This window comes from Pelodiscus sinensis, chromosome 6 (genome assembly GCF_052426305.1).
Source record: "Pelodiscus sinensis isolate ZL-2025 chromosome 6, ASM5242630v1, whole genome shotgun sequence".
Lineage (NCBI taxonomy): Eukaryota > Metazoa > Chordata > Testudines > Trionychidae > Pelodiscus > Pelodiscus sinensis.
Genome location: NC_143057.1, coordinates 38,281,648 through 38,397,645, shown reverse-complemented (window position 1 = coordinate 38,397,645; position 115,998 = coordinate 38,281,648). Strand labels below are relative to the sequence as shown.

Sequence of the window (115,998 nt, the reverse complement as noted above, 5' to 3'; positions counted from 1 at the left end):
GCTTTCTATGGTAAGGTGGAGAGAAAGTGTCCAAACGCAGGGCTACAGGAGAGATCCGAGGTGAGACTCAGCATCATGCCCTGCAATTTCACAATCATCCTCTCTGTCCCCTAGGCTGAACTTCCCCCATGCGTCCAATTACCAACTATTCACAAAACAAGGCATTTTTTAACAACCGTTTGTTAAAAGGCCCTCTTTTTATTAAAGATTCATTTGAACAATGGTGACCAATTGGATTTATTAGTAAGTCCCAAAATGGAACTAAATAACCAAGGACCTGATGATAGGAATTGACATACTAAATCAGGGCTGTGGTCCATATAATCCAGCTGCCAGTCTCCAAGGCTATGTCTACACTGGCGCGATCTTGTGCCAGAAGTATGCAAATGAGGCGAAGCGCGGGAAAACCCTCTTGCGCAATGCCGTTATGCTGATTATTTTCAGGAATAACGGCATTGCACAAGAGGGTTTTTCTTGCGCAAGAAGGGGCAGTGTAGACAGCTCCTTCTGGCGCAAGAGCCTCTTCCACAAAATGGCAGCTCATTCGATATGCAAATGAGGCTCAGCACTATTCCACACTTAGCCTCATTTGTATACTTCTGGCTCAAGATCACGACATTCACCCAAGAGTTCTGAAAGAACTCAAATGTGAAATTGCGGAACTAACAAATGTAGTTTGTAAGGGTACATCTAAACTACATCCCTTTTTCGATAAGGGGATGTAAATTAGACATATCAAAATTGTAAATGAAGCTGGGATTTGAATTTCCCATGCTTCATTAACATAATGGCAGCTGTGGTTTTTTTTCCAAAAGCCGCTTTTCGGAAAAAACCCGCAGTCAAAACGGGGATCGTTCTACAGAAATGCCCCATTTCAAAAGATCCTGTAAACCTCATTTTTTGAGGGTACCAGTAGCACAATTCCTATAAGGTAGCAGCTTTCTACATTACACAAGCACTGTCGGGCCACATGTTCCCTGTGCAATCAAGCCTCTGAGGCAGGGCCAAGCGGCAGGAGCAGCCACTTTACAGATAGGCTTACCCTGCCTGGCTCTGCGGAAGGGGGAGAGGAATTGGGCTAGGGCAGGGAAGCTGGGGGTACCTGGTTCTGAGGGATGGGCATCGGATTAGAGCAGGGAGGGTGTTCTGGGGCAAAAGGAGCATTAGGTTGGAGCAGTGGGGCTGGGGATGCCTGGATCTGGGGGAGGGGTGGGTGCATTGGGATTACTTATAATTTTTTGAATGGGGTACTTTATAAAAAAAAGTTGAAAAACACTTCTCTAAACCAGTGTTTCCCAACCAGTAGTATGAATACCCTCAGGGTTACTTGAGAGAAGTCTGGAGGGTACATCAACACAACTGAAATTTGGAGAAAACTGAATTTTTGGTTTAATTATTCAGTGTTTTATTATTTTTATACTTTTTACACCCAGAACTTTCATCACCCATCCAGCTATGATTAAGTTGTTTAAACAAATGTGTTGCAATGGTAGAAATTTTGTGTGTGTGTCTGAAAATTGTGCTGGGGGTACTGATAATTTTTTTAAAAAGGGGGTACTTTATAAGAAAAGGTTGAGAAACACTGCTCCAAACCATTCCTTTTGGCCTCTCTGTTTCCTTTCTCCTTTGGCAAGTTGGGCAGGTAGCAGTTTTGGTAAAAATGTATCAGATGTACACACAGTGCCCTCTCTACCTCAACTTGTCCTGGATAATCCAGGCCTCAGTTCTAAAGGAGTTGGCATTACTGAGATGATCGATTTCCTCCATATGTTGTTGTGGATAGTGCATGTGGGGCCTGACCCAAACTGGAGGGGGTGAGGGAAGATGCAGTATAAGCTCCCCGCTCCTCTCAGGGTCCGGCTCAGCCATGTGCCAGGGTCAGGGCCCTGCCCCATGGCAGGGAAAGGGGGGGCACAAATTTTGCTTTTGCATAACACCCTTGCTGCTCCTCTGATGCTAGGGGGGTGCCGGGCTGGGCTGCAGGCGGTGGGGGGGGAGGAGGTGCAGGGCACTGGGCTCACCTGGGCTGCAGGAGGAGGGAGGTGCCGGGAACCTGGGAACCCGGGGCTAGACTCAAGGGGGAGGGAGGGGCAGGAAATCAGAGCTGGGCTCAGCAGTTTTGCGGGGTTTGGGGGGAGGTGCAGGGAACTGGGGCTCATCTGTGCTGTGGGGGAGGTCTGCAGGGAACCAGTGCAGGGCTCAACTGGGCTGAGGTGGATGGTGGAAGGCATAGGGAACAGAAGGGCAGCTCAGCTGGGCTGTGAGGGGTTGCAGGGAACTGGTGCTGCACTCCCTTGGATTGTGGGGGATGGTTTTGGGGGAGGTCCAGGGAACCAGTGGGGGTGGGCAGCTCAGTTGGGTTGCAGGGGAGGGAGGTACAAAGAAGCCTAGTGGGGAGGGAGGGAACCAGGAGCCCTGAAATGACCTCCCCTGGTCCAAAAAAATCCCTCATCTGGGACCAGTCAGATTTGGGAAACCCTGGTCTAGCCAGTTTTGTATCCATCTTACAGTCCATTTATCCAATCCATATTCCCTTAACTTGCTGGCAAGAATATTGTGGGTGACCATATCAAAAGCTTTTCTAAAGCTGGCACTGGGAGGACTAGAAACAACGTAATTGCATATTCATCATTTGCTTAATGAATATGCAAATGAATGTTACCAGTCTTCCAAAAGCTCGTGAATGGATTTACTGGTCCCTGTGTCAAAAAGTTTGGGAACTGGTCTAGCATCTTTATTGTCTAACCTATCCTTTAAATCAGCCTCTGTTCTTGATGACTGGAAGATAGCTAATGTGACACCAATATTTTTAAAAAAGGCTATAGGGGTGATCCTGGCAATTACAGACCAGCAAGTCTAATGTCAAATTAGTTGAAACTATAGTAAAGAATAAAATTGTCAGATACATAGATTAACATAATCTGTTGGGGAAAGGTCAACATGGTGTCTGTAAAGGAAAATCATGCCTTACTAATCTACTAGAGTTCTTTGAAGGGGGATGTACTTGATGTAGTATACTTAGATTTCCAAAATCCTTTGACAAGGTCCCTCTGCAAAGGCTCTTAAGTAAAGTAAGTTGTCATGGGATAAAAGGGAAGGTCCTCTCATGGACTGATAACTGCTTAAAAGATAGGAAACAAAGCACAGGAATAAATGGTAAGTTTTCAGAATGGAGAGAGGTAACTAGTAGTGTCCCTAAAGGGTCTGTACTGGGACCAATTCTATTCAACTTATTTATAAATGATCTGGAGAAAGGGATAGACAGTGAAGTGGCAAAATTTGCAGATACTAAACTGTTCAAAATAGTTAAGACCACAGCAGACTGGAAAGAGCTTCAAAAAGATCTCACCAAACTAAGCGATTGGGCAACAAAATGGCAAATGAAATTGGTAAATGTAAAGTAATGCACATTGGAAAAAATAATCCCAACTATATATACACAATATGATGGGGACTAATTTAGCTATAACTGCTCAAGAGAGAGATCTTGGAGTCACTGTGGATAGTTCTCTGAAAACATCCACTCAATGTACAGTGGCAGTCAAAAAAACAAACAGATTGTTAGAAATCATTTAGAAAGGCATAGAGAATATCTTATTGCCTCTACATAAAAGTATGGTATGCCCACATCTTGAATACTGCATACATATGTAGTCGCCTCATCTTTAAAAAGATATATTGGCCTTGGAAAAGGTTCAGAGAAAGGCAACAAAAATGATTAAGGCTTTGGAATGAAGAAATATTAAAAAAAATATTGAAAAGATTTAAACTTTTCAACTTAGAAAAGAGGAGACTAAGGGGGGGATATGATAGAGGTCTATAAAATCATGACTGGTGTGGAAAAAGTTAATAAAGGTATTTACTTATTCCCATAATATTAAAACTAGGGGTCACCAAATGAAATGGATAGGTAGCAGGTTAAATACAAACAAAAGGAATTTTTTCATCACACAGTGCACAGTCAACCTGTGAAACTCCTTGCCAGAGGATGTTGAGAAGACCAGGACTTTAACAGGGTTCCAAAAAGAGCTAGATAGATTTCTTGAGGTTATATTGCTACAAAATAAACTGTGTGCAGAGTATTTGGCTGATCATGATAATGGGCAAATTAATGTGTCTCATATATTATAAAGAAATTCCTGTGGGATAACAGAGTGATGTCATCAAATCCTTCTGCATCTCACCTCTCCTCGCCCCCCCCCCCTTCTAGCTTGAGCATGACCTCGCTGTTCCCCTTGCCACTTGGAATTGCTGTTTTAAACCAAGACGCTACTCCCCTTCCTCCATCCCCGCCTCACAGGGCTTTAAACACCAGGGCTACGTCTAGACTGGCATGATTTTCCGCAAATGCTTTTAACGGAAAAGTTTTTCCGTTAAAAGCATTTGCAGAAAAGAGCGTCTAGATTGGCACAGATGCTTTTCTGCAAAAGCACTTTTTGCGGAAAAGCGTCCGTGCCAATCTAGATGCAATTTTGCGCAAGAAAGCCCCGATCGCCATTTTCGCCATCAGGGCTTTTTTGCGCAAAACAGTTTTTAGCTGTCTACACTGGCCCTCTTGTGCAAAAACATTTCCGGAAAAGGGCTTTTGCCCGAACGGGAACGTCAAAGCATTTGCGCAAGAAGCACTGATTTCAGACGATAGAACGTCAGTGCTTTTGCGCAAAATCAAGCGGCCAGTGTAGACAGCTGGCAAGTTTTTGCGCAAAAGCAGTTGCTTTTGCGGAAAAACTTGCCAGTCTAGCTAGTCGCAGCGCAAGAAACGTGGCACAGTAACTGGCAGACCCCACATTGCAGCCATGACAGGCTACGGGTGGGGGAGAATGGTATGGTGCTTTCGACAGCAGGCCAGAGACAGGCGCTAGGAGCAGGAATCCCAGCTGAGCTTATGTTCCAACAGAGGGCTCTTGAGGAGCCAGAGCATGGTGCCCGACCACCTGGAGTCTGGCTACCCCTAAAGAGACTCAGCCGGTGGGGGAGGAGGACAGAGAAGGGGCTCACAGGGCTGGGGGAGGAGGAAGAAGGGTGGACCTGGGCTAAGACATCGGGGGACGGGGAAGGGAGAAAGGGCTCAGGCTGGCACAGCAGAGGGAGGGAGAAAGGGGGCCTTGGCAGTTATGACAGGGGAGGAAAAGGGGCCCACGCTGACGGGGTTGAGGTTGCCTACCCCCCACAAGAGGGGGGATTTGAAATAGTATTCAGATAATTCATCCAAAGAACTTTCCTGATCAGATAATCGGTTGTTGTTTCCAGTATTATATATTACAGTTGTGAAATGTGGCCAAAGTCCATTATTGATTTCAGGCTTTTGCCATATCAAACATGGAAACTACAAATATGTGAAACATTAACAGCCAGCAAGAGTTTGAAATAAACAGTCTTTACCCAAATTCAAAATGCATAATGAATTTATACACACAGTCATTATATATATAGGTCTATAGACTGTCCCCCATAGGGGAAAAAAACCCTTTGTTAAGCTAAAGTTAAGGTTTCTAAATTGCATTTCTTAAACATTCTATCAAAATATAGGAAATCTCCAGTTTCCTTAATACCCAGCATGACAGATACAACAATCTCCTGCAATGTCTTTTAGAGACTTCGTTGAATTAAGTTTCAATAGCCTTGCAGTCCATTGAACTAAAAATGCAAAGTTTATGAATTATTGTAACCCCGAGAAGTGTTACAAGTTTCAAAGGACTATTTGAAAATAATGTATCATACAAGAAGGAACTCACAAAGGTCAATGGTTTTCCTCCCAAATGGGGGAAGGGAATGCAGATTCCCACAGCTGGATCCATTCTTTTGAAACTATGCCCCCAAAAGAGTATAGTCTGTTCTGTGGTCTCTGAAGAGCCAAGTGCCTATCTATATAAAACAAAGGCTAATCTATTATATGGGGTTTGTTCTGAACAAAACAGTGGTTATGTGCGTGTAAACACAGGGAAAAAAAACCCCTTTGTGGGAATTGAAGTACTATTTACTAGATCCCTTGCTAGAATTTGGGGTGGTCTCTGGTAAGCTTATTAGCTTGCATTATTATTTTTAATAGATTTTCTTTATAAGGCTCTGTAAGCCCCCATGGGCAAGGGGCTTCTCCAGCCCCATAGGGCCCACCAGAGGATAGGGGCTTTCCAGCCCAGGCACACCATAGTCAGAGGCACTCCAGCCCAGCCAAAGCAGCCCCACCTGCGTTAAACTTAAGGCTTAACTGGTTAATTAAATGGGATTTTACATCCCTAGTAAGGGACAGGGGAGTAGGTAGCCCATTCACAGCTGGGCCAGTGTCACTAAGTCACAAAGGGTTATAAGACAGTAATCCGCGCATATGATCAAAACTATGATCAATAAGCAAAAACTAGGGTTAGAGTCAGGCCAGGGTCAGAGACCAGACGTTATCAGCAGGCTGAAATCAGGAGGCAACAGTCAGGGTCAGACTATTGTCAGAGATTGGAGATGAGCAAACAAGATGAGGTCAGAAGTCTGTATAATTACCCACACTATAGCCAGGAACATCCTCTAAAGTTAAATCATGAGCATGGGCAAATTAGGAGGCCACAGGGAGCTGTCATTCTGGATCTTTTGGCTGGTACTTTTTCCAGTACCTAAACTTCAAAATGGTCATTGGTTGTGTCTCTTATGACCTCCTACTGCTGATGTAGGAACATCGGCTGTTCCTGGTTTTGCAGATACAGGTGTGATGAGTTTCTCTCCGTGGCACCGCATGGAACTGGAGTACCATTGAGCCCTCTGACCTACCAGTCTGGGCTCTCTTGCACACTGTGCTGTTATGAAAAGTGCAGGTGTAATCCTCCTGGTCTTATGCTTCCTCCAGCATACACAGAGGTAAGGACATGACCATCTGCAGTTACATGCAAGCTCTTTGACCACCTACTACATGGGAACCCACAATAGAGAAGCTACAGCCAAAATACTCCCCCCCCCCCCTTCCCAGCTTTCCAGCACAGGACCCTATAGTGGTACCATCCTACCCTACTCCAATAGTAAGAATTTACTATTCAGTTTGTCTCCCTCTCACTGTGAACAGAAATATGCATCAACATTGCTAAGATTCCTACATACTTCACTCTAAACTCATTGGCTTAGAATAGATTAAAACATAAATTTATTAATTACAGAAGATAGATATTGATAGGGAATCTGCTTTAATCTCTTTAACAAACAAACAAAAACACAACAAACTAAATACTAAATAATTGGATATGAATAGCAGATTCTGACCCTCACTGGTTGTATGAGCAAACTTGGAGATTCTTAAGGCACAAGCTACTGCTTTGCAGCTTAGAATCCCCAGGTCTTTCAAACAAAGGCTAGAAATCCCTTTTAGTCTGGGTCCAGCGCTTCCTCCAGTTCAGTCTTTTTTACTCAAGTATTTCCAGGAGTCTTCTTGTGTGAGGAGTGGAGAACCACAAATGAGATCACTCCCTTCCTTACACGGCTTCAGCATAAGGTAAGAACTCTTTGTTTCAAAACTTGTTTCCCAGACCAATTTGTGGAAAAATACTGACATCCCAAGATGGAGTCTAGAACCATGTAGCCTGATCACATGTTCTTGTAGAGTCCTGGTAGCCATTACTTACAAGCTGGCCAACATTCCCACCATTTCACTGCATCACCATTGTCTTTGCTGATGGGCTTTCAGCCCCATTTGGCTTCTTCACTGTTGTACCTGAAAGGCTGGCTATAGGTGTTTTCCATAGTAAGCCCATTTGAAGTACAGATCCCCAGTCAATTTTCACAGTTTCAAATACAACTCTGATACATGCACATAAATTGGATAATCATATTCAGCAAATATTAACTTTTCCAATGACATCTCACAACTTATGTTGTACAAAATTAATCATAATTATGCCATAATCATATCATAATAATGTGATTAATATGGGGTACAGTGTCACACTAGGTTCTGATCCTGGAGATCTTTATACCCACACCTGGAATCTCTCCTGTGGCAGAAATATTCTGAGGTGCCAGATGGAGCTGAGCACTGCTCTGATTAACTTTGTCCTCTGCATTGTATCTAATATTGACTTTTTGTCATTTACCAAGAGGTCCAGGGATTGGTGTAGCCTGCAGCAGCACTGCAACATCGCTCTGAACTGGGGATCTGGAGCAGCTTTTATGGAGCCAGGCATCAAGGTACTAGTAACTCTGGATATCCTGATGTGCAAGGTAAGTGGCTACAACAAACATACACTTGGTAAATGCCCTTTGTGCTGTTGCTAGACTGAATGGGAGGACTGCAAACTGCCCGTTTTGTGCAAAAAATATGCCACACCTCATTTGCATAATTAACAAGGTTGTTTTTGCACAAGAGGCTTTTGCGCAAAAAACCCCTCTTGCGCAAGAGCCAATCTGCCTGAAAAAAATACAGAACAGCTCTTGCGCAAAAGGCTCTTGAGCAAAAACAGAGCCTCAATTATGCAAATGAGGCACCGCTCTATTCCACGCTTTGCCTCATTTGCATATTTTTTGCACAAAACGGGGACAGTGTTGACATAGCCTGATAGTGGTTGGATCCCACTATAAATCTTAGGAAGTATCTGTGACTTTGAAAGAGCACTATGAGGAAATACGCATCCTTCAAGTTGAGGGCAGCATACCCCTCCTGGATCCAGGGAAAGGATGATCAAAGGCCAGGGAAACGATACAGAACTTCAATTTCTTTAGATATTTGTGGAGGTCTTGTAGATCTAGGATGGGCTATAGACTGCTCTTGGCCTTGGATTAAATATATATATATATATATATATATGGAATTGAATTTCAGGGCAGCAATGAAGTAATTCAGGATTCACCAGTGTTGTGTCCTGATAGATCTCCTGCTCTGTTTGTGAGGATAAATGTTCTGCTGTGTGAGTTTTTGTATGCAATTGTGTGGATTTAATTTTGTCCCCTAGGCTGGCCAAAGAGTTAAGTCCAGGTACCCCGACATTTATAGACTGAGAAACTTTCTATGATACGCACCTTATGTATCATCTTAGGCATTAATGATGCTTTAGTTACCTCCCTTTGTACTTTCCTCCTGACACTTCAGACAAACATTCCTATTCACCACCTTTTGTTGTGCTTTCACTCCTGATGTTTCAGACAAAATATTCGCTACTTTTGTCAAACTATTTTATCGCGTGCTGAGTTAGCGTGTCCTTGTACTGTTCTGGTGGAATGTATTTACATGCTCCATGTATTTTAGCAGTGCTAGCAGTACCAGTGCTGGGTTTGTATCCTAGACACTGACTTACAGTGAAACACCTACTTTTGACAAGGCCTACCTGTTACTTATAGTACTGTAAAACCTGTGCTATCCAACACTTAACTAGCTGGAAAACTTTAGAAATTTATGCGTGAGAGCATAGCACTCCCGGATGCAGGATGATATCCACCCCGACAGCCGTTGGGCTGAAACTGGCATCCCTTTCATCCGATCCGCATAAGCAATAAACAACTGAGAAGTCTTGCGAAACGGTTCCTGGTGGGATCTAGCGTCCATAGCTGGGGCCAGATCAGCCAGGGTCTTGTCCGGGGACGATGAAGCAGTCGACTCACGACTCAGAAGTGGCTGCTCCACCGCCTCCTGAACGGGGGCTAGTTGCAGCGGTCCTCTGGACTGCTGCTGCTGCTGGGTCCCTGTTGCCCAGTCCCCCAGATTCGGGTGGCACTTGGGGCTAGCCCCTTTAGGTGAAGGACGAGCTCTGGACAAGGAGGCCGAGGGTGTGGACCTCCGCCGCGAGCCACTAACAGACCTGGCAGGCGGGAGTGACCCCTGCCACTGGTGATAGGCTCAGGGTGTCCAAAAAGGCCAGGACTGCTGGACCTGAGGTGGCCACGTTTGTTCAAAACCTAACGGTGTCGCCTGGTGCTGGGAACGGGATCGACTCTGCCTCCGACTCTGAGGACAGTTCTGACGCCGACTACGGAGGTGCCGATGAGGGCTGATCCTGCATTGCCCCAGGGCGGAATCGCGCCATCAACTCTGGCATCCTTGTGTGGGGGCGGGGCTGCAGGGATGGAGGCTGCGGCACCGGGCCATGCAGTGCCAGCAAGGCTGGTGCCTGTGGTGCCGAAAGAACCATTATCTGAGGTGCCGGCAAGTACGGTACCGGCAGTGCGTGCGTCGGCGGGAGGGCTTGCAGCGCCGTCATGGACGACTCCTGCTGAGCCAACAAGGCCGGTGCCTGTGGCAACGACCACAGCACCGGAGCCCCGACAGTCAAGTCTTGGAGCCAGCACTACCACCTGCACCAGTACTGGCACAGTCTGGCCTCGTACCACCGCGGCCAGCAGCGATGGACAGTCCTTCGACTCTACCAGTGCCAGCTGGGGCTCTGGGAGGGGGAGAGCCAGCAGGGTACTTATGCTCTGCTATAGCGGCGCCACTCCAGGGGGCGACCTGCCAGCCCAACGGGTACCGCTGGGGAAAAAATGCTCTGGAAACCATGCACGCAGTGAGCATGCACCTAGTTTGAATGGACATGAGCAATCACTCGAAGAAGAATTATAATTAAATCAAGTCTTCCTGACTAGTGATTTAAATACATTTGATTTAAATCAAATCCAACCTGACTGGAAGCATTCTTCTGGATTCATCTCCCATACATCTATAAAGGATATTAGGGAGAATGATTCAAGAGGAGAGTCTAGACCAGTGGTTACCAATCTGTAGATTGGGATCTACCAGGAGATGTTGGAGCCTCTGACAGGTGATGCTGACTGGTTTGGCCAGGAAGCTATCAAGCACTGGCGCTTCAGTTGCCCCTCCACCCATTGTTGTGCTGCTCCTGCCCTCCGCTTTTGAGCTGCCTCCTTGTGAGAACTTCTGCTTGCTGTGCAGGGTATGGGAGGGAGGGAGAAGTGGGGAATGCTGATGTCAGGGTGTCCCACCTCTCCCGTACCCCATCTCCACACAGAAAGAAGTGGATGGAGGGAGTTTGGCAATGCAAATCTGTCACTGCTTGCAAAGTGGGTTATTTTTGGTTTTTGTCTGATTTGTGCATTTCTTAGTTTTCATTTCTCTTATGCTTAAATGTAATTCTTTGAGCAGTGAGTTCTAAAATGCCTAACCTGTCATGGCTGGAGAAATTATACCGATGGTAACTGCTGCTCCTGGAAGTGGCTGGCATGTTCCTGCAGCCCCTAAGAAAGGCAGAGCAGTTGGTCTCCACATGCTGTCCTTGCCTACAGACATCACCCCTGCTGCTTCCATTGATAAATAACGGGGAACCATGCCCAGTAAAAGCTGTGGGCTCAGTACCTGAGATGAAGGGCAACACATGGTGCTATGAAGCCATTGCTGTACATGACAGCTGCTTTTAGGAATGGTGCCAGAGTAGGAGTAAGGCTGCTTTAACTCCACTGCTCCAGTACAGGAAGCAGTCTCATTTAAAGGGTGTCCAGCCAAAGTCTGCTTCCTGAACCTGTCCTAGCCCTGAACCTTCTCCTACACCCAGCCTCCTGCCCCAGACATGAGTCCCCCTGCACCCAAACTCCTTCCCCAAAGCTTGCACCCTGAAACCCTTCCTGGACCCCAATCCCCCACACCCTGGACTAAGCCCGGAGCCCCTCCAAATCCCTTGACCCAGACCAGAGTCCGCACCACAACCCCCTACCCCAGCCTGATAAAAGTGAATGAGGATGGGGGAGGAAAGATGGAGTGAGCAGGGTGAGGCCTCAGAGAAAGGGTGGAGCAGGGGCAGGGCCTCAAAGAAGAGATGGGAAGGAAGTGGGGCAAAGGTATTTGGGTTTGAGGTAAATCTTACATCGTACTTAAACTGAACAAGTGATCTTATGGAGACCACTGGTTTAGAGAAAGATCAGATAGTGAATGGACTGAAAAGAGTCTATCTGCAAAAATTTATTTAAAATGTAAATAAATAAAACTTTAAGTGTTCATTTCAATATTACAGTCAATTTAAGAATAGAACAAAATCTTGAATAAGTAATTTTGTTTTGTGATTCATATTTAACATATTTAACATGGGTACAGAGAAGTAAGAGGTTAAATTAAAACCGCAACAATTTGAAATTAAACTTTGTACAAAATCATTGCTTCAACAACATACTAGAAGTTTATCACTAACTAGAAAGTTAGATACCACTACAAGATATCTAATGGGCTTTTTTTTTTTATACTGACTGAAAATAAAAAATTTTCCTGACTTACAGAAAAGTTATTTCTAGCCATTAGTTGTACCAGCTAATGATTTCTGATGCAAAAGGAAACAATTTCTTCCAGACTTCCATTTTCTTTCAATATTTTTTCCATTTGTGTGGGACAATATTTTCCACTAAGCAGTTCCCCATGTGATAAGGTTAAACAATTTTGCTGGAAAACATGTTCAATTTTGTTGTCCTTTTAAAATCATGAAACTTCATTCTCTGGGACAGCCACTATGTAATAATCACTGAAATTCCATGTTTCTTCATTAAATGAGCCCAAAAGAATCACCGCACTGCCCAAACCAGAATACTTCAAATCAGTGTTCCCTCTAAGCTGGGCAACAGCACAGCTTCACAGGTGATTAATCATCCCCACCCAGTCAGGCAGCTCCTTGCAAGGAGCCCTGAGCCTCTGACTAGGCAGGACTGATTAGTCACCTGTGAAGCTGTGCTGCCATTCAATTTAGAGGGAACACTGCTTCAAATGCTGTTCTGGATAGTCCTTTATATGGTAGTTCTATCTTCCTAGATATTTTTGTTATTCTCAGCATCCTCGATCTGATTTAAAGGCTCCATTTTCTTCTGTCATTGATATCGCTGCTAAGAAGAGCAAAATTAAATAGAATATGAATTTTCGTGATAAGGACACTTGTCCTCTAGGAATTGGACCAACACAATTAATTAATTTAAAAGACCTTTTAATAGCCATTTGATCGTAATAATTTCACTTGCTAGTCTTGAATCAGCAAGCTGGAAATGAACCCAATACTCACCCTCTCAGTCGTCTATAAGAATCCAAGTTAAATTGATTTTACTGTTTCAGAATAACCATCACTATTTCAGAAACTGAAACTTCAAGTGGGACATGTTAGTGATTGAATTCAATCAATACCTGTCTTAAAACAAAAACAGAGTCACCACACCTAATATAGGCTGATTAAGTAGAGATAAATTCCATTACAGGCAGTCCCCGGGTTACGTACAAGATAGGGATTGTAGGTTTGTTCTTAAGTTGAATCTGTATGTAAGTCGGAACTGGCATCCAGATTCAGCCGCTGCTGAAACTGACCGCCAGTTCTGACTTACATACAGAATCAACTTAAGAACCCCAAGCGTCCCCAAGTCAGCTGCTGCTGAAACTGATCAGCAGCTGATTCCAGGAAGCCCGGGGCAGAGCAACTCTGCCTCGGGCTTCCTGTAGTCAGCGCTGGTCAGTTTCAGCAGCAGCTGACTTGGGGACGCCTGGGGCAGAGCAGCTGGGGTGCTGCTGGGTTGCTCCAGTAGCGCCGCTCCTTGGCGCTACTGGACCAACCCAGCAGCACCCCAGCTGCTCTGCCCCAGGCGTCCTGATTCAGCCGCTGCTGAAACTGACCAGCAGCGGCTGAATCAGGACGCCTGGGGCAGAGCAGCTGGGGTGCTGCCGGGTTGGTCCAGTAGCGCCCAGAGCGGCGCTGCGGGACTAACCGGCAGCGCCCCAGCTGCTCTGCCACAGGCGTCTGGAGAAAAGCCTAGTTTGCTGGGGGGGGGGGGGCGTACTAGCTGTGCCCCCCCCACTCCAGCAGACCAGGAAGATGCGGGCAGCGGACCGAGACGCACCGCGGTCCCGCCGCCTGGGTCCTCCGCGGCTTTGCTCCCAGTTTCCCTGGTCTGCTGGAGACCAGCAGACCAGGGAGACGGGGAGCAAACCCTCTGAGGACGCCAGCAGCGGGACAGCCGCGGGGCGTCTGGGCAGTCCCGCTGCCGGCTTCCCCCGAGGCTTTGCAAAGCCTCTCCGCGGCTTTGCAAAGCCTCGGGGAAGCCGGCAGCAGAGCAGCCCAGGTGCGCCTGGGCTGCCTCGCTGCCCGAGCCCCTCCACGGCTTTGCTCCGCGTCTTCCTGGTCTGCAGACCAGGGAGACGCGGAGAAAGCCCCGGAGTACACGGGCGGCAGGACCGCGAGGTCCCGCAGTCCGTGTCCTCCGGGGCGAGCCCCGTTCCTAACTGCGGATCCGACATAAGTCGGATCTGCGTAAGTCGGGGACTGCCTGTATATGAAAACAATAAAAATGCTTGACATATGCAAGTGAGTCAGTAAGTTATTACTTATATTCTCTAGAACAGTAGTTCCCAGCCTGTGGTCTGTATGGGGTCCATGAGGAGCCTCTCACAGTCAAGCACATCTTTCAACCTGTGTTGCTTCCTGCAGCTCAGGAAGCTGCATGAGCTGAGGGACTTGCTGGCCGCTGGCACAGAGCCTCTCAGCTCAGGCTCTGTGCCAGCAGCCAGCATGTCCTTCAGCCCACACTGCTTCCCCAGTGGGCTGAGGGATGTGGAAGCTACAAATCCAGCTATATTGTTTTTGGGGGAGAGGGGTCCATAAAATGTTAATAGATTGAAAAGGGGTCCATATCCTTGAAAAGGTTGGAAGCCACTGCTCTATAATAATAAGATGAAAACAAATTATTGAAATAAAAAGACTGTAATTTCAATTGACGTCAAAGACAAGATATACAAAACCATTATTGCATGTGTAACAATAAAACAAGACCATATTCTAATACACAATATTGACCAGCAAGGATTTAGACTCACCCTGGTTCTCTCAGTAACAATGGAAGCTACGCATAAACAATGAAGTAAGGACATATTCACTGGTGCCTAAGACAATGTGGCATGTACTTACAACTAAATTAGGATTTAAAATATGGTCAACTGAAAGGAAAATAAAAGTCATAATCAGTGTTCCCTCTAAGCTGCAGGGTAGCACAGTTTCACAGATGATTAATCAGTCCTGCCCTGTCAGGAGGCTCAGGGCTCTATACACAGAGCTGATTGACTGGGCAGGGCTGGTTAATCACCTGTGAAGCTGTGCTGCCATGCAGTTTAGACAGAACACAGGTCATAATTAGTACTCTCATTAATTTTATTTGCTCAAAACTTTATTATTTAATAAATCTATATTCATTTTACTGCACAGCAAATTAAACATGCATACCCACACACACACACCATATGAGAGTCTTTCTAAACTCAGAACAGTAAAGGGTACTAGTCTGATGACGTATCATTTGGTTTTGCTAGAAATCATGTAATGAGAAAAGACTGTTTACATGAAATAGAAACAGTAAAGAGTGTGGAAAGTTTTACAAAGTTTTGAAACCATACATTTCTCTATACACGCGGAAAAACAATCTGAATTTTCTTTCTATATTCATTTCAAATGCTATTCATGGTATGGATACTTTCTTGTATATCAGAATCAAATCCCTCTGCATCATTTCCAGATGGGTCTGCTGGCTGATTTTCTTGGGCTGTAACATTTGCAATTCCAGTTTCATTTGTTCTGTAGATGTGTTTTTTTGAGGAATGGTTTTGGCTTTCTTCACTAGAAGTGGCACTGATTTTTCTGCTACCCCTACTTTTCAGAATGACATTGGAATCAGAGAATAAATGCTGACTACTAGTAGCTGATTGCTTCAAGGAATGCCCTTTTGTCTGTTCACTTAATGTGACACACTTCTCAGAGGATGATGGCTTGCTATTTTTGGATGTTTCCTCTTTCTTTCTTTGATTATCTATTTGAGCTTCAGTTTCTTCCCATAAGCCTTGCTGCTGTTGAACAATGACCTTAAATTCTTGTATTTCTCTGGGAACAGCACAGGTATTATTCGTAAGAACCTGAAAACAGAAGATACCAGGAAGAGAAACTGATGTCTCCACCAACATTCTGAAGCAAAAGATTCAAATTAAAATCAAATTTCTTAATGAAGCCAGAAAACCTCTAACTCAATTTACTGGATTATTGCACAGTCATCTTTGTAAAATACATACATAATGAAATTGGATGGGGAAGAGGGCTCTTTCAGAACATCCTTTTTCCCAGAAAGTTCAGCTTATGAAGGAGGATCATCAGAGTGACTGGGAAAAACCAATGAAGAGGAAAAAGGCACACTGCAACAATTTCACTTGTTTCATTTATTTTGGGCATTGTCTACTTCTCAAAATTGAATCCATTGCACGGAACAAATTATAGCACAAACGTGTTAAATCAGCATGGCTGTTGTGACTTTAAGAACCATTACAGACTTGCCTTGTGCCCACACTAATGTTGTCCAAAATGACTTGAATTGCAATGTCCTCTTAGTACCTATCCCATAACCTGTTCTGTGCTTGTATAGCCCCCAGGGAAATCATGTCCTGGTTCATGAATGGGGCTCCTGATTTCCACGGTAATACAAGTAGTAATCTCCAGCACCCAGTAGCAGTGTATGGTGGGAGATTTTCCAAAGCCACTGGTGTACCATGGACAGTAGTGGGAAGATTAGATAAACCCTTCAGTTAATCTGCATACACTTCATAGACATTAATACTCTCCCAAGTGAAAAAGTGCAGATAAAAACAAAACATTTAACCTTTGGAAAATACTACTACTAACAAAAATAATAAAAAAAAGGTCTTCCTATACTGGGTTAAGTATCCAAAAAAATTCCAACCAACTTTAAAAAAAAACAGTTGGAGAGTAGGCTACAGAGGCCAAAGTTAAAATCAGTCACAAAAATAGTTCTAGCAATAAAATCCTCATCTACAGTAACACTTTAACCAGTTTTAAACCTCACTCAGCTTAATGAATATTAAAACTGATTTATTCAGAGTGTCAATATTAGTGTCAAAACTAGTCTCAAAATTCCACAATGCTCTGCAGTTGGTAGCATGCTTGTAAACTAGGGCTGTTAAAATGTGTTTGCGTAAACATGTAACTGCTCAATTTTTCAGCATTTACATGTGTACAGGCAGGGAGTGGGGAAGGGAGGCAGGAGCCATTTCCCCCCTTCTTTGGGTGCTGCCTCTATCACTTCAAGCACCAGCTCCCGCCTGCCCCTTTCCCCCACGCTGCTGCCTCTGTATCCAGCTCCTCATGCACTCTGGCTACCACCTCCCACGCTGCTTCCTCTGATACAGAGGCAGCAGCACTGTGTCGGGGGGGGAAGGGGGCGGCACACTGAGTGCAGCCATGAGGGTTAACCAATGAGCCTGGGCTCGGGTAAACATTCGCATCCTCATTGTAAACTATTTAGAGTACATTTAGCATGGATGTGAAGTGTGTTCCAAGTTCATCAGAAGGTTACAATAATATTGTAGCAAAGAATAATTTTTCTGGTATAGAAAAGCATTTAGATACCCACTCATTTTTAATCTAGCAGTTAAGATCTCTGAAAAGTTCCAACTGTTAGACCCCACATATCTGCACATCTTTAGAATGGGTGTTCTTACTGAAGGGCTCTTAATTTTTGAATTAATTTCCCTTTAGTTTAATAGATTCAAAGTTCACTAACTTGCAGAACATGCTTCAAAGCCTTATTGTGTTGGTATTACAAATTTATACTCACTTGATGCCTAGGAGTGGCAAAATTCTGTCCAGGACTAATGGCATGTTAAATATATTCCCCAAAAAATCATGGCTAGACATGATGCTTTATATCATTGGGAAATGGAAGCTCCCAACTGTTCCAGGGACACACCCAGCACTTGTTTCGAACATCAGATTTTAAAGTTATAACAGCTATAAGTGAAACTATTTTTGGTAATTTGTAGATATTTCTAAATTATATTCATAGTAATTCTCTTCTTTCTAAATCTTCCAAAATAGGATTCATGCTCACTAAGGAAACGTAGCTTTAAGTATGGGAAATACAATAAATACACCATTTTAAAATGTCTGTATGCAACATATCCAGAATGGTGTGATGCAATTTATCCAAAACCAGTAAAAGTATTACTAATGAGTGACTGACACTTCAGTACAGGTTGGAAGTGTTTGGCACCCTCGGGACCTAATTGGTCCCGGATGAGAGATTTTTCCCTACCAGGGGAGGTCATTTCAGGCCCACTGCTGCTGGCTCCCCACTACTTGTTCACCCCCCCCCCCGCCATGGGCTTCCTGCCCCACCCCCAGCCCAACTAAGCTGCACGCTAGCTCCCTGCCCCGTCCCAGCCCAGCTAAGCCACACACTGGCTCCCTATCCCCACTCCAGCTCAGAATAGCCGTGCACCTAGCCCCCCCACTTGCACTCCAACTGAGCCGTGCGCCGGCTCCCAGGCCCCCACCCTCCTGCAGTGCTGGGACTCTCTGATCCAGGAACATCTGTGGTCATGCCAGACTATGGATGTTGCTGGATCACAGAATCCCAGATTTTAGAGGTGCAACCTGTAATATGTTATATTTGTATTCATACATTTATTTTATACAAACATACACACACTTCTACATATGCCCCTTCTGCACAAGGATATAAGAGATTCTGAAGCTCTAAGAAATGTTCATTGGTCCTTCACCAATGTATAAATTTCACCTACAGTGGGGCAATAACCAGGAAATAAAGTAAATTGCCACATTATTCTTCAGATTTTTCCCACACTTACTTTGTTACTCTGTGTGTGTTCTTGTCTTTCTTCTTCAAATGATTTCTCTCTCTGTATAATAGCAGGTTTATTGACCGTAGAATTCATTTGGGGATGGCCCAACAAACCAAAATCAGATTGGTCTATCCCAGCTATCGTAGCAAGTTGCCCAAGTCTATTTAAAAAAAAAAAAAAGTGAAATGTGATCTTTCCGGAATGGGTAGTAGTTATCTGTACTAGACAAAAGAGGAGAACTGTTGCAAAATAAATATTTGTTTGAAATTTTCTTTTTGGGGTGCAAGGATACCCCAAATTATAAATTATAGTTACTATAATACCTCCTGCTTTTGCACTACCAAAAATATATGATTTCAACTAGGAAACTAAGAGGCACTGGTGATGGAAGGGATGCTGGTAAAGGGAGGGAAATGTTTTGTTATGAGTTATTTTTCCTACCCATAACAGGAGACAAACGGTGATACAGGTTGAACCTCTCTAGTCCGACACTCTCAGGACTGAGCCAGTGCCAAACCAGAGAATTTGCCAAACTACAGGAAGTCAATATTGTCTAGCAGCATTACCAAACTTTCCACTGCATAAAGGGCTCTTAAAAGACATTGCGGGATAAATGAGAGCTAAATAACAGCACAGAACACTGAGAACCAGGATTGGTGGCTGAAAACAAACTTTATGGTACCATTGGAAAATCGGCCACACCTATGATAAGTGGACATCTCACTAACTAGAATCATGCAGGACCACGGATGTTGCTGAACCAGAGAGTGTGCTGGACTAAAGTGGTTCAATCTGTATTTTTATTAACATAGAATATCTTTCCCCATTAATCTCAGTGATGCCAATGGGGCTATATATGCAGTCAATGTGAATAAGAAAAAAAAAAAGATTGTCCTAAATAGAAAGAAACGCTACAGTTTTTGCTAAGCAAATCAATTCATAGGGTTAAAATACATTTTTTGTGGTTATGGATACATACTAGTGGCCATAGAGGAAAATATGCAAATGACCAACAAAAATCCCTTTTAACATTGACTAAGAACACAAAGACGACAGGATAAAAATTAATTTAAAAACATAAAAGTACCTTTTTTAAGGAAAAATTGTGATTTCAAAGATCCTTCTGACTCAAGCAGTCTCGTCCTCAAATAACTCTCATTACTATTTCACTTGCCTCAGATGAATTCTACTCTTAATGTCAGGAACAACATATACATCAAAAGGAACATGCAATACCAGCGCGCGTGCGCGCACACACACACACACACACACACACACACACACTAACTAAACAACAGTGGGGAAAAATACAACTGATTTAACTTACAAAAGTATATACCTGCTAATCCACCACTCCAGGAATGATGGGAAGTAGCAAGTAGTAGGAAATTTCCCTCATTGATGGGGAGAACAAACATTTCCAACTCAGACTGATCCCATGAAGTATCAGAAATATTTTTAAAATACCACCATGTTTACCAAAAGAGACCAAAATGAAGAGTGCCCTTTGTCTAAAATAGGGATGTTAGATATTATGTGATCGAATAGTCCTATAACCGCATGAAATTGTAGGGGTCCCACAAATATTCGATAGTCCCCGGGAACAGGGCTGGCAGTCAGTGCACTTCTAGCCTCACCCCCAGGGAGCCCCCTGTCACCATGTCAGAACCCAGTGGGGCTCTTGTACATTTCAAAGGCTGAGGCGCAGCTGGGAGCGTGGGGCTAGCGGAGGAGTCCCCTGCCTGCTGGCCCCGCACTCCATGCAGGGCTTCTCCTTTTGAGCCCACTGGGGCTTTTGAACATTTCAAAGGCTGAAAATCTAGAGAAGCGGTGTCTAGGGTCTATGAACAGTTCCTTTGTAACTGTAGAGTCTCTGTATAGAAGTGATATCTGTACAGGAGGAAAAAAGTTATTCACATTTTCTCCAAGTTTGTGTAACTAACCATTTAACCGCTGAAAATTTTGGCGGTTATATGGTTATATGCAGGGCCACAGTCAGCCCCCAGGAGCTGGTACGTGCTAGGAGCCACCCCGCACTTCTGCCTCCGTATTTTAAGTCAGCTCCCCGTGCACACTGGCTCCCTCTTGCCACTCCACACTGCTGCTTCTGATATAGAGACAGCAGCACAGGGCAACAGACAGCTACCTGACAGCTGTGTACAGCTGCGTAGGTAACCAATAAACTCAGGCTTATGGGTTACCCATTTAAACTGCTACATTCTGACATCCCTAGTTCATAAGGAAATCAGACATTTTCTGGAATAGAAGCTGCTTGAAAAGCCACCTCTCTCTCTGCTGAATCAGGGATTGGGTGATGGAAAGACCTGTGCAAGTAGAACATACAAAAACCATATTTGCTCATAAGACAGAGAAGAATGATCAGAAGCCACTCAGTCAACTTTCAAACATCTGGCCTAGAAAATTTCGACCGATGACGGAGGGGAGGTCGTAAGACTGATTAGGTCCTGCGCCGCTTCAAAGGTGTCCGGCGTAGACGGACGATGAGAGGGCAGGCGACCAGGACTCACCAGGCCCCCTCGGTGCCGACGATGCACCGGAGGGGAAACATGCACCGGTGAACTGCCGCTGCGGTGTCCAGCCGACATTGGCTTTTTAGACGGAGACCTACCCTGGGACTTCTTCACCCTCTTAGATGGCGGAGAGTGAGACCGGTGCCAGGATCTCTACGTCGATGCCCGGTGCCGGTGTGCGGCCTCACGCGTGGAGGCCAGTGCGCTGTGCACCACCGGCTGGTCCGGCGGTACCGGTTGAAGCGCCATCTCCATAAGGAGAAGCTTCAAGCGGGAAACTCTTTCTTTCCTCGTATGGGGCTTGAAAGACTTGCAGATTTTGCAGGCAATTGCCAGATGAGCCTCACCCAGACACTTAAGGCAGCTGTCGTGTGGGTCGCCCCTGGACATAAACTTCCCGCAGTCAGCGCACGCCTTGAAGCCTTGCGGCCCTGGCATTCCTTACCCCCAAGGGGGGAAGGAGCAAAAACAAAAAACCTAACTATCTAACTACACAAACTATTTACAATGTGAGAAACGGGAACCATTAACTGTCTAAGCCTAAACAGATAGAGAGAGAGAGAGAGACGCTCCAACGACCGACACAGTGGTAAGAAGGAACTGAGGTGGGGCAGCGCCGGCAGGGGTACTTATGCCCCGCCATGGCGACGCCACTCCAGGGGGCGCCCCGCCGGCGCTACGGGTACCGCTAGGGAAAACGCTCCGGAAGACGTGGTACACGCGGCGCGCACACCTACTTCGAATGGACATGAGCAACCACTCAAAGAACATACAAAAACCATATTTGCTCATAAGACAGAGAAGAATGATCGGAAGCCACTCAGTCAACTTTCAAACATCTGGCCTATAAAATTTCTTGTGTTATGTGGTCTTTTCTGAGATGAAGAAATAATGACCAATTTTAAGGTCCAAAAATATTTTCACTTATTTACTTCTGCCAAGCCTTGCTTCTCTTTTTTCAGTTAGATCTGTAAACATAAACCTTTTAAGAGTGGAGAGGAAAGCCTCCAGGCCATGGTACTACCTACATTACAGACTTGTCATGGAACAGACATGGAACTCCCCTCTCAGCACTAGGATGCCTGAGAGTTATATTCCCAGAGCTGCTGAGAAACTGGAGTAAAGAATTCAGTAAAGAATTCTTGGAAGGGAGAAGAAGCTCAGTCAAAAGAAAAATAGGAGGGAATTATAGATCCTGAAAGTGTATTCTAGAAACAGGTAGATAAACTTGGTTTGGGTGATTGGTTCTATTGAGGAAAAATTTGGAGAGAGGGAAGTTTATTTTCTAATTACTCTTTCTTCTTAGTCTCCAGGATACCTGGAAGAGAGGCATGCACTATTAGGAGGGAGATGGTGCAGGGACGGGGTGAGGAGAGACATAAAAGAAAATGGTGAAGTACTCAGATAATATGATAACCTACCCAGCATCTTTAAGGAGGTCTAAAAAAGCATGAAACTTTCGGAAAGACGTCTCAATGCTGCCCAGAATACCTTCATCTTCCAGAATCATATTGGTTACTGACTGTGCATGAAGAACCTCAGACAGAGAGACGTTTAAATTCCTTAACCGGGCATTTTCAACTTCCAGCTACAAAAAAGAGTTAGAAAAAATTAGTATCACTTAATGTAATCACTGAGAATGACATAAGCTTTGAAAAAAGATGTAAAGCATTTCAAACTGAGCTATTTTAGGTGTTCTGTGAAACACTTTAAACAATAAAAAGACAGCGTAGTCATTATGTCTCAACCAAGAGACATCTCTTAGGAAAAGTTAGTGCTCTCTTTATATTTAGTATTATGTGTGTCTAAATCATACCTCAATATTGGGCTCAATACAGTAGATCTTTCCCTAGATGCCCTTTTGTGAGGTATGACTTACCCCACACCCCTCTCAGTGAGATGTTAATTCAGATGCTCCTTGAAGAGGATTTGAACGTCAACTTTAAGGCTATGTCTACACTTGAGACTTTACAAGCAGCACAGCTGTAATGATGCAGCAGCATGGCAGTTAAGATCTCTCATGTAGCCACTTTATGCTGACATGAGAGAGATGTCCCATCAACATAATTAAACCATTCCCATGTAGGGATATAAAAGAGTAGTCAATTAGTCAACTACCCAATAAGCCTAGGCTTATTGGGTAGTTGAATTGACTACTCACATTCCTCCACCTCTCCCCCATCCCGGCCTGGCTATCTCTATATCAGGGACCCCACAACGGACAGGAGCTGCTGGACCTGGCATGAGCCAGAACTGAGCAAGCCTGGCTTGGTGCCAGCTTGTGCAGGGTCCAGGAGCTACTCCCACTGCAGCTCTGCAGTTTAAATATAGTAAGAGCTGGGCTACCTGCGCGTCTGGCTCTTACTACATTTAAACTGCAGAGCCACAGCACGGGTAGCTCCTTCTGATCGCCTTCCCTTATCAACTAATCATGAAGTCGATACAAATTGTATTGCCTACACAATTACCTAGTTACTTGCCTCTTAACATCCTTATTCCCATACATTCAAAGATTAATCACTCAACAAAAATTGAACAAGCAAAATGGCCTGTATACTAAATACTAAAAAGCACAATGAAACAGCAGCTGGGCTAAAACTGGAATTCAAGGCTCTGAAAGAGAGCAAGAGCACAAAAACACATTACTAAATACAAATTGTCATTTCTCTAAAGCTGGTAAGTGACACACAGTACTTTGACCTCAGCTATTCACACCTTTTCTTAAATGGGCTATAGAAATGCAATACACTTGGGCACCAAGCCTGCAGTATTTAGGAACAGAATGCTTCAGTGCATCTCTCACCAACACATTCTGCTGTAAAGACACCAAGCTTGTCCTTTTCCACATTAGCTTCTCAAGGAATATCAAATCAAATTCAATGATGTTCACCATGCTCAACAATTATGCTCTTATTACACTATGCAACTCTTTTTATAAGGATGTACTGTCTTCCACACACATGAGCTTCAACCTTGAGGCCAATCCAAATCTGTGGAATAAACTTCCTCCTGAACATAAACCTCACCACCTTCAATGTCAAGTGGACTATGCATTTATTCAACCTGTCCTTCTCTAGTATATAGCAGTATGTATATTAAAAACAGAGCATTCTACAAATCAGTCCCCTGTATGCACTTCTGCCCCTGCAGAAAGAGTGAGAGATGGATGTAAGTCATGTCACTTAATACGCTACTGGAAGGCGATCAGATATACCAGGTTCATGGATGTATTAAGAGCCTCTCTAGAAAAGAATGGAACTGATCATTTTAAAGCATCTGAAATCCTAGTAGTTGTTTTTTTAAACTAGTTCACATAATTTAACCATTATATAATATGTTAACATGCACCTAATTATCATTGATAGTTATTCCCAACTAAATATTTAGGTAATATGATTTACATATCTATAAAGGCAAATGTGAACTACCATTTAACATTAAACAATCACTACCTCCATTATCCGTTCATCAGCCTTTACTCTTGCCCTTCTTTCTTCCTTTAATTTTAGTAGACATTCTTTCAACTCTATCTGTCAGAAAGTAGAAGATGGTCTTTAAAGAAGCAGACACACCTATAATACTTTGTAACTATATTTATGTTATAACTGGGTGTATACTCTCAGTCCATAACACTATAGATATGATATAGTTGCATTCAAGAATGTTATTTGGAGACAAGGGGGAGTTTTGATGGTGATTAGTGGAAAGGGAAGTAGTTTTTATTTTTTAATAAATATACAGTATCATTTAACCAGATTAAAATAAAAAGTTTAAAATGTGACTACAACATTTACTTTAAAATTTTAAATGTTATTGACAACATTTTTCAAAGCAAACTCTCTCTCAGGTCTCCAACATTAAATGCAAGGATTGTTTCTATTTATTTTCTTTTTGTCTACCTTGTTTAGAAAATAAATAAGCCTACCTGGTCAATCTCAGAGTGAGGTTAGAAAAATCAAAATGCATTTTTACTTGATAGAAACATTTATTCCTTTGGAATGTATTTATCATCTAGTACTGTGAATATTACAGGAATATAAAGACTTCAAAATTATAGGTGATACCCTACAATACTTTAACCAGTTGAGGGGGTATTTTAAATTCTAAATTTAAATATTTTTATTTTTCAAGACTGCAATCCCTTTAATAGAGTTAATAAACAATATTATCAAATTAAAAAAGAAATAAAGCAAGACTAAATTGGAATATGACATTTTGAATAATAATCAAATTCCTCTGAGCCACAGCTGACCAGAGTGTCAGGGACAGAAGAAATATTAAAAATGACAGTTCTGTGGAACTTTAAAAAGAATGTCAGCTCTCTTAGGAGGTTGGAGGAACGGATCGGGAAATAAGCAAGAGGTCTATTGCAAGTTCTACAACACAGTTACAACAAGACGCTGATGGAACTGCTCAGTAACAAATTACAAACGACTCCAAGTCAGAGACTTCAGCTAGGCTTTCCTAAGAGTTTCTGGAAACTCTTGGAATCCTGAGTTAGGGAGACTGGGGATTCAAATGACAGAATCATTCACAGACCAAAAATATGAGAATGGGCCTTCTACAGCCTCATCTTCTTCTAGGTATTTAAAGCCAAAGGAGAATTAAGCAAGGACAGCTGTTGATATGTAGAAAGGCTCATAGAAATTTATCTTGGAGACAGATCTAGCTGGATACTGACTTCTTTCTTAACAAGCATTGAAGATACTTGTGTATGGCAGACATCGTACCATCACAAAAGGAACATGGTCTCTGCTATCACAAATCTAGAAAAGGGAGGACTTGCAAGGGCAAAAAAAGTCAGAGATTCTTAAGAAAACAACATTCTAATAATGCCAACACATAATAAATTTGCCTTGTACATTGCCCTATAATGTAAACACTAGTGATACACTTCTTACTGTTGTTAATTCCAAAGAAATCCAGTTCGGTAGGATTTATTGAAGTTGGCAGGCATTACCACTGAAAGTAAACGTGTGGGCTGTGTCTAGACTGGCATGATTTTGCGCAAATACTTTTAACGAAAAAGTTTTTCCGTTAAAAGTATTTGCGCAAGAGAGCGTCTATACTGGCATGTGCCTTTGCGCAAAAGATTTGCTTTTGCGCGAACGCATCCATGCAAGCCATTTTAGCCATCGGGCTTTCTTGCACAAGAAATTAACGTTGCTGTCTACACTGGCCCTCTTGCGCAAGAATACTTGCACAAGAGGGCTTATCCCTGAGCAGGAGTGTCAGAGTATTTGCGCAAGAACCACTGATTTTGTACATTACAAAGTCAGTGTTCTTGCACAAGTACTGGAGGCCAGTGTAGACAGGCGGCAAGATTTTGTGCAAAATCGGCTGCTTTTGCGCAAAATCATGCCAGTCTAGATGCAGCCTTGCAGGATTAAACCCCTAATTAGGAATTAGCAAATAAATGTCTGCACAGTAGATAGGAAAAAAAATTTCAGGTAAATTTCCTCCTAAGTGCTATCTTGTTAGAAGCCAAAATTTCAAATGAACGTGACTTATTTACACCCATTTGTTGGTGCTAAAACAGGTGTATGTACGTTTCTCGTGCAGCCTTGGTATCCACATCTGAAATGTGTCCTTTAGTTAGTTTATTCTCGTCTGAAAAAATCCTTTTACTGTAGTTTGTCGAGAGGATTTATATCTCCAGACAGGTTTTGGCTGGGACAAGCACAGATGTGCTTGGAGTTAAGGAAGAAACAAAATCAGCCCTGCAGTTTGGTTTTACAGTATAACACTAATAATAACAACACTAATGCTGCAGTGCAATAGAAGTTAACACAGAAAATAACATAATAAAGAAATGTTAGGTGGCTGACTAAAACAGGAATCATTGACTTTTAGGTAAGTTCTCAGACAGATTAACCTTTAAAAACTGAAAAGGAAAATAAACAGGCTCTTTTCACATATTATATAAACATCTGCAGTGCTTATGTAAAGTTAAAGATTGCACTACATGGAGTGTGAAGTCCACCATTTAAATAACTATTTACAATAGTATAATTCTTAGGTCTTTCCTCTGTGAATAAGAGCCAATTCAAGCGCTTCTGATTCCCTCTAGTGGAGGGAAGGAATATATCAGTTCCTATTTTTATTTAGTTTTGAAAAATATTGGAGTTTTCATTTACATTTTCAGAATCCTTTTTTTAAATGAACTACATTAACTAACATATTAAATGAACTTAAGAATTAAAGCGACTATAAACTGCCGTTATGGCAAGAAGCATAGCATAAAAGGAAACAATACTTCTAAATGCCAAATTATCTCACCTGTTTCCCATTCAGTGGTATCTTGATCCTTAAATAGCCACATTGAAATAAACCAACTATCAATTGCACCATACACGACTTATTCACTGTGACAGGTATAAGAATATTGGCCCTCAGTTAATAGGAAGGGAGGATACTATCAAGGCATTTTTCAGACATGTTTCAAACTTGTCCACCTCCCAAGAGAACCATAATTCTTATGTAACAAATACTTACTCCTTTTATCCTCTATCCAGGAGTAGTAAGACATATAGTAGGTTCTCCCCTTACAAGAGAACCTATACTAAAGTACAGTAATTCCACTGTCTCCTCCATATCCCAATCATTCTCTATGCGCCTTCTGACACAGATCTGCCACTAAGTTAATTTTTATTTCTTTTGGATAACTGTGTAGTTAAAAATTACATTAATTGGTGGCAAAATATCTTTTGCAAACTAAATTCTCAACTGCCAGCTTTTCAAGTATTTAGTTATTCTGCCTGAGGAGTAGCGTTTTATAGTAATTCTATTTTATCAGATCACTGTTACTGAGCCATTAAAACAAACCCTTCATTTTCCTTCCTTCTGCACCACTATCACACACTGTATGAATATGCTTCTAGCAGCTGTCAGAGAGTCTAGCTATGATTCTTCATTTTGCTATAGATAGTAAGCAAAGGAATTATGCAGAATGATGACAAAGTTAAAAAGATATTATAAAACTTAGCTGCAAATGGAGCTTTAAAGTACCTCAAATTTCAATTTATCTTTAAAAACATTTTGCACAACAAAATACAATATTTTAATAAAAAACTATTTTAAATACATTTACTCCCTTCACAAAGTTTTAAGGAAACAGCACATATAAACATCTCATTATTGCTATTGAAGTGCTGTACATCATGAAACATTTTACAAACACATTAGAAGCAAGAGGAAGACCAAGGACAAAATAGGCTCATTACTCAATGGGGATGGAGATACAAATAACAGAAAACACAGTAATGGCTGAAATGTTAAATGCCTTTTTTGTTTAATTTTCACCAAAAAGATTAACGGTGATCAGACAACTAACATACTGAACACCAGTGTAAATGAAGTAGGCTCTGAGGCTTGAATGGGGGGAAACAAATTAAGAATAACTTAAATGCCTTCAAGTCAGTAGGACCCAACAAAATGCTTCCTAGAAGTCTTAAGAACTGGATGAAGAGTTCATCAAATCATTAGTGATAATCTGAGACAAGTCATGAAGGATGGGAGAGATCCCAGAAGATTAAACAAAATTATCATAGTAATTATCTGTATTTAAAAAAAAGGAGGTGGGGGGGAGAAGGGGCTAATGAAAACCCAGGGAATTATAGACCAGCCATCTTAATTTCAATACCCTAAAAGATAATGTAGAAAAAAAAGAAATCAAACAATGAATTTGTAAGTATCTAGAAGCGAATAACCTAATATTTTTCTTTGACAGGATAACGAGCCCTGTGGAGTGAGAGAAGCAGTAGATGCAATATATCTATACCAGTGTTTCTTAAATTTTTTAAGACCAAGGAACACCAACCAATATATATATATATATATTTTAAATGCAGAACACCAAGGATTTTTTGTTGAGGGAAAAAAAGAAGTTTACCCTTTTAAGGGAGGCCATTTTGAACTCTGTTCTCTGCAGCACACACTTTAAAAAACACTGATCTAGACTGTAGTAAGGCTTTTAATACTGTCTCACATGACTTTCTCATAAGCAAATGAGGGAAGTATTACCTAGGACAAACCTATGATAATACAGATGCAACTGGTTGGAAACTGTACTCAGAGTAATCAATGATTCACAGTCAAACTAACAAGGCATATCAAATAGAGTCCTGCAGTTATCTTCTAACATGCAGTTCTGTTCAGTATCTTTAAAAATTATTTTGATAATACAGGCAGTCCCCGGGTTATGTACAAGATAGGGACTGTAGGTTTGTTCTTAAGTTGAAGCTGTATGTAAGTCGGAACTGGCTTCCAGATTCAGTCACTGCTGAAACTGACTGCCAGTTCTGACTTACATACAGAATCAACTTAAGAACCCCAAGCGTCCCCAAGTCAGCTGCTGCTGAAACTGATCAGCAGCTGATTCCAGGAAGCACGGGGCAGAGCAACTGTACCTCGGGCTTCCTGTAGTCAGCGCTGGTCAGTTTCAGCAACGGCTGACTTGGGGACGCCTGGGGCAGAGCAGCTGGGGTGCTGCTGGGTTGCTCCAGTAGCACCGCTCCTCGGCGCTACTGGACCAACCCAGCAGCACCCCATCTGCTCTGCCCCAGGCGTCCTGATTCAGCCGCTGCTGAAACTGACCAGCAGCGGCTGAATCAGGACCAGAGCAGCTGGGGTGCTGCTGGGTTGGTCCAGTAGCACCCAGAGCGGCGCTGCGGGACCAACCGGCAGCGCCCCAGCTGCTCTGCCACAGGCGTCCAGAGAAAAGCCTAGTCTGCTGGGGGGGGGGGGGGGGGGATACTAGGTGCGCCCCCACCCCACCCCAGCAGACCAGGAAGACGCGGGCGGCGGACCGAGACGCACCGCGGTCCCGCCGCCTGGGTCCTCCGCGGCTTTGCTCCCAGTCTCCCAGGAGACCAGCAGACCAGGGAGACGGGGAGCAAAGCCTCTGAGGACGCCGGCAGCGGGACAGCCGCGGGGAAGCCGGCAGCGGAGCAGCCCAGGCAGCCTGGGCTGCCTCACTGCCCGAGCCCCCCCGCGGCTTTGCAACGTCTGGGGAAAGTCTGGGCTGCATCGCTGCCGGCTTCCCCGAGGCTTTGCAAAGCCGCCGGGGGGGGGGGAGGCGGGGGGCTCGGGCAGCGGCTTTGCTCCGCGTCTTCCTGGTCTGCAGACCAGGGAGACGCGGAGCAGCTTTTCTCCCCCGGAGTACACGGGCGGCGGGACCGCGAGGTCCCGCAGTCCGTGTACTCCGGGGCAGCCCCGTTCGTAACTGCGGATCCAACATAAGTCGGATCCGCATAAGTCGGGGACTGCCTGTAGCATAGAAAGTACACTTATAAAAGTTACAGAGGATTCCAAGCTTGGAGGGTTTGCAGGCATTTTGGAGGACAGGATTAACATTTAAAATTATATTGACAAACTGGAAAAATGGTTCTGAATTAAATAGGATGAAATTCAATAAGGACAAATGCAAACTATTGCACTGTAGAAGGAATAATCAATTGCACAAACCCAGACTGTCTAGGAAGGAATTCTGAAAAAATGATTTGGGGGTTACAGATCACAAACTAAGTATGAATAATATTATTGCAAAAAAATCATTCTAAGATGTTATTTAGCATGAGTGAAGTAAGCAAGACATGAAAAAGTAATTCTTCCTCTCTTCTTTGGACTAATAAGGCCTCAACCAAAGTACTGTGTCTGGTTCTGGGGACCACAGAAATGGATATATTGAAGGAAGTCCAAAGGAAAGCAGTAACCATTATTACAGTTCTAGAAAACATAACCCATGAGGAAACACTGAAAAAAATGTGTTTGTTTAGTCTGGAGAAGACTGATGGGGACAGAACAACAGTCTTCAAGTTATAAAGAGGAGGTGATTAAGGACAGGAATTGTGCTTCATGCACTTTGGTGAATTGAGGCACATATGCAATATCAGTGTTTCTTAAACTTTTTAAAACAGAGGAACACCAAACAATATTTTTTTTTAATGAGGAACACCAAGGAATTTTTTGTTGGGGGGGGGGCAAGGTCAGGGGGGAAGTTACTGAGGAAAAAATGTCGCCTGCCCCTTCAAGGGTGGCCATTTTGAACTCTGTTGTTCTCTGCAGCACACCTCCAACTGCCTCGTGGCACACCGGTGTGCCTCGGAACACAATTTAAGAAACACTGTGCTATAGTACAATAGAAATATGCAAATATTCAGAGTTCACTTTCAATCATTAGTCTTCCATTTAAACCTAATTCTAAAAATCTGTTTTTTCTGGAAAATATGAAGAACAAAATATTTCTCCTTACCTGTAATTGTTGATATTGTCTTACATTAGTTTTATCTAGGGATTTTGTTAAACCAGAATCATGCAGACTGTCCCCTAAAGCCCCTTCTGTTTCTTCAGTTTCCACTGTCACTTTCACAGGAATGCCTGTCTATTTATATGAAATAAGTGAATATACGAGCATTATTAAACAATGTTTAACAAGGAAATATGTTATACAATATTAGTGAATACTTCTGATTAGAAGCCATGTCATCCACAAAGATCTTATTCTGAATTAGTCATAATGTGTTCCTCTGAATAGTTCCAAACAATCTAGAAATAAGTGTGCATGTGGAAAGGGTATGCATAATCTTTTGCAAAGTAATTTCCATGCCAAAAATGAGGTAAAGTCTGTCATTTGCAGTCTCTCTTTATACTAGACTAAAAAGCATTTTAATGAACCAGGAAGAATATTTTAAGCACCATAAACTATAAAAATACTGTTTCATTATAATAACTATGGACACAGAGATAAAAGTTGTGCCTGAATGGTAATTTTTTGTTACAATTACTACGCAAGATAAATCCTAACCACTGTGTTACCCAGAGATCTCCAAAGCTCTTGTACTACAGGTGGGGGCCTGTCTGCCTGCAGGTAGTGGAAGCAGAGATACATAGTTATTCAGTAAGGCTACATCTACATTGCGCATTCTTGCGCAAGATTATATGAAAATGAGGCATGGTGATGAATATCACTGTACCTCATTTGCATACCTAATGAGCTGCCATTTTTGCACAAGGGGCTTTTGCACAAGAGCCATTCTGCTGCTTATGTTCAGTGTAGACTGCTCCTTCTTGTGCAAATGCCCCTTGCGCAAAATGGCAGGTCATTAGGTATATAAATGAGGCACGGCGATGTTCATCGCCGCACCTTATTTGCATATCTTCTTATGCAAGAACGCGCAATGTAAACATACCTAGTTCTGCACAGCTCTGGGATGCAAAAATGCTCAGAGGTAGTCCAAGCAAGGTAACAATTTAGAGCAGCTCCTGAAATGCTAGTTACGCTGGAAGCTGATTTGGTTCCTGATCAACCCAGAATTCCAATGGAGAGCGAGTGATTTTACTCCATTAAAAAAACACACCATATTATGAAAATGGCAAACATTGTCATAACTATCAAGGTTCCTCTCCCCTACAGCCTATTCTTTTAAATTACTAGCAGTAAAATGGTCATGCTTTCAGTAACAGATAAATTAATGTCAACCTCAAAGCAGGTGATTGGTGCCAGAGATTTCATGAGTATGCTTCCCTTAGTATCTTCTATACCACAATTAACTGAACTCAAAATGATTGAAGAATAGAAAGAGATATCATATCACCGCTGGGCACTGAGAGCGAGACCGATAATTTGAAGGAGGAAGTAAGAAGAGCAGTGAAATGACTAGAGAACAATCAGAGCCCTGGAAATGATAAGATCACGGGAAAGACGATCCAATACAGTGGAGAAAGTATGATTCAGGAAATACATAGACTATGTAATAAAGCGTGGAAAGAAGGGAAGGCACCTAAGGAATGGACAAGATCTGTGCTGGTGACAATACACAAGAAAGAAAGCAAGTTGGAGTGCAAGAACTACAGATCGATTGCCTTAACGAGTCATCTAGGCAAGGTGCTGAAGATGAAACTGATGGAGAGATTGAGATCGCAGATAGAAGAACATCTAGTGGATGAGCAAGAGGGATTCAGGAAAGATAGACGTACCATACAGCAGATATTGGCACTAAGATTGATAGCGGAGAAAGTTCAGTGAAAGAACAAGAACATCTACAATTGCATCATTGACTTTTAGAAGGCATTTGACAGTATAGATTAGAAAGTCGTACAGAGTGGATAGTAGACTGATACAGTTGTTGAAGGATACCAATAGTAATACAGAGGCAGCAGTAAGAACATACAGAGAGTTGGGAAGTTGGTTTAGAACAAGTAGAGGTACGAGATAGGGAGATCTGATATCGCCGAGTATCTTCTTCACAGACCTAGAGAGAGCAATGGACAAGATCAAGGAAGAGGCGGAAGGGATATCGATACATGGGATGAAAATTAACAACTTGAGGTTCGCAGATGATATAGTTATCAGTAAGGAAGATGAAGAGAAGTTAGCGAGAATGGTGCAGGTGATAAATGAGGAAGGGAAGCAGTATGGACTGATTATGAATATTGATATAACTAAGACAATGGTATTTAGAGATAAGGAAATAGGAAGGAGTGTAAATGGTATCGAACTAGAGAACGCAGAGAAGTTCACATATAAAATCTGGAAAAGTAAAGCGATTAGCTAAGGAAATATGTGTATTTAGCAGCATGTTGTACGGATGTGACACATGGGTGATAACGAAAGATTTGAAGAGAAGGATATTGGCATTCAAGAGGAGTTATAGAAAGATCCTGAGAATAGGATAGATGCAGAAAGTCATCAACAAGGAATTATATAGGAAGATACAGCTGAAAAAGAACCTGCTGCAGAATATTCGGGCATATCTGCAGAATGAACGATGAACGAAAAGTTAAGACCTTGGTATTCGGCATAATGGATGGTCTGAATAGGAGAGGCAGACCCCACAGAGAATGGGTAGATGATATAGTAGATTGGTGCGGAGCTAGTCTACAGAAACTAAGCCACTCTGCACTAGACAGGGAAAGATGGAAGGAAATAGTGAGGGAGGCATCGGACACCAAAGGGCGTTGAACTCATGGTCGCTGCTGATGAAAATATTTGTACACACTGAACTTCTCTAGTCTGGCACGTTTTGGTCTGATAACATCTGTAGTCTGGCATAATTTTAGTTAGCTGGATGTCGGCTTATCATGGGTGCGAGCAAGTTTCCCTGTCATTCAATTAGGTTTTTTAGAGCTACCAGTCCTGGATTTCAGTGTTCTGTGCTGTTATTTAGTTCTAATTTATCACTAAATGTGTTCTAAGAGCCCAGTCAACAGTGGAAGTGTTGGTAATTCTGCTATATAATATCGACCTCCAGAGGTCTGGCAAATTATCTGGTTCAGGACCAGACAGGTCCCAAGGATCCAGACTAGAGAGGTTCAATCTGCATTTTTTTCCAGCTAAACTTTAAAAAAAATCCAACTAAAGTCTAACTGAAATCACTGTACTTGTAAAATCATTGTAATCCTCTCACATGGACACATTTCAGTTTAAGCATGTATGTCTACACAGAGGCTTGAGAGGATGATGAGATTGTCCCAGTAGAGTTTTTGAACCAAAAATGTCTTTAATAATAAAAAAATGCCATGCCATCTTAATTACCTTCTTCCTACTTATGTTAGAGTCTTGTAAGAAGATATTTGCTTAATTAAAAAAAAAAAAAAAAAAAAAAACACAACCCTACTAATACAATTTTTAGCAATAAAAAAAAATTACGAGGAACACAAATAAAACCTCAAGCATTGCTTAAAAACAAAAATTCTTCCCAAATGTTAAAGTGTGACCATGAAGTATTTTCACACACACACGATTTCCATGATTCCAGGAAGTATTTAAATCATAAAAACACTCTCCACTTCTGTTTTGTCACTATGTAGTTTTGTATTGGAAGCTCCCTGGGTACAAAGGATTTTATTTGGCCAGCATATTATTTATGCACCTACCTAGTAATATGTAACTGATAATCATACCTGGAACTTCATTGGTAATTCACGGGTATCATCCACCGGGAACCCCCTACAATGATATGATTAAATCAGGGTGGGTTTTTTGAAAAAAATGTTATCTTCTGTCAGCATTTTAATTTGAAGGTATAATTCTAAGAGTCCTGATCTTGCAAACATACATTGCTAAGATAGTCAAAAGAAATAAAAGTTAAAACACTGTATAAAAATACCTGACATGATCTGTTCAACAAACTGTTGTTAAAATATCATACTGTACAACAAAGTAGCTCTACTCTCTAATCGAGATTTAGACCACATTTTCAAAACTAGGTGCCTAAAGTTAGGCTCATAAGTCCATACAGGCAGTCCCCGAGTTACGCGGATCCGACTTATGTCGGATCCGCAGATACGAACGGGGATTTTCTCGCCCCGGAGGACTGGAGCGGCGGGACTCCTGGTCCCACCGCCCGCCTCCTCCGGGGTGAGAAAAGCTGCTCCCCGTCTCCCTGGTCTGCTGCGAGAGCCAGCAGACCAGGGAGACGGGGAGCAAAGCGGCGCAGGACCCGGGGCCGGACCCGCGGCCGCTTCCAGATCAGCTGGAAGCGCCGCGGGTCCGGCCCAGGGTCCTGCGCTGCTTTGCTCAGCGTCTCTCTGGTCTGCAGACCAGGGAGACGCTGAACAAAGCCGCGCAGGACCCGGGTCCGGACCCCCGGCGCTTCCAGCTGATCTGGAAGCGCCGCGGGTCCGGCCCCGGGTCCTGCGCCGCTTTGCTCAGCGTCTCCCTGGTCTGCAGACCAGGGAGACGCTGAACAAAGCGGCGGAGGACCCGGGGCCGGACCCCCGGCGCTTCCAGCTGATCTGGAAGCGCAGCAGGTCCGGCCCGGGTCCTCCGCCGCTTTGCTCCGCGTCTCTCTGGTCTGCTGGGGGGGACGCAGCTAGTGCCCCCCTCAGCAGACTAGGGAGATGTGGAGCAAAGCCCGGGGCCTGTGGTAGAGCAGGTGGGGCACTGCCGGTTGGTCCCACAGCACCGCTCCTTGGCGCTATTGGACCAACCCGGCAGCACCCCAGCTACTCTGCCCCAGGAGTCCTGATTCAGCCGCTGCTGATCAGTTTCAGCAGTGGCTGAATCAGGACGCCTGGGGCAGAGCAGCACCCGAGCTGCTCTGCCCCAGGTGTCCCCAAGTCAGCCGCTGCTGAAACTGACCAGCGGCTGACTACAGGAAGCCAGAGGCAGAGTTGCTCTGCCCCGGGCTTCCTGGAATCAGCTGCTGATCAGTTTCAGCAGCAGCTGACTTGGGGACGCCTGGGGTTCTTAAGTTGAATCTGTATGTAAGTCAGAACTGGTGTCCAGATTCAGCAGCTGAATCTGGATGGCAGTTCCGACTTACATACAGATTCAACTTAAGAACAAACCTACAGTCCCTATCTTGTACGTAACCCGGGGACTGCCTGTATTTAGATGCCTACAGCTCCTGTACAGTTTAGATGTGGCACCGTTGCAGCTGACTTTGGAGTTTATAAGAAATGTTGGCTTCTTGGCACTTTTGAAGCCAGGTCTTATTTAGGTGATTCAATATGGATTTAAATATGTCTATCTTTAAGCATTACAATGTTGGGGTGTGGGATGCCGGTGGTTGGGGCTTCAGCCCCATGTTCCTGAAAGGCTAGAAGACTTCCCCTCCTTCTTTGGGGTACACAGGAAGGGAAGACACTCCTAACTGGTTTCTCCCTTGGCACTCTGCCTGACTCCACACACCACATGCTTTACCATCAGCCACAAATAGGAGGCTGCTGTGGCTACGCTGACCAGGGAACTCAAGGACCATAAGGGGGTGTGCAAACATGGGACATTTTGCCCCTTATAAAAAAAAAAAAAAGTTGGGATGCCTAGGAGACAGCTTAAACACAGAGCAATCCCGGTAAAAACAGGACGGATGGTCACCCTAGTAAGAGAGAAGGGGCCAGGCAGCTCCTGTAAGGTTTAGAAGCTATGCATGGCCATTACCTCCTCCTGCAAGTGTTTTCTAAACTAACAAGGACTTTGCCCCTTTCACTCCGAGTCCATAACTCTATCGTTCCTATAGCCACATACACAGTCTCCCATTATGAGAAGCTGTCCATCGTCACTTAAATAGAGCAGCTTACAAACTTCTGCATACCTTAGCCTACCTAAATGATCAAGTTCAACAAAGACGCTCCACCACCCAGATCTAGTGGTCAAATTCTTGCACTTTGACTGCTATCTCAACCGTGAAAGAATTTTCCACTCTGTCTTATTTAAAAGGTCACAGACATAGGATATTCAGTTAATTCCACATTACGTGAAAACCACAACAAATAAAAAGACAGACAGATAAATAAGCCAAGTAATTAAAGTAGTGCGGAAAGTCATGTTGTGAATATGTGGCAAAAACAGACTGATAGGAAAACATGACAAAAAGATAAATTATATGTTTATTTGTATGGCTGCATAAACTGATTGGAACTTAGTAAACAATCTCCTGATGACGTACAAGAAGGAAGAGTACCTTGCTCAGTCTCTCTTTCAATTGTTAGCACCGCAAATCCAAAAGGAGTAACAAGCATTGTCTCTAATTCAAGCATTTACAACTCAACAAAATAAATGGCTAAGTTGAATTAGAAGATATCAATTTTACCAATAGCATTATTCTCCTTTATCTGGTTTACAGAACCAATTATGACATGAAATATTCCATGATTTTTTTTTTATTTTTTAAAGAAACAAGTGCGCTCTGGAAAAAAACAAAACCTACATGCAGCTAACCAATGGCAACTATTGGCAGAGCAACAGTTTACAACCACAGGACACAGAAAGGATTATAAATGCAATGTAAAATCTGTTTTGTGTCCACTAACTTGTTTTAAAATAAGCATAGATTAGAATTTACAGTATGGCCTTTGAAAACCACATCCATTTATTCTACCATAATCCAAGATACAATCCGAATGTTGTATTTTCTTCCTCACACTCTTAATACTTCACCTGCACCTCTTTGCACGTTCTGCAGTACGCCACGGTAGGAAACCATATGCACCTGGTGGTAATGGTTTTGGTGAATAGCTATCTTTATCAGATGGACTCTTTCCAGGCTGTATTGGCTTTTTAGATGATAATCCTGTATTGTACAGCAGGCATGGAGGAGAAGAGAGAATTCATTACAACTACAACATGGAAAACATCAAGAGTTAAGATTGCTCAGGCATTTCCATTTTAAGGATCTTCTTTTAGTTTGTAATTTTTTCAAATAAACAACTTTCCAACTGAAATTTTTCAGGACAAGTTTCTAAGAATTTTTTTGGTTTTGAATGCTTGAGTGAAAATAGTCAGGTATTCCTGAGTACAAAGAGAGTGGGACTATATCCTTATACCATTAGCCCAAGGGCAGATATATTTCACTGTTTGGACTGTATCCCAATACTAACTGTATCATTAAATGCTCACTCCATCTCTGGCTTTGCATCAGTTAGACCCAGCCACGCTCAAGAACTGCTCCTGAAGTTTATATAATTTACCTTAGTGAAATACCTGAACATGAAAATAAGTTATTTAACTTTGGGGTGCAGTCCAGACTGTAAAATAAGTCAGCCCTTGAACTTATGGGTAAAAGGAAATATTCCCACTCTCTTTGCATCAGGAATACCTGAGCTGTTTTAACTGAAGCATTCAAAAACAAAAGCTTTGAGTTATAGTCCTCTGAAGAACATACAATAGTCCTGCTAATCTGGTGGCAATGTAAAAAGACATAATTGATGTTGATGAGACTTCAAATTCCTAGTCACAATTATCAAGTAACGAAACTTTAGGAGAAAAGTTCAAAAAAGTTAGCAGCAGTAGTTTTCTTTCCGTATCCTCACAATTGTCTCAATTTCAAGACCTTTGAAATTTATCTGTTTCATGCAGTTTGACTTACTATGCTTACCTCTGTGTCTCCAAATCACTGAAGCAAAGATTTAAAAAAGATAAACAGCCAAAGAAACACAATTAAGTATGATTTTAGCAACCTTTTGAAAAATAGTTATACTATAATGTGTCGCAAATTCAAAAGAAGAACAATTTGAATAATTTAGTCAAATTAGCAGATTTACTTGCAATAAAAAAGTGACAGGAATGCCATTCATGTTTAGGGCCAGATTCATCTTATGCTAGCAGTGGACAGTTTGCTATGGAAAGCCCAACATATGAAAATATAGACTGCTCTCTGAATCCAACATCCATAGCAATTCCAAGAGTGAGTAAACTATGCTAAAGTCAACATGGGAAGGAAGAAAAAGGTCTATGCTGATGCAGCACAAAATTCAGAAGTCCCCTGCTTCATTTGCTGTGTGTTATTTGAAAAGGGATCAGCAGAAGTAGGAATCTGAATTAGGCAGCAATGAGAGAATTTGGAGAACATTTGTATTTTAGGAAACAGACCATTGCACAAATTTTAGCTATTCTAAAACAATTTTCAGAGTTTCTTTTCCCTTTTTTAAGAGTTTATTATGCTTCATTTTAAACTGATTCTGGCATTTAATTGATGAATCCTAACCTTCAAAATTTCATCTGGTTTTCCATTAAGTACAGTAATGCTTGTGTAACCTAGGGATGTCAACATATAGTCAACTGCACGGTTAACCAATAAGCCTGGTCTCATCGGTTAATCCTGTAGACTACACGTCCCCCCCTTGCTGCATCTGAGACACAGACAGCAAGGGGGGGGGGGGAGAGGCAGGAGCCAGCTCCCCATAAGAATAGGCTCTACAGAACCTCCTGCCTCTCCCCCGACTGCTGTCCTACTGTCTCAGTGCGGGGGGAGGTTGCTCCATGGGATGCCAGCGCAGCCTCTGTCCGTGGGGAGCCCAGGGCCCCTATGGATAGGGGCTGCTGCCACCCCACACTGCTGCCTCTGTATCAGAGGCAGCAGCGCAGAGTGGCATGGGGCTCCCTAGGAGTGCAGCCAGGAGCACGCTGGCTGCCGCTCTAACCCTCCCACCCATTCCCGCCCAGGACTATCAAATAATCATGTAACTGCTAAGTTACTGCTAAGTTATACGATTATTCCATTACTCAACATCGAACATCCTTAGTCTGGCCATGCTGGATCACTGCTTATGGTGTTCTCAAATTACAGGATCTTTTGCTTTTGTATCTTTGATCACTCCTCAGTTCATTCTGCATGAGCCCCAGTACACAATCTATTGAAAATACTGCTATCCTCTCAAACAGAGGCACTAATCCAGTATACATGGAACTAAGAGAACGCACAAAAAGTTACTAATTCTACCAAGCACCAGGAAGAAGGGGAGGGAAAGCATAAGGCCTGAGCTAGACACAGTTTTTGTACCAGCACAAATATTTTGGTTAGGGCATCAAATTTTACTGAAGTAATTATGCAAGTAGAACCCCGCATATGGGCACAATTATACTGGTCTAACAGTGCTCCATGTAACAGGAATAGGAATACATTATACAGATTGAACCTCTCTGGTCCAGCAACATCCGTGGTCTGACATGATTTTAGTTAGTTGGATGTCCACTTGTCATTGGTGCAGCCAAGTTTCCCGCAATCCCATAAAGTTTGCTTACAGCTACTGATCCTGGCTCTCGCTGTTCTGAGCTGTTATATAACTTCAATTTACACCTAAATGTCTTCTAAGAGCCCAGCAAACAATGGAAGTGTTGTTAATGCTGTTAAGCATAAGCATGCTTTTTATGCTTTATCTGCTTATTTCCTTGTGACAATACAATAAAATTGTGTAACAACACTAACACTTTACTATAAAGCGAGATAAGCCTTGGCTAGGCATAGGCTCATATAGGGTGTATCAGTAAAGTCATACATTAAGCAGAATTGCAAATATTGTTCCATTTTTTTTAACCGGAGTGAAATAAGAAGAGATCCACTCACTATAACATTGACCTCACAGGATTTGGCAAATTCTCTGATTCAAGTCCTAAGGGTGCCAGAATAGAGAGGTTCAACCTGTATTGATAAAATAACCTTTATACAGATAACTGCATTCACTCTAAGGGCCCTGTACTATTTTGACTGTACCAGTAAAGTTAAAGCAATACAAACTTTTGTGTTTATACAGACCCTTAATGCAGTCTGGTCTCTTTATTGTCTCCTAACAGGAAAGAAGCAGTGAAATTTGGAAAGAGGATGAAACAATTCATTTCTATTAAATTCAGTATTGCCAAACTAAAAGAGGGGCAAACTCTACAGCTGAAGTTTCCCTCTGTTCTAATAGGGAAAGTACTATTAGCTATGTGTAATGTCAGCAACAGAAAGGTACCCCAGTTAATGACTAGAATGATAATCAATATAAAAACAGAAGAAGAGATTAGCAGCGAGTATTTTAATTTGAGGGCCAGCTGGGGGCTAGTTGTTTAAGAATGTAGTTTCAATGGTTATTTCATAACTGAAAACACTCCCATTCACTGTCCTTCTTCCTAAAAAAATTCTATTAGCTTTTCTCATTATTGAGATTGACAACATGAATGATAAAATTATCATTTAGAGCTGAAATATTTATATAATGTTAATAAGAATTGTGTCATTATTATTTGTATTTGTCCTCCTCTGAAGGACAATTTCACTGCCTACTTTCTAGACAGATGGGAGCATGCAGAATAGCAAAACTGCCAAGAGAGAGGGAAGACAGTATTACCAATACGAATAGTAGCTTTTCCTTTCCGACCATTTCCTAGGACAATAGTTCTTTTTTTTGATTTAGGTTTGAAAACATCCTTTGAAGGAGATGTCAGCCACTTGTACTAAAACATTGAATAAAAGAAAAAGAAAAATATAAACTTTATTTTAGTAACTGATATTTTGGAAGGTACTAGTTTTAGGGTTTCTTAGCTAATATGCTAGTGATTATTTCTCTTTGTAGAATATTTTATTTAATAAATATCACTTGTGGTCTTGTTAACAATTTGAGTTTTCAATAATCAGGAATAAGATGAAAAAAATTCAATCTTCTAGAGGTGTGGTCTCTTATTTAACAAAATAATTTTCAATTTGATTGGCTATAAATACTACACACCCTATCCACAGGCAAATGTTCCCTGAACATCTCCAAAGCATCCCCATCCAACTTATCTTCCTCTGTGAAACAGTTCTCCTTTTATAGTAACAAAAACAGCACATGCTCTATAGAAAAGAAAAACTGCCACTTGCTTTCCATGCTCCAGTACAGAGCTGACTTGTAGGAATGTGTGGCTCAAGCCAAAGTTCTCCAGAGTAAAAAAAGACTTTCTAGTAAGATATTATATTATAAATAAAATGCAGGGTTTAAAAAAAAAAAGTATAAAGGTTTTTTTAGTGCTTACAATGATACGGTATAACAAAGGGCACACTTATCACAAGAATTCACACTAAAATTGAAGTACTGTATATTGAGATCAAAGAAAAAGCTGTGCTTTGATTTTACTGTCTGCCTTCAAGATGACACCATACTGCTCTAGATGAGTCTCAAAAAACACTGAATCTGACCAATATTTTCTAGGTTTACGTTCCAAGTAACTATTCCAGAATTTTGTTTGCTTTTTAAAGTATGTCTCCCCAACTTGTAGATATAATAAAACTTGAAAGCCACTGGCTCAAAAAAGCTTGGCATCAGTATCATTAGCATTTATCACATCAGAACGCCTAACCCCCCACACGTGAAATTATTAAGCAAATGCTGGTAGGGTTTTATGCTTTTATCTATGAGCATGATGATGATCATGATGATGATGAAAGAATGTTAATGTAAAAAATAGCTTTGTCTTTCTCAGCTGATTTGCCTTCATTTTATTCAAAGTCAGGTTTACATACTTTAGGGACAAAAGCTAAGTCTATTACTGTTTACAGCAGAACCCACAATTACGGGAAAGTTCACTGGATTCTAATCTGGCTCGTGAGTCAAAAGAAAAGATTTTATCATTAATTTATTAAGCTTCACTTGCAAAATATAAGCAGGAGGGAAAAATAGTTAGACTTTTGGAGTCCAGATTCAATTTGTTTGTCTGACAATTGGAAAGAGGTTACTTGCCATTTATGGCTGTTCTTCAAGAGTCACCTTTGCATTTTCACACTTGAATTCCCATTTGTGGGATACAGCACCCTGGTATTAAGTTGTGGCACTACTTTGAAAAGTTGTATCTTTTGGCAAATGCATGAAAGATATTACACAAGGGTGATATTAAAGTCCTACTTCATATGACGTTTGCTACTCCCAACTTAGTCCCTGTTTCTTAAACACAGAGACCTGATATTATTTATATAGAACTCCCAGGCAGAAGAGAAGGTGGACAGAGAGAGCAAATACACAGACTTAACTCTTGAAAAATAGCAATCACTGTTGAATAATCTCCCTGTCTTCAAAATCTTAAGCCTTCCCATTTATGAGAGTATAACAAGTAGTGAGATCTACCAGCAGGACAGTGAGCTAAGAGTTTAGTTAAATATGAATTACAGCATAAATATCCTAAACTAAGCATTGGAGCACAATGCTAAATCCAAGGAATGCAGTTTAGTGATCACTTTCACCAGACATTAAATTGCTGTTTCATTAAAGTACAGGCAGTCCCCGAGTTACGCGGATCCGACTTAGGTCGGATCCACACTTACGAACGGGGCTCTCTCGCCCCGGAGCTCGCAGGCAGCGGGACTGCCCAGAGCGCAGCGGTCCCGCCACCTCGACCTCCGGGGCGAGAAAAGCTGCTCCGGGTGCCCCTGGTCTGCTGGGGACCGTCTCCAGCAGACCAGGGACACCGGGAGCAAAGCCGGGGAGGCACGGGACTCCGCCGCTGCTGCTGCTTTGCTCCCGGTGCCTCTGGTCTACTGGGGACCGTCTCCAGCACACCAGGGACACCTGGAGCAAAGCCGGGAGGCGGAGGGTTCCCGCGCCTCTGAGGCTTTGCTCCCCGTGTCCCTGGTCTGCTGGGGGGGGGGAGGCGTGCAGCTAGTGGTCCCCCCCCCCCCTCCCAGGAGACCAGGGAGACGTGGAGCAAAGCCCCGGGCCTGTGGTAGAGCAGGTGGGGCGCTGCCAGTTGGTCCCGCAGCACCGCTCCTTGGCACTATTGGACCAACCCGGCAGCACCCCAGCTGCTCTGCCCCAGGAGTCCTGATTCAGCCACTGCTGATCAGTTTCAGCAGTGGCTGAATCAGGACACCTGGGGCAGAGCAGCTGGGGTGCTGCTGGGTTGGTCCAGTAGCGCCGAGGAGCGGCGGCGCTACTGGACCAACCCAGCAGCACCCCAGCTGCTCTGCCCCAGGCATCCCCAAGTCAGCCGCTGCTGAAACTGACCAGTGGCTGACTACAGGAAGCCCCTGCCCCGGGCTTCCTGGAATCAGCCGCTGATCAGTTTCAGCAGCAGCTGACTTGGGGACGCCTGGGGTTCTTAAGTTGAATCTGTATGTAAGTCAGAACTGGCGTCCAGATTCAGCCGCTGTTGAAACTGATCAGTTTCAGCAGCGGCCGAATCTGGACGCCAGTTCCGACTTACATACAGATTCAACTTAAGAACAAACCTACAGTCCCTATCTTGTACGTAACCCGGGGACTGCCTGTAATTTGTAGAAGGAAATTATGCTGCAGCAGCTCTCATGGAGTAGTTTATAGGAGGGTGTACTGGTTTTCAATGTGAGCTGTAACAATGTTTCATATATCTCTTAATCCAGTGACAGACTCTGGTAAACCCTGACATCTCTCCAAATGTTACAACTAGTCTTTATTAGATTTTCTAAAAGGTTTTGTATTTTCCAAGGAAGAGGAGAATAGCCTATTTACATCTGCAATTGGGAGATAAGATTAGCATATATAGGAATGGGGGCTAGATAAGAGCACACTGAGCTAGGTACCAATTTGAGAACACCTTAGGCATGAAGCTGGGATGGGGCCTCATAATCACTTTGATATATGCCATCAAGTGCTAGCAATGCCACTCTGCCATGTATATTGGACAAACTGGACTGTCTCAAATGGACATTAATCAGACATCAAAAATGGTAACATACATAAACCTGAGGGGGAACATTTTAACCTCTGTGGTCACTCAATTATGGATTTAAAAGTAGCCATTCTTCTACAAAGTAATTTCACAAGCCAATTACAGAATAGGGCTGTTAGATAGCATGTAATTGAATAGTCCTGCAACCGCATCAAATTTTTGCAGTTACATGACTATTCATTAGTCCCTGGAGGCAGAGCTGGCAGGCAGTGTATCAGACAGCAGCATGGGGCGGCAAGCGGAGCAGGTTTGTGCAGGAAGCTGGTTTTTCGAGATACAGAAGCAGCAGGGGTGAGAGGGAGGAAATTCAACAGGATTAACCGATAAACCCAAGCTTCGACATTCCTATTACAGAAAGAGAGTGCAAAATGGGTATTCATCTACAAATTTAACACTGTTACCCTGGGCTTGAACAAAGACATTAACTGGATGTAACCTTAAAAAGTTAGTCTCTCCTGCCTTTAACAACTGCATTTTTACATCAAAAGCTAAGAACAGGACACTTTCAGTCCACTTAATTAGCCTCATTAGCACTAGCATTGTTAAAATGTGTTTATTTCTGGAAATGTGTATCCACGCAATTTTCAAGAGGATACATGTTTACATACCGGCGGGGGGGGGGGGGGGGAAGGGAGGTAGGGGGAAGAGCTCCCCCAGCTGCCTCTGTGTCAGAGGCAGGGAGAGGCAGCAGTCATCTCAGTGAGAGTCAGTATGTGAGGAGAGCAAGCTTCAAACCTAGGTCCCTACGGCTACGTCTAGACTACATGCCTCTGGCGACAGAGGCATGTAGATGAGGCTACCAGGCATAGGAAAATGAAGCAGAGATTTAAATAATCGCCACTTCACTTAAATTTACATGGCTGCTGCGCTGGGCAGACAAACAGCTGATCAGCTGTTTGTCGGCTCAGCGCTGTAGTCTGGACGCGCGGGCGTCGACATCAAAGGCATTTGTCGACCACCCACGTATGCCTCCTGGGATGAGGTTTACCTGGGTGGTCGACAAATGCCTTTGATGTCGACACCCGCGCGTCCAGACAACAGCACTGAGCCGACAAACAGTTGATCAGCTGTTTGTCGGCTCAGCGCGGCAGCCATGTAAATTTAAATGAAGCGGCGATTATTTAAATCGCTGCTTCATTTTCCTATGCCTGGTAGCCTCATCTACATGCCTCTTTCGCCAGAGGCATGTAGTCTAGACATAGCCATAGTGTGTGGCGGGGAAACCGCACCCCGCACTTCCGCCCGCTGTCCTACGGCTCCCAACCCTATTGGCGCCACTGGCGCCACCTCCGCATGCGCAGCAGGGGACGGGCTGCAAGCGGCAGACGCTAGGGCCCAGGGAGGGGCAGCCAGCACGCTGACAGGGCAGGGGCAGGATGCCAGGCCACACGCCCAAAAGGAGGAGGACTGGGAGGAGCAGGGAGGAGAGCGGGGACTGGCTGTGCTCTCCCCTCCCACAGGTGGAGAGCCTGAGGGGTGGCGAGTGCCCGGGACGGCGGACGCCCGAGAGGAGCGGGCTGGTGGCAGGGGATTGCCCCCAGGAGGGCCCAGGAGCGACGCAGCCCCCGGCAGACAGGCCGGCTGAGCCCAAGCCAGGGCGCTGATGGCCCAAGGAACAAAGTGGGAAACGGCCGAGCCAATGAGACGGCCAAGACTGTAAAGTGGCTGTCGTGCAGCGGCAGGGACACGGAGGGAGACAGACTGAAGGAGGGGGGTCAGTGGGGCTGAACTGAGCTTGACCCCGCTACAACATGAACAAACTCACCTCTGCACCCTCAACCCTCCGCATTGCTGCCTCTCTATCAAAGGCAGCAGCGCAGGCGGAGGGAGGGGGCAGGGAGGGCAGCAGGAACCAGTGCTGATGGGGAGCCAGCTTTTAAGACATCTCCCTCCTGTCCCCTCTCCTCCCGGCACTGTTGCCCTTCCACTTCCCTCCTCCCCCCTGCCTCTGATAGAGAGGGGCAGGGCAGGCACCTTGAGGTGAGGGGATACACACAAGAAGCTGGCTTGAAAGCCAGCTTCCAATATACACCAGCTCCTGCCTGCCCCCCTCACCCGGTACGCTACTGCCTCTCCATCAGTCAGCAGCGAAGCACAGGTGACCACAGGAGCTGGTGCTCATGGGAAATTGGCTTTTAAGTAAACTCCTCACAAGCACCAGCTCTGCCTGCCCCTCTGTGCTGCTGCCTCCATGGCAGTCAGTTCCCCAGTCAGCTCTGTCAGTTTGTCAGTCAGTTCTGCGGAAGCTGGCACACACGGGGAGCCTGTTTAAAAGCTGGCTCCCATCTCCCCTGCCTTGCTGCCTCTGATACATCAGAGAAGCTCAGGATTATTCTAAGAGGGGTGGTTGAGATTCTGTGGCCTGCACTGTGCAGGGGGTCAGACTAGATGATCATAATGGTCCCTTCTGACCTTAAAGTCTATGAGTCTATGAGAAAGGGCAGGCAGCTCCAACACTCATCTGCTCGAAGTAATAACTACCAAGAAGGCTGTTTTGTACCAGAGGCAGGCTAAAGAGCAAACAGCTAGTGGCTTGAATGGGAGAGGAGTCTCCATGAGCCAGAAGGTACACATATGAACTGTTTTCTATTTTCTTTTTCTTGTTAAATATCTACCTAATTCCTGCTTTATTAGTTTACGTTATAAATTTCACAAAATATACAGGATGTTCAAACTGGCATTGTTAATGCTGCTATTGGTATTACACTTTTGCGTTTTCTAATTTTTTGTCAATTTTAACCGTAACGTGAACCTACATTTAATATTAAACAAAACAGTTGTACTGATCTGTACAAAGGCATGTGATGTTATATCTTTAAATACAGATACCAAAAAAAAAAAAAAAGTAATTCCAGAATACCTAAAACATACCTCTGAACTGGCACTGTTTCCATTCATGAGAACTCTTTCAGTAAGTTTTTTCATCAAAGTGTGATCTAAAGTGAAACAAAATTTATTTCATTTAATTAATTTCAATATTAGATTATTTTTGAAAAACATAACAGATAGTATGAGATAAAACAAGTCAACATCTCCCTTTAATTAAAATGTATATGGCACATGTTAAACCAGATTTGAATGTGCTGAATATCCCAAGTTCTAAATAAGGAATAAATGAAAAATCTTTCTTTTCAATCAAAATGGAAGGACATATAAAAGTACGTACCAATTAATGGGTTTTTTCTTACATCCAATATCACTAGAGTAGTATTACTTTGAAAAGCATCTAACAACGACTTTGCCCCATCATTGGAAATTCCACACTGCTGCATGTCAAGTGCTGAAATGTTTAAAAAGGTTAAACATTACTCAGCTGCATCACTTAACCCAAATAATTAATCTATCCATATTGAAAATATGAACATGCATATACTTCATCTTGTGAGTAACCAAAACAAACAAACACTACTCTTTTCTCCACCCAAAGGAGAGTTAAGGTAATGTTTTAAATGAAGGACAGAGATTAACATTTATGTCATTATCCACATCAAAGTTAGAACATATAGCTGCTGGACAAACATATGAGAGAAAATAAATAAATAAATATCTGTGAATTGAAAGAGAACTGCTCTTGATTTAAAAAAAAAAAATACTGGAATATCAGCAAAATTTATTTATGTTTAAATCTAGAGTACTCTTGACTAAAAGGTCTCTTTTTTACTAAATGTTAGCAATTGTATAATTTCTAAACTATGTTTATATTCTATATTTCTAAACGTTTATATTTAGAAATATTAAAAGTCCTTACTCCATCATTTCATCATGTTATTTTTATGATTGGTTTTGAAAATTGCAAACTTGAAGAACAGAAAAGAATCAAAGTTTAATATGCAAAGCAATATTAAATGCAATGCTGCTTAACACGGTTCAACATATTGCTAGGAGAAAAATAAACAAACGCATCTAATAGCTTAGGTTTTAAATACTGACCTCAATACTTCACAGGAAAAGCATCATTATGCAGATACTGTAATATCCGATACAGGTTGAACCTCTGTGGGTCGGAACACTCTGGTCTGACATCATCTGTGGTCCAATAAGACCATGGATGTTGCGGGACTAGAGAGCATCAGCAGCAGAGGTTGCTGGCGGCTCAGAATGGAGTCAGATAACAGGGCCAGTAGGACAGGGAGGCCCATGGGGCACCAGAACCCACAACTGGTAGGGAAGCTGGTGTGGGGGGGACATGTGGGCGGGGGAGGGAGAGGATTAGCTCGTGGGGAAGTAGACCCTGCAGCCAGTGGAGCCACCAGCAAGTCTGGCGGGGCTGCCATGAAGCCAGCAGGCGGTGGGATTGCCAAGAGATCTAGTGGGGCTGCCGCAGCTTGCACAGCTGGGAGCTCCAGAAGGGTTGCTACTGCTTGCGGGGCCGAGAGACAGGGGAGAGGAGCCCAGGGGAGAGGCTAGCAGGGCTTGGGTTGAGCAGGGATGACCATCCAAGCCCATCATGGTATCACCTTTTACCTTTCAGAACTGTGATCAACCTACTTAGAAGCACAAAACAATTGTTTTACCATACCCTTCAGCCATAAGTCCTCTCCAAGACATTCTGCAAAAGCTCTAGCCCCTTGATCACCAACAAGTGTATTGCAGTTAAGAGTGATACGCCTTAAACCTGCCATACAGTCAAGATCAGGTCTCCTATAGCGCAGGCTTTCAACCCAAGCTTCACCATGTCTCTTCATTGCCTGATGCTTTGAAAACAGAACAAGTTAACATTATTGAAGGCATCAACACTGGTACAATGATTAATGAGAGTAATGATTCAATTACTGTTATTATTATTTGCAATGTTGCTACATTAAATGAAATAAAACCCAACTACAATGTTACTGAATTTAAGAAATAAACACAATCATGCTGTCATGCATTATGCCTATGGTATCCTATGAGTTCACATTCTTATTACTGACAAATTTCATTAATTAAAATATAATCTAGGTTCAGAGAATTTGTTAGGAATCTCCCTATCAAATAGAGACAGATATGTTTTTTTGACATGTGTGTTAACACACACTGGCTAAAAAGTTTTGTTTTTTATTATTTTCATAAAGATCAATATTTTTGTTGAACATACCTTAGAGTTCTACCATATTCTCTTCTATTACTGAAAAATGATTAAAATTATTTAAATATGAGAGCTTGTTATGTATGAAATGTTCATTGTAAGACCTGAACTGCAAATGCAATTTGATCATTTATCCAAGATATGTAGGAATGGCAAGGGCCACAAAAGGTCATCTACCTCACCCTCCCCCGCACTGAAGGAGGACTGACTACCTAAACCATCCACGAGAGATGTCTGTCTAAACTGTTCTTAAAAACCACCAATGAAAGGAATTCCACAGCTTCTCGGGATAACCCATTCCAGAGCTTAGCATTTCTTATAGTTAGAAATGTATTTCTAATATCCAACCTAAAATTCGTTTGCAGAAAATTAGACAGATTACTTTTTGTCCAACCTTCGGAGGACACAGAACAACTAATCACTGTCCTGTTTATAATAATATTTCAGAAATCTGAAGACCATTACACATTACAGTCTTATCTTCTTAAGACTAAACATGGCCAATTCTTTCCATCTTTTCTCATAAGTCAAATTTTCTAAACTTTTTATTTCTCTTGACCTCCTCTGGACTTTTCTCAATTGCTCCACATCTGTCTTAAAGCATAGTGGCCAAAGATGCATGCAGTTCTCCAGTACAGGGTCACCAGCACCAAATGTCATTCTTATGTATGATATTCTTGTTTAAACATCCATGGATGACACTTGTCTGTTTGCTACAGTATCACACTGTTGACGAATATCCAACTTGTGGTCCACTGCAGTACAGCCACCTCACCAGTTATTCCCCATTCTATATTTCAGCAATTTATTTTACCTTCCTAAGTGCAGTACCTTACATTAGGGATGTAAAATCCTGGTTAATCAGTTAGCTGGTTAAATAGATCCTACTCTTCACCCTGCTGTGCTTGGGGCTGCCGTTCCTTGCCCTCACTGAAGCTGCCCGTCCCCTCTGCTGGCCCCCCATGCCCATCTTCTGCTCCCTGCCAAAGCGGAGCTGGAGCAGCCCTGCAGGCTGCTTATGGTATTGATTAACTGGTACCTGGTAAGCATCACCCAGTATGGTGATGGCCTGGTAATGGTGACGCTTACCAGGTAACCAGTTACCTGTTCACGTCCCTACCTTATATCTGTCTGAATTTCATCTTGCTGATTTTAGACCAATTCTCCAATTTATCAAGATCACTTTGAATTCTAATCCATTCTGCTAAAATGCTTGCAACCTCCCTCAGCTTGCAATCATCCACAACTTTTATGAGCATTACTCTCTGCTCCATCATCCAGTCATTAATGAAAATACTAAAGCTAGCCATAGGTCAAGATCCCCCCTGCAAAACCCATACATCCTCCTACTAGGGATGTGATAGTTTGCACATGTAAACAATTAACCGATGAGCCCTGGCTTATCAGTTAACCTTCACATTTACACACAGGCTCCCCACCCCCATGCTGCTGCCTCTAAGGATGGGGTGGGGGAGGGGGAGGAGGAGGGAAAGCAGGCAGGAGACAATGCGCATGGGGAGCCAGCCTTTAAGACAGCTCCCCATAAGCACCAGCTCCCAGGGAGCCATCTATCCCCCCTCACTGCAGCCTCAGAAGCAGATACAGAAGCAGCAGCATAGCGGGGGGAGTGGCTCCCGACAATCTGCTCTCCTCTCCCCCACATGTAAACATGTAATCCTGAATTTTTCAGCGATTACAGATTTACCTGAATACACACATTTTAACATCCCTATCTCCTACTTCAACTACAACCACTGGTATCTGTTCTTTGAGAATGGTCCGTCATACATAAAACCTACCCAATGCAAAAATCTGCAAAAGCAAGAAAAAGATATACTTGCTAGATGGCTTATTACCTCTCCTACTTCTCACGGACACAGATTTCTCCAACAGCAACACTGCAACATTGCTGGGAACAGTATCATTCTTCATGCCCTACTATTGTCTTTAACCCAAAATTTACAGTCCAAAGGAAAACAGTAATTAAGCCTCAGAACTGGCATTCTACAACTTTTAAGATAGTTGATGTTTTTTCATTAGTAAAAGGCTATCTGCCCCACATGTCTATAAACAAGTACTTTTTAAAAAAAAAAAATTCCTGGGATTCAAATGAACATAAGCTCCCAGTTCTACACTGTGGCTAAAGGGCTAATATGATCTTTGGATGCATATTGGATTTGAAAGTTGAAATGCAGAGATATTATTTCTGTATTTGGGGCTGGTTTGATAATTGCTGGACTACTACATCCAATTCTGGTATCCATAATTTAAGAAGGATGTTAATATACTGGAAAAGATTCAGAGAAAAGACACAAAGATTATTAAAGTTCTGAAAAACCATGTATCATACTCAAGAAGATCCATCGTTCTATTTAGCTCAACAGCTAAAAAGATCAGAGTTTATAAGTAACTATATAGGGTACAGGTACTTGAAAATGGGGGCTTTTATCTAGCAAACAAAGCTAGAATAAAATCCAATAACTACAATCTGAAATGACATTAAACAAATTGAAAATAAGAAACATATTTTTAAGGGTAATTAATCTGGGGGGGGAGAAGTTGTGAAGGACTCACCATCATTGGCAATTTATTTACCTATTCTTTATTTTAAATACAGCTAATAAATAACAAAGAGGACAAAGAAAATGAAGGTATTTAGCTTGGAATAGAGAGAGATCAGATTATACAACAAGATAATAATGAAAAAGTATTGCATTACCTAAGGGCAAAGAATAATACAACAAAGACAACTGAGTGTTTAAAGAGAACTGCGTGTACAATCATGCAGTGATGGTCATTTTGTTAGTTATTCTGCTTCCAGTTGTAAAATAAAATCATAAATTAATTCCCAGAATTGCTTCTTTGGAAAGGACAAAAGAAAAAGAGAAGCAAAAGAAGGAAAAAAAAGATATGAAAAGTATAGAGAGGCTAAGTTCCCTTTAGCTTCGTGGCTAGGTGGCTGCATAGCTGCTTAACAAGCCTGGAGGTAGGGCCCAATGCAGCTGCACAAAGCGCTTCCTCTGCCTGCTGACTCCAGCATGGAGCTGCTGAAGCCAGGACAGAAGCACCTCTCCCCACCATGGAGTTGCTGTAGCAGAGCTGCCATGACAGCTCCAGGGAGGAAAAAGTTGCTTCTGCCCCAGCCACAGCAGCTCCATACTGGGGCCAGCAGGAAGGGGGTGACTTTCCCCTGGCCACAGCACCTAACCCAGAACTGCTGCTGCCAGGGAAGAAGTGCTCCTTCCTGACCTCCATTATGTCTAGCTGGGACTTATCCCAGGTGGGGAACAGTTGCCCTTCCGATTGCTGTACCTGCTGCGGCCATGGAAAGGTGTCTCTCACGAGGACCCAAGCTGCTGCAATGAGTGAGTGCTGGGGGTGGGAGTAGTCCTCTGGCCCAGGGACAGTCTGCATCCCAAACCCATCATCCCCAGCCCCACCCCAGAGCCAACAACTTCAGCCATAGACCTCACCATGCATCCCAACCCTCTGCTTCAGCCCTGAAGCACTTCCTGCAACCCAAATACTCAACACCACCCCCATTACACACTGTGCATATGTGGAATGATTTTTGTTATGTGATACATCACTTCCATATTTACCCAAATAACGAAAGTTATACCCATGGACATATGTTAGAGAGAACACTGAAGGGCAGACCAAAAACTAACTTGAAAGGTAAGCAAAAGCAAAGAATAAAAGAACGATCAAACAGGGAGGAAAGGGCAGCGGGGGGCAGGGACAAGCAGGGACACACAAAAGAGATGGAAGGGATAGTCTGAGATGATGAGAGGAATTTAGGATCTCGGAAGACAATGCAAACCAAGTTACCCAATGGAGAATTAAACTGATTATTCAAAATCCAAAACAGATTTGAATTAAACTGATTATCCAGAAATGCAGACCATATATTTATCTTGACTGCTACTATAGCAACACATTATTTATTGCATTGATAGCAGCCTAACCAAGTTAAAGTGTCAATCTTTGGTAGTTGGGCACTCTTGCAACTTCCAGCATTGTCGAATTAGACATTTAGCGATGATCAGATCTCTACCCAATCAAAGCTTTTCCAAAGGATTTCAGTTCCCAAAACAGAGTAGGTGAGTAAAGGACATGAAGGAATCATTTTCAGTTATGTATCTTATGTTCAAAATCTCTCTCTCTCTCTCTCTCTCTTTTTTTTTAATCCTATTGGGACAAAGAATAGGTCTATGATCTATGAGCAGTTACATTTTTCAAGTTACCCCAAACTGAAGAAAATGTAATAAGAATAACATTTAAACTTATAAATAATCAGACATCAGGTTTTCCTAACAGCAAAATGGTGACTTATTTATCCTTAAAGAAGGTATAGAAGTCTAAGTTTAGAACTGATTTTGGTGGTAGTGGGATGACACTACCATGCACAGCTAGAGCTGGGGAAGATGGGAATGAATATGAAAATTGAAAAGTGAACAAGGAACTGATTAAAAGGAGACCAAAGTGGATTGTGCTGAAAAATGAACTGTCAGAAAGGTAGTTAATAGTGGAGTTTCTCAGGAATCGGTCATCACACCACTCGTTTAACGTTTTTATTAATGACATTGGCACAAAAAGTGGGTATGTGCACATAAAATATGATTATGAAACATAGTTGAGAAGTATTGCTGGTATGGAGGAGGACTGGAATATCACAGAAGATAATTCTAAAGTCTTTGAAAATAGAAGTAATAGAAATGTGATGAAAACTAATAGTACGAAGAGCAAGATCATGAACTTATGGACAAACAACAAGACTTATCAGTTGGAAGTGACAGAGGACGAGAAAAATCTGGGTGTACTGGTCAATCACAGGATGACTATGAGTTGCCAAGGTGACGTGCCCTTGTAAGGCAGAATTAATATATCTGTGAAATGCAAATAATTGAACGGAAATGTATAACATCAATTGTAAATTTACCCTGTGAATCTTTGTACAGTGTATAGGACTGATGATATTTACTTGTACACATATGTATGTCAATTTACTCATTTACAATGCATAAAGACTCAAATATAGCAGAGTTCTGCAATATCTCAAAATGGAGTCTAAAACTCCATTTTGAAAACCATAGAACTTTCTCTGAGCATCCATTTGGAAATGTAAATTCTGTCATGTCCACAGGTAGCAGTTAAAGTTTAAAAGCAGCAACTCACCTACCTGTTAAGATTTGAATAAGTTATGAATATTCATTAGCATCCTCCACTGACCAATCAATTCAAACCATGCAATAAGAGCATCTTTATCAGCCAATCATTTTAAGCCTAGAACACTCATGAATATTCATGAGCCCTGAGTATAAAAGTTTCTGCCGCACAGCAGTTGCTGCTGGTCCCTGGGCTTATCCCTGGGTCAGACAGCGTCAGGCTTTTGGGTGCGTCAGGTATAGGTCTTAGGTTAAGAGAGAGAGAGAGAGAGAGAGAGAGAGCAAGGTTCTAGATACTCTTGTCCTAGGTTTAAGCGAGGTCCTGTAAAGGTCATTTTCGGAGAAGCTGAAGGAAGGTTATGCTTCCTCCACTTCAGTAAATTTTGGTTTTAGAGTTAGGCTGACGGAAGGTCAGACCTCTCTCCATTAGGTTAGTTTAGGTAGCATAGTATTTAGTTAGGACAGCTTTCGTCATCGAGACTGTACGGCAGGTCGCGTCGGTCCACGCATGTCGGCCGTCTTCGTGTCTGTCCGTCGGGCTCGTCGGGTTTAGATATGGTTTTTTATTTTAGGTTAGGGTTAAGGTAGATAAGATAGAGTCTAGCATCAATCGCCTGATTCTGCCACACCGAAGCGCGGAGAAGGGATCGCGAGGACCAGGAGACTTCGCGGAAGGCGAATCGACCGTCATCGCTCTCTACTCACACTTCGAGGGATCACCTTGGCTGTTCCTCCCTGACAGCTTTCAATTAGCCCGAAGGTTGTAGGTCGCCAAGCGTCGGGATCATCCGACGAGGGACGCCTAGCTGTCCTCCCTAAAGGCTTTCAATTAGCCCGAGGGTTGTAGGTCGCTAGCAGCTCATCAGTCGTCTCCGTCATCGTAGACTCTGTGGTAGGCATAGGGACCTGGAGGGACTGCCCTTCCTGGTCCATTTAGTGTAAAAGGGGACTGCCCCCTTTATGTTAATTTGAGGTATTGTTTTGTCAAATTTATTTTCTTATAATAATATAGTCTTGTGGTTGTCAGTTACAATCCACGTCTCCAGTTTTTATTTACGCATCCTATTAAGCTGTGGTCTGACATTCTCCGGTGATCAGATACGGATTAGAGGGTCACTACCTTAAATACCATCCTTCGCGGATGAGATGGGCTATTAAATAGCTCTCGGGAGCAGTGTCCTTAAGACCTTCTCCATTTCTGTCGAAGAGATACCGTAACACCATGGAAGAGACAAATGAAATCCTACAATGTATCTAATGAGGTAGATCCAGTAGCTTTAGAGAAGATTATCATCACTGTATGAGAAGATTTTCCCAGCAGTTCTCAGGTTCATGTTCTTAATTAATTTTTGTTTTTTCTTCACTTCAATCATTGCTCTGGGGAAGGGCTGAGGATATGAGGTTCAGTATGCAAGGTTCTCTGGAAAGAGAGGACTACCCCAGTGCTCTCTCACTGAAATAACTTAGGGTCAAGTGAAAAAACCCACCTCTCCGTGGCTATGACAGCTTCAGCAAGCACAGACAGGGGAGGGGTGGGTACATATCGGCCAGCTGGGACACATCCAGGTTCATCTGTCCTCTGCACTTCCCAGCCAGAAGGAGGAATAGAGCAAACTGTGCACTTTCCCCTCACTTTGTGACAAAGGGGAACAGCCAGCTATATTCCAGTATGAATTGGATGTGGGGGAGCTGCAACCCCCTCCCCACTGGGTACCTGTGGGGGAAGGCTTAGAGTTGGGGTAGTCCAGGATAAGGGGTGGAGGAAGAACACCTCAACCAACCCCTTTCACCTACCTGGTGATTCTGTCCCTTTTCAGTATGGTTTCCTATTCCAGGCACATCCCATTTTGCTGGCACAACCAAACCCTTACCGGCATGAAATAAGGCAGAGGGGAGGGGGAATTCAGACCTTCTGCCTAGCCGTACAACCAAACCCTTACCTTGTTGTAAGTTACAATAAAAGATGTATTCCAAATCTGGTGATCCTAAGCCTTACTCTTTAGGAAAAGTTCTTGAAAAGAACAGATGGACAGACACTGCCTGTCAGTGAGCAAGCAAGTCTATCTCAAATATTCCCTTCTAGTCTCCCATATTTAAGGAAAATAAATTGAAACTGGAAAGCCTACTAGGAGGATCATACAAATGAAGAAGGAGGTTGGCTTGTTTAGCCTAGCCAAATTAAGGTTATGAGGACATATAATTGATCTCTATAAATGTAAGAAGGATACAGACCAGATGGGAGAGCAATCTCAAAATTAAGGACCAATGACCAAGAACAAATAGATATAAATAGGCCATCAACAAATTAAGGCTTGAAATTAGACAAATGTTGATTACTCCTTTTGGTGGTTAAGTTCTAAATAGAACAGTAGGGGCAAAAAACCTAACTGACTTCAAGACTAAGCTCATTAAGTTTACAGAGGTGATGGTATCAGGAGACTGCTTACAGTGGCAGATGGCCCAGCCTCAATTGCTATTAGCGAACATCTCCAACAGCCAGAGATAGAACACTAGATAGGGAGGACTCAGAGTTATTACAGAGAACTCTTTCCCTGGTGCCTGGCTAATGGATCTCACTCACGTGCTTAGGGACTAACTGCCATATTTTGGAGTCAGGATTTTTTCCCCATATGAGATAAGTAGAGATCCTGAGTGTTTTTCCATTTTCCTCTACTGCATGGGGTCTTGCGTCACCTGCTGGTGTTAACTTGAGTAAATGATGGATCTCTGGAACTTGAAATATTTACATCAAGATTTGTGGAGAGGTTATGGATCTATTACAGGAGGGGAGGGTGAGATTCTTACTTCTAGCCATGTGCAAGAGGTAAGACTTAATCATCACAATGGTCTCTTCTGGCCTTAAAGTCTATATAACCTTGCTCATGATTGAAGATGCATAGTAAAGTCTAAGGTTAGGTAAATCAAAGCCCCTAATTTAAAAGGCAGTTGCATTTCTTCAAAGAATAATCTGGACTCATTGCCCATACCCCACATTGAGCTCTTAAGAGTTATTAATTCTGAAAAGAAACAGAGCAGGAGTGAAAAAACAAGTATAAATCACAGGAAAACATTTGTTTGTAATATACTAACTCTGCCTGAATAGAAGGAGGGCCTGACAGTTATGTAAATCCAAAACCATGTGTGTAATAAAAGAATTTAAATTAATTTTGACTATTTTTCTTATGTCTCTAGAAAAAGAGGACTCCCAATTACCTGATTTCTGCCAGCTGCTAATGAAAACTATAATCTGAGGAGGCAAGTTAAGCACCCTCGAAGTACCAAAAGCCTCCAATCTGTGACAATTACATTAATTTTCTACCCTGGAATTTTCCCAAACAATTCAGTGATTTGTAATACCGGGGATGGTTAAAGGAGGCTGTAGCCAGACAGACCGCCCCCCCCCCCCCCCATCTCATCTATCTTATTTGCCTCTCTGAGGTTCCTAAAGCATACAGGACAGAGAAGGAGCAATAAAATCAGCATAGTCTATGCTGGCTCATCTGATCCTGAGAAGCTGAAAACATAGCTATGAGGAGAGAACAATTAAGGCAATAAGCTGACCTTGAGGCTGCGAGAATTACCCGGCTGGCACCCATGTTGATACGAACACACAGTCCCTGGAAGAGGAATTTCCCACTGAGAAAAGAATGCCCAGTACTTCCAATTTAGTTCTCTCTCTTACAAGTGTAAATTAAGTTCACAACTCCCTTGTAAGAACTGGTCTCACAAAAGACAGACCAGCACCATTTGGCATCACAGATGAGAAAGAGAAATACGTGACCCCATGGGTATAAAGATGGGTACAGCAGCACACTCACTTTTGAGTGTCATTCTACCCTCTACCTGCTGGTCGGGTTAGGTGTTTGACCTCCCAAGGTTCTATGGGGACGCCCACCTCGTATTTTCATCTTTCTTAGGAATTGAGGGACCGGCCCTGGCCTGACACGCTGGAGTCGAGAGGCACAGAAGGGGGTAAAAATTGTACCTGGATGTGGTCCTCTGTCTTAAGTGTACACAGACTAAGAGCTCTTTAAAGGTTAAGCTGTTACTTGGTACTATTATTTCTGTTTTTCCTATCTTTATCTTCTTTGTAACCATTTTTAAGATCTATATTTTGCTAGCAGTTAAGAAATAGAACAATAGCCATTGCAACGATATGATTTATAAGCTTCCTCAAACCTGTAACTGTTTAAGCTTTAACCTGACTCCTTCAGTTGCTGTAACAGAACCAGGCACAATTTAAAAGAACTTCAGCCGGTCTTAAGGGACAGATATAGGAAGAGCTTGGGCGTTTCGATTTGTGTCACTCTCAGGTGGCAGATCCGTTGGGGCACTTCTCAGCCTCCCCCAGGCTGCCCGCTGCGAAGGAATCAGATTCTAGCAGCTAAAATCTGAAGTGTAATAAGCTCGCCCTGCAAACTTATTGGGGCGCTCATCAACCTCCTCCAGGTTGCCCACTGCAAGGGACCCCGGTCTCAGTAGTTGGAAGTCTCGGGTGTATAGCACACACACAATATATAGGAAGCACTTGGGCATTTGGATTTGTGTCACTCCCAGGTGGCAGATTCACTGGGGCACCTTTCAGTCTTTCCCTAAGGCTGCCCGCTGCGAAGGAATTACAAATTCTAGCAGCTGAAATCTAAGGTGTTATAAGCTCTCTCTGTAAACTCATTGGGCGCCCGTCAACCTCCTCCAGGTTGCCCGCTGCAAGGGACCCCGGTCCCAGCAGTTGAAGTCTCGGGTGTACAGCACATACACACTGCCCTGACCGTCGGCTGACAGAGGCTAGTAGAAAATAAATATATCATCTCTTGGGAACTCTAAATTGTATTTGGCTCCAAAGTCAAATCAAATGGGGGGCCAAGGTGAGGAGGCAGAGAACAGGAGACTTCTGTGTCTTGTACCAAGAAGGGGAGATGATGTGTCTGGTTACAACACAGGAGCTAGGACTGGAGTATAAAATCTAATCCAGAAAATGAAAGAGGGTCCAAATCCAAATTTTTGTAGAGGAAAAAGGAAGTTACTCCCTATGTACAGCAACGACTGTTCTTCGAGGTATGTGTCCCCATGGGTGCTCCACGTCAGGTGTAGGGATGTCCCAGAGCCTCAGAGCAGAGTTTTTGCTAGCAGTGCCTGTGAGCCACGTATGCACGAGGGGAGCTCACACTGTACCGATTATCAACCTTGGGCATGCAGCAAGCCCCCTCCCTTCAGTAGTTCTTCTCCACTGAAGCAGTATGTGACTCCGAGTAGAGGGGAGGAAGGGAGGGTCATGGAGCACCCACAGGGACCTAAGAGCAGAGCAGTCATTACAGCATGAGGTGAGTAACTTCCTTTTTCTTCTTAGGGTGACGTTCCCAAGGGTGCTCCACGTCAGGTGACTGGCAAGCAGTATCCGACAGGATGATAGGAATCAGAGTCACTGCTTAGAAGCTGTAGATAGCACCGCCGTCGTCAGTGCTGAATCGGCAGCCAGTTGTGGCATAATAGCATGTCTAGCGAAGGTATGGTCTGAGGACCAGGTGGCTGCTCTGTAAATGTCAGTGAGGAAGGCCATGGAGGTGGAAGCTGCACGGGCTGCGTGTGCCCTTAGTGGAGTTGGCAAGGGCTTGTTGCAGAGTGCATAAATACATAGTATGAATGAGGAGACCCATTTGGAAATGGATTGCATTGAAATAAGCACACCCTTTGATCGTGGTGCGATAGAAACGAACAAGCGAGAAGATTTGCGGAATGATCCTTTCTGTCTATACAGAAGGCCAAAGCTCGTATGTTGAGTGTGTGAAGCATGGCCTCCTTGGGGGGATGTGTGATGCTTGGGAAAGAACACTGGTAACACTGTAGGTTCATTGATGTTGAAGGCCGTTCACACCTTAGGTAAAAAAGGTAGATGTGGGCATAACGTGACTTTGTCCTTAGAGAACATTGTATAGGGAGGGTCCACCATGAGAGCCCCTATTTCGCAAACCTTCCTGGCCGAGGTGATGGCTGTGAGGAACAACACCTTCATTAGTAGGAACTGCACTGGACAAGTGGCCAAGGGATCAAAGGGAAGCTTCATGAAAGAGTCCAGGACAAGGTTCAGATCCCACGTAGGTGGAGAAACCCTGACAGGAGGGTAAAGATTTTGAAGGCCCTTCAGAAATCTTCTCGTAGTGGGGTGTGCAAATATTGATGAGCCCTCTATACACTCATGAAGAGCTGATATCGTTGCAAGGTGTACCCTCACAAAGGAATTTGACAGACCCTCAGTTTTGAGATGATGTAGGTAGTCAAGAATCCAGTGAAGTGATGCCACATGAGGATATGTATGGCCCTGGTGACACCACGCTGAGAATCTTTTCCATTTTTGCAAGTAGTTAGCCCTTGTGGATGGTCATCTGTTCTGTAGAAAGATTTCCTTCATGTGGTCTGAGCACAGTGATTCCGTTCCCTAGATCCAGAAAGTAGCAACGCATGTAGGTGAAGTGTGTGAGGCTGGGGATGAAGCAATATGCCCCTGTTCTGAGATAGGATGTCGTGACAGAGGCTATGGCTTGGTTACTGACATTGCGCATAGAAAGGGGAACCAGGTCTGTCTTGCCCAGGATGGTGCTATTAGTATGACCGGAGCCCCATTCCTACAGATCTTGTGTAGCAATTGGGCTATAAGCGGGATGGGCGGGAAGGCATAGGGTAGTGATTCATCCCAACGGTTGAGGAAGGCATCACCTAGAGATTGTCTGCCTACGCCGGCTCTCAAGCAAAACTGGGGACACTTGGTATTGCTGGGAGTCACAAAGAGGTCTATCATTGGGATCCCCCATCATTGAAAGACTGAGGTAAGTATGGCCAGATGTAGTTCCCATTCATGATCAGAGTTGAAATTCTGACTCAGGGCATCTGCTCGAACATTGTTTATTTCAGATAAGTAGGACGCCTTCAGGGTGATGCCATGATGGATTAACCAAATTCCAGAGGCAAATAGCTTCGGCGCATAGTGACAGGGAGTGAGCCCCCCCCTTCCTGTTTATATAGAACATGATTGTCATGTCGGTGAGCATATGAACAGTCTAGTCGGTAAAGAGCAGAAGAAAGTGGTTGCTGGCATTCCTCACGGCCCTGAGTTCAAGGAGGTTGATGTGCATTGAGGATTCATGTGCCGACCACCTGCCCTGGACTGTGTGATGGAGCAGATGAGCGCCCCATCCGATAAAGGAGGCATCTGTAGTAATCTGTCTGGACGTTTCGGGCTGGTGAAAGGGAACGCCCATTCGGAGGTTGGAGGGAACTGTCCACCATGTGAGTGAATCTCGCACCCTGTTGGGGAGCACGACTTGTTTGTGCAGGGAGGGGAGGCCTGGTCTGTAAACTGATGCTAGCCAATGTTGTAGGGCCCAAAAATTCAGGCAAGCATGTTGTACAACATAGGTGGTAGCTGCCATGCGTCCCATTGCTTGTAGGCATGTGAGAACCGTAGCAGTAGGGTGACGTAGTTTGCAATGTGCTGATGATGTTGCGCGATGCTGCAAATTGGTTTTGGGGCAGGTAAGCCCTGCCTGTCAACAAATTGAGGCAGGCCCCAATAAACTCTATGCCTTGAGTGGGGAGCAGAGTTAATTTCTGTTCGTTTATTAGAAGGCCCTGACAATTGAACCTCTGCCTGGTTTTGGTGATCATGTTGGAGTTTGTGCCTGAGATCGGCCTTTTATGAGACCATCGTCTAGATATGGAAAGATGAAGATGATGCCCTACTGTTGGAGGTAGGACCTCATCAGTTGTTGACACGAAGAGCCTGAGTTTGTCAAAGGGTAGGTCTTCTACTCTGGACTGGAGCTCCTTGGGCCGCAAGGAGCCAAGAAGCTCTTCTCATCACCACAGCCATGGCAGTTGCCCTGGCTGCCATGTCAGCTACATCTATTGTGAAGAGAAGAGCTGTATGAGCAATCGTATAACCCTCATGTATAATGCCTCTGAGGATAGACCTTTGGGAGTCAGGGAGATGTTGCATCAATTCAGCCAGTTTAAAATAGTTGTCGAAGTTGTGGGTCGCTAACAAGGCTGCGTAGTTGGCTATCCGTAGCTGAAGGGTGGCCAATGAATAGACCTTTTTCCCCAAAAAGGTCCAACTTCTTGTGTTCTTTGTCATTAGGTGAGGTTTTGGGATGAGGGGCTTTTGTGCATTGATTAGCTGCATCCATGATGAGGGAGTCAGGTTGTAGATGTGAGAACAGGAAGTCCAGATCCTTCTGGGGTACAAAGTACTTCCTGTCGGACTTCTTGCAGGTTGGCTGGATTGAGGCAGGAGTTCGTTGGAATTCAGAGACCTCCATTATTGCCTCATCAATCAGAAGTGCAATTCTGGATTGTGAAGCAGGGCGCATGTTCTTTAAAAGTCGGTGCTGTTTCTCCCCTACTTCCTGGAGGCGGACGTCCTGTGTTGCTGCCAACCTCTTAAATAACTTGTGGAATTGTTTCATGTTGTCAGATGGTTGAGTCTCATCTGGTATTACCACCTCCTGGGAACGTGAGGCATTATTGTTGTGGGATGAAGTTATCTAATTCAGCCTGGTTGTCGGAGAGCTGATCCTCCTCCTCCTCGTCCAAGTCTGCAGCTGACGGTACTGTTTGAGAGGGGGAGGGAGGAGGTAGCGTCCCTGAGGTAGAGGATGATGTCCAGTGTCTCTTCCGTACACCCCAGTGGTCCCATGGCACCCAGTGAGGTGGGTAGTAGGGTGAAGGGTACAGGTACTCCAAATACCAGGGTGGTCTACCCTGGAAGTAGTAAGGGTGACAAGCTGCAGTAAGGGACAAATGTTGCACTGTGAAGACACTGTATTGGTCCCCCCCGCCTGATACCATCTCGTTCAGACAATGCTGGAGATCTTGGGTAGAGTGGGATGTACCCTGGAGAAGACTACGTGGGGGAAGCCCGTTAGGATTGTGTAAGTGAAAGCTGTGGCCTCCTATTATCATCTGCAACCTGTAGTGCCCCTGGGGGATGGCATGGAGCTGAAGGTGGACAAGCACGCCTCTGGACCCCATTCCTTGCGAACGGATTGTGTGGCTGCGTGCAGGGTCATTCTGGGTGCAACGTCTGTTGCTGCTGCCAGCACCGGTGTGCACGGGCATTTAGAAGCGCTCTCCAGTGCCAGGACTGATCTCCACAGCACCGAGGCTGAATGCGCCTTAGGCATTTCAGTGCCGTTCCTGGCGCTAACTTCCCTAGTGCGGGTGCTCTCCTTTTCCATTCTCACCTGTCGGGGAGATGGAGTCGGGGGCAGGGACTTGGTGGAGGATTGTCCCCTCTTTGCCCATGCTGCTGAAGCTGGAGGTGACTCTTTTTCTGGCCACGGATCCCTGAGAACTCTCCAGCTGCATTGCTTTATTTAGTAGCAGCATGCAGAGGCAAAGCTACCTGTCCTTCGTGGCTCTCCCCATGAAAGAGCAGCAGAAATCACATCTCTGGGGGACATATGTCTCACCAAGACAACAGATACAATCCGCATGTCTGTCTGAAACCAGCATGGGCTCCTGGCAAGTGACACTTCTTAAAATCAGAGGAGCCTGGCATTGTGGCTCCTGGCCAGCTCTCCACCAGCGTTCTATTAAGACTGCCACTGTGGCAGTTGCTGCCATTAACCAGCTGCCGTTTTTCTTTTCTGTTGATTTTTCTCTTCCTCCCTTCCCCCCCCCCTTTTTTTTTTAAATAGGGAGAGAGCTTAATTGACAGAAGGGGGCAATGGGTCTGGCAGTCGCCCACAGGTGGCTGCTCACTAAAGCCGGTACTCTGCACTGACAAACACCCCCCCCCCCCCCCAGCTAAAGTTGATTGCAATGGCACAAAGGGAAACGGGGAGTGAAACCAGGGAGGTTTCTCACTTCCCCTGAGGAAAGCTGAAGAGACTGAAGAACTCTGCCTGAAGCCGAGGATGGGAGAAGAGGAACTGAAGGGAGGAGGTGAGCTGTGCGTGCAAGGTGACAATCTGGGGACAACGCGAGCTCCCCTTGCGCATGCTCAGCTCGCAGGCACGGTTAGTAAAAACTCATGGGAACATCACCCGAAGAACAACAAATACTCTGGTCAAATCTACTGAAAACTTTCTCCACTTGTGACAGAACTATCCTGAAGGGCTTTAATATTAGGACAGCACAAAGAAGCTGATGAGTGTTGTCTGACCCACATCTCTTTTGGAAAAATCCTACCTGAGCTGGGTTACATTTCACATTACGTTTTTTTATTCACGCTGGTAGAATTTTAGACAAGTAATGCCAGAGCTCATTAAGGGTATTCAGCAATAGCTAACTCTTTCTTGACAAAAGCTTCAGGGGGTAGCCGAGTTAGTCTGTAACTGGAAAATCTTAAACTTTTTTACTCTCTTGACAGATTCTCTCACCAAAGAAAGTAGAGTGTCTTTAACAAGTGTCGGTGTATACTTCAGACAATCTGTACACCAGCCTGTATTTGAATTGGGCATAAAGTTCAGCTAGAAAGATATAGAGCCTTACCTAATCTCAAATTGTCTAGTGCAGACAATCTCAGAAGTATGTAATGAAGAAACCAAGCCAAATTTTTTGATCTTCCCCAGGCGTTCCCAAGAGCAGCTGGGGTGCTGCCGGGTTGGTCCCGCAGCCCCGAGGGGCAGCACTACAGGATCAACCGGGCAGTACCCCAGCTGCTCTGTCCCAGGCATCCCCAAGAGCAGCGGGGGTGCTGCTGGGTTGGTCCCGTAGCGCTGCCCCTCGGCACTGCGGGACCAACCGGCAGCACCCCAGCTGCTCTGCTGCAGGCATCCCCGATTCAGCCACTGCTGAAACTGACCAGCAGCGGCTGAATCAGGAATGCCTGGAGCAGAGCCGGACTATCGGAACGGGGGGCTATGAGGGGTTTGGGGTGGCATCCCCTCCCACTCCACTCCAGACCCCTCACAGCCCCCCCCCCTTCCGATAGTCCGGCATATCTAATAATCTGGCACCCCCTGGGTCCTAAAGGTGCCGGATTATCGGAAGTTTACTGTATTCGGGTATCTGACAGAGAGGACAGATTAGTTATGTTCCACTGGAGACAGATTGTCTTGGGAACTTGCTCAGTGAGATGGGATAATGATCTGAGCCTACGAATGCCTGATGGGTCCACTTTAAATGCAGACAAGATGGAAAATATGAAGGTGCAGAGCTGAGGTGGGCATTGCTCTGGATCCCTTCCCGTCAAGTAATTCACCTGGCAGTTTAAATTGTGTCTGTTATATGGAGATAATGCAGTTTTCTGCTTTTCTTAGTTCAGAGCAACTAAAGAGCAGGCCATTTTACTTCAAATGCCCTAGGCTTGACATTAGCTGAGTGATTGTCTATAGAGCAGTGACTTCTATGTCCAACTCTGTTTCAGGGTGGAAGGAAAGGCTTCCAAGGATGGTTTTAGAAAAAAAAAATTCTACTGATCGGCCTTTTTCATATCCTAAAAGAACCTAGCAACCCTCATATTATTTCATATGAACCAGCCCTCCAGATTATTGATTTTATCTTGCACTTCTTGGATCAGACATTGCTGGTCTGCAGTGATCCTAAACAGCCTATATTATTTTCTAGAAAAGAAACTTTAGTTTCTGCCTCCCCCGTTCTTGAGGATAGTCCCTGCAAACTGAGCTGGTGTGCTGCAGCTATCACTTTAATTTCAGAGATCTTGTCAGATATTTTTCTAAGCAGGATCTGTTCTTCGGATATTTGCTTTAGAATTTTATAAAATTTGTCCAGGCCTATCAGTGTCTCCTTATTGAGTGTGGCTATGCTACCAGGCATAGAGCTGTCAGAGAGCCTCCCTTGCTTAACTGGAAGGGAGTCCAGGGAAGAAGGGCGAGGAAGTTCAAAACCATATCCATTAGTTCTATGATTTTAAAGAACAGGATGAACAATCTTCAGAGATAAAACCCATCATCTTAATATAGCAAATGTTGGCAGATGGAAGGGAGAGCAAGCAGGAGCTGTAGGCAGCTATTTTAATCTGCTGAATCCCATTAGTGACTGTTAGTTTTTAAATTAAGAGTAGATCTTTCCACCCCCTAAAAGATATGCTCTAGTGCAAACAGGAATTATTTCAGGGAATTTCCCAGCCTTTATTATGCAAGAAGGCATACCACATGATTACAGGGGCTACTTCTGGCTGAACAATCTAAGAATGTGTCTAAGCAATGAATAAATTAAAAGACAAACTTCAAAAACAGAAAACATTTGATAAGAATTTTAAAATGTAATGAAGTGAAGTGAAGTCACTCTCATTCTTAAGGACATTGAAGTCACAATATTTTTAAATGATGCGGCTTTAGTCTAAGCACATCTGTTTTCTTTCATGCTTTAACAGCTTCCAAATGATATGATACAGCCCATAAGGCCTAGAGTCTGACCAAGCTCACTGAACTCAGTGATAAGACTTCTATTTTCTTCTATGGGCACTGGATCAGGCCTTCAATGCTTGGGATAAAAGAGGAGGTTGCATTGCCAGAAGTACAATGGCTCCTTGAACTATTGATATATATGTAAGCTTAGCTTGTTTCTTTATTAATAAAAAAAGGCAATAGCTAATGTTTAGTGCAAACAATTAAAATGAGAATGAATATTTTTGCTCTCATAGGCCATAATTCAGGGTGGTACAGAAGCATATACAGGAGGCCCCTGACTTGAGACAGCCCAAATTCCAACCCCTCGTGCTAACAAAATAGGTTGTAAGTTCAGAAGGAGTCAAAAAACTCCAACTTACATCCTTGGCCTGCATTTACGACAGCATATGGCGCCTACCGTAAATGAGGGTTTGCGTTATGACGCCCCCAACTTGCGATGCTTTCCCAGAAACCAATCGCATTGCAAGTCAGGGGGCCTCGTGAAGGTAACTTTAAGCATGTAAATAGTCTCATAGACTTCACCGTTTGAAGTTAGGCAGATGTTTAAGTACCAGGTTGAATTGGAACCCAAAACACCTGAACAAACTGGGATATGTAGAACTATGATTACATTAAATAATCTTTAATAATATGGCTCAGCACATTAAAAATTCATGTGGCAAGAACTATTTCTTGTCATATAAATGTTATATTATTTTCAGGTATGTAATAAAAAAATAGCCATATATGCATCTCTTGTTCAGGAAGGTAACTGCTATGAGACGACATCATCTTAAGAGGACTATTGGGAACTCAATGTTACACTAGCAGTAAATTACACTTTGGCTTTTCCTATAGTAACAGAATGTTATTAATATTAAATATGTAAATAAATTTTGTTTACATACTAGACAGCTATGAATTACAATATGTACAGTACATGAATCCATTTAAAGATCTGCCTTTACAAAAAGCAAGTTACCTTTAAGACATTAGCTAAGTGTTCTGCTCCCCGCCAGGTTAAATTACATCCTGTAAAATTTATAGATTTGATGTTGGCTGAGTTCTTCACACTTTGACAGATTGCTGAAGTTAAAAAGAAAAAAAATTAAGGTCAAATCATTAAAATGAATAATACTTACTATGTTTCTCACTGTGGTGTTATAAAAGTATAATTCGGACATTTGGAAAGGACCTAGAGCCTTGAATGAAGTACTGTAGAAGACCAAGATAATAATCAATTAACTGTTTCATAACTTTTTGCATACAAAACATCAAATATCTTTAAAATAGGTATATTTCAGAATTGCTTTATATGGCACATTAAAGCAGTACAGATACTGCACATGATAAGAGGAAACTACTGTATTTCATGATTTGTAGAAGTAACTTTTCAACATAACAGTTAGTTTACTTGCAGTATGCTGGTAAGATACTATTTTATTTCAGTGTGAAGAATGTTCAAAACCAAATACACATACACAAATGATTGGTAGTCACAGTAATGACAAGTCTTATACAGGCAGTCCCCGAGTTACGCGGATCCGACTTACGTCGGATCCGCAGTTGCGAACGGGGCACTTCCTCTCCCTGGTCTCGAGCAGACCAGGGAGAGGAAGCAAAGCGGCGGCTGAACGCGCGGCCAGCTGACAGCCCAGACGCGTCTGGGCTGTCAGCTGGCCGCGCGCTCCGCTCTGCTCCCCCCCGCCCCCCCACCATCTGCAGACCAGGGGGAGGGGGAGCAGAGCGGAGCAGAGCAGAGCGGCGGAACGCACAGCCAGCTGACAGCCCAGACGCGTCTGGGCTGTCAGCTGGCCGCGCGTTCTGCCGCTCTGCTCTGCTCCGCTCTGCTCTGCTCCCCCTCCCCCTGGTCTGCAGATGGTGGGGGGGCGGGGGGGAGCAGAGCGGAGCGCGCGGCCAGCTGACAGCCCAGATGCTTCTGGGCTGTCAGCTGGCCGCGCGTTCCGCCGCTCTGCTGTGCTCCGCTCTGCTCCCCCTCCCCCGATCTGCAGGGGGGGGGGGGGGAGCAGAGCGGAGCACGCGGCCAGCTGACAGCCCAGATGCTTCTGGGCTGTCAGCTGGCCGCGCGTTCTGCCGCTCTGCTCTGCTCTGCTCCCCCTGGTCTGCAAACCATGGGGGGGGGGGGGAAGCAGAGCGGAGCACGCGGCCAGCTGACAGCCCAGATGCTACTGGGCTGTCAGCTGGCCGCGCGTTCCGCCGCTCTGCTCTACTCTGCTCCCCCTCCCCCTGGTCTGCAGACCTGGGGGACGGGGAGCAGAGCAGAGCAAAGCCGCGGAGCCCAAGGGCAGCAGGATAGCCACGGCGCGTCTGGGCTGTCCCGCTGCCCGCGTGTTCCGCCGCTTTGCTCCCCGTCCCCCTGGTCTGCAGACCAGGGGGACGGGGAGCAAAGCAGAGCAAAGCCACGGAGCCCGAGGGCAGCAGGATAGCCACGGCGCGTCTGGGCTGTCCCGCTGCCCCCGTGCTCCGCGGCTTTGCTCCGGACGCCTGTGGTACAGCAGCTGGGGCGCTGCCGGTTGGTCCCGTAGCGCCGCTCTGGGTGCCACTGGACCAACCCAGCAGCACCCCAGCTGCTCTGCCCCAGGTGTCCCCTAGTCAGCAGCTGCTGAAAATGACCAGTGGCTGACTACAGGAAGCCCCTGCCCCGGGCTTCCTGGAATCAGTCGCTGATCAGTTTCAGCAGCAGCTGACTTGGGGGATGCCTGGGGTTCTTAAGTTGAATCTGTATGTAAGTCAGAACTGGCGTCCAGATTCAGCCACTGTTGAAACTGATCAGTTTCAGCAGCGGCTGAATCTGGACGCCAGTTCCGACTTACATACAGATTCAACTTAAGAACAAACCTACAGTCCCTATCTTGTACGTAACCCGGGGACTGCCTGTACTTGAAATGCAAATTTTCACAATATTCAACGTAAACATGACTTTTCTCCTATAAGCAATATAGATTAAAATAGGAATGGAACAATGAGGTTTTTAAAAAGCTATTTTAAAAGCAGAATCACACAAGACGTAGATGCTGGTTGAAACTTCACATTCACAATAGTTAAGCCTCACCCTTAACAGATGAGGCTTACCAGTTAAGATTAACAGGTGGGGGCTGAAGCAGCTCCCCACCTGCCACAAGCGGGGCGCTGCTCCAGCCCCGCGGTGTGGTGCTTGGCCCCACAGGCAGGGGCTGCTCTGACCAGGATGCCGGAGTAGCCCCTTCCTGCATGACACCCTGGCCCGCCACAGGCATGGGTTGCTCCAGCGTCCCAGCCAGCGTAGCTCCTGCCTGCAGCCCCTGCCTGCATCAGGAAGGGCGCTCCAGCCCAGTGGCAAGCAGTGAGCTGCTGCAGCTGGGCTGTAGTGGCTACTCTGCTTGCTTCCCCTTTATTGATTAATTGGCTAATTGCTTAAACATATTGTTTAACCACTTAAACGAGCTTTTACAACCCTAATAACTATAGACTACTTTTTTAAACAATTTCAAAACTTACTTTCCAGTCCTCCATCCCCAATTGGGCAACGTGCTAATGACAAGCTCTCCAAAGATGAGGTCTTGGCCAATCCCTTCAAAATAAAAATAATTCAAAACATAGTTAAATTGCCTGAATAACAGTATTTTAATAGCACATATCAGAAGAAAAAGCACTGGTAGTACCTCCCACTATGGATCCTTCATGCATGCAAAAGGCCAGAATGGTGCAAAGAGGCCACAAAAGCCTTATTTGGTTCTAAGGGAGAATTCCCCTAGTACAGAACATGTAGAAGATACCTGTAAATCTGCCTTCTAAGAGCTCCCTCTTAAGCCCTAGGGAAGGGATCAGGCCAGGATAGTGCTAGAACATGCAGACAACCTGAGGAGTCTACACTAACTTTGAGAGGTCCCTAGGTCTGTCTTAAACAAGTTACACTAGGGGCCTCTCCAACCCTCAGAATAATCAAAGGCACAAATAAGCTTAAAGCTAGCTACCCATAGCTCCAGCTACATCTGTGAGAAGCTTGTAAAAAGTGGAAAAACAGATTCTCACCCAACATCTTTATTGCTAAGTGCACACAGGGGGAGGGAGGGGAAGAGATGTACTTGAAGTCTTACCTTTGTTAAAAGTATTAGATCGCGCTCTCTCAGAAGCAGTCCCTCAAGTTCCAAATTTTTTAGAGCACTTGATATGTTCAGACAACCTCTGATGGCTTTACATAATTGACTAGTCAGGTCTTTTGATCGAATTGCTGGAATTCGTCTTCTAAAGTAGGTTTTATATCTTTCAGTCCCTAATAAATAACAGAAGTGAATCAGGGGTAAAATCCAGTGAATCAGTAAGATTTTTGACATTGATTTACATGGGGCCAGAATTCCATCCTATTTCTTTGTTTTAAGATTGTGATATCTGAAGAATTATTCCTTTCCCCCCCAGTACACACCTCAATTTCTATATCAGATAACTGTGGTTCATTTAATCAGTATTTTATCTCCCACAGAAGCCAAAACCCAAACAAGAGGGCAAAAAAAAATTCCTAACAAACAAACTGGCCATAGGAAGTCTTTCCTATCTCCAAGAAGTAATGCCTGAAGTTTTCTTTTATACCTCTTGGATTTATCATCACCACCGTTTAATGGACCATTAAAAGGAGGGAAAAAAAAGTCTCCAGCTCATGTTATTTATACCACATTATCTGAGTTGTTACTATCAACACAAGATTGGCCTATTATGTTTTACCTAAGACCATTAAAAAAAACCTCCCCAGTTTTCCTGAAATTAATTCCCATCTAGACAGACATAATTAATATCTCAAGTGATCATTACGAACCTGTTTCTCCAAGGCCCTGTTGATGAAAGCTTTTTATTACTATAGAAGTCAAGGTCTTATTATGCCTGATAGCATTCACAAGAGGTGTCCAGTCAGCAGTCTTTAAGCGATCTGCGTTTATCTCAAGAATGCCCTGATTCACATTAGCTTTCACAAATTTTAGTGGAACACAGCCTTGTACAGCACAGAGAAATTCATAGTGAGAATAAAAATCCAAGCTGCATTGTCTTCTTATTTTAACTGAGTCAATCATTTCTATTCATGTGCTGAGTATCTCTCTAAACTGAAGGAGAAAGAAAATAAGACAGTTTCCATTGAACAGCGTACTATTACATGCTTTCAGCACTAACATACAGGCATACAATATTAAAAAATAAATAAAGCGTACATTCAGGCAATTCAGCACATACAGGAAGACAGTATCATTATGTTTAAATTACTATACTGAATGAGATGGAGGGAAAAGAAAAATCCCTACATTGATACCTTCACAGATATAGTCAAGGTAACAATGGCTATAAAGCTAATGTATCAAGGCTCCAAGTTCCGACATGCTGGGTGCTTCCTGTGTAATGCTCAGTGCCTTAAACTGGTGTTGACTTAGGTCCTGATCCAGCAATGAAATGCATAGATGGTGATCCTTGCTTTTAGGACAGCTCACATGTTGCAAGTTAAGCACATGTTTAGGTGCTTTGCTACACTGAAATCTAGTCTACTACTATGGGATGGTCCAACTGTAGAAAATAAGCTTACATTTTCTCAAGTTGAGATGGGAGAGGTCCAGGTTGGATATTAGGAATAACTATTTCACTAGGAGGGTAGTGAAGCACTGGAATGGGTTACCTAGGGAAGTAGTGGAGTCTCCATCCCTAGAGGTGTTTAAGTCTCGGCTTGACAAAGCCCTGGCTGGGTTGATGTAGTTGGGATTGGTCCTGCCTAGAGCAGGGGGCTTGACTTGATGACCTTCTGAGGTCTCTTCCAGCTCTATGGTTCTATGATTCTAAGCAAAATAAGAACTTGTCAATTCAACCACTAAGAAGCTGCTTCACTGAGTGTAGGTAGAACACTGTAACAGAAATTGAGTTTTCTTATTAGAACTGGAATAACGACCTCATAGTTACCCTGTGCTTCCCAATATATCTGTGCCTCTCATCTTATACTTAGAGTGTAAGTTCTTCTCATTATGCATTGGTATAGCACCTAGCATAATGGAGTCTTAATGGATGGTAGGCACTACCATAATACAGGTTGAATCCCCCAAATCTGGGATTATCTAGTCCCGCAACAGCCATAGTCCAGCAAGGCCATGAATGTTGCTGGACCAAAGAGCCCCAGGAGTGGGAACCAACCAAGAGAATGTGGGGTTTGCGGGCCAGGCAGCATTAGAGAACCTCTGCCTCAGCCAGGAACCTTCCCCCCCCCCCCTCCATTAGTAGGGTCAGGTGGCTGGAGAGCCCCTGGCAGCAGGATTGGTGGCAGCTGGGCGACCCCAGCCAGGGAATCCTGAGATCCCCCCGGAAAGCAGCGGATCTGTGATGGCCAGGCAGCCCTGACTGGGAAACCCCAATGACAGCAGGGCCAGGCAGCAGCACGGAAGCACCACTTGGGGAACCTAGCAGCAGGACCAGGCAGCAGTCAGGCAGTCCCAGCTCCAGCAGGGAAATTGGCCATGGCCACCCTGACTAGGGAACCCCAGGAAAACCCTGATGGCAACAGAGCTGTGCTGGCCAGGGAACCCCAAGGAACTCCCAGACGTAGCAGGGCTGTTAACAGCCAGGTGGCCCTTGCTGGGGAACTCCTGGAAACCCCCAGTGGCAGCAGGGACAGTGGGGGGGGAGGAAGCTTGAGAGCCTTGAGAGCCTATGGGGGAGGAGCCAGCAGTGGGGTAGCCAGCAGGGGAGTAATGATACTGGCTCCTGGCTCCTGCCTCCCCTCCCATGCTGCCTCTGACACAGAGGCAGCAAGGGGGAGGATACATGTAGGGTTGCCGGATGGTTTCAACAAATATACTGGACACACTTGACATTACATCCGAATCTCCAATACCGCACAATTATCTTTTCTCAATTTGTTTCCAGAACAGAATATTTGACAGTCGGGTTCAAAACCGGACACCTGGCAACCCTAGATGCAGGTAGTTGACAGGATTAAATGATAAACCCAGGCTTGCCCATGAATGGTCTGACCTCCCTAACTGCAGGCACCACTTTTCCTCTCCCTCTGATCTCATGCAACCCCCCCTCTCACTTACCTGACTTGCTAGTGCCAGAGAGTAACGGAAAGACTGGGGGGAGGGGGGTCTTCATACCAATCAACTAAGCGCGCACCTCGCCCGCACGCTCAGAATTAGTGGCAAATACGCTCCACGGCCCCAAGGGATGCACACGTGGTTCACACTTTGCGCGCCCACATTTACGCGTGCACCCCGGTGCACGCGCACGTTCCCAGTACGCGGGGAGGCTCACGGCGCCTTCCACCCCTCCTCGATTTCCTACCAACTTGCCTCTTGCCGCGCTCACCCTTATTCCTCCCCCCCCCCCCGGGCTGGCGCATGCCCCGAGCCTCGGACCCCTTCCCCCACTGACCCTTCTGCACCGCGCGCTCCCAGCCAGCCGCACTCACCGCGCCCCTTTGTAGCTATAGCAGCCGGCGGCAAGCGAGCGCGTGGGGAGGTTTCCTTGGTTCCCCAACCGCCCCTGACCACGTGATCCCTGGCGCGCGCTCGCCTATTGGTTGCGACCCCGGTTCAAAATGGCTGCGCCCAAGGAACGGCCACTGGAGTTTACCAGCCCGCGAGCCGTTAGTTTGAGGGCAGAGCTTCCGACTCCAAGGGCAGGATCAAAACGTCTCGCCCCTCCCTCTCCCCCCCTCCCCCCCGCAGCTTCCGGCTCCGCTTCTAGCCGAGGGGCGGGGCTTCTCAGGGCTCGCGCCGCGCGCACAATCGCTAAACTGCCCCCTGCCTCAGGGTGCTGGTAGCGACCCACTGCGGAGGGCAACGCGCGCTCCCTTGCGGGTTGTGGCGAATCTCCCCCCCCCCCTTACCCGTCAGCCCAGCTTCCCCCAAGCCTGCCCATCACACTGAGCGATCCTACCCGGGCCTGAGACACACTCAGCTGCGCCCTTCTAGCAAAGCCCAGTAGCCCTAGCAACAGGCGCAGAGAAGAGCAGAACCCACAGCAGAAACCTGTGGGCTGTGTCTCGACTGGCTAGTTTTTCCGGAAAATCAGCCGCTTTTCCGGAAAAACTTACCGGCTGTCTACACTGGCCGCTTGAATTTCTGCAAAAGCACTGACTTCCTACTGTAAGAAATCAGTGCTTTTTACGGAAATACTATGCTGTTGCATAGTACAAAACAAAATACACAAAACTTTTGCGCAAAAGGGCCAGTTTAGACAGCTGAGTTTTGTTTTTCGCAAAAAAGCCCCAATCGCAAAAATGGCGATCGGGGCTTTTTTGTGCAAAAGCGCGTCTAGATTGGCCACGGACGCTTTTCCGCAAAAAGTTGCTTTTGCAGAAAAGCGTCCGTGCCAATCTAGACGCTCTTTTCCGAAAATGCTTTTAATGGAAAACTTTTCCGTTAAAAGCATTTCCGGAAAATCATGCCAGTCTAGACATAGCCGTGCTTTTTTCCTGTTTCGGCAAGGTTGAAGTATCCACCATTCTTGGCCACTCTGGGGTTCAAGACATGGGTAGGAAGGTGTTGGGGTTCCCACCCTTTTCTTCTTTAAAGGTATGATGACAAGAGTCTGCCTTTCCAAAGTATTCTTCATCTTCCTCACTGTTTCTTGGTGTCTTCTCTTATGCTTTCCTTCTGATTCACCCTTCTCACCACAGTCCCAGCCCACCACAACCATATGCTTTCCACACAAAAAAAAAAAAGTTTAAAATGAGGCTGGAAAACATGTTAAAAAGTCTCAGGGGGTAGCCATGTTAGTCTGTAACTTACAAAAACTTTAAAAAAGTGGTCCTGTAGCACTTCAGAAACTAACAAAAATTGTATATAGTATCATGAGCTTTTTTGGGAACAATCCACTTCTTCAGATGCATGGTGCCTTAATGGATAGATCGTGGCTTTAGAAAGATCCAGCTGAATTGGGCAGAAGTACATGAGATGAATAAGTAAGAAACTGGTCTGACCAATATATTAAAGAAACATGCTGCTGTTTTTGAAGAGGATCTGGGAAGCATTAGGAGAATCACTGTGAAACTGAACATTAAAACTGACAGCCAACCAAATAACTGGAAGCCAGAACTGTTCCATATGTCATCAGGTCAAAAGTTGAAGTGGACCTGGAGCACCTAGTCACAAATGAAGTCTCATACCAGTTACCCATAGCCCTTGGGCCACTCCAATTATTCCAATATTAAAGAAAGATGGTTCTATTCAGATTTGCAGAGATTTTTAAGGTCACTGTTAACCTGGTGTTGTGTGCAGAACAATACCCTCTTTACTGCATCAATAACCTCTTTGCGGGCCTGCCTGGTGAACAAAAGTTCAGCAAGATTGATCTGAGTCAAGCGTATTTATAGATGTACATTGATGAGAAGTCCCAAGAGCTGATGACTGTTGTGAAACATAAAGGACTTTATTATTACTGTCAGGGACTCGAACCCAGATGGCGTCCGTTCATTATCTGACCGCAAAGAGACAGGCAAAACCAGCAAGGTTCAATCATAAGCTCTTTATTGAAGAGTGCACACAACAATAGAGAGCGGCCTGTCTCCGAAGAGAACCAGCTCTGATTTCATTAACAGGTAGTCTTATATAGACAGTTCCGTCGCGTCATAGACTACTCAGTTAAGCAACCCACCCCCCTTTATCAGTTAGATAAAGGTACCAGGGTTGGTATTAGTGTGGTATGTCTTGTGGTTGTTGGTAAGAATCATCTTGAGGTTAGGTGGTTGTCTATAGGAGACTATGGATCTCTACCAAGCATTTATAAATCTCAACTACCCACCCGGAGAAATAAAAAAGCAAATTGAAAGAGCCAGACGAATACCTAGAAACCATCTACTTCAAGACAGACCCAAGAAAACCAACAATAGAACACCACTTGTCATCACCTACAACCCCCAACTTAAACCTGTCCAACACATTATCAATAAACTACAGCCTATACTGGAACAGGATACCATACTCCAAGAGGCTCTGGGAGACAGATCCATAGTCTCCTATAGACAACCACCTAACCTCAAGATGATTCTTACCAACAACCACAGGACATATCACACTAATACCAACCCTGGTACCTTTCCTTGCAACAAACCCCGTTGCCAGCTTTGTCCACATATTCACTCTGCTGATACCATTATTGGACCTAACCAAGTGAGTTATAAGATCAAGAACACATATTCCTGCGCATCCAGAAATATAATTTATGCTATCATGTGCCGAAAGTGTCTGTCTGCTATGTACATTGGACAAACGTCTCAGACACTTCGCCAAAGGATTAATGCCCACAAAACAGATATCAGACAGGATCACAAAGAAAAAACAATTTCTTGCCATTTCAACCAGAAAGGACACTGTCTCAATGACTTAACTACCTGCTACAAAGACCTTTTACATCTGCACTTGAAAGGGAATCCTCTGAACTGTCATTCATGCTAAAATTTGACACTCTCCGGGGGGGATTGAACAAAGACCCCCAACTACCTTACCCATTACAAAGATAGCTTCCCCAATTATCACCTCTAATACCATTAGCTCACAGACACTTACCTTCTTCCCCCCCCCCCCCGCAACCCCCTTCTGTTCTGAAATGTGATTTGTCCTTTTCATATGTGTTCATTTTTTTAATTGTATCCTTTGGTATATATGGTTGTGACTATTTTCTTCCACTGTTTGATCTGAGGAAGTGGGTCTGGCCCACAAAATCTCATAATCTAATAAACCATCTTGTTAGTCTTTAAAGTGCTACATAGTCCTGCATTTTGCTTTTATTAAGGGGACATTCTTATTAAGGGGGGGAGAATATGTTGTGTACTGGATTATTGTAGATCTTGTTGTTATACTAACTGAGTTATATCATTAGGGGTCAGCACAGCCCGTTTTGGCTGGTTCTGTTTAGTTCTGTTTTATGAAATAAATGGAATCTTGCAACTGCTTCAGATTTCTGTGTTTCAAGTGATTTTTTTTCTAAACTCTGTAATTCCAAGCAATATAATAAGAAGGAGGTGAGCAGCCCTTAGTAGTGAAAGAACAGGGTAAGTACTATTTAGAAAAGATGGACATGCACAAGTCCATAGGCCAGATGCAATGCATTTGAGAGTGCTGAATGAGTTGGCTAATATGATTGCAGTGCTATTGGCCATTATCTTTGAAAACTCATTGCGATCAGGAAAGGTGGCAGATGACTGGAAAAAGGCAAATATAGTACCCATCTTTTAAAAAGGAAGAAGAAGAATCTGGGGAATTACACATCAATGAGCCTCACCTTTGTCTGCAGAAAAATCATGGAGCAGGTCCTCAGCAAATCCATTTTGAAGTGCTTGGAAGAAAGGATCGTGATCAGGAACACTCAAAGTGGATTCACCAAGGACAAGACATGTCTGACCAACCTAATTGCTTTCAATGATAAAATAAGTGGCTCTGTGGATATGCGGAAAGCAGAGGACATGATACAGTCTCCCATAGTTTTTTTGCCAACAAGTTATAGAAGTACGGATTGGATGAAAGGACTATAAGGTAGATAAAAAGCTGGCTAAGTCATTGGGCTTAATACATTGTGATCAATTGCTTGATGTCTAGTCAAGCAGCATGCACCAGGGATTGGTTTTGTTCAACAACTTCATTAATGGTTTGAATGATGGAAGGAATTGCATCCTCATCACATTTGTGGATGACACTAAGCTGGGGGAGAGGTAGAAATACTAGAAGGTAGGGATAAGGCCCAGAGTGACCTAGACAAATTGGAGGAGTGGGCCAAAAGATATCTGATGAGGTTCAATAAGGAGAAATGTAGAGTCCTGCACTTAGGATGGAAGAGTTCCATGCATTGCTAGAAGATGAGAACTGACTGGCTAAGCAGCAGTTCTGCAGAAATGGACTTGAGGATTATAATATGCCCTTGTCACCAAGAAAGCTAACTGCATTTTGGGCTGAATTAGTAGAAGCATTACTAAAAGATCGAGTTATGTGATTATTCCCCTGTAGTTGGCATTGGTGAGGCCACATATGGAGTATTATGTCCAGTTTTGGGCCCCCCCTACAGAAATGATGTGGACAATTGGAGAGAGTCCAGCAGAGAGCAACAAAAAAGATTAGGGGGTTGAGGCACAAGACTTATGAGAAAAGGCAGAGGGAACTGAGCTTATTTAGTCTGCTGAAGAGAAGCGTGAGGTGGGATTTGATCGCAGCCCTCAACTACCTGAAGGGGTGGGTTCTAAAGAGGATGGAGCGAGGCTGTTCTCGGTGGTGGAAGATAACAGAAGAAAGAGCAACGGTCTCAAGTTGCAGTGGTGGTAGTGGAGGTTGGATATTAAGAAAAACTGTTTCACAAAGAGGGTGATGAAGCACTGTAAGGGAGGTGGTGGACTGTACATCCTTATTGGTTTTTAAGGTCCACTTTGATAAAGCCTTGTCTGGAATGATTTAGTAGGAATTAGTTCTGCTTTAGACTCGATGACTTCCTGAGGTCTCTTCCAGACCTAATCATCTAGGATTCTAACAGCTCTTCTTTTACCTTCCCTACTTGAATAATTCAGGGTTTGTGGAGGGTTTGTGTGTGTTTGCCTTCAAATCATGGTTTTCAAACATACACCCACTCTGATATCGTATTTGTCAATTCCTCTATGCTGTTAACCAAAAGGGCCAGATTATCAACATACTTTATTTTTCTCTGCATTACCACAGGCTTGGATATCCTACTTAACACCATAAATAGTATGAAGGGAAGGGGAGGAAGTACACTGTTTTGTCTCAGTCTCACCACCACATCACAACTTTGTGAAATTCCATGTACTGTGACCACACTTAATTCAACTCCTCTGTCTCTACTTCTTGAAGCCCATCCATCTCAATACTCCAAATACCAGCTGCAACAGAATTATCTTTTGCATTCTTCAAAATCAATATGTACTACGTAAGTTATGCCTCCTATTTATCATTCTTTCAGAGTTCTATCTCATTGCAAATTCTGTGCTTATAGTATTCCTTCCATTCCTAAAGTCATGTTGCTCCTCTCTTATTTTCCTTCAACTTGTTCCTCAGACTTGCCTCCACAAATCTCTCAAAGACTTTGGGATAGGGGTTCCCAAACTTTTTGACACGGGGACCAGTAAATCCATTCACGAACTTTTGGAGGACCGGAAATATTCATTTGCACATTTGCATATTCATTAATCAAATGATGAATATTCAAATAAGTTGTTTCTGGTCCTCCCAAAGCCCCCAGTGCCAGCTTTAGCAAAGCTTTTGATATGGTCACCCACAATATTCTTGCCATCAAGTTAAAGAATATGGATTGGATAAATGGAGTGTAAGACAGACAGAAAGCTGGTTAGACCAGGGTTTCCCAAACTTTTTACTTTCGTTGGAACCCTTTTTTTTCAGTACTGTTTTTTGCAGCCCCAAAATATAAACACATAAAAATCAAATAGAGAAAATACCAGACATAAAACATGTCTGGTATTTTCTCATTAGGTACGTTTTATTATTACTAGATGTATCAGTTTGTACTTTCTAACTGCCTGGCTGCTAAATATGCTCAGGCTGCATGAGTGTGTCTACCAGCCAGCCAGTTCGCAACTACTCGAGGGGGTGGGGCGGGAGGCACAATAGAATACCCAGGCCAGACTCACTTGTGCTTTGCGGGGCGGTGGGGGGGGGGCAGCGCCCCGAGATCTACATATGGCCAGGTCAGTCCCGCTCCATCTCTGGCCAGCCCCACTTCCCCCAACCACCTCCCAGACAGCCAGTTCTCCCCCGCTTCTCCTCCCAATCTCCCTTGACCAGCCCTGCTGCCCGCGTCCAGCCCTGCTTCCGGCGGCCGCTTCTCTCCCCTCCGCCCCCCGCTCATCTTCCCTGGCCAGCTCCCTACCCCCGACCTCGCGCCCCCCAGTAGCCCTGCTTCACCGGCCCCCCCAATCTCTCCCAGCCAGCTCCGATGCCCTAGGCAAGCCCTGCTTTCAGCAGCCGCTTCTCCCCTACTCCTTCTCCCGATCTCCCGGCCAGCCCCCTGCCGCCCAGCCAGCTCTGCTTTTGCCGGCTGCCCCCAGCCCCAAATCTCCAAAGCCTGCCCCGATTCCCCTGTCCAGTGCTGCTTCCGGTGGTCGGCTCTCCCCTCCTCCTCCTTTTCCTCTCCCCTCACTCCTCCGCTCCCGACCTCCCCTAGCTACTCCTCTGCCGGGAGCCAGAACATTGGGCTGCAGGTTATGCTCAGGCTGGCCAAGGGCTTGGCGGACCCGGTGCCACACGGGCACTCCGGAAGCCCGGAACACCCCAGCAACCATGCTGAGGCTCAGTATTTTTTTCCTGCGGCCCGGTACCGGGCTGCGGCCCTTAGTTTGGGAAACGCTGCTTTGGGAGATACATTCATCAGGGTTATGCCCCAATCATTTGCATCACCGTTATCCTTCCAAAGAGGCACAATCAGTCATGAGTTCCAGTCACTTGGTATCCTTGCTTGATCTTGCAAACACAAAGTATCTATGAAGCCACTTTCCTCTTTTATTCCAACTGCACTGATCATATAAATGGTTATTTCATCTTCATCAGCTGCTTTGGTGTTCTTGATCTTATTTAGAGCTTTTTCTGTTTTCCCCACAGGTATCAACACCTTTTGAGAGTCCCCCATACTTTCTGGCAGTTCGTGCACCCATGACACTCTCTTCTCATTTAACAGTCCTTGAAAATATTTTTTCATACTTCTACCACCTCTTTCAGATCAGTCACCATACAGTTCCCATCCTTCACACAAAGATTCTTCATATCTTATTTCATTGTTCTTAATTTTTCAAGCTAAACCCCAATTTCCTACCATTATTTTACTCCCACTTTCTGTATAATTTCTCTTCACCATCCATTTTACATATAACAGGATCTACTAGAATCAGTAATGCGGTGTGTTAGCACTCTCTCCTCCCCTTCTTGGCTTGGATAAGCAGCAGCTCCTCAACAGCTGCCCCTTCTCGGGGTGAGCGGTGCAACTAGAAGTTTGCCTCCTGTCTCAATCTAGTTTAGTTCAAACTTTAATTGTTATTAACTATTAACAAAATGAACTATTAACTATTAACAAAATGAACCTTTCTACATCTTCATTCATATGCTACATGCTTTAAAAACAACTTTTTGATTGTATCCCTAATCATTTTTGTATTACTTTAAATTTTTCCTCCATTCTTTCTTTCTCACTTTCCCTTCTTTGATACTCTCTTAACTGTATGAGAAGTCCCAAGAAGGTGGTTATTTGTTGTATATTTCCTAGAGTATCTCAGACCTTATTTTGTGTTAAATGTATATGTTATTGTGGTTGAGATTATATGTAATCTCACTGGGGAGAGATGTGACAGATGTAAGGCCTGGGAGTTTTAAAGATTATATTGTCCTTAATAGGACAATAACTATTAAGTGGAATTCCTTAGGAGTCCCTAGGGGAGAGGTAAATACAAATTCCTCAACTTCAGTTATGCAAAAATCCTGAAGTTATGCCCGAGGAGAAAATTCTTGATAACTGATTACCTATTGTAGAAGGCAATCATCCAAGGCTTGAGAAACAGCCAATCTGCCCAGTTGAGGGCATCTAAGAGGGAGGGAACTGGTAGCCCTGGGGAAAAACTAGTTGTAGGTTTTGAAGAACTAAATCCAACAACAGATCTAGGTTGAAATTGGGGATAACCTCTAGTAAGCTTTCTAGCATGGATGTGGATTCTTCTGTTGTTTAATATGCTTTCTCTCTAAGAGCATGTCTAAACTACATCCCTCTTTTGAAAGAGGGATGTAAATTAGGCAGATTAAAAGTGCAAATGAAGCGGGGATTTAAATGTCCTATGCTTCGTTTGCATAATCTTGTCACAGCGTTCTTTCGAAGAAGGGTATTTCGAAAGTGAAACTGCTGTCTAGATGTGGTTCTTTCGAAAAAACCTTTTTTTTTCGAAAGATCCTGTACTTTAAAAATGAGGTGCACAAGATCTTTCAAAAAAGGGGTGGGTTTTTTGAAAGAACCATGCCTAGACAGCGGTTTCACTTTTGAAATACCCTTTTTTAAAAGAACACTGTGACGTGATTATGCAAATGAAGCGCAGGATATTTAAATCCCCGCTTCATCTGTACTTTCGATATGCCTAATTTACCTCCATCTTTCAAAAGAGGGATGTAGTTTAGACATAGCCTATTGGTTAGAAGAAGCACTGTGGTAACTAATAAATGTGGCCAATAAATACACTGTTCATAACTTCAGAGAAAAAGCAAAGCAATGTGCACCCACTGATCTTTTTAAGCAGTCTGTCTTTTGGGAGCTATAATAATGTAATTCCAGGTTGCTGTTGTTTTAAAACCTGTGGTCAGGAAGAGGGACTGAGATTCAGATCTCTGCCTAAGAGAGGTGATGTCTGGGAGCCAGAAGTCTTAAAGTGTGTGCCTCAGGGGACGATTGAAAGGAAATACAATTGCAGTTATTCTGAAACTGTGACAACAATTACTAGTTTTATACTTACATCTACCAATGAAAGGCATGGGATGCTGCCTTTTCAAATCTCTGTATTCTCCATGACTACTGAAGAATTGTTGTACATTTTCTATGTTCTGGCACTTGTATTTAAACAATGGCATAACCCTTGATATGCTGGTTGAAAAGAGACATCTCAGGGTATGTCTACACTGCAACACTATTTTGAAATAACTAGCGCTATTCTGAAATAACTTAGTTTGCTTCTACACAGTAGGCAGTTATTTCGAAATAGTGTCAAAATACTGTCAAGCTGGAGGACTTCTTACTCTGACTCCTGTAACCCTCGCTGTATGAGGAATAAGGGAAGTCAGAGGAAGAGTGCTCTATTTCTAAATAAGTGCTGTGTAGGTGTTTCCTATTTAGAAATAAGATACGCAATTGACATAGCTCAATTTGTGTAGCTTATTTTGAGTTAAGCCCTGCAAGGTAGACACACCCTCAGACAACCATATATGAAAATCAAAAGTGTCAGATTGGTTTGAGATTGATTCCACAGGAGATAAAGTCTCAGGGTACGTCTAGAAGGCACCCTTCTGTCAAAATAAGCTACGCAATTTGCACTAAGCAAATTGCATAACTTATTTAGACTCTAAATCAAAAGAGCTTATTTTGAAATTTGGCACTGTGTACTCAGCGCCAAATTTCTAAATGAGTCACTATTCCAACAAATCCCTTAACCCTCGTTCCACAATGGATGCCGGAATAGTGCACCCACTACTGTATATTGGAAAATAGCAGGCACTTTTAAAGACGTGTTGTTGCTATTTCCGGATACTTCAGGTATCCCAAAAGAGCAACGCAGTATAGATGTACCCTTAATGAATTCAACTGCTATATCTTGGATGGTCTCCAGGCAGTCATTTTGCTGTCAAATTCCTATCAACTGTATTGAACTGGATTTGCAGATGAATTATGAATCTCAGCAACATTGCCATACACATGTAAATGAAATGAAAAGCTATTATTTGGTTTTATACTTGCTGCTTTACATATTAGTTCTGTTATCTGTTGAGAATAAGATTGAAGGGTCAGGCTGAGGATAGCCCATAGAACAGAATGATCAGAATATAAATATAGCCCTCATTATCTTACAATATGGCAAAATTATTCTCTAAATTATTCACCAGTGACAGCCTGTAGCTACCCACACATGCTAATAAACCTAGCCAAACATTCTGTTATGCAGCTGTAACTATAGAAGGATTTGCCTTTTCAGTAAATATAATATATGGGATTGTAGCTTTAAGGGTGACAGTCATCCTATTACCAAGGATTTAATGGGCTTTACTAGGGGTGTGCAGGTCTAGTGGGCAGGCAATAGTTACCCAGAATCTTCAAACAGCCTTGCTCTGCAAATCCGAAGTGCAGTGCATCATCCCACAGTTTCTCCTGATCACGTAAAGAGGGAGGGGAAAGTAAGGGGACCCAGAAGAATCTCCAAGCTCTCTAGCTGATACCCCAGATCAGAGTCCCCGGACCATGTCCTACCTTCCCATGTTTTCTGTTCAGTTTGGAGCAAGGTCACAGCAATCTGCATTTCTTCCAGAAGGGCTTTCTCACACATTCCTCACAATTCAGACAGTTAGCTGGCGCTTTCCAGCTCACTTTTCAATATCCATTTGTTCCCTCTCACCAGGCAGGGGGCAGGGAGAGAAAGGGTCAGGCCCCTGGCCTCCCAGTCAGGTCTTACCCACAGACCAGGCCTTTGCCCTGTGGATCTCTCTACCCCAGAAAAACTATAAACCCAATTGCTTCCTTCCCATGGATAGGCTCTCTTTCACACTCCCTCTGTATGACTGTCAGAGTCTTCTTTTAAGCAGAGTCTCTATTTGGAACGTGTTCTGCAGCTGCTGAGTGATGGGGCTTTCTTGGCCAAATACTATTCCAACATCCCCTTAGTCTTAGTGTGGGGTCTGGAAGTGTCCTTTCCATATAAAACACTATAGTTTCACTCATTAGAAAATATTGTTTATTCATTTACATCAAGCTGGGGGTAGGGCTCCTCAGGGAGTTGTGAGGTTATTACATTGGGTGGGTCACCTCCACCCCAAGCTCCACTTTCCCTCCAGCATTATTAATGGTATTATAAACTTTAAAAAGATCTTTTTATATATTTAAGCGGTGTCACATGCAAAGGCTTGCTGTGTGAAAGAGGTCACCAGTACAAAAGTTTGAGAACTACTGGTTTACATTTTATTGTATGTTATTTACTGCAAAAAGTACTAACTAACATTTTGCAGTCTTTTGCAACAAAATCCTGGTACCTGTGGCAGATTCTAACCAAATGAGCTGTGTGTTGGAAAGATTATGAAGACAGATTTTAAAAGACTGGGAATTTTTATTGTGGGGAGCAAATTACTAAGAAGGGGAGGGTCATGCAGAATCATTAATGGTGGGAGAAAGTGAATAAAGTAGTGTTATTTACTTCTTCACAAAACAGGAGAATCAGGGGTCTTCCAATTAAATTAACAGACAAAAAGAAATACTTCTTCACACAATGCACAGTCAACATGTGGAATACATTGCTGGGGAAATTCTGAAGGCCGGACCTACTCAGGTGAAAGAAGAATTAGCTATATACATAGAATATAGGTCCAGATGTAGCTATTATTTGAGATGGTCAGTGATGCAGCTGCATGCCCTGGGTATCCCTAACCTCTGACTGCTAGAAGCTGGAGGTAGACAACAGTGGATGGATTACTTGATTATTGCCTCTTTTGTTCATTCCCTCTAGAACACTTGGCTTTTGGCCACTATTGGAAGACAGGATACTGGATGAAATAGACCATTGTCCTGATTCCACATTGTTCTTATGTTCATAAAGGGTGCAATAATAAAAGTAATCCACTACATGTGCCCTGCATTCAGACTTAAGCGAGTGGATCTGTGTGTAATGATGAATTCACTGACTATGTTCCTTCCCTGTGCTTTCTTCTGTGAATACATAAAGAGTTGTTGTTCACAGGAAAGACCTGTGAACCATTTTACAGCCTCTCCATTCAGTGGAATTACAGAATTCTAAGATGTGTATTACAAAATATTGCTGATTTTATTAAATACAGTACCAGAAGATTTAGCCAGCATTGTTCAGGACTGATATACACAAGCAGAAATTCTTCAAAAAGATAAGAATTATTTATTTGAAAGAAATAAGTAGTCACAATATAGCTAATAAAGCAAAACAAAATACATAAAACCTATTACAACACTTGAGAATAACATTTAAAAATAATATAATAGAGGCACAATAAAAAACAGAGTACACAGACAAGATAGCTGTTGCACTGCAGCTGGCATATAGAGACCTTACACACCAGAAGCTCTTAGCGTATATACTCTGATACTGTTATGTAGGATGTGTGCATGACCTTTATATGCATGCAAAAGAGACTATCATAGTGTTACAAATATAATAAAATCATTTGCATAACACTAACATCCTGTGAGCATTGATCAGCGAGTTGCAGGATCAGTGGGTGGATCTCACTCAAAAACAGGCATATAGCTTTATTAACATACACCCCATAACATATACACACCCAAGCACTCCTTAAAATTAGACAGAAATTCCAATTTACACTTCTGTTTCATATTTTTGGTCCCGCAGTACTGTCTAAAAAGAAGCTCATCCTGATGTTTTTGGGCTCACTGCTATTGCTGCCTCAGCTGCTGCTGCTGGGACTGCTGCAGTCACGACCTTGGGCTGTTGCCTCAATGGTTTACATTATTACTGCTTTCTAAAGCTGTTGCCTCTGGAACCCTCTTGCTGCTGCTTCAGAATTTTCTAGTGCTGTTTCTTCAGGTAATTGCTTGTGGAGTCTTCTACTTTTCTTCAGTTAATCTTCTGAAGCTTCTGTAGCGCTAATACCATATACATCCACATTTAGGCCTATTGACTGTCAGCCTTGTATATTGGTTGTACTCTTCAGGTCAGCTCATCTCAGCCAATCAGCTTCCAGATATTAGCATATTCACACTTCATGTATGAACCTTAACCCTAACACTTCACTTTCACCTGATGTCCTCCTATATTTAGATAACTAAGTTCCTCCCTCTAATGCCATCTTTTTAGGATATTTACACCCCTTTTTTATTTTTTTCCTCTATCAGTCTCTATCAAGATGATGCAAGACTGGTTGATTGGTTTGTTTCAAAACAGCTAAAGCCAAATCTTTTGTTACAAGTGCAGGCTAACATGGCCATAAGGAACTTTCTTTTACTAGTTAATAACTTTTTCTAACTATTTCACTATTTTAGTAAAGCCTGTTAGTATCAGTGAAGAGTTTGGGAAAATACAAAATTTATAGTACTTTGGTCTTGTACTCCTGTTCTGTCCTCATTCTCTGAGGCTGTGTCTACATTGGCACCCTTTTCCGGAAAAGGGATGCTAATGAGACTAGTCGGAATTGCAAATGCCGCAGGGGATTTAAATAGCCCCCGTGGCATTTGCATGAACATGGCTGCCGCTTTTTTCCGGCTCGGGGTTGTGCCGGAGAAAAGTGCCAGTCTAGACAGGATCTTGCAGAAAATAAAGCCTTTTCCGGAAGATCCCTTATTCAGTAAGGGATCCCTCCCTTCAATAAGGGATCTTCCGGAAAAGGGTTTATTTTCCACAAGATCCCGTCTAGACTGGCGCTTTTCTCCGGCACAACCCCGAGCCGGAAAAAAGTGGCAGCCATGTTCATGCAAATGCCGCGGGGGCTATTTAAATCCCCCGCGGCATTTGCAATTCCGACTGGTCTCATTAGCATCCCTTTTCCGGAAAAGGGTGCCAATGCAGACACAGCCTGAAAGTTACAAAACTATTATGTTAAATTGGGCTTATCAGATCATTAAAAATGAAAATTCTATGTATGAAGCTTCCCACTACCCAGGAGAGTGTGATGAGAGTGTTTTATGGTAGATTAATCTATTCTTCTTTAGGAACTAAAGTTAGTTTTTACATCCATATTTTTGTTTGCAGATTTAAACATTTCTATAGACATATTGTGCCTCATTATTCTCCCATTTCATACAGTGTCATTTAACTACATTGTTTGTTAGTGTTTTGTACTCATTTAAAATAAAACTGAGATCTGAAATGTGTACTGTTTTGGCTAAGTTTTTATTTTGTGGTAAAGTGTCTTAATTATTACTTAATTAATTGTATGAATTGTTATTCCTAATTATCAGGGTGGATAAACACTGAAATAAATTTCTAGGGAGGTTGTGGAATCTCCATTATTTGAGATATTTAAGAGCAGGTTGGATAAACATCTATCAGGGATGGTCTAGCTCAGTGTTTCTCAACCTTTTTTTTATAAAGTACCCCTTTTTAAAAAAAAAAAAAAAAAGTACCCCCAGTACCTACAGTTTTCAGACTCACACATTTTTTTTTTTTTACCATTGCAACACATTTGTTTAAACAACTTATTCGTAGCCAGGCGGGCAATGAAATTTTTGGGTGTAAAAAGAACAAAAATAATAAAGCACTACAAAACTTAAAACAAAAATTCAGTTTTCTCCAAATGTCAGTTGTATTGACGTAACCCCCTTCCCCCCCCCCCCAGACTTCTCCAGAGTACCCCTAAGAATACTCGTACCACTGGTTGAGAAACACTGGTCTAGATGGTGCTTGGTCCTGGTGTGAGAGCAGGGGACTGGACTTGATGATCTCTCGAGGTCCCTTCCAGTTCTAGTATTCTATGAGTCTACACTTACTTTTCCAGAGTTCACTTACACTATTTTCTTCTGACGATGATTCAGTGAGGTACCGATACATGCATGCTTTTTCTTCAAGAAGACAGTCGCTGAGCCCATTTGAACAGGCCTGTCTTTGTGTGTCACTTTGGCACATGGTATCTTCTCCCGAAACAATCATTTTGTTGAATTACTTGTACTAATTTTTGTTCTAAATATTGTTGGTTTTTTCAAACATATTTCTAGGCCATATGCTCTGATGTCTATTTTTAATTTACAGTGGTTCTAATTTTAAATACAAAGTCAAGTGTATTTCAAAGAATGCAAGCACTTTGCAAGTTTAATGCTACAGTGAGAGGAGGGAAGGGACAAATAAAGATGTACGGTGTTAAAGGGTAACGCAGCAACTAATCTTTCCTTGATAAATGAGACATAATGACTCCCAGGCTATGTCTACACTACAGAGTTTTTTCAGAAAAGTGGCCGTGTTTCTGAAAAAACTTTGCTTACGGCCACACTGCAATCGCGTTCTTTTGGAAAAAAATTGAAAGAACAGAGGGTTTTTTCCGATATTGGTCAATCTCTTTCTATGAGGAAGAAGCCTTTTTCCAAAAGAGCTCTTTCAGACAAAGGCGTGTGTGGACAGGGAGTTCTTTCAGAAGAAGAGGAAAGAGGAAAAAAGCACAAGTGCCCTAGTAGCTACTCCATCCACAGCAATGACAGCTTAAATGCGAGACATCAAAACGTGTGGACATCAAAATGTTGATTTTGTCTCAGTGCTTTTTACTCTGATGAGAAAACAACAGCCATAGCCTGTCCATGCATTTTTCCTGACTTTTAATGATTTTCCTATTTTATTCAAGTTCTCTTTCTACAAGATTTTTTGCTTCAACCTATATTTTTTTTAAAATAGCACTTAAATTAAAATATTTGATACATTACTTGTGTTCATTAAATCAAAAATATTTATAATGTTTAGCTCATAGTTTGTCTTTTCTTTTAAATTTCTTTACTACTGTACCTTGCCTTTTAAAGTCTGCTTCTGAAAGTCAATTGCTAGCTATTTCTCTCTGGGTTCTGCAGAAAGCCAGCTGGCATTGAATGCTAGTGGTAGAGGAATAAAAATAAATTTTTCAATGCTATTGTTCTAGGAGCTGCTGCTGCTGCTATTCTTTAGGGTTTTGCCTGAGAGAATACTTTTAGGCTGTTGCTAGGTGGCAATGTTCCTTAAGTAAACAGATACTCATAATGACTGAAACTCTTTTTTTTTCAAGCACAACGGAAATAGTGACTTCATCATGTCATCATTAGGTGGCTTTTTCGTTTTCTTGGATCATCATGGTTACACTCACACAGGATCATTTTTTATCTAGTGCTATACCAAAAATGGTACTTTGACACACTCAAAATATGTGCAACAAATCTCCACATCTTTGTCAACAAATCAGGGCAATCAAAAAAAGCGAACTGACTTAGTTAAAAAACAAATGGCCCAGTTTACTTTGAGTGATTCAAAGAAGCAGGGACTTTGGTATATGTCATGAGGCTTTTCCAATCATAAGGTGGACCATGACAAAAAACATGAAGCCTAGAGTGCACTAGGAGACTGACAGGGTCTGCCTCTGAATGTGAATGGTGTCTAGGGTCCTGTCAGGGTCCTTTTACAATTTTGAAAGGTCAAATCTATACACAAGGGGTGTGTCTAGACTACAGGGTTTTGTCGACAAAAGTGGACTTTTGTCGACAAAACTATACCTGCATCTACACTACCACCGAGTTCTGTCGACAGTAAGTCAACAGAACGCAGCAGTTTTGTCTATGAGGAATAACGCCTTTTTTCGACAGAATTATGTCGAAAAAAGGCGCTATTGCATCCACACTATGCTTTTACAAAAGAGAGTGTCTAGACTCTCCGTCGAAAAAGCGGCTTGCTTTGTTGACAGAACTGGCTGTAGTCTAGACAGTATCTGTCAACAAAGCCTCTGTAGACAAAAGCCTGTAGTCTAGACATACCCAAGGATCTTGAAGATATTGAAAAGTGGTTCTGGAAATAAGTGTTTTGGGGAGGAAATCCTGTTTCTTGAAGCACCCAAGATTAGCTGCCTTTGCCTGGCTTCTGTGCACCTGGTCCTGCAGTAGTGGTGACAGTGGCTAGGAGCCCCGGGTCCTTTTGAATTGCTGAGCCCCAGGACAACTGCCCCTTTTGTCTCCCCCCTCGTCTGTGGGCCTGCATGGAGGTGAGCCACTGCTGAACACAATATCGCTGCAGCTACGTCTAGACTACATCCCTCTGTTGGCAAAGAGATGTAAATAAAGCACTTTGAAAGTGCAAACAAAGCTGGGATTTAAATATCCTGCGCTTCATTTGCATAATCATGTAATGGCGCTTGAAAAAGCTCTATTTTGAAATTGAAACCACAGTCTAGACTGCAGTCTAGAGCAGGTTTACAGGATATTTGAAAGAAGTGCCCCATTTTCGAAAGAACCATGTCTAGAAATAGCACAAGAGTGCTATTTTGAGAGAGAAAAAGGGGTTATTTCGAGATAAAACCCTTCCCTTGAAATAACACTTATTCCTCAAAATAAGGGAAGGGTTTTATCTCGAAATAAACCCGTTTTCTCTCTCGAAATAGCGCTATTGCAAAGTCGCGCCATAACGCAATTATGCAAATGAAGTGTGGAATATTTAAATCCCCGCTTCATTTGCAATTTCAGATGTCTGCATTTGCATTCCTCTATCGGAAGAGGAATGAAATGTAGACATACCCTTAGTCTATAAGGTGCCACTGGACTTCTTGTTGTTTACACAGATTCAGACTAAAATGGCTACCCCTTTGATACTTGAGATTTAAACATGTTTATTCTGTTTAGCTTATCAAAAAGAAAACAAAATCACTGCATTACAGTCCTTATTTTCATTCTTTCTTATTAATATTAATCTCCCCATACTTCCCTTATACCTCATAGCATGTGTGAAACAGTTTATTTACTGAGAGTTTCCATAAAGCACACATTTGATCTGATTTCTTAATTTCCAGCTGAATTAATTAGTAATGTGAAAAATATACTCATTGTGCATTTCCTCTAAGTGAGATTTCCAATATGAAAATATTTTTTGTAGCTAAATGAAAAGGTATATTACAACATCGATTGTGTTCAATTAGAGGGTTAAAAAATATGAATACCTCCATCTCTTGTTACAATTCATGGGAAGCAAATTGTTTAAGTGTTATAATGTTAATGAAAGAGACAAGGTAGGTGAGTTAATCTTTTATTGAATCAATGTTTGTTAGTGAGAGGGACAAGATTTTGAGCTACACTGAGCTTTAATGAACTCACACAGACGAACGACAAAAGACAAAAACACTGTATCACTGGTGGTTTAACACATTTCACAAAGCAATTGCTTTGTATCTTATCTCATAGTGCTCATCCTCAAAGAAAACCTGCACAACAATTTCAAAAGGCATGCTTGGGAGCTTAAATTAATATTTCTGATAGACGCTAAAAACCATGGACTAAATAGAGACACAGCTTTTATGGCTCATTCAACAATTTGTAACGCACCCTACTGCCTACTGCCTGCTAACCCTAAATTATCCACTTCATTTTAAGTGATTTCTTACAGCATGTATGAATCCCTCATGCTTAACAATTTGTTCCAACTTGTGTTTAACTCAGACTTTGTTTGGTTACCTTCCCCAGACCTGATGAAGAACTTTATGAAGCTAAAAAGTTTGTCTCTTCTACCAAACAGAAGTTCATTGGGTGTCTCCTGGGGATTGTCACCCATTGTGCTGGTCATGCCACCGAGCCTGCCCCAGTGCAAGTTGCAAGGCTCAGTGGCATGACCAGCACACCACTGGTACGTCTATACATCAGGGCAAAGGCTGAATTAAACTACGCAATTTTACCTACGTCAATTGCACAGCTAAAGTCTAAATAGCAATGTGGCTACAGTAACACTGCAAACATAATATTCGTGAATAAGCTTCCTGATGGCATTGAAGTTAGTTATCAGTACATTAGTAATCCATGTGCCAAAGTACTCTATGCTAAAGGCAACATTCTTATTAGCGAGCTGTATATTAATTATAAATGTTTATGAAGAGCTGCATTTCTTCCCTTGGTCTTTTCACCACCACTGGTGAAATTTTTTCTGACATTTCATCCAGCAACACGCAGCCTTTTCGGGCTTTAAAAAGAAAGGTTACCCCACTTCAGAATCTTTATAGTTCCCTTTGTCTCAGTGTCACTTAAAATTCAAGGCTGCTTTATTAAATTAATTGTTATACTAACTTATATCTGATTTATTTTTCTAGAGAGAACACACAAATAAATGCGACTAGGATGATCCAGGCCCAGCCCTAGGGCAAGGCGAGAGAGGCAGCTGCCTTGGGCCCTGCGCATTCAGGGCCCCAGGCTGCCCAGCTCCTGGCCCCAACCACCCAGCTGTTCATTCAGAGTCTGTGCTGCCCTGCTTTTGGCCCCACCCATCCTGCTGCGCAGCTCAGCAATTCTGCCTTAGGCCCTGCACACTGTTTGGCCAGGCCTGGGATGATCCAATCATATTCATTTTACTTTGTGACCTGAAGCAAAGTTTGAACCTATATCTTGTTGAGAGGGGAAGACTGGTACATTTATACTTGCAATGCCTGGCTCAATACAGAAGCTCTCTTTTAGGAGCAACATGCATGACAAAAAAATGAAAATTACAGCTTTTTGTTAAAAAGATACTGGTTAGACTGTTAAAAAATGTCCCAATAACAAACAGTTGCACAGCCTGTTTAGTTCATGTTCTATATAAAGAGATGAGCCAAAATGCTATTTTAAAAAAAATATTGTGCACATTCCTAAAAAACCCTTTAGTTTTTCTTAAAAATGAGCCCGATCCACAAGATTTGGATCTGGTTTTTAAATCCCACAAAGTTCAGGGGTGTTCAGAGCTGGGTGTTTAGTCTAAAGGTATGGCCACCTAAGAAAACTGAATTAAAATGCAATTTGGCAACAGCCTTTCCACACCTACTAAACTCCCCAAACCAACACCCCAACAAGTTCCAGTGTTTTGATTTGATTTGTGTTCCATTTTATTTTTAGCATTTCATTCACAAACAACTCTTCCAGAGTCCATGAAAGCATCTCCTATTGATTAGTCAAATCCTGTGAAAGGGAAAGAAGTAGGTTGTTTCTTGTCTCTATTGGATTCTTCTCTTTCAATTAAAAGCTGTTTTTTCTTTCCCTTTGTATGCTCCTAGACCATGGATTTTTTTTAGACTATTTGTTCTTAGATAAGGTGTCCTACTCATGCTCCATAATTCAGTAATAAAAAATTCAGTGTGGGTCCTTTTCTTTGCTTCTTTATCACGTTTAATTAATGTTATTTTAATCTCAATGCACAAGTGAAGCATAACAGCAGTTAATAGTCACTATTTACCATTAATATTGCTCCAAGAATATTTCTAAAGGATTATCTGCACCACTCACTTTGGAGGAAATTTTCCTAGTATTTACTGTAAATAATGTCTTGCAAGAGAAACAAGCCATAAGCATAAAAAAACATAGAAACTTTCACTCAACCTTACAAACATCTAGGCAAATATCAGGATAGGTAGGCCCTGAATGTTACAGGAAAAGAAGGAAAATACAATTATTTTTTACTTCCTAAAAGTTATTGTAAGTGTGGAAGGAAGAGGAAAAGAGAGAGTGATTCAGAGGAAGAGGAGAAGATAGCTCTAGAAGTAGCAGACCAAACTTACCAAACTTGAGATTTCTATTGTACCAGAGAGATAACATAACAGAACTGTGCAGAGGAGGAGGAGAAAGTAAAATAACAGGAGTATATTTTGAATTAAGAAAATTATAACTTTGGAGAAAAGACAAAAATATTGAACCAATTGTATTAGGAGAATGACAGCAACCTATGAGTAATAGAACATCTCTTGGATAAAGTAAAATAATGATTCACTTTTTAGGTATGTGAGTTCCTCACTTTTATCATGCTATTTAGATATTTTTAATGCACAATCCATTGTTAATTTATGTATATATTAAACCTCATAGAAATACTTATTTGTGTGACCTGGTGTATCTAGAGTAGCCCTCACCTACTACAAAAGAGAGAGAAAATACTCCCAACACTGCTAAATAACACTGAAGTTAAAGTCTCCAACCAGTCACAAATTTCTGATTCCTCACATTGATTATTAAGAAGCAAAAAAGAAATCGCACAATCCCCTTAATTGCATTCCAGTTTCCTGGCTCTCAATCAGCACATAGGTCCCATACCTTGAGAAGTTATTTTAAAAATGTTGCTTACATATATAAAATGTTCTTCTGATCCCAAAGGGTCAGCCATGTTATCAGGTCAGTCTCGGTTTCGAACTTACCCAAAATACCACACTGCCACTGAATTCTTTAGAGTCTAAAACTAAAGGTTTACTATAAAGAAAAAAGAGAAAACAAGAAGAGAGAGGTTAAATGGGCAAGCAGTCACATACATACAAACATTCAAAGTCCATGTATCAGGTTCGTAGCATTATTTGTGAGTTTGCTATTTTGAAAGTTCCTCTGGAATACATCCACAGTTTGGATGGGTCAGTAAGTTCTTTGTTCAGAGCTATGTTTGTAGAAAGGTTATTCCAGAGGTAAGAAACAGAAATGACAACAAGAAGCAAGAATGAAGACAAAATGGAGAAGATGCTACTGTCTTGTATAGTCATTTTGCCATTCAGCTTGTAGTTCCTTTGTTGCAAACACAAATTCCCCAGCCTGGAAGCTTTAAAGTTCTCTCCAGAGGCTGCATGCTCAGATGAGTCATAAGATGTAACCCTTGACCATTTTAATGAGCTCATGAGTACAGCTTGTGTCCCTTGATAGGCCATCAAGCAGGCTAGGCACTGCAGATGCCAATCTGTCTGGTGTGTCACAAGTTTAGAGAACAGACATACCCTATATATCTACAACTGAAACTCATATACAAAGGTGATACTCACATATGAATAAGATTATCATACTAAGAAAATCAGAACATTTTTGAAGATACCTTACATGGCATATCTAGCATGATTCATTGCAATTTTTTAATGTTGGGATCAATAATATCACAAAGTTTTTCACATATTTCAAGCAGCATCACAATCTGCTTTTTAGGGATATTGTGAAACTCCATTAATTTTTTGCAAAGTTCTTAGTGAACTTAAGCAAGAAAGGTGCTTTTTTGAATGATGTGTTTTCTTGTTGTGTGCTGTCATTTTGATTTTTGCTTTCTGTTATTTCTGGGGGTATGAAACTTTCTTTTGGAACTAGGGCTAGGTCTGCACTATAGGTTTTCTTCGGAAAAAAATATGCAAATTGCTAGTCTAGATGGGGCCAAAGGGCAGAAAAGCCTGCTCTTTCAGCAGAGCCCTTATCCCTCATAGAACGAGGTATACAAGGCTCCCCGAAAGAAATTGCTAATGAAGCGAGGATTTAAAAAATGAGGAGTAACGTTAGTTCGAACCAAGGGGTTTGATTCGAACTAACGCGGCCCAGAGCGCACTTCCTGGTTTGAAACAGATGATCTCCGAAACAGCACGCAGGCGAGATTATGCTAATGAAGCATGGAATATTTAAATCCCCGCTTCATTAGCAATTTCGGTCTCCTACATTTGCATCCCTAGTTCAAACTAGGGTGCAAATGTAGACGTACCCTCAAAGAGCAGCTAAGTTTGCAATCCACATAGGAATGAACCACTTTCCTATAAAGCAATGTGTGTTGTGCTGAAGTGGTTATATGAAAATGGACCTTTCATACCCAATAATCTTCATAGAATTATTTACTTATTTTGGTGACAAACAAGTTGTATGGCTTCAATATTCCCATCTCTAAGCATTAAAAAAAACCGAGATTAGTTTACAGTTCAGGAGATTGAAAAAAATGAAAAATTTCTTTTTATTTGCTTCCTGGTTTTGAGTCTTTAGAGTAAACCCAGATTGTGTTTTCAGGTTTTTCTCTGCAATAATGAATATGGTATTGAGGACTGAACTTTTAAGAACTGCGCTACCCAGTCAGAAGAATCTGGGCATAGCACCGTGAAGCTCTTATTATGCACAGCCATTTGGAACCAGAAACAGAATAAATCAGATCTCTTGCAAGCATCTAAAGAGTTGAGCACCCACTGAACAGCAAAATGATAGCTAGAAAATTTCTTTAAAAATCACGCTAAGACTTTCACATTTTAACTTGACTCCAGGAGTGAGGTCTTTAAGAAAATATTAAATATCACAATATTTGTGCTAACTTCATGAGTGTTAGCAACACTGACTTTTTACTACTATGCACATGTCAGAGCATAGCTACAGGAATCTGAGCTGGTTTCTATTTTTCCGTACATTCACTAAGTTCCGCTTGCAGAGCCATGTGAGACTAGATAGAAGGTATATTTAAGGGAAAAACTTACCTTTAAAATCTTTATTAACGATGACGTGCAAGATAGAAAGAACCTAGCTTGACTTTCAAATAAATAAGCTTGACTTTTTAAGAGCTACAGAACTAGCAGTTGAAAAAAGATCCTCTTACTTGTAAAGAGAGAGAATTTGTTCTTTAAACCCATAGAAACAATAAATACGAAATTCCACAGTAGCATCAGTACAGTTTCTTTTCTGAGTAGAGCCACATTTTGCCATTTTACCATCTGCTTCCTCATTTAACAAGGAGTCAGAGGCTTTGAATCCTGGATGTGAAACATGGAATATAATGGGGAATGCCACCTCTGTGGCATGCTTCATCTTTGCCCACAATCCCATGGAAGGCCTTCTGTGGAGCTCTCAGCAGAGTTGTGGTTTTTCAGGAACGAATGCACAGAGTGGAGGCAGGAAGATCTTTTGTCTGTTACAGCATGGGTCTTTTCTTTTAGGTTTTCTTTTCATCTTATTATCCTTCCTTTACGAAAGATGTAAGCTTTTAACACCAAGCCTACATTAGACATTCCCTGCTGGCTGCTGTCCGAAGGATACACAGTTCATTTAATTCAAACATTTAATACATTTAAAAATGTGTTAGCACAACACATGTACAATTCTGTGTGCTCTGGTTAAGCATTTTTATGAGATCAGGATATTCGATTTAACACCATCATCATTCGTGAACTGAGAGAGGAGTGAAACACTTCAGGAATTAAATCGGTGATCACTAATTCAGACAGAGCATGTTCTATGTATCTCAAATTCAAACCTGAACCCAAAATAAATAAGGGAGGTTTGGTTTGATGTAATAAGAAACACTCTGAACTCAATGAGGAAGTTTGCCACACTAGACATTATCTATTTTTACTCAAGTTCACAGTCATATACCCACAACCAGTTAGAAAACAGGGACTTGGCATGGTTGGAGACATTTTGGAAAGCACTCGTTGGAAGAGAATTGTCTTGGTAAGGCTATTTGGTTAAAAAAAAGTAATAATAGTAATAACTGGCAAAATTGCCAAAGTCAGGAACATTTGCACAAAGCAATACACTTGCCTGCCTCAGAAAAGTACAGTCTGGCAGGCAGCCAGTGTTAGGCTGCCTGTTTGAAAAATGTTAAAGGACAAACTACATCAGCACAGTCAGTGTGTGTGGGAGGAGAAAGGGTGGAATGAGAAACTAGGAGTATGGAAGCCAATAAAATATTGTGTACTACTTTGAGATTTATTTGTTGGGGTGGGGGGAGAACCAGAGACATTTCCTCCTCGGATATCCTCTTCTTCTCCACCTCCTCCCCGCACCAAGTAAAAAATCTTTCCCTTTCAATAAAACCCCAGCAAGGGAATATAGTTTTCCTTCTCTTTATGTTTTTTCTAGTTTCCATGATCATTTACTGACTATAATAATACATACTATTTTCATTCTCTGTGTTTCACAGCTTCCCATCACAAATAAATCATTGCACTGGCAGAGGAGGAAGAGTCTAGTGTAGTTGGTGGTTCTGTGCACACTCTGGCTGATGGTAACTTTAGAAAAATTGATTATATTTTTTAAAAAATGTCAATATAATTATTTTAGGTGAATTATTTGTTTAACAGAAGTTTGTTTTTATATTATTGAGCACTGATAAAGTGCTTGGCACTGTGCAAATATAGAAGAACATACTGTACTTAACTTCAAGGAAAGCTTAAAAAACAACAAATGCTCCTGCAGAACTTCAAGAAATTCACAATCTAGATACATACAGGGAAGACCAGGGTTGTCACTAGTGGTGCTAGTGCCCTACACAGCCTAGCAACTGAGTCCCTCCTCCAGGGTGGGAGGGAGGGAAGTGGCCACTGTATGGGTAGGAGTGCCCTACAGCTGTGCGGGAAAAGAATTGCCAACTCTCTCAGACCAGACAGACCAAACACCAAGTACTGCAGTGCTGTCCAGTCTGAGAGTTGGCAACCATGGCCAGGAAGGGGGAGAAGTTCTGGAGAACTCCCAAGTAGCAGCAGGCAGCCAAGCACCCAGCCAGAGAGAAACGGCACTTTTACAGGGAAAAAGACACTTCTCTCCAGCCCCCTGCTCTGTGTGGCTATGGTTTGATATGAGGGGCTGGGCATTGAACCCTGGAGGGACAGCCGGGGGATGGAGTGGTGAAGGAGGGACTCCCAGACCACTGCTAAGTTAGGGGTGTGAAGCCAAAGCATGGGACGTACCCAGATGCAGCATTCAGTTGCCTAGGGCGCCATGAAATTTGGGGCAATTTCAAGCCCCAAATTTTGTGGTGCCTTATGTAGCTCCATGTTTTATGGATGGGTAGGGACAGCCTTGAGGCAGATACTGTCTGTGGTACAGACAGAATGCACAATTTTATTGTGGCAGGGAATATTGGGCATTAGCACATAGAAAATCCAGTTAGAACATGGTCTCTTTCATGTTAGGTGCTGTGCAAACATGTAAGAAAATATGGTTCCTGTCATAAAAGGTAACAATGTAAAGAAGTTGGGTGTCATTCAGAAGATGGGGTATAAAGAAAAACATATGTACACTGATGAGAGGTAACAATGGGTATGTCTAGAATACATGGCTCTGTCGACGGAGCCATGTAGATTAGTTTACTCGACAAAGGGAAATGAAGTGGCGATTTAAATAATTGCCGCTTCATTTAAATAAAAATGGCCACCGCTCTGTGCCGATCAGCTGTCCCTTTGTCGGCAGATCCTATAAGCCTCAAACAGGATCTGCCGACAAAGGGTTCTGGGGTCGGCAGATCCCCGTCTAGACTGATGCGCTGTGCCGACAAACAGCTGATCGGCACCGCGGGGGCCATTTTGATTTAAAAGAAGAGGCGATTATCTAAATCACCACTTAATTTCTCTTTGTCGTCCTGCCTCATCTACACAGCTCCATTGACGGAGCCATGTAGTCTAGACACACCCAATAAGAATATCTTTTTCATGTCTTATAGTCGATAGGATGTCTTGATAAAATTAAGGAATAAATTACAGATATAAATAAAATGAAACACTATGTCCTGAGGTAGCCTGCTTGGTGCATATTGTAGGTAAAATTGATTCCTACAGACTGGAGTAATATTCTCAGAGTTTATTTACAGCAATGAGTACAGAACATATTGTAGCTGTCTCTAAAAAAGGCTAGATCAAGCAAAAATCCTCCATAGACATACAGTATATCACTAGGTTGAGGAAAGACAAATAAAACAATAGTGCCTCCTTTCACATCTATACTCCATAAACAAAGCAAACACAAAATTTAAAATGATTGTGGTATATAATGTAAATAATACTAACTGCCTTAGCCATGTGTAAAAATAATCTTGCCAACAGGAAAAGTACAGTTGCCATGGAAGTTAGTTATCATAAGTCATGGCAAAGGTGTGTTAAAACATTGAATGCATCACCTGTCAAGTACAGGATACAATCTCTAAGGGTATGTCTACACTACAGCACTAATTGGAAGTAACTTAATTCGAATTAGTTAATTCGAACTAAGCTAATTCGAACTAGTGCATCTAGACCTAAAAACTAGTTCAAATTAGCTTTTTGCTAATTCGAACTAGGACGTCCACATTGAGTGGACCCTGAACCAAGGTTAAGGATGGCCGGAAGTAGTGCCGGCAGGGCATCAGATTAGGACTTAGAGCGTGGAGCTGCTGTCTCAGGCTAGCCGAGGGCTGTGCTTAAAGGGACCCGACCCCCACCCCAGACAGACAGTTCTCAGGGGTTCCCCGCTTGCAAAGCAGTCCTGGCTTGGAGTGCCCTGAGTGCCCACACTGGGCACATCACAGCACTCGGCCATCAGCCCGGCTGCACTTGCAGCAGGCTGCCATCCGGGGGGGTTGGGTCAATCGGGGGGCTGCAGGAGAGCTTCCACCCCAAGGAGCCCGCAGAGCCACTGCAGTCCTCCCCATTGGGGGCTCGTACCCCATTCCTCCCTCACATCCTTCCACTTACCCCTCCCTAGACCCCCCTTCGTGATGTACAAAATAAAGGACACGTGTGTTCAAAAATGGAAATTCTCTTTTTTGAACAAAACTCGGGGAGACTGGGAAAAGGAGGTGGGAGAGGGGAAGAGAGAGGGTGGGAGAGGGGAGGGCAACTAAAATGATCAGAGGTTGGGAACAGGTCCCATATGAAGAGAGGCTAAAGAGACTGGGACTTTTCAGCTTAGAAAAGAGGAGACGGAGGGGGGATATGATAGAGGTCTATAAAAGCACGAGTGGTGTGGAGAGGGTGCATAAAGAAAAGTTCTTCATTAGTTCTCATAATAGAAGGACTAGAGGACACCAAATGAAATGAATGGGTAGCAGGCTTCAGACTAATAACAGAAAGTTCTTCTTCACAAAGCAAATAGTCAACCTGTGGAACTCCTTGCTGCAGGAGGCTGTGAAGGCTAGAACTAGAACAGAGTTTAAAGAGAAGTGAGATAAAGTCATGGAGGTTGGGTCCATGGAGTGGTATTAGCCAGGGGGTAGAAATGGTGTCCCTGGCCTCTGTTTGTAGAAGGCTGGAGATGGTGGCACGAGACAAATGGCTTGGTCATTGTCTTCAGTCCATCCCCTTCAGGGCTCCTAGTGTTGGCTGCTGTCGGCAGACAGGCTACTGGGCTAGACGGACCTTTGGTCTGACCCAGTACGGCCATTGTAAGCTCAGGGCTCAGGGTCGGGGGTCTCAGTGGACCATCCTGATTTTCATGCAAACCTACTCCTGGGTGTCCAGGCTGGCAGCTATCCTGCCCTAGATTGCCACTTTCCTGTGCCTAGTGCAGAGGTCATGGATGAGGTCCACGATCTCCGCACTAGACCAGGTGGGCACCCGCCTCTTGCGGACCTGGGCAGCCTAGAGAACAGATATTGTAAGTCCCCCGTCCTGCATTGTGATCCACATGAGTATAACAGACTCAAATGAGCAAGGGGTTGATGGAAGACGAAAGAAAAGTGCATCAAGCAAATTATAATAATATAATTAGAGGTCTATAAATCTACAGTACAGAGTCATAACAATAAATAAAGCTTCCAGTTCACTATTGTCGACTGCTAACATTTTATAAACACTCTAGTAGCTGTGAGTCTCAAGGAAGGATCTGAAGAAAGACAAGACTTTGTACATATTGGCAGAGAGTATTTTCCACTCATAATAGGTAACAGTGTTTCTGAGGGAGGGAGAAGCTGACTGATGGATGGTGAAGGCTGGGTACTTCCTTTGTAATGTGCTTTGAGACCTACTGATTAAAAGCATTCTGCAAAAGCTGGATATTATTATAATCTCTGTGAAGTTCTGAGATTTCCAACAGGTTATTGTTTCATGGCTGCTAAAAATTTAGGCCTGATCCTGCAGTGTGGGTCTACATGGGTACAGATGTCTGCACACCTGGGCTATGTCTACACTGACGGGTTCCTGCGCAAGAACTCTTATGCAAGAACACGTTCACACTGCCATGTACTTTTGCACAAGAGTATCCATGGCAGCGTGGACGCTCTCTTGCGCAAGAAAGCTCTGATGGCCATTTTAGCCATAGGGCTTTCTTGCACAAGAAACCCCTGTCGCTCATCCACACTGCCTTCTTGCGCAAGAGCACCTGCGCAAGGGGGCTTACCCCTGTTAGAAAAGAGCATAGCTCTTGTGCAAGAAGCCCTCTCTTCTGACACCGTATTGTAAATCTTCTTGCGCAAGAGCGGGCAGGCAGTGTGGACCCTCTGCGGGTTCTTGCACAAGAATGGCCGTTCTTGTGCAAGAACCTGCCCGTGTAGACATAGCCCTGATGTGCCTGCACAAATTAAAATAAAGCCATTACCAGTGAGAAGTTTAGATTTCATGGGGAAAAATTATTTGGACTAGCCATAAGGATTGGTCTTTTACTCCCAGGAATACTGCTGGATTGATTGAGACTTTTACTAGAGGATCAAATTTATTTATTGTAATGATTAAGCAAACTACCTCAAATCATGGTAGATATCCCTGAAAATAATCAGTTTATTAGAAATGTCAACTGGCTGGTGTCTGAAAGTCACTTGGCTCTACAATTAAGAAACTTGTTTTCTAAATAGCTATCTGGAACGCTGAGAAAAAATAGGCCAAATTCATTCTTAGTGTAACTCCATTTACTTTAATGTATGTATAGAATCATAGAATATTAGAACTGGAAGGGACCTCAAGAGGTCATCAAATCCAGTCCCCTGCCCTCAGCGCAGGACCAAGCATCATCTAGCTCCATGGAGTCCAAACAGTTCTGGACAAACGGTTCAAACAGCCTAGGCTTATCGGTTAATCTAGTAGACTACTCTCATTCTCCACCCCAGCTGCTGCCACCCTGTGCTGTTGCCTCTGTATCAGAGGCAGCAGTGCAGGACAGCAGGTAGCCAGTTCATGAGAGGAGCTGGTTTTTAAACTGGCTCCCCTCGCGAACCATCTCCTGCCTGGCATCCCACACAGCTGGCAGGAGGCTTCTCGGGAGTGGGGCCAGATTGCACTGGCTGCCAGATCTGCCCCTGAGGACTACAGAATAGTCAACTAACCACTAAGAATTCATGTGGTTATCAACTAATCAATTAATGGATAGCTAACATCCCGACTCCAAAGCACTTGCAACCCCTCCCAGCTTGGTATCATCTGCAAACTTAATCGCTACATCTAGACTGGCATGATTTTCCACAAATGCTTTTAACTGAAAAGTTTTGCATTAAAAGCATTTGCGGAAAAGAGCGTCTAGATTGGCACGGACGCTTTTCCGCAAAAGCACTTTTTGCGGAAAAGCGTCCGTGCCAATCTAGACGCGCTTTTCTGCAAAAAAGCCCCGATCACCATTTTCATGATCGGGGCTTTTTTGCGCAAAACAAATCTGAGCTGTCTACACTGGCCCTTTTGCGCAAAAGGACTTTTGCCCGAACGGGAGCACCATAGTATTTCCACAAGAAGCACTGATTTCAGACAGTAGGAAGTCAGTGTTCTTGCGGAAATTCAAGCAGCCAGTGTACACACCTGGCAAGTTTTTCCGCAAAAGCAGCTGCTTTTGCGGAAAAACTTGCCAGTCTAGACACAGCCAATAAGTATACTCTCTATTCTAATATCTAAATTGTTGATGAAAATATTGAACAGAACCAGTACCAAAACTGACCCCTATGGAACCCCACTTGTTATGTCCTTCTAGCATTACTGTGAACTATTAATACCTACTCTCTGAGAATGGTTATCCAGCTAGTTATGCACCCACCTTGTAGTAGTTCCATCTAGGTTGTATTTCTCTAGTTTATTGATAACAAGGTCATGCGAGACTATATCAAATACTCTACTAAAGTCGAGGTATACCATGTCCACCACTTTCCCCTTATCCACAAGATTTGTTATCTTATCAAAGAAAGCTATCAGATTGGTTTGACATTATTTTGTTCTTTACAAATCAATTTTAGCTGTCACCATCACCTTATTATCTTCCAGATGTATGAAGATATATTCCTTAACTATTTGCTCCATTATCTTTCCTGGCACAGAAGTTAAGCTGACTGGTCTCTAGCTTCCTAGGTTGTTCTTATTTCCTTTTTTATAGATGGGCACTATATTTGCCTTTTTCCAGTCTTCTAGAATCTCTCCCAACTTTCATGATTTTTCAAAGATGATAGCTAAAGGCTCAGATACCTTCTGATCAGCTCCTTGAGTATTCTAGGATGCATTTCATCAGGCCCTGGTGACTTGAAGACATCTAATCTCACTAAGTAATTTTTAACTTGTTCTTGTCCTGTTTTAACTTCTAAATGCTATTTCCATTACCATTCACTATATTAGGCATCCAGTCACCATCAATCTTCTTGGTGAAAACTGAAACAAATAAATCATTAAACACCTCTGCCGTTTTCAAGTTTCCTGTTATCATTTTTCTCTCCTCATTGAGCAATGGACCTACCCTGTCCTCTTGCTTCTAATATATTTGTAGAATGTTTTCTTGTTATCCCTTATGTCTCTAGCTAGATTGAGTTCATTTTGTGCCTTTGCCTTTGTGACCGTGCCCCCACCCTTGGCCCGTCTCTGGGGGGGAAGGAGCGGTCACTCGTCTTTCCAGAAAAGTTGTTTAGTCTCGGGCGACGAACCCGTTTGTGGTCAGGGTTCCCTCGGGAGGAGAGAAGGAAGGGAGGCCCGGGCCCGCCCTCACTCCCGGACCCCAGCCCAGGGCCCTGAGGATGGAGACTACCCGTAAGTCTCTGTCCAACTGGTGGGGGCGTGCCCCTAAACACACCAGCCCACAGGCTACCTCGCCGCCCTGCCCTGGGCTGCTTCCTTCCTCTCTCCTACCCCAGTTCCACGTTGTCAGTCCTTCCCTGCTGGTTCCCTCTGCTGAGGCTGTCAGTGTTCCCGCGGCTCCTCTGCCGCCGGTTTTCCCCCTGCGACCCGTCAGTGTCCCTGCGGGTTCTCTGGCGCCCGGGGGGGGGGGGGTACTCTCGCGACCTCCTCGCGTTCCCCCTTGTCCTTGGCAGCCGGCCAGCTTTTAAAGATCTCCGCCAGCCCCGGGGGGGGGGGGGAATAGGCGCGCCCCGCCCCCTCCTTGCGTCTACCATCGCGCACGCTTTTCCCTCCCCGCCCCCTTGTCGGGGCCGCGCCCCGCTCAGCTGTGCCGCCGCTCCTCCCCAGCTGGACGGCAGCGTCAATCAGCTGAGTTGCGGCTTTGCTCAGCCGCGCCACGGTGCCGCCCTGCTGAGCCGCGGCGCGTGAGCAGCCGGCACAGCGGCGGTAAGTGCTCTGTTGCCCTTCTCCCAGGGCACAGAGTCTTGGGGGTTGGGTGCGGAGTCTCGGTGCCCCGTCACAGCCTTTCTAAACTTGCCCCTTCATACTTGCGTTACTTGCTTATTTATCCTTTGTAATTTGACCTAGTTTCCATTTTTTATATGACTCCTTTTTTAATTGTAGATAATGTAAGATCTCTTGGTTAAACCAAGGTGGTCTCTTGCCATACTTTCTATCTTTCCTATGAAGGAAAGTAGTTTGCTTTTGGGCTCTTAATAAATTGGGTCCAATAATTAAATTCATTTCTGAGAACAGATTTTGAAGATTTAATGATAGAAATTTAGTCTGATCTCTATATTCTTCTAAAAGGCAGTGCAATAAGTAGCTCACATGATAAAAGAGTAGAAGATAAACATTTTAGAACTGAACTTAGCTCTTTGTTATTCCCATGCAATCCTGAGGACTACAACATAGTTGGAGTGTGTAATAGAGAATAAATTTTGTCCTTAAAATAAAGCAAGTACTGAAACTCACATGTAAATTTAGAAATGGGTCACTTTAAAATGGGGTGTTTGACAGCCTCGTAAATGTACACTATAAACATTTGCTTTCTCTGGGCCTAACTGTGGAGCTGTAAGGCAAAACACTCATTAACTTCAGAGGGAGTATTGTCATAGTATGAGGGAATACTGCAGGGTTTTTTTTTTTTCTCTAACCAACCCCTATGTTTAAAATTGTAATTTTCTCCATGTATGGCATTCCCTTTCCCAATGTTTGTTCTACTGCTGAATAGAATGAAACTGATCTCTCTCCAAATTTCCCATTTTTCTAACTGTTCAGAAAAACAACCCCACATATGCTAAAGGGAAGTCACTAACTCATATCTAATTTCCTGATCTTTATCATTGAAACTTCCTGTAAGACTACACAATGATCATGTTAAATGTACACATTAATTGTTTTCCCATTGGTAGAGGCTTTACTGGCACTTGTGGGGTTTCAAATAGGAGTTTAATTTCATTTAATGGTGAAAGGAAGCATTCTACAATATTTAATTGTGTATAGCACTGATTTTCCATGTGAGCAAACCCTGCTCCTACTCCTTGCAGGACTGAGGCCTAAAAGGTGTCTGTGATGGTGCACATATACACCACACAACAGCAAACATTAAGGGTTAACGAATACAGCACTAGTCAGCTGCAGATAGATGGTCGGTTAGCAACAGCTGGGATAAAACGATGCAAACTCAGCTTAAGTAGGGCAGTTGCTGGAGAGGCTCAGAGCTAGTGTACAAGAACTAATTTTCTCTAGGCATGGTTGCTATGTATAGGACATTTGCAAAGGCCAGAAATAGAAAGCAACCCATGGAGATAGCCAGAGACATAGTAAACAGTGTGTGATTGCTTTACATAGGGGCTCTGGGCTGGGCCCCCTTAACATTCTTTGTACATAAGGGGAGTGCAGACTGCCAAGCCCCAGATTTTGGGTGACAGTCCTAATATAGGACTATTTGACTTAGTGGTCTCTGCTTTTCAGTTCCTCTGTCTTGATGAAGAAAGGAGAGAGAGATACTGGACCCCTGGATTAACAAGTAGAGGCCCATCACACCTGTGGGGTGAGACCTCTTCCGACCTCTTCTGACCATGAAATGAGGACTGGAATAATGAAGAATGCCAAAGCACTAGAGGCCATGTTCCTGATACAAAGGGAAATAGAGATAAATCTGTTGTTACTAAATGTCTGACCATGTGGGTGTATATTAAAAGCTGAGGATCCTGAACATAGTGACACATTAATTACATGATATAGGAATTACACATCCTCATAGTAGTCTGTTTTCGTGAGGTGTTCATGAAATCCTCAACCCTTCAAAGAAACCCCCACAGAATTGTGACCTTAAGTCCTCTCAAGTAAGTAAGGGCACATCTACACAGCAGGACTAAACTCAAAATAAGCTATGCAACTTGAGCATAGCTTAAGTAGAAATAGCTTATTTTGACTTTTGGCACTGTCTTTACAGCCGTTATTTCAAAATAGAGCACTCTTCCCCTGACTTTCCTTATTCCTCATACAATGAAGTTTACAGGAGTTGAAGTAAGAAGCGCATTATTTCAAATTTATTTTGAAATAATGGGCTTGCTGTATAGACGCGCACTTCATTATTTCAGAATAACTAAGAGAGCGTCTACACTGGCATGTGTCTTTGCGCAAAAGATGTGCTTTTGCACAAGAGCATCTGTGCCAGTGTAGATGTTCTCTTGCCCAAGAAAGCTCCAATGGCCATTTTAAACATTGGGCTTTCTTGCGCAAGAAATTGATGTTACCTGTCTACACTGGCCTCTTGTGCAAGAACAGTTGCGCAAGAGGGCTTATCCCTGAGTGGGAGCGTCAGAGTATTTGCTCAAGAAGCACTGGTTTTATACATTAGAACGACAGTGTTCTTGTGCAAATACTCACGGCCAGTGTAGACAGGTGGCAAGATTTTGCACAAAAGCAGCTGCTTTTGCACAAAATCTTGCCAATGTAGATGTAGCCATAGAGAGAAGAGAGATGTGAGGGGAGTGCAATAGACTTCTTAGATTAAACCAAACTTTGAGGATCATGCTCCCTCTCTCTCTTGCACCCTACTCCCAGCCAGAGCCAGGAACAGGGCTGCAGCACTCATGTGCGTGAGAGAGAGACATTGACAGGGATAAAAAGGCTGAGACTGGGACTGCAGCTGGGGCCAGGGACAAGCCATGAGCAGAGCTGCAACAAGGCCATGGTAGGGGCCAGCAGCTTGGTCAGTGGCCAGTGCAGCTCTGCTCCAGCCACCCAGTCTTTGTCCTGGGCCAGAAACAGAGCCACACTGAGGCTGTGGACAGGATCAGACATGAGGCTGGGAGCTGGGCCACAGCCAGAGCAGAGCTGGGGGTGAGATGAGGCTGGGTGGTGCTCCCTCCCTGTCCTCCATGAAAGCTGGCTCAGTGATCCACTGCACCTCCCAAGGAAGGCACACGTCAAGTTTGTGGACCTCTGGATTAGACAAATAAAAGGATGCAACAAGATTATCAGCTTCCCACAGATGCCCTTCTGGCCCCTTTGTCCACACTCAGCAAATTTCTACAGTACCCCTTTCCCTGCAGGCCTTAAAGGTGCAGCTTCAGGAGGAAGGTCTTGTGGCACACGGCAGGCCTTGACAGCCCTGAGTTACAGAGCAGCAGCCTGCACAGCTGTCCCTGCTGACATGAGCCACCCCCGTGCTCCATCCGAGCCCTCCACAGCTGCAGCCAAGCAGGCAGCCAGCTCCCAGGACCCTGCCAGGATATGTGTGCCTTCCTGGTCTGGTGCGGAGATCCTGGAACTCATTGAGGTCTGGGGCAAGGAGGCAAACCTCCAGGATCTCTGCACCAGACACAGGCATGCTGACATCTGTGGCTGGTTGGCAGAGAGCCTGGGCACTAAAGGTCACATCTGCACCCAGAAGCAGGTACGGATGAAGGTTAAGGAGCTCAGGCAGGTCTGTGCCAGGCCAGGGAGCACTGCTCCCATTCTGGAGTGGCACCCCAGGCCTGTCCTTACTATACAGAGCTCCACTGCATCCTAGGGGGAGGGTCAGTCTTTTCCTCCCCTCCCCTGGTAGTGGACCCAGAGCTTGAGACGCCTGTTGTCACCCTCCCAGGGGACAGAGACAGTGAAGAGTTGGAGCCGGATGAGGCCAGCAGTGTTACGATGCCCACCAGCTAGGAGGACTTGCTTTCCCTGGAGCTGGTACCCCCTGCCATGGATGTCTCCCAGGCATTATCCAATGCTGGGGCAGGCCGATCAGGTGAGCACCGTTACTTTCCCTAGACACACACAGGTGGAGGTGGTGGGTGGAGAGGGGCAGCTGTGCACTCCTTGCTTGGTCTTCTCTGGCTGGGGATCGTGCAGCAGCCTGTGCACGTGGGTGTACATGAAGTGCCAGTCTGGGGCATACAGCTCCAGGAGGCTGTAACAGAAGACTCTTGCTCCTAACACTGGGATGGGACATTCTGGAGTCCACCACTCCATAACGATCCGGTCCCACCACTCGGAACACGTTTGCAGATGCCAGAAGCAGTGGTGCACCGGCGTGCAGGGGAGGGCAGGTGAGGTCATACTGCATGAGCAGTGCCCGCAGAGAGATGAGGAAGTTCCCCACAATGAGCTGGAGGTTGGGTTCCTGCAGAGCCATGAGGGCAGCCCACAAAAAGTGTTGCAGAAGGTGCAGCACACCCTGTAAGAGCTGTTGACTACTCAGAGGCAGCTCTGGCTCCATGGCTAGAGTCCTGAGGTATCTGCAGGCAGAGAAAAGGCTTTGCTGTCCCTCCAGGAGGTAGGCAAAGGAGAAGAGTGTGAGACTGCAGGGGGAGTCTCTTTAAGCTTGAGCCTCAGATAATCTCAGGCAGCAGAGAATGCTGTTCTGATGCCCTGCCTGAAGTGCTTCCATGTGGCCTTAAATGCAATTCAGCAGCCAATGAGTGTGGATGCTCTATTTTGAAATAACTCAGCGTTATTTTGATTGGCATTTGCTGTGTACATGCTCTATTTCAAAATAAGCTATTTTGGAGTATTTCTTCTGGTATAGCTTACTCCAGAATAAGTGTGCAGTGTATATGTATTCTAAGAGTGGTGGGGTAAGGATTGCAATACTAACATCTGATATTCCCATTAGTAGGGGACAAATTGTTTCCCACATGTTCCAGCTACATTTGCCAGAGCAGAAGAGACTGGGCCAAACACCGTTCCCTTTGGTAATATACTTGCTCTTTGAATTCCCAACTTGCAAAAATGGAAATTTAGGAATAGAAGGCTCTTTACCTCATTTCCCACTCTCCCTTTTGATTCTAAGGGTATGTCTACACTACAAAGTTAATTCGAACTAACGGACATTAGTTCGAATTAACTTTGATAGGCGCTACACTAGCGCTCCGCTAGTTTGAACTTAACCCTGGTTCAGGGTCCACTTAATGTGGACATGCTAGTTCGAATTAGCAAAATGCTAATTCGAACTAGTTTTTTAGTCTGGATCCGTTAGTTCGAATTAGTTTAGTTCGAATTAACTAATTCGAACTAAGTTAGTTCGAATTAGCGCTGTAGTGTAGACATACCCTAAGATATTTAAAAGACACTAAGTGAAAGCAAATATGTAAAGCCCAGAGAAACAACTCGATGGAAACATAATTGTCTATGAATGCAAGCCAGTGGCAAGGATACTCAATGAGCTCAATATGGGTATGTCTAAACTACATGCCTCCGTCGACGGAGGCATGTAGATTTGTGTATTCGAAAAAGGGAAATGAAGCCGCGATTAAAATAATCGCGGCTTCATTTAAATTTAAATGGCTGCCCCGCTCTGCCAACAAACAGCTGTTTGTCAGCTGTTTGTCGGCAGAGCGGGGCAGCCATTTAAATTTAAATGAAGCCGCAATTATTTTAATCCCGGCTTCATTTCCCTTTGCCGATCTGTCTAATCTACATGCCTCCGTCGACGGAGGCATGTATTCTAGACACACCCTATTAGTTCATACATATATGGCCCACACTAAAAAAGGATCAAATCTTACTCTATTTCATATTTGCTTATTTTTAATCATCTGATTATTTTAAGTACAAGTTTAAGTTGTGTTTACAGCAACACAAGTTGAAAAGTCTTACATTATTTAAGATCCCAAAGCAGGATACTGTATATGTAGATTTAGATATTGTAGATACAAGGCCATATCCCAAAGTTCTTATGCAATCATTATTCAGTACTTATCCAATTAAAACTCTCATTGGCATCAATAGCCCTAGTAAATACTAAATATGGGAACCAGAATTTGGCCAACATAATTATATTGAAAAAGAGAGGGGAGCTGGGGGAGAGAAATCTAGTGCCTGCTCTTTTAGGCTATGTCTACACAGCAGTGTTATTTTGGAATAATGTTAGGCTACGTCTAGACTATACGCCTTTTTTGAAAGAGGCTTTTTTGAAAGATGCTTTCGAAAGCATCTTTCGAAAAAGAGCGTCTAGATTGCATTAAGCGTCTAGATTGTAACTCAGAGCTGCTGAACAGGATTGTCCACCTCGGATACCTGCACACCATCATGGCTGGCTATCCTGGGCTGGGATTCCTGAACTGTGGAGGAGCACTTGATGGAACTCACATCCCGATCCGCACACCGCCCCATTGAGCAGCCCTGTATATCAACAGAGAGGGCTACTTCTCCATGGTGCTGCAGGCCCTGGTTGACCACCAGGAAAAGTTTACAGATATTTGTGTTGGGTGGTCGGGCAGGGCACATGATGCCCGGATCTTCCGAAATTCCTACCTGTACCGCAGGCTTCAGGCTGGAACATTCTTCCCGCTGTGAAACTTTGCTGTTGGGGACATGGAGATGCCAGTATGTATCGTGGCCGATGCAGCGTACCCTCTTATTCCCTGGCTCATGAAGCTGTACACTGGCCATCTGAACGCGAGCAGGGAACAATTTAACATGCACCTGACCCGGGCGCACTTGCAGGTGGAATGCACCTTTGGCCAGCTGAAGGGAAGGTTTAGGTGCCTACTCACTTGCCTCAACATGGGGGAACGCAGTATCTCTGAGGTGATGGCTGGGTGTTGCGTGCTCCACAACCTGGTGGAAAGCAAAGGGGAAGCCTTCCTCCCAGGGTGGGGGACATAGGCTGAGGTCAAGGGGAGGCAGTTCGAGCATCCACCAAGCCCATCAGGTAGGGGTCCGCATCCAGCATGCCCTGCCTGACTGATTCTCAGCAGGAGCCCGATGACTCTCCGCAGGACCTCCCCAATGGGGCCTGTGGCCTGGCCCTCCCCCCCCCCCCCAAGACATTTCTTCCCACAACCCATCTCTGCATCAGTCTCCGGATAGTTCACACACACACCAGGTTTTCTGTCAAAAACATTATGTTTATTACAAAACCATAAAACAGTGTGCAAAGAATAACATTTCTAACCAAATAAAACTGTGTTCAAAGTATTTTCAAAAATAAACTTTCTTGTAAATAAAGCAAAGTCTCTTTAACTGGGGAGGAGGGGGGATGTAAACCTGGAGGAGGGAGGGAGGAAGGGAGGTTTAGGGCTGAGGGTGTCGCCTGGCCCGCAAAAGTCTGCCGCCTCGGGTCCGTGGCCCTAGAGGTGCTTGGGGTCGAGTGGGACCTGGGACAGTAGGGGGCTGTGGAAGAGGGGGTGCTGCAGCTGGATCTGCAATGGCAGGGTGTGGGGGGGCAGAGGTTGAGGGGAGGCTTGAGGTGAGGGGAAGGAAGGGGGGCCAGGAGTGAGAGGGAAGTGGGGGGGCAAGGGGAGTTGGAGCAGGTTGAGCGGGAGGAGCGGCAATGGGGGCAGGACCTAGGACACCCATGGCCTCTCGGATAGTCCCACAGATTGCTGTCCTCTGCTGGAGGAGCTCCTCCAGCAAGCGGTCATGCCACTGAACCTCTTCTCACGTCCTCTCTGCCATGGTCTCCTCCATCCTTTCCAGGGCCTCAAAGTGCCTGCGCATGAGGTCATTGTAGACCCACCAGTGCCTGCAGCTTCTGTGGTCCCGGGTGGGTGGTGGCAGGGGTGTTGCACGCTGGTCTGCTCCAGCAGGTCTGGCTGTAGAGGATAAGAGGGAGAAGTGTTCACTTATGCATGCACAAACTGTCCCTGCTTGTGATCAGTGAGTAAGTCCTTGGAACAAGGGATGCCAATGTTCTCACTGCAAGCCCACGTCTGGCCTGGCCAGCAGCTCTAGCCTCACAGGGGCCCCAAGATGGCTAGAGCAATATCCGCCCCCCTCCAACATCCCCACCATGGCCATACAGCCCAGGAAAGTGTCCAGCCACAGTGGCTCACAAGATGTAGGACAGAGGCCTGGAGCAGCATGGGTCTCCCAGGGCCCCATCCACTGCCTGCCCGTGGCAGCCCTGTCTGCGGGAGCGATTGTTGTGTCGCTTGTGCATACATGGCTGAGTGCTACGTGTGACACTTGCGGTGGTCTGTGTGGTGTCGTGTGTGTGCCCTTGTGACCAGCCTGCTTCCTGCAGTGCCTGGTGGGGGGCAGGACAGCCTTCCCTGGGGTCAGACATGTGTGGGGCCCTCCCCAAGCTGTGAACAGCTATCCATGTGTGCCCTGGGACTGAACGTGCTTACACATGCACAGAGAGGTGCAAGCTGTCCAGGAAGAGCATGACATGTGAAGATTGGCCCGCATCCCCTGTGCTCCCACCTCCCTCGTTCTGTGTGCGTGAACCTGAGCGCACTCACCTGATGTTCCCTCACCAGCGTCAGAAGATGCCTGCAAGGCATCCTGGGTCTGGGGGACCGGCTCCAGGGTCAGCGTGACAAGACTCCAGTTGGGGTCCTTCTCCTCCTCTTCCTCCTGCAGTTGCTCCTCCAGGTTGTCCTCAGCCACCTCCTGGAAGTGCTGGTCAGGTGTCTGCAACCCAGACTGAACAAGAACTGGTGCAGAGAGGGGTTCCCCACTACCCAGGATTCTGTCCAGCTACTGGAAATATGCACAGCGTTGAGGCGCTTCCCCAGAGGTGGAGCTGAGCTCACGGGCCCTGGCATAGCCCTGCCTGAGTTCTTTAACCTTGGCCTGCACTTGGTCCAAGATTCTTGGGTGATGGCCTTTTTTTCCCAGCCCCTCAGCCATGCGGGTGTAGATGTCTGCATCCCGGTGGCGGGAATACAGAGCCTGCAGCGATTCCTCCTCTCCCCAAAGTTCCAAGAATGTCAGGACCTCAGGCCCTGACCAGGCTGGAGCTCGCTTTTTGGTGCCCCTGGATGGGTCATGGAATGGGTCCCTGGAAGTTCCTTGGGGGCCTCGGGGGTCTGGGGCTTGTGCCATGCTTCCTTCTCAGAGAGGCAGGGAGAGCCGTGTGGTCAGAGGCTTCCTCTGGCTGCCTTCCTGCCACAATGGCTGCCCAGGGTGCCTGTGCCTTTAAAACATGGCTAGAGACAGGAACAATAGAGGTTACTCCTGCAGATGGATTGTCCACCAGGGCTTTTTTCCTGGAGGTCTGTTTTTTCGAAGCCCCCCGCCCCCTGTGTCCACATACAGCTTTTTTCGACAGATCTCTGTTGAAAAAGGCATTCTTCCTCATAAAACTAGGTTTACCGCTGTTGAC

At 43.8% G+C, this 115,998-nt stretch overlaps 1 protein-coding gene across 3 annotated transcripts; it reads right to left on the bottom strand.

The window, feature by feature from the left end:
- Positions 1 to 13,696: 13,696 nt before the first annotated feature.
- Positions 13,697 to 75,223, bottom strand: CEP78 (centrosomal protein 78). 3 transcript variants are annotated; one of them, XM_075931739.2, is made up of 16 exons: positions 74,996 to 75,223; positions 72,374 to 72,656; positions 71,661 to 71,836; positions 71,062 to 71,134; positions 68,546 to 68,649; positions 49,497 to 49,671; positions 48,144 to 48,257; positions 47,849 to 47,913; positions 41,650 to 41,755; positions 37,982 to 38,114; positions 35,002 to 35,047; positions 31,352 to 31,480; positions 24,552 to 24,629; positions 22,521 to 22,687; positions 18,575 to 18,728; positions 13,697 to 15,832 (listed from the first exon to the last, which is right to left on the bottom strand). In XM_075931739.2, the coding sequence occupies exons 2-16, from the start codon at positions 72,624 to 72,626 to the stop codon at positions 15,371 to 15,373; spliced, it is 2,235 nt and encodes a 744-aa protein (XP_075787854.2). In that variant the 5' UTR covers positions 72,627 to 72,656; positions 74,996 to 75,223; the 3' UTR covers positions 13,697 to 15,370. The 3 variants fall into 3 exon arrangements, with proteins under 3 accessions (XP_075787854.2, XP_075787855.2, XP_089635368.1); XM_075931740.2 differs by lacking the exon at positions 74,996 to 75,223 and adding an exon at positions 74,625 to 74,943; XM_089779242.1 differs by lacking the exon at positions 74,996 to 75,223 and adding an exon at positions 73,217 to 73,685.
- Between the last annotated feature and the right edge of the window lie 40,775 nt (positions 75,224 to 115,998).

Bases quoted from the DNA above. Each gene is read 5' to 3' on its own strand.
- CEP78 (XM_075931739.2), bottom strand. From the start codon at position 72,626: ATGATTGACTCAGTTAAAATAAGAAGACAATGCAGCTTGGATTTTTAT. The intron at 35,048-37,981 runs GTGAAGTATTAA...ATATCATTGTAG, and splicing joins GAACGTGCAAAGAGGTGCAG to GGGGTTCCCGGTGGATGATA. The intron at 22,688-24,551 runs GTAGTGATTGTT...TCTTTTTTGTAG, and splicing joins CTGATGAACGGATAATGGAG to CTGGAAGTTGAAAATGCCCG.